The sequence below is a fragment of the Thalia democratica genome, chromosome 7 (assembly GCF_965202585.1).
Source record: "Thalia democratica chromosome 7, ktThaDemo2.hap1.1, whole genome shotgun sequence".
Taxonomy (NCBI): domain Eukaryota; kingdom Metazoa; phylum Chordata; class Thaliacea; order Salpida; family Salpidae; genus Thalia; species Thalia democratica.
Window position 1 is genome coordinate 65819200 of NC_139171.1, and position 144179 is coordinate 65963378.

Here is a 144179-nt window from a genome sequence, read left to right on the forward strand (position 1 = left end):
ATGTTTTTAGTCTATATGCTCAAAACATTGACTTTTTTATGTTTAAATAAAATAACATAACTAAAACTAAATTAAGAATTTAAAATACTTAAAAAACTGTATAAAACTTTTAATATCAATAAATTTATATCTGTACCTGTTAATGTTTTTATTTGCTGATGATAAAAATTGTGAATAAGTATTTTGAAAGTTTATTGCTAACTCAAACAAACTAAATAAATGAAACATAACATTTCATATTTTTGCAAGTTTTAAACTACTAGAAAACTACTTTTAAGTTGTATGATATTATAAAATAACTTTTATTTGAACTTTTTTGACATCTGATAATTAAAACTACAACAATAATACGATCACAGAAAAGCCTAAACAGCTTTTTTAAAGCTTTTGTTTTATAAATTTCATAGTAATTATACCTGCCACAATAAAACCTGCAATCAATACTTATTTCAAAACTTCTGCATTTAAATAAATTTAAATTTACAGATTATTCTGACAGTAATTTTTACGCTTGTGAAAAGGTTAACATCTTTTAACCTTTAAATGCGTCATTAAATTTTTTTATAATTTTTATAGTAAAAATTTAAAACTACATGTTTTTGTTTTAAATATCGTCAATAACAAAATATGTGTTGTGAATTAAGTTATTGCCTAAAACTACATATTTCTTAAAAAGTATTGTCAGAAACAAGAAAAAAAGTTTTGTTATTAGTGGTGAATAATTTTAAAAATATAACTTCGTTCTATTATACTTATTGTTAGAATAAATTAAAAAGTTAAAATTTTTCATATTTGTACTATTTTTATTAAAATTATATCTTTGAATATAATATTCTAATCACTTGGTATATAATACTTTAAACATAAAAAGTTAAATATTAGTAATATTTTTATTTAATTTTTCGATCTATTTTACTCTTTTTATGATCTTGTTACATCTTGAAATTGTTTAAAAAATTGTAACGATTTAAATTGAAATTTATTTACTAACAGTAATAAATAGTTTTTTTTTTCTACAACAGCTCTTAAAGATTACACCTTAAAAAATTATACTCTTTATATTTTGTTAATAAAACTTTATTGATTTTTGTATTATAAAATTTCTCTGACTAAAGAATTAAATAGTTTTCTTTAACTTAAAAAATAATCGTAGTAATTTTAATAACCAGGTGTACCAAACCTAGTCTTGAAACAATCATGAAGTCATTGATCAACTAACTAGGTAATTGGATTATTTCTGTAGTTGGCTTATAGTTTACTAATAAGAGTATTAAAAGTAAATTAGTAGGTTAACAAGGTACAACCAATCAGTTTGTAAGTTTTTTTTAAATTTGTATTTATTTAGCTTTTGTAACTTTATGCTATCTGATTAGTAGTTGTTTTGTAAATTTTATAAGTTATAACAAAAAAAATCAATAATTTTGTCTTCTTTAGGAGCTTTTTGTAGCAAGTATTTAAAACTAAGTACTTTAAAACATGTCTAAGAGATGTTAATGTATAATAATCATATTTTGCAACTTAGTTATGTTAACCCAATTTCTTAAGAAAAATAATGTAAGCCTAGTTTATTCTTTTGTTGAAACAAAAGCAGCATAAAAAACGCAATTTTCCTTCTTTTTTTTAAAATTTTCAAATTTTGTCTTTTAAAATTGTTTTATGTCCAAACTTTTCGATAACTAACCGTTTAATAAAACGATTTTTATTAAGAAATAAAAATGATTTTTAGACCTGCCGAAACCCTGGTTTAGCTAAGCAAACACATGGTAATAAAACATAATAAGTGACTAAATACTTCAAAAATCTGAGTAAACATTTAAAAATGTTTTAGTTTTGATGTTACATAACATATCAGATAAAATAGTTGACACAACAAACTTAAGTTTGAGAAAATTTAAAACATATTAATACCAAAAACACCTTAAAAAACTTTGCGACCTATTAGTAGTATTATATTTATAAAGTTTGATTTTTGTTTGGTAGTATTTGGTTTATTAAGTGTTTAACTTATACTGTGTTTTGAATAACAGTTTTTAGTCATCGGAAGTTATAGTAGTACCCGAAAAAATAATTGAATAATTAAAAACCCTCTCACATGCTTTTTGAAGTTTTAAGCTGATTAGATTTAAATTAGTGGTAAAAGAAAAATTCTTTTAACTTACTACTTTGTGTATAACTGCAATTCAACCAACTAAATTACTCACAATTTTCCTTATCTATCATTTGGTTTCCTTTTGACAGTTCTCTACAGTTTCAATTGTTTTATTATTATCTTAGTTTTCAATCTACACGCACAAATTATATAGTTTTTACTGAAATTGTGGTCATAGAGGAAACAATCATTGTAATTTTATTCTTGTTTTCAACTACTTTAAAAAAATATGTATCTCACATCCTTTTATCTTAAACTAAAATTAATTAATATCTTTTATAATTTAAAATTCTACATATACGTCATTCTAGCTGAAACTTATACATTAAAAAAAAAGTTATGTTGTAAAATATCATATAAGTGAATTCTAGTTATAAAATTACGTAGATTCTGTATATGATGCAGTTAAAACTTAAGTTTTAAAGTTGTGTTTAAATTAACAAAAAAAAAAGTAAGTAAAAAAAAGTTAAAATACCATTTTAAAGAGATCCAAATTACAAATTTAAAGTTTATTAGACGCCGTTTTGACTTTTCATCAGTCTTCAAAAAAAACTGTGATAAATAACTAAAAGTTAGTGTTAAATAACATATGTGGTCATAGAGGATATAATCATTGTAACTTTTTTTTTCAATTTTTTATTTCAAAAAATACAACTCACATTCCTTTATCTTAAACTAAGATTATTTAAAATATTTTTGCTTTTAAATTCTACATATGTCTCAATATAGCTGTATACTTATACATCAAAAAAAAAAAAAGGATAGCTCAAGTTATGTTGTAAAATATTATATACGTGAGTTCTAGTTACAAAATACGTTGGTCTTTTGTATGATGTATTTAAAACTTAATATGTTTAAGTTTAAAAGAATTTACCAGAATGTAAAATAATAATAAGAAACCTGATTAATAGTATTTTTAGAAAACATAGAATTTTAAAATATATAAAATATTAAAAATAAAACAATTTAAACTGCTTCTCAAATTTACTAAACATTATAGGTATGTTTCTGTATTTTAGTTTATAGTAAAAGACTTAAAAAAAAGTTAAACATACAAAAAAAAAATTTTAACTGTTTTTAACTCTACTTCATAGACATCGTTTTCTTAACTTAAAAAAAATTATATTAAACATTTAATAAAAAAAGGAAAAAAGTTTCAATTTATGAGATTAAACTACAAAACATATTTACATTTTTTTAATCAAGTTCTAATCTTATAATTGAGTATTTTTATCATTTTGTTATTAAAAATGTCAATAATTGAAAGTTTTTAGTAACAGTTTTTCGTAGAAGATATATAATACAAACTTTGTGTCGGAGAAAGTAAAGTATTGTGGTTAAAAACTTTTACGTTTTATTATAAGATTGATAACCAAATTTTTATTAAGAAACACAAAAATCTACAAACAGTAGATTAAAAGTATTTTTTAAAGATTTTAAAGTAACTTTAGTTTATCATGAAAATAAAAAAAGTGTTCCTGACAGACTAACAAGTTTTGGTTTAATAAAATTTTTTATATTTTATAACTTATAAACACCTGTATCTCAGACATACCATACAGAATTATTTCGTATTCAATTTATTTTAATTTTTTTTTCTTATTAAGAAAACAGTTCAATATTGAGCCTAACCTACAAGTCACTGACAAAACTTGTTTAATTCTAGAAAATAAAGGTAAAATTATTACTACTGATAATATTATGGTAGATGTTTCATGCTTTATAAAAATAACATTAGTTTTATTTTAATGGTGTACTATCTTTACAATTACTTAAAAATGTTTTTACTAAAAACAAAATTGTGAATAAATCATTTAAGTCTTATCAGTCTAAATGAAGTTGTTTATACTTTATACAAATTTTGACAGTTCGAAAACCAAACATAGATCACTAATTCATTGCAGTCTTTAATGACTAAATTACTAGTTAACATAGTTCAAATCAATAACTAAATTTTGAGAATATTTTAACAAGTCGTTAGCATTGTTACAAGGCTGTTAATTTTTAGAATAACAATTTTTACGATTTCAATTTATTTTCGAAACTAGACTAATTTAATAAAACAAAAAAGTTAGTGAAGTCTGTAAATTAAAATTAGGTATTAATTTAACAAATATTTACTTTGTTATCAGCTAATTAAATTTATTTTTTAAGTAATCCTTTTTCGTTTAAACAAAAGAGACCTAAAGTAAGTAAAAAGGTAAGTGGGTGATTTAAAAGCTTCTAATGAGTTTGCACAATTAAAGCTGTTTAAACAGACAAACCCTTTTACATTTTTTATTAACCATAAAATTTGTGTAACTAAGTTTATTTAATGATAAAAGTACAATCTATAGCCACACAACAAGGTATTTTAACTTCTATTGGTAATAACAAAAAGTATAAACTTAAAGTAATATTATGTTTTATTTTTAATTAGTAGTTTGTTACAATTATTAAAATCTAGAAATTAGTTTAAATTTTAAACTTAGATTTTTTTAAAGTAAAGTAGTTACGATCACGTGGGCTGATTGTGAAATTATACTTAAAAATAATCTATTATTTTTTATTATTTTTCAGCTTTACCACTATCGAAAAAAAATTAATTCTCCAACAAAAAAATCGGTAAACATTCTGTGTTTAATAGCTACATTTAAATTTTCTACAATTAGTTCTTCACGTTCTATTCTTGTATTTAACGATTTATAAACATTGATTAACAGTCTAGCTGTTTATATTTAACATATTAAACACCAATTATTGACAGTTTTTACAACTAATTTACATAATTAAAAAATGAGCTAAAGTAGATTTTGTAATATAAGATATTGAACTCAAGCAGGCTTGTTTCTAAAATTAATCAAAAACGTATGACAATAAAAAACTATTTATAAATGGTTTAATCGAAAGTTGTGGTGCAATATTTATATAAAAACCACACTGTTTTCCTAACTCCATCTAAAAGTAATCAATCTTATTTTGTGTTGAGTATTTTTGTATTGATAACTTTCACAATTGATAACTTTGTTAGAAAAACATCCGTATTCTTTTGGTAAAACTTTACTAATAAAAACCTCAGGGTAAAACTATTGTTTTGACTAAAAACCTTTTTATACAACAGATAGTAATTTAACACTATTTGTAAACTCTTTCTATTGCTAAAGTTTTATAAAGTTATTCTTTTAAATTATAACACGTATAATTAATTCATGATAATGAAATTTATTAAAAATACGAATTCATTAATAAGTTAAAAATTACTAAACATAAGTTATATAATATTTAAAAAAATTATTAATTTGTTAAACTTTATAATAATGTATAAAATAACAAGAAAAACCTAGTGGTTATGCAAAATTTCAAAATAAGCACTGTTTTGTTTGTTTAAACTTTTTTTTGTATGATTTAACCTTTAAAACAATTCAATTACTACTGTGTAAAATAATTGATAATATTTTAAAACACTTTGTTTTAATAACTTATACGAAGTTTTTTTATTAAACTACGCATAGGTAAATAAAATAAGTATTAGCTATAAATAACGTGTATAAAATATGATTTGGACATTTCTAAATATTGTACAAGTTATGTTAATAAACAGTAAGAGTTCCTTAGATGCACAAAACAACAAGAAACTTTGTATGTACAAAAAGCTTATATAGTATCTAAATTGATCATCGCTAATGTGTAAAAAATAATCAACACAATAATGTAATAGAAAAATTCTTAAAGGTTAAAATTCTTAAGATATTATTACACTGGTTATTACTTGAAGCACTAATCTTAAGAAAAATATTTTTAAGACTGAACTGAATGTTCAACTAAAAAATAGGTTTATAAATAGATAATCTAGTTAAATAAATAGCTAAAAACTTTGTATATTGTATTTCTATAACTGAGCTTATTTAATAAACGTTTGGTAAAGTTTTTAAACACAAAAAAAAAAGGAATAAAATATCTTTTCCTGCTGAATGTTTTAGACATACTCTAAAAATCTTGTTAAATTTTAAAAATTATATGAAAAATTATTATGCCGTTATCTAAATCTGTACAAACATTTAGAGGCAAATACATTTTTATTTAACACCAGGCCAAAATTTATTAATATAATTTAATGGTTTAGTAAATGTTAAAAAGTAGGACCTACATAAAAGGATATCCATAAAGACATTTTTGACAAGTTAAGCGTTTTACAATTGTAAAAGCAAAATTCATAAGTTAAATTTGTGAATTTATTAAAACTATTTAACAAAAATTAAAATGTGTGATTTTATTTTCTAACATACCTAGAAATATTCATACATATATTATTTATTTGAAAGTTATTAAAAATTGTTTCTTACAACACACAATTATTTTTACACTTCGAAGAATAAATTAATAACAAATATACATTTATTAATTAAAAATACTTTTAATATTAAAGTAACAACTACACAGTTTAAGTCTTTTAAGTTAATAAATTTATAACAGTTGGTATTAAACTTTAACAAATATGTTTGTATAAACAGAGAACTAGTATAAAACGTCTGACTAAAAGGTGGATATACAAAGTTATAATATATTTTGCTTAATAAAAAAAGAACTGCTGCATTTTATTGTGCTTGCAGCAATTAATTGCAGGAGTAATAATGTGAAACGAACACGTTTTAAATTTTTTCTCACAATATTAGTAAGATGTAAGAACCAATGGATTAAAACAGTTAAGTTTAAGTGTTTAAAGTAAAAGTCTTCAAACACTTTTGTAGACAAAACATAAAACAACTAGTTGTACAAAAGTAAAACAACTTTTTTTGCAATATTTAAAACTAAGCAGTTAACTAATACCTAGAGTCAAAAGTTTCTCTTTTTGAAGACGAAAAAATAAGCAAAAAACAATTAATTACAAAAATATAACACGAACTTTTTTAAAATCTTTTAAAACAAGCATTTAGCTAATCATACCTGAAGTCAAAAGTTCCTGTTTTTAGTTTACAACAAACATTTTAAAACAACTGAATAAAAATATTTAGCAAACATTAATCAATAACTATTTTAAAAATAAACTAAGTTGTTAATGAAATTTAAAATTTTATTGAACTTCCAAAGAAAAAATACTCAAAAAATTTGGTCATAGACCTGGTGTATGAAAAACCCTTTCGGTTATCGAGTTGTTCTTCACTTTGATACCTTTTAAAGTCTTCTCCATGAAGAAAAACTTTAAAATTTTTGATTAAAAATTAATACTTCAACTTACTAATAAGATGACGTTCAAAACCGTTTTTTTTAACTTTCTAAAAATAAACGTTTCTGATGTATTTAACTTTTTCATAATTAATAAATAATTAAAGGGAGTGCTATAAAATAAAAATAAAAGTTGTTTTGTTTAGCAAACAAAAACTAAATTGTAACCCTATTTTTTAAAACAAGTTTTTGAATTTTTTATACTTTATTAGCTGTATAGCTTCAATGTCCGTGAAGGCTATGAGCCACCTATAGTATAATGGTTGAGTAATAATAAATACATAAATCTTATAAACATCAATACTAAGTCTCTTTCGTAATGATCACCTTAACTATTCAATCACGTTCAATATAACACTACCATAACATATTAAATTTCTTTTAAAAAAAGCGTTTTTGTATTATTTGTTACTTCTATTTTACTTAATTTTACAGTTAAAATTGAGATATTTTTTTTCTTAATTAAAAAAGGTTTCAACCTTCATTAATACTTTGCTTACATATTTTGTTGTTTATAACAGCAACTGTTTATCAATTATCAGAACAAACGACTAAATATCTATTATATTATCAAGTTTAAAAAGTTTTAAACGGTATAACTTTAAAAATTTAACTACTAAGTTTTTACTTTAAACATAAATAATCTAAGCTAGAAAAACATAAAAATAAGCTTATGTTTCTTTAAAACGATTTTATGTTTAGCTTTATAACTACTTAAAGGTAATTGGGTCTGAGAATAAATTTTTTGGAACAAAAAACTAGTGTAAGTTTATGTATTTGGTTCAGGTGTTCACTTGTTCAACGATATCAATTTGTAATAAAAATTTTTGTTTAAACACACAAGCAATTTTGTTTTATTACTTTAGAGATAGTTCTAAACATTTTAACATGAACAATTTCAAACTTGGCAAAAAAATTAATTCTTTAAAATGAATGTTATAAAGTAATTTTAATAGTATAAAGAAAAGTAAACATAAGTTGCATAGTTGTCCTGGACAAGACGTTAAAAAGTATCCAAGCGGTGTGCGACTCGATAACTGAAAAGTTCTTTGTGCACTTAGGACCAAACATTTTGATCGTCTTTTTTTCATTATTCGATATACAATAAACTATAAATAACTTTTAAATAACTAAATACGTATAAAATTTAATTAGCTAACCAAAGTAATCAAACAAGTGCCTTAATAACTAGGTGTAAACTGTTTAAATATTGACACTGTATATAACCACTGTTGTTTGTTAGAATTTGGAAAAATATCAAAGAAACTTTTGAAGTTCAATTATATTTAGGCAATAAAAGAATTGTGAGTATTTTCAATTAAAGCTGATCAAATAGTCAAACCCTTGAACTACTAGATTATTAACTATTTATTTTGTTCTTATTCTATTTGTTTCGATTATAATTTTCTTAATTTAAAATTCATAAACTATAGTTTAGCAGAATTTTGAAATTTAAAACACTAGTTAATTTAAATTCAAATACAAATTAAGATTCATAGGTTTACCTATCTATAAGGTTATAAGTAAATAGTGTTAAGTTGATATCAACTAAATATTTATTTGAAATCGTTTTATTTTGTAATTTAATCTTATGGCATGTATTGTTTTAAAATTAATACAAAGAACATACAACTAAATATTTAAAATGTTTTATAAAAAAAGTAATAAATCAAAACTGTTAATTAATAATTTATTTAGTCGATTTACTGTATTTTGTTAGTTACCTGTTTAAAACTTATTTAAGAGATTAGAAAACTTTTTTTGGAAACTTCAAATATATATAATACTATATGTAAGTATGTTGATGTATAAATAAAAACTGTTTTAGTTCAAGTTATTTTAAGCTGAGAATAACAATTTTTAAGTCAAAAAACTTTACAAAAATAACTTTCAAAACTTAAATTGAAATCATCATTTTGGTAATCTAAAATTTTAGGTGTCGAGAGAGTTTAAAAATCAGGAAAAAATTAACTTTTTATTTTATTTTATGTACTTTTTTAATATGAAGTATTAATACTGTAATACTATACAAAATTGCTAGAGTACTACTCAAATTAATAATTTTTATATGTACGTATTTATTGCTTGAAAAGTTTCGCTGTCATTATAAAAAGGACCAATAAATAATTTATAAACAATTTCTATAAAACGTATTAATAAGTTATGAACATGTACTTTTAAAGTCTTTAAACTTACTCATAGTTTTTTCTTATATACTTTTGCTTAGTTAAACACACAATCAGTTAAAAGAAATCTTTTAAAGTAGTAAAATGTTTTATTTATATACATGCTGTTTTTGCTTTATATGAAAATTTTTAAAGTTTATTGTGCTGTACAAAGCTACTCCAAAATTAATCTGAACTTCTAAAGATTTAGTAAACATTGAACTTCATTAGTGTTCATAGTACTGGTTTTAATAACAAACAACTATTAATTTCTTTCAATAAATCATGCTTTAGTCTGTAAAAACAGCCTATAGATTACTCAATCAAAAATTGTGGTAAAATTATTTATATACAGAAACCACATATTATTCCAACTTCACATATGATCAATCTTGTTTTGTGTGGAAGTTATTTTTGTATTGCTATAATCACAACTTATTAGCTTGTTAGAACAACATCCGTATTTACGTGATATGGATTTACTATTTATAGATACCAGGCAAAAATTGTGTATTAGACTACAATTTTTGTTTTTCTTAGAAAAATAAGTTATGTTTCCTTTTTCGATCATCATATTTTATTTTATAGCATAGAATTTTCTTAAAAATATATAGCGCAGATGTTTATACACAAAATATCATCAGTTTAAATTAAATATCTAAAATGTATATTCAAGTTACTTATAGTAGAATTACTTTTTAAAACCTACTTAATATATCATCATAACCTTTCGCATGATTTATGAATTAATAAACAATTAAATGTCAATTGTATATATGATCTATGTAATGAATTTTCTTAATTGTTTTTTATTGTTTTGTAACTTCAACTAGGTGGTACAAGTATAAACTTGCATTAGCCAAAGTTTTATTTATTTCTTGGATTTTTTTTATTTAATTTTTTCTATATTCTATAAGTCTTATACAAACGTGTAATATATATATATATATATATATATATATATATATATAGTTGTTTAATTTATATTAGTTTAAATCATAATGTAAATTGTTATTTAAATGTTTTAGTTTTTATTGTTTGTTTTCTTCTTAAATTTCTTATACCTAATCTTAAATATCTTTAAAGCTCTATACTTTCCTGTAAACACAATTAAATAAAGCTTCAAAATCTGTATAATTTTATTCAAATATTTGACTTTTTATATGATATCAAGTATATTTTGACTTTTAACTTTAAATATATGGGTTTTTGTAACCTTTAAAAAAAATTGAGCGAAGTTTTTTCTGTTATATAAAATGCTTGCTTACAAAAAAATAAATTATAAGTTATTTTTGTTTTATCACCATAAATAAAAAGTTTAGCTTGTGCTAAAACAATTAGTAAATTGTTTTTTTAATTCATATAGTAGTTTTGAAAACATTTTGTTTCCTATCTAAAACCAATTATTTAAAATTATGTTTTTCTTAAGTAAAAAATCTTCAAGTATAAACAAACAGTTTGCGATATTGATAAACAAGAGGTTCTTGACCCAACAACTTTTAATAAGAATAAATAAAATAAAAATTAAGATCTTAAAAGTTTGGTCATCGCAAACTTGTAGACAACAATCAACATAATGATGTCATAAAAGAAAAGTTTTAAGTGGGGTTAAAATTCTTAAGATCTCCTTACAAGAGTGCCCTTAAACAACTAATCTATTCAGAGAAATTGGCTTTAAGTCAACTAGTTAGACAGTTGAACACAAAAACAAACGTTTTTCTGATGACTATTTAGAACTTTGCTTTCAAAGTAATTTAATATGTTAAAATTTTAAATGTAGTATTTCATTTTTTTACATATAAAGATAATTGTGTATTAAAACCTCTAATTTTAATAAGTTACTTAGATTTTATATAAAATACATGTTATTTAAGTTTTTTCAGTAAAGAATACTAACAATTATTATTAAATTATGGTAATATCGTTAAAAAAAATTAAGAGTATTTAGTATTAATTAAATCCAATTTCAAAACATGTCTACATTAAAACTATAAAACAGTTTTAAGAAAGTAAACACTAAACTGCAGCAATTCATTTTACGTTGCTGCAATTAAATGCAGACATAACCAAAACAAAAGCGCATATTGTGTTTTCTATAAACATATTGTCCTGCTAGTACTACTGTTAGAGTTGTACTGAAATACAAAACAAAATATATGTATATTAAAACATTAATGGTAAATCACAAACATATTGATGTAAAAATGCTAAGCTTTCTTAAAACATTTATCATTTAACTAAAAACCTGATTTTATTATTAAATAAGAAAATATTATAGTTTACTAAACTGTTTGATGTTATCCAAAAGCTTTACCGGGTTACATTGAATAAAAATTTACTTTACTACATAATAAAACAAACGCTATATAAATTAGGTGTAAAATGTCTAAATATTGATACTTTATACAGCCTCTTTTTTTTTGTGAATGTACATAAGCATCAGAAACATATCAAAGAAACTTTTGAAGTTCAAATATATTTTGGTTATAAAACATTTGTGGTGTTTCACAACTAAAACTGATCAAATAGACAAACCCTTTATCTGTTCGTTTAATTATTTTACTATGTAATTTATACATTGTCTATAAAAACTTAATTTTTTATAGTTTATTGAACCACAAAAAAGATTTTCAAAACATTTGGTCCTAAGACCTGGTGCACGAAGCAACCTTTCGGTTATCGAGTCGCACATCACGGATACCTTTATACGTCTTGTCCAAGACATTATTTACTTATACTTATTTTGCTAAACAAGTAAATTTTTATTGTAAGTTTAACTTTCATTATAAGTTTTAAGTTATATGTTCATTAAACTGGTAAAAGTATAACCATAAAGCAGATACAGTTTTAGAAAAAAAATCAGTATATTTAAATGTTCAACAACTTTAGATTTAAATGGTATTATTGGTATGTTTTACAATTTTACGTTTATTTTGAAAAGCTGTTGTACCTGTCTATCCTTTCATATGATTAAGAAATTATTTTGAATTGTTTGTATGACCTGTATATTAACGTATGAAAAATTTTTTTTTTTCTAACATATACTAGATGGTACAAAAATAAAGTTCTTTCTTTTATATTATTAATCTTGTATAGTTAAAAGACTAGTTGCTATTAAAATATTTGATAAAAAATAAAAGACCTTAGACTGTTGTTGTTTTACGGATACTTAAAAAATATTTTTTTCACTACAAAAAAAAATTAAAACATTTTTCAATTACATATTGGAAATAAAAAGCAGTATTTTATAATAAAACATTTAGAATATACAAGTTTATAATGAAAAATATTAAACCATGTTGATGACAAACGATCATATATGACGTCATAAAGGATTACTAGAAGTGGGGTTAAAGTTTTCAAGACATTTTTAAAGTGTGTCCTCAGAACAATTAATCCCTAAACATCAAATACTTGGTTTTTTAAGTATAAGTAAGCGCTACTTATTATTTCAATCAATTAATCAAAAAACTAATAAAGTTAGTTAAGTGAAATAATTTTTATATTCTTAGTATTAAGTACTTTGAACTAGAAAAATACTTTTATTTAGCATCATAACTAATGTAGTTATACGCTTAAACATGAATTTAAAGTTTAATTTGCAGTTAATCCACTAGTTTATAGTAAACTCAAAACGGTTTAAAAACATATTATCTAGTTAATAAGTTCTAATACTTTTAACAGAAAAAATCCTAGAGTACATAAACAGTTTAAAGTCCATTTTACCAATAGTTCTGATATACTTATTTATATATAAACCACATATTATTTTAATGTTACCTCAAAGTAAACAAACTTATTTGTATTAAGTATTTTTGCTGTACAAAAATCACAAATGACTAGTGTTTTACAAAAACATCCGTTAACGTAATAAGGTTTTACTATTTATATATACTAAGGAACTACTATCAAATGGTTAACGAATACTTTTTAAAAATAATATAATTCGTTTATATATTAATTTCTCAACAAATATTTAGCTGTATTTTTACTATTAAATGTCATTTTAACCATATCATAATTATATTGAAATTTAAATTAAGTAAAAATGATTAAATTTCAAACAAAAAGATTTTGACCGGCCTAAAACACTTTTTTTCTTATTTTCATTAAACATACTTAACAAAATGTTCCTTTTTTTTTGGTTGAAACTTTCCAAATTTTTAAAAATAGTACTAATTTTTTTAATATTTACCAATTTTGTTATTTTGTTTTAATTTATTTGTGTGTTTTCTTTAAACGAACAGTATATCAGCACGAACTTTCCCACTTTATATAAACTAATAAACAAGTCAATTGGATGATTGAACTTTACGATAAACATTAATCGGTTTTATATTATTTTCTGACAAGTATTATTTGGCAAAGACTTATAGTTCATAATAGTTAATTTAAACTTTTTAATGTTTACTAAGTCTAACTACGTTCAAAACTGATTTTTTCATCTTACATATTGTTAAACTAAAGTTTTGAGACTGTTAGATAAGTATTTTGTTAAACTTTGAGCTGGTTAAAAAATTTATTAATTCAACTAAAAATTAAGTAGAATTTAAAATATAATTTTTATTTTTATTTTTTAAATAATATCTAATAAAATTTGCTTTTAAAGTTGAATTATTAAATACAAACTACATTTTACTTTAACTGCAAATCAAAATTGTTTTTTTTTCAACCAAATTAAATTAAGTTTTAAGTTAAAAGTAGAACACATATTTATTAATCGACCTATTTGTATACGTATAATTCTTTTTTTCTATAATTACAACTAAAGAAGATCTTTTAAATTAAAAACGATCAATTATATACAAAACGTATACTATAAGGTATTCTAGAATATTAAGCGATAAAACATTGTCGTGCAGTCTTAAAAAACGCAAATACTTCTATGACATCATGAAGGAACACTTTTAGTGGGGTTCACTTCTTAAAATCTTTTACGAGTACCATTTTGAAAATTTAGTCTTTAAAAAAAACCCCTTAAAACTTCTTTTTTAAGCACTAATCTTAGTAAAATCATTAATCAACAAGTACAACTAGTCATTTTAATCAACAGTTTGTAAAATGCTTTTTTTTTCAAAATAAATTGAGATTTAAACACTATTTAATTTTTTTTAAACAAAAATTATTTTGACAGCATTATCTATGGTTTACGCATTAAAATTCAGGATGGTTTTTAATTATAACAATTAAATTTGAAACAGATAGTTCCGTTTTAAAAGAACATAGTATTTTTTTATTTGTATATACAGGTTGTAGATTAACAGAGTCTATAAAATCAGTTTAATATTAACATAGATTTTTTTGTATATTTTTAAGCTTTTTAAAACAATAAATGTTCAAATAAATATGTATATATGTAAATAAATACTGTTTTCTCTTTGTATGTTTTAATTGTATCAAGGATTTAAGCATTTAGTTTCAAATATAATTAATACTTAACTTTAAAGTTTATGTCTTAATATATTTGTAATGTTCTAGAAAATATAGTTTAAATTTAAAAATATAATTAAGTTATAAAAAAAAATTAGGTAAATTTATACTATAAAGTAAACTTTGTAGTTTTTTAAACTTGTGACGTAACAACATTTTTCATTTTACAAATTTTAAAACTACTAAAATTTTTTGGTTGAAATAATTTTTGGTTGTAAATCAAAATGAAATGATTTACTTACAAGAAGAAAAAGTTTAAAACAAGAGTTTTTAGTGATTAAAATAAGTTGAACCTGTTTTCACATTATGTTAATTAGAATACTTTAAACTTTCCTGATAGATTATAAAGCTAATACTAGTTTAACACTATGTGACATGATAAAAGACAACAGGCAGTTTTAAATGTCATTTTCAGTTTATTTCGTAAAAATTTTGGTTGAAATAATTTAATTTTTTTTATTTTATTGTTTAACTGCTAAATAGTCAAATGAATTATTTATGATGACCTTTTTATACATAAAATACCAAATAAGTTATTAATTATGTAGTTCGTCAGTTGTATAACTCCAATCTGCGTAAAGAAGTGTGTATGTCACTTATATGTGATGCTTGAATTTAAATGAATATATTAATCGCTTGCACATAAATACTAAGCTTCTTTTATGATGAAAACCTAAGTTTTACAATTACATTCAGTATAATACTACCATGACAGAAATATTTGCTTTTCAAATAAATTTTTCAGTTATCAATACATCTAGAGTATTTAGTTGTAACTTAATAGAATTTAAAAAATTGTAATAGTTAAATTGTTTTAGTTCTATTTCAAGTTTATAATGATAATTTGCAAATATTAAATTTGATTTTAAGCTTTAATTGTTTGCTGTTATAAAGATTTTTATAGAGAGACTTAAATATATCTCATTTTAGTTTTTTTTTAAATATATAAACCAAAATGCTTTTTGTGTAGCTTTAACTTGAAACGTTTTATAGACATTTAACACAATACAAGTTTTTTTTTTTTTAATTTCATAATGTTGTTTATTGGTATAATTTTTTTATTTTATTTTATACTGCCTGATGTTGCAAACACGTATGTAGCTTAATTTCATTTTTACAAACAATAAATCGAATAAACCAGATAGTACAACATTTAAAATTTATCGGTGCTATAAAAAAATTAAATATACTTTGAAACCAAAACATGGTTTAAACTATTTGATAAAATAGCAACAAAAAGCTTTCCAAAAACGATCAAAACTATAAACTTAGAAATTATAAAAACATCTAGCGGTAAGACTATATAGAAATTAAAATATTAAAAAGATGCAAGGTAAACGTTCAAAAAGTTTGTTTGTTCTGCTTTGCAAATATAAGTAAATGAAAAAGATTAACATTAATGTTTTGAGTTTTATGTAATTTAATATATTTAAACAACTTTAATAATAAAATTCAATATGGTTTACCAAATAAGATTTACTTATGTTCGGACAATATTATGCCAGATACTTTTTAAAGAAAACATTTGCAAAAGTCTAAAAGCAAAAGTCCTTACCATGTATGCCGTTAGACAACCTCAAGTTTACAAGGTTTGATCAGACCAATTCGATCATTAGACCTCAAGTCTTCGGTAGACTGACACAAGTTTCGTTCTTATTATAACCAGAGTATCAGTCTACCGAATGCTTATGATCTGGTGATCGAGTTGGTGTAATCAAGATACTTATTAGTAGATCATTATGCTTCTATAAAATGTAAGATATGTTTTGTACGAGTTACAAAGGTCATAGCAGATATTAAAAGTGGTAAATTTTTATACATTCTAATATGAAAAACTCAAAGATATTATAGTTAGTGGGTATTTTCTATTTTAGAAGAATTTGACAGATGTTCGTAGTATGAAAAAAATGAATTCAAGTTTTCTTTATTTCATTCAAACAATACTAATCACACTTTTTATGGTAAAAGTTATGCGTATCAGAGGTTATTAAAAATACGACTATCATGTTTTATTGGTGTTTGAACTGTTTAAATTGTTTAAAGCAAAATCTACATGCAAAGACAAATCCACATTGCATGTGATTTTCGTTTTTTAACAAGATCGTAAATATTATCTTGTAATATCTTTTAAAAATATTCAAATTTTTGAGCTGAGGCTACTTGCTATACAAAATGAATGCTAAACTTATACATAAAACTTCTGTGTTAACATACCATGTATGTTTTAACCCTGGAGTTTTTGTTATAACAAATAGCAATTATAACAAAAAGACTATTTTCTGTTTAAGGGTTGAAAACGTTTTGCAATTGATGTTGCAAGTAAACTGAATTTTGTTAATACATTAGTAAATTAAAAACATTTACTTATCAGCATTTTTTCTAATATAAATTACTTAAATGACTCGAAAATCACTTATAAAATACAAACAATCTATTTCATTTCCAATACTTTTAATGTTTTAATAATACTAGATCGAATTAATATATTAATTTTTGTGTATACACATAAATCATATAAGTTCATATGTTATGAAACTTACAATAACTGAGAATAAAACTTAATATGTAGTTTACCCATTAATTTAAAGTTGTTTAATAACAACTTAATTGTGAGTTAAAATACAGTAAAGAATTTTTTTTTTATGTCAATGCGTTTTACAGTTGGTTTTTTAATCGAGCTATATTTTTGACATAAACGTTTTATAAAAATTTTTTAGATTTATTTTTATTTATTGTGTAAACACATCGCTGCTATAATTAGAATTAAGTGCTGAGTAATAGCTTTAAAATACTCGAAATTAATGTTATTGAATAAATAAAAAGTTCTGCGTTATTTAAAAATAAACTTTGTTTTTAAAATGTTTTTCTTAAATATTTAATAGTTCTTAACTACTATTTAACTACTACATTGTTTATGTTTAAACTAAATTGTTTAAATAATAGTAAGTATTATAATTTGTTTAATTTTTTTTTTAAACTGATTTAAAAATATAGTAAAGGAATATTTCAAGTACACAGAAATATTATTTTATTTTTTTTATTGTTTCAGACGAAAGAACTTTCACTAGTAACAAATTTACAAAAATAAATACGGCAAGGAAAAATAAGGCACAAAATTCGAGAAAAAAAAAACTTATTTTAAGTTGTGGTCGTCATTATTTTTATAATCGCATCTAAAAAAATTTAAAATCAGTAAAGTAGATCAATATAGTCATAAAATCGACAGTCAAGTTAGAAGTTTAAAATCAAAATAACATTGGTCATTTTAAAAAATTATGTATTTTCTTGCACTTTTTGCTTAACACAACAAAAGAAAAACTACAAAAAGAATAAAAAAAATGCGATTAGTCTACAAAATGTAAAAAAAACGTTGGCTTATCATATTTAACCACGTTAAAAAACGATTTATAACATAAATGTCAAACAAAGTTTTTTTTTTTAAGCTAATACCTTTAAATCAACCAATATAACGAATTTTTCAGTAGAGTTTAATTTTATTAAATGTTAAACATTTATCATTTAACAAAATTAAAAAATAGTTTGCTGTTAGAATCAATTCTTATTTCAGCAACATCATTCAGAAGAAAACAATTTATATAAAAACTTAAAATAATCGAGAAAATTTTTGAAATACTTACTACAAGAAAAAAACTATCAGGGTTGTAATAATTGTTTAACATTAAAACTACGCTTAGCTTATTTTTTTCTGAAAGGCTCTTGTGTCTCAAATCATAAGCTAAAGGTTTTACTATAAATTTAAGTGGTGGAGATATTGATTTTTTTTTAACTTTGAAACTTTTTTATAAACTATATTATCTAAACAAGTCAGAATTACCCAATATTCGTTAAAACGTCAAATTACTCAGAAAAAAGTTCTAAAAGTTCTTTTTCAACTTATCAAAAGTCTGTGAGATATTTCAAACATTCATTATTACGTCACATTACAAACAATGACGTCACAACTCAAATATCGTAGGGGTTGAACGCCTTGTGGAGTCTCTCAGGGGTCCTGGGCTTGTTGCTAGGGGGATTGTTGTTAGTGGGTACAGTCGGGGTTCCCACAAATTTCAGAGGATTCCTCCTGATGGATCCGAAGTTCGCGTTTGAAGTCGGTTTCCTTCTGATTGTTGCTGTGCCGTCGCCTGTTTGAAATATAAATAAAATTTCTATTATGATATTTGTTAAAAGTATAGCAGACAGATCTTCGGTTGAAGCATATTCAGTTTGAATAACAATTTATAGTAATATAATTTTAAAAAGTACACAGCAAAGAAATACATTTCATACTTTAGGTAGTAAAAGCTAGTAATTAGTGAATTTTGAGTGGTAAAATAAACTAAATTATCATCAAAGAACAGTTAAAAAGTGTATAAAATTTGTTTCTTATTAAAATTAATTCTTTATAATTTTTTCATTCAAGAACATATTTAATTGTATAAGAAAACGTCCTAATATATGTAAAAGTAAAAACAAAGAAATAAATAAGTACAAAACAAAAATAAACTAAAGTGTTTATATCATAGTGTTCATATATTTAAAAATATTGTTGACTAAAGAAATATAAAATTCAATCATCTCTTGTTAAATAGCGTATATATTTGTTTAAGAGTATAGTTGATGAATTTAGGCTACAAGAAAGAAATATTTGATAACGAATTAACAAATGATCGTAAAAAAAAGGTAAATAAGATAAAACATGAAAAATGAGTTAAAAAATAACAGTTTAAACAAACCATATGAAAAGCTTGGGATAACTGTTTGAAAAGAATAGTAGAGTTATTTGCTAAATACATTTCTATGGAAAAAACATAACTTGAAATACACAAAAAAAAAAATTAAGTGAACAGTTTTTAGATCGCTAAATTGTACAAGTTAATCGTATTTTATTTAGTTTTTTTTGTTGTTGAAAACAAATAGTTATACAAAAGCTAATAACAAAAACAAATAATCTTTGTTTTGTTATGCATAAATACTTTAATCTTATGACGTAAGATTTCTCCTTTACACTTATACTTTAATACTATTTAAATAAATCCTAAATAATACTTTACATAACTTCAGTAAGTCTTTAGGCTTTTTAGTGCTGCATACCTTTATGAATACATTTAGCTAAAGTTCCTAACTAAAGCAAGAATATTTTATTTTCAATATGATATAATTGTGAAAGAATATATCCAAGTTAAACTCTCAATGATGAAAACGTGTGATAAACTCTTGAAGCAGTTGTTTTTGTTTGAATTGTAGAAAAAAGACTTTGTATTCGATTATCTATTTATTTATTTAATTAACAGCAAATATTTTTTGTTATGTTTAGTTTTAGTAAGTGTTTAATATGTTATTTATACACAACAAAAATTTAGTTATTCATAAAACTATTTAATATGAAGTTATGCAGCTTACTAAAAACAAAATAATAATATATTATTAGATAAATGGTATAAAAGCTAAAATTGATTATAAATTTAAGTACTTTAAACAGTAATATACTTTAATAAATATCAAAAACAAAGCAACAGCGTTGTTAACAGAATGTGAAGCTTTAAAGAATGCATAAACATGTATAAAATAGTCAGATTAGAACAAAACACTTGTAGACAGGTTAGAGTAGTAAGTTTACAAACATATTTATAACTACTTTATCTACTTAATATATATTACAAGTCTAATACATACAAACCCTTATTAGTAGGAAGCAAAATGTATGAGTAATTTAACTTACCAGTAGAGCTGTTATTTATATTATACTTTCTACTTAACATTTACAACAAGTCTAAAATACACAAAAACTTATTAGTAGAAAAATAATTATGATTATACAAACATACTAAAAATTTACAACAAACTAACCAGTAGAGTTGTTAGAGTAATGAGAAGATGTAGAAAGAGTTCTTTTTGTGTTGGGATTCGTCGGATACCCCCTGAGTCTTGGCATTGTTGAAAATCTTTCCATGTCAGTCAATTGCTGTTCATCAAAACCACCATCATACGAATCTGTTTCTGTTAACAAAATTAAAATATAATTATATTTTTCAAATTTAGTTATACAACTGTTAACATTTTTGACTAATATAAGTTCTATTTATTATAACTAATAAGTAGACTATTGTGATTTCAACTAAAGCGAGATATTTGAAAAAGTAAACTAATGTTGTATTGCATATCTTATTAAAGTTTAACTAAAATTCCTAATGGGCTAAATACGATAATTCAGTAAACTTTTAACAAAATAACAGTAAATTGGTATAGACTTCTTAATACAATTATGTACATTTGAAAAAAATAACTAGGTCTAAGAGTTATTATAATATATTAGTATTTAAGTTGTATGTATACGACTATAAAGTTATAAGGCAACAACTAACCTACTAAAAAATGTAAAATAAAACAAACAAATCAAAATCAAAACTTTATAAAGCAGAATAAAATAAACTTTGTGAAAACACAGGAGTTGAAACAAACTTTTTGATGGCAGTGGAAACATTTTAAAGGAAGCTATTTAAATAATTAGTGTTTTATTATTAAACAACTAGATATAAACTTTTTATAAGTAATGAGCAAGTAAAAGAAGCCTTAAAGTTCATAGGTACATATGAAAAAATAGTAATTGACAATGTATGATCTCTAACTATTTTTTGTACTACTTTATGTCATAAATCTACTTTTTGTCTTCTATAATTAAATATACTTGTCTCTATAACATTAAACTTATGAATTGTAATTTTAAGAGATCACTTGAGTTCTTCATATGGTCGATTAAACAAAAGAAGCAATATTATATTAAGTACTAGATGTTTTCCATAACTATTTTTCTATCTAAACTAAATTTCTATTCACAAAAAAAAAAACAAGACATGAAAACTAATTGTCAAAAAGTAAGTTTTAGTAATTTGATATAAACCGTATAACATAGATCATGAAAAAGTGGTAGCAAATTTAAGTAAGTAAACACGTATTTTACACTTGCATTATTCTAAAATTCAAATATATGGATACAAACCATGAGAAGCGATAGTGTCTTGGGAGCAAGCGGGTGTTGTCTGATGTGAAGAGTACCCACTTGAAGATGAATAATCCGACTTCTTAGCGTCTCCCAAGTAGCTCTTCCTACCTTCTGTGTACTTGTGATAGGTTGCGTATGGTGATACGTCATCCTCTGTTTTTTGCTGAGAGGATTTCTGAGGCGTCTCCACGCTTGCAGTCAGAACTGTTGGTGGAAGTTAGAAATTAGTTTTGAAGTTAGCTAGTAAGTCTTAAGTCAAATTTGTTAGTTATGATTCAGAGTTAAGAACTACTACAAGGGTTTAAACCGTAAACCTGAACAATTTAGGATAACAGCTACGTGTAAAAATTCTAACAGTTTTTATTTTACACGGAAATTTAAACGTTTTTTTATTAAATAAAAACTAACACTCTGGTGGAGGTGGGGGCAGCACAAAAGTGTCATCAGTCGCAGATGACTCCACGGAACTCACCGACATGCTGCTACCCACCCCTGTTGCCATGGAAGCGCTGGTTGCCATGCTACTTGCACCCATGCCACCCGTCATGTTGCTTGCACCCATGCCACCCGTCATGTTACTTGCACCAATGCTACCCGTCACTGTGCTGTCATTGGTTGCTAGGGAGTTGGTTGTCATGTTGGCGGGAAACTTGAACACTGAGGGTTTCCTGCCACTAGGGGGTAGTGTTGTCGACTTTTTCATGGCTGATTGCGGGGTGAGCATGTTGTTGCTAGGGGCGTTGCTATGTAAGTTGCTAGGAGCTTGTAGAGCGTTGCTATGCATATTGTGGCTAGGTGATTCGTTGTCAAGGATGTTTTCGCGACTTGATCTTTGCTGCTGCTGTGCCATCAATTCATATGGACCTTGAAAATTTGTTAACGTAATAAAAGGAAATTGATTTCACCAATTAGAACTTTTAATAATTACAAGTTTAAATGAGCTTGAAAAACAAGTAAAATAAGTATTCTGAAAAAAGAAACGTCAACTGTGTTTTTTAGTCTAAGTAAAAGTTTAAAATGTAAGTTTAGATGCTTCGTTAATGAACAGGTCATTATAAGATAATGTAAAAAATCAAAATATAAAACTTAATATACCTCGTTTAAATTAAAAATTCAAATATAAAATCTACCTGGTTTGGACCAGTCTTTCCATGAAACGGGTCTCGGGCTGTTTGAAATTGATTCGGCGCCACGGATGACTGATTTCTCGTTTATTTCATCAGGAAACACTTCTAATGGTGGGGGTACCTGAAGCAATGAAAAAAACAAATAATTTTCCAAACTGTAAGAGCGGAGTAGTATATAAAAATGATATTATAAGGTGTCAAAAAGTATCAGAACCAATATAGAAAACAGAAACAATAAAACTTTAAAACAAAGTTGTATAAAAAATAAGTAGATTAGGTAGGTTTAAAGAACTTTAATTAAAAGAAATAACTTTTTCAAGAATAAGGAGTTACATAACAAAGGACTTTAATTATTTGCTTTATGATTTGTTGTTATTTGTTTTGTCTAGTTTAAATCGTGACACAATAAAAAGTTAAAAAATGATATAAATGAATTTTATTTTAAAGTACGCATATGTTTAAATTGTTAGTTTTTTAAAGAATAAAAAACTACAAATATCAAAAACGTATAAAAAAATCTAATATTTGTTTAAAACTTTTGTTTGGAGTCTAGACTTAAATATTTACTTTAGAACTCTGTTTATTATTGGTATTTTACTTATTGTTCAGTATTTAAACTTTCTATTGAATGTTCTAACTTTTGGGAAATATTTCATTTTGTTAAGAAATAAAATAAAACAAAATTTCAGAATAAATCAATAATAAAGTTTACACAAGCTGTATTTAGTTAGTACACAAAATTTCTTTTGTTAAAATTGTGCTTTATCTAACAAGAAAGTTTTGCGAAATAACTAAAGTCAAATATTAATATTTACTCAAAGTAAGAAATAGTTTTTCCAGTTCAATCTATAAGGATTGGTTAAAAATAACTGAATTTAAGTAGTGTATCAAAATTTTGTATCTTTTTAAATATATGCAAATGTGATTTATAATTGTAAATCATGATACAATCTTTGTAAATATAAAGAAGTACCATTACATAATCAAAAACAGACACTAATAAAAAAATTAATAAAAAGAGAATCAATAGAAATAAACAAAATAAAAATAACTATAATGTTTTGGCATCTAAAACTAAATTTACTAAGTAAAGCTTGTTGTTAGTAACGTAAAAAAAACTTACATCAGTGAGTATAAATTATTAAGAGGGTTGGATGAATAAAACTACGAAGAGACTAACAATCTTTATCAAAATAATGTTTCTTAAAAACTTTTGCAACTTTTACTCTAACAAAAAAAAATAAAAGTTTCTTTACTAAAATAAGTGCCAGTGAACCCGGATCTTATAAAAAATCAATTCGAACACTTGGTGGAGTAGTTAAGAAGAATCGTTAGGTTGTCTAGATTTTTTCTTATGTGCTTTTTTATGGACTTTAATGTTTTTAAGCTAAAATTTGTTAGTTTTTTGTATGTATTGTAAATTTAATGACTTTGTGAAAAAAAATGTTTGACACTACACGTACTGTTAAACTATTGGTTGTATTGTTTTAAAAAAATTTTACTGAAAAATATTAAAATCTAGTGAGCTATTTTAAATACAGGTTATTCTAAAAATATACTTAAAATTGTAAAAGTAATATTACTATGCTAAATAATTAATAAGCTTTATAATACTATTGTAATCTGTTTATAACTACAAGACGAATATTTTGTGACGTTTTTAAACTTTAAGTGGATCTTCACATTATGTAAACAACTAAATTCATTGTAAATAAAAAGTAACTAGTTTTTGATAGCTATAATGAATATTTAAACTCAATACCATGTAACTAATTGCGCTTAATTAGTTTAAAAGCTTATCGGAGACAGATAATAAATTAAAAAATAGTTTTTCCGACTCTCAAGAGCTATCAATCATATTCAAAGTAATGATAATTAGTTTAAGTAGCTCTTTATTGCTTGATTAATTATTATTATTATTATTATATTGTTTATTGTGCAATGTTGGACTCAGGCATCAAAACCTGAGCCACTTAAACAGGACACACAAAAAGAGAAAAAGAAAATAAACTTATATTCAAAACTTTAAGATAAATTATACATATATATATATATACAAACATAATTTAAATGGAAACACAAAGTTAAACACAATATGATAAACAAATGAACTAAATTGAAAATTCAGTTCAAAAAAATTCAAATTTTTATATTACTTAGTACACACAGTAAAGAAGTTTGTCTAAAATCATGGCTTATAAAACAATATTCATAACTACAAAATATATAAGTAAACTAATAGTTTGTAGGGGGGAGGCGTAGGGAAACGAATATTTTTCCTTTTGTTACAGTGGAAAATTAGTTAATTTTACTGGTATTTATCGTATTTAAGTCAAATCTTTTTAGCTTTAAACGAAATTGTTCTACCCTCTCACAAGATACTATATCCTGAGGTAGTCTGTTCCACATAGCTTTTGCTCTGTGAAAAAATGCGCCTTGCCACTGACTGTTTTGAAAATCATGTTTACATTTTATTTTCAAAATATTTCCTCTTAGTTGATATTTATTTTGGGAAAAATTAAAAAACTGGTTAAAAAAACTTTTATATTTGCCATTGATAATTTTGTAAAGAATTAATAAATCAAATTCCCATCTTCTATATTCCAGTGATTTCAATCCAAATTTAATCATTCTATCATTATATGACGTGTAAGATATGTTGCAACGATTACAAATATGACGGGTAAAACTCCTTTGCACAGATTCAATTTCGTTAATATCCTTTTTTAAATGGGGTGACCAAATTTGGGTACTAAACTCAAGTTTAGGGCGAACGTATGTTTTAAATAGTTTTGTCAGAATTGAAGCAGAATTAGTTTTAAAACTTTTCAATATTTGATAACATGTTGTTTTTGCAATCTTATATAAATAGTTGATATGTTCATTCCATTTCAAATCTTTGGAAATATAAATTCCTAAATCTTTAAAAACTTTAATTTCTGGTAACTTGATGTTATTGATTAAGAGGTCAGTTGGAGAAGATTCCTTTTTTTTAATGGTTAGAATTTTACATTTGCTAGGATTTAAGTTTAGTTTTCTTGTTTTTAACCATATGTAAATATTATCTAAAGATAGTTGTAACGAAGTATTTGACTGACTAAAGATTTTGGCATCATCTGCAAATAAGCTTAACTCACTTTTAATATCAATGTTTGAACAAATATCATTAATATAAATTAAAAAGAGAAGGGGACCAACTACGCCACCTTGTGGTACTCCACTGTAGATTGTTAAAGAGTCAGAAAGCGTATTATTGATGAGTACTCTTTGTGATCTATTATTTAAAAAGTTATCAAACCAATCAATTAAGCTTTCATGTAGCCCATACTGATTTAAAATTTTTAATAATCTTTTGTGTGATACTGAATCAAAGGCTTTTTGAATATCCGTATAAACTACTTTAGTAAATTCATTTTTTAGATAAGGAACTAACCAAGAATGTAAGCATGTTAACAGTTGAATGGTTGATGAGCGGTTTGGAACAAAACCAAACTGTTTGTTAGTTAATAATTTGTTGTCAAAGAGGTGATTGAGAATTTTTACAGATACAATATGTTCATAAATTCTTGAAAAGCCACTTGTTAGAGATATTGGTCTGTAATTTAATGCATCGTGTATATTACCTTTCTTGTGCACAGGAATAATAAAAGATGTTTTCCATTGTTTAGGAACATCAGATAGTTCTAGAGAGCAATTAAATATTAATGAAAGTGGAAATACTATTGATTGGATAACATGCTTGATATAATAGGGTGGAATGTTTTCTGGCGTTCTTATGATTTTATCTTTTAAGTGGTTAATTGAACTTATAATGTCTTCATAGGTTATGAAAAAATTTTGCATCTTACTACAATTCTTTTGGGGTAGCTTAAAAGACTGGTAACTCTCGTCTTTTTTAAAAACTTTTTGAAAATTTATGTTAAAAAGTGTTGCTATTTCAAAATCTGAGGTTACTGTTTTGTTTTTATCATTATCATATAAGAGATGTATGGAATTATTTAACTTAAGTTTAGATTTCACGTAGCTATAAAACTTTTTTAAATTTGGGTTTTTGCAGAATTTGTTTTCATATTCAAAGTTGTATTTTTTAACAGCTAATTGATATTCTTTAGACTTGTTTTTGTATTTTATCAAAAGTGATTTATTTGTCTTACTTTTTTTGTATAGATTCGCTTTTTCTTTTAATAACTTTTTAATATGAGATGGATATTTTTTACTTTTGTTATTTTTAGAAAAAATTGGAACAAAACGTTTGATTGAGATTTGGATTGAGCTGATGAATTGATCGTAGAAATGCTGGAGATTTTCTGAATTTTTAAATAAAGAGGTCCAATTAATTTTTGACAGGAAATCATTGATGCTTTCAAAATCTGCTTTTTTATAGTCATATGAGACTTCTTTAGCAATAGGTACTATTTTATTTTCAATTTTAATTTTTAGTGAAAGCAAGTTATGGTCACAAGTGTTTGTTAATGGAAAATTAGTTGAGTGTGATATGATTCTATCTAGACCAAAATGATTGCAAATTATGAGATCAAGAATGTTACCATTCTTATGGGTTGGATTTTCAATTACTTGGGTTAAAAAATTGTCTGTACAAAAATTAAGAAAACACTCATGGGGTTTATTGAAATCTGTGCTAGGAATCCTCCAATCTATATTTGGCATATTAAAATCACCAAGAACATAAAAAGAACACTCTTTTGGAAAAACCATTTTAATCATTTTGATTACATTTTGAACAGTCAGTGCGCATCTAGCAGACAGTGGAGGAAGGTAGACACAACAAAATCTTAATTTCATCTTTTTAAAAATTACATCTACACATAGGTATTCAAAATTGATGTTGCTAGTAGAGATAGAATCGTTTTTAACTTTAATTACTTTAAGCGAATTTTTGAAAAGGATAGCAACACCTCCACCCCTACTAGACCTATCACTTCGGTAAATGTTATAGTTAAAAGGACACACTGTGGCATCGTTGACCTTATTAGTCTTAATAGATGTATGTCTGAAAACTATTTGCATTAGTAAATACTTAAACTATTTTAAATGAACGCAAAAAAGAGAAGCAATAATGTTTAACAGAAAAAATTCAATACTTATTTGTAAGAACTATGGTGTATAAAAATTAACAAAGCAACAAATTAAGCAAATAAGTGTTTCTAATAAAATTCAGTTGAAATAAAGTCAAAAGTGTGTGAAATATAAGCATACAGAAAGACATTGTGTACATTAAAGATAAAAGAAAACAAAGCATTGTGCAATAAAAAATATAGAAGTAAATAAAAAATACTACCACCAACTGAACTACTAACTAAAAATAAACAAATGTTAAAAAAATACACTAGAGGTAAAATAATTTATATAACTTAAGCGAAAAATAAATGACCATAAAATTTTAAAATATTCCAAAACGAAACTTAAACTGTTTTTTATGAAATTCATGACATTTATCTACTCAGACCACCCAGCTAGATCTACATAGTTTCAATGACGTCATAGTAGCAATTACATGACGTCACAAAGCCTCACTGCAAACCAAGCGTGACGTCATAAACGTATTATGACGTACAAACCTTGACAGGGGTGGAAGTTTTCGGGGTCTGATGAAAACCCGACGGGGGTCTTGAGTCCAAAGATCCACTTCTGCTCACCCTGAATATGTTTCTGGGGATTTTAATTGCAGACTTGGGGCGTTTGGGGATCAACTTAGGGGCCAACTTGGGAGTTGATTTCGGGGTGGTTTTTGGGGTTGTTTGAATGAAGCCACAAGCTGAAGAGCTTCTTTGCTTTACAGGATTTTGCTTTTGTAATAAAATATAAAAACAACTAATAGTTTATCACTGAACTGAGCAAAAAAATACATACTTGAAAAAGAATCTTAAAAGCGACATTATGAGTAGTTTAAGTCAAGTTTAAGTGAAAAAGTAAGTAAAAATAGAAACTATAAGAAACTGTAAAACAGTATTTAAAAGCTTGAGAGACATAATAAACTTAACACAAAAATTGATTTTTTTAATTTTCAGATTTTTTCTTTAAGTAGTTTTCAGAAAATTTCTTATATAAAAACTTAAAACTTATGTTATATTATCATGTTTTATTGACAGAAAAGTATTGAAAACATCTTTCAAAGTTAATAAAACTTCTTTTTCGTGTCATGAAAAGACTTTTTTTTATGTTGATTAAATATTTGATTTCCGTTGAACACAAAAAACTTTAACCACAATGCACATAAGACGCAATTTAGATGTAAAAAACTAGTTTTTAGTTCAAAATTTATGTTCCAATCAAAAAGTATGTTAACAAGATCCTAGGGTTACATAAAAAAATAAAAAACTTGTTAAAAGCTTTAAAAAGTTTGTAAGAAATATACTTACATAAGAATTGAATACTTTGATTACAAGTTTTATTAGGAATGATGTACAAGTTTACACTGTTTAGTTTAACGATCTTGTAAATTAAGTTCTTATATTTAAGACTAATTATCTTAAGCAGAAAGTTAAAATCATTACTACAAAAATAAACTACATTAACAATTTAAATAATTAATGTTATAATAAACAAACTAACATTTTGTTGACTGACAAATGATGATGTTCTGCAAATCGAAGTTCCAATGCTGTTTAAACTGAAAAAAAATTAAATAACTAAAACTACATAAATCCTTACAATTTTCTAAAAATTAAAGCTGGTATGTAGTATATATGGTTTAATATATAAAATACTTAAAGTTTTCTTTTTTTTCAATATACAAATGCTAAGATACTTGTAGCTTAAAATTAGTGGTTAAAAAATCAGCTTAAAGTAAGACAAAACGTAATTGCATAATATTAGCTATCGCATTACTAATAAAGTTACAAAATTAACTCAATAAAATTCAATTTTAATATTTCTTAAATAACAGTACTACAGTTAGAGAACCTAATGTTGCATAATTTCAAATTTATTTTGTAGTAATCTATTTATGTTTAACAACATTCCAATAAATGTTGTCATTCAAAAACGTTTAATAGTTTAAATTAAATTTTTATTGACATTCGTGGTGTTATTTATATAACATTTGTTAATAATTAACTCAAGCTAGAACGCATATTACATTTTCATGGAAATTAACTTAAAAACTTTTTATGTTTTTTTTATATTGTCACGTACTGGGAAGTTTTAAATTTCGATAAATTAAACTTTTGCCTTTCAAAGTTTTATCTGTTTTTTTTTTTTTTTGATTGGAAAAGTAACTTCTAAAGCGCCTTCATATTTTTTTTCTATATTTCAAATAAGCCTTAGTTTGTCATTTAGCAAAGTATTTAAATAAATAAAAAACATTAATTCTTCATTTCGTAAAATATTTTTGCAATTTGTTTTTCTTCAGTTTTTTGACTAAAACATTTTTAAACATACGTCATAATGTACAAGCAATGCACCGGTAAACCTTAGAATTAATTTTATAACAAAAGAGTTAAAGTAAAGAGGAAAATAAAGTATACGCATTTAAAAAACTTGAAAAATAATCCACAGTGTTAAATAAAGTTTGAGAAATTAATATCCAAAGTTTATCCAAAACAAATGATACTACAAATTTTTTAATGTTACGAAACAAAATCTATATTCAGGTATTGTGATGACTTTAAAAAAATTTACGTCAGAAACTACCGGTAAACCTTGGAATAAGTTTTTGCTAACAAAAGAGGTAAAATAATGAGAAAAATATGACAAACATCTTTAAAATTTTGCAAAGTATTTTATGTTGTATAAAAAACATATATTTTTTATTTTAATTTAGTAGTAGTTTTAGTTTTAATCATAAGTCGGTACTATTGGTTCTGAAGTTAAAAAATTCAAAATAATTAAATATTTCCTTAGTCTAAACTTTTACAGCTTGAAGTATTAGTGGTTTATTTATAGATTTCTTTTAAAACTTTCATTTAAAGAAACTTACTCAATGTGATTAAATCTTTTTATATTACTAAACTACACTACAATACAACTACACTACAATACAAATTCTCATTAAAATAGCACATTAGCTAATTAAAAATAACACACCAGCTTACTGTGTATTGTATTATTTTTACAACCCTTTTTTTCTCACAAACTTCAAAGTTTTTCGTCACTAATGACATACCACCCCACATTATTTACGTAACAAAGTTTTTTTTTGTGTAATTACAGATTAGGACGCAAACGTTGCGTATATTTATTCAAAATTAAATTTTGTACACAATACTATTTTTAGCACATTTTATATTGTTAGTGGCAATTTCTTACAAGTTTTATTTTATATTTTACTTTGAAGTATTTTGTGTGGCAACTTTAAATCAAACTAAAATCTCTTGAATTGTCGTAGAACAAATAAATTGATTCTTTGTAGTTTTTTTTTGCAAGTAAAGTAAAAATAAGCTTTTTTTTAAACAGCTGAAATTTTTTTACTGTGAGAAAGTTTCATTATTGAAATAGATTTTAAAACGTTTAAAAACATGAAACATAAAGTCTTAAAATAATTGTTTCGTCCAAGTTTAATGATATTTTCTGAGAAAATATCTCAACCATACTAAGAAACATTTATTTCAACAACTTATTAGTTGAAATCAGCTTAAAAATTTACACAAATAGAAAATAAACTTTGTTTTATGGTTTATTATTATTGTTGAAAACTTAGAAATAAATATTCTTTAGTAAAATTGGTTTGAAATAACTAAACAAACTTTTGATTTAATACAAATGAACAAAACTTCATATGATTACAATCTAAATGATTTTAGTTCTTGTTTGCAAAAATGTTATGGGTACTAATAACATATTACTTGGAATATATACGGTTTTAAATCAACCATATACACATTAAAACTAATCCGTTTGGATAACATAAGAAGTCTAGGAAAGTTGAAACAACATAAATTTATTTTCCATGAATTAATCAAAGTAGTAAACATTCATAAAACAACATAAAGTAGTTTTCCATGAAATTGTCAAGTCACGAACTTTCATAAAACATTTTTTTTAAAGATTTCTTTAAACAATTTATTCAATATACAAGATTTCTACGAATTTCAACGGTCTTTAAGTTTACAGTTAAAAAATACACTAAAGAAAACTAGTCAGAGGAAACGATACTTTATAATAATTTTAATTAATGCAAAACAAAATATTAAATTAATTAAAAAAATTTAAACATTAAAAACATCATAAACCTCTTACATATTTTAGTTTATGTTTTATTAACCATATAGACAAACTTATTTATCGTACTTGTTTATTTATTTTCGATTATTATTAAAATTATCACCTGTTTTGTGACGTGTTAGTTCTTCTCCTGTTGTTCAGCGTGTTGCTAGGAAACCCTCCCTGGTAGCCAGCTTGCTTGTTGCCATGGAATCCCGGTGATTGGTTACCATGGAACCCTGGAGACTGGTTGCTATGGAATCCTGGTGAGTTCTGGTTTCCAGGGAAACTTCTGTTGCCGGGTGACGCGGGTGGTGACCGGAAACTAAGACGTCTGATCGTTGACGTCATTTCCTCCTGTTGTGACGTCATAAAATTAAGTTAACTTTTGTCATTCTTAAAGTAAATTTGCAGAAATTATGAAAATTTCTTAGTACCTTATATTAAATTGCAAAACTATATGCTAAGAAGTTTTAAAAAACTTTGTATCTATAAGTATTAGCATGCAGAAAAAATAAAGACAAGTAGTAACAAAAATAACATAACATTTTAAATACAACTATTTGAAATTGACGAGATATACAAAAAAAAAAATGATATACACACTTTAGTTTCTTAGTTTTCAAATAATTTTTATTTTTAATTTTGTTTTTATAAATCTTAACAATTACTTTAAGTAGAAAAAAATTAAATAAAGTTAATTAAAAAAAATAAAATTTGCTAGCGAATATTTAAAATATAAAAATTACAAAATGTACAGCTTTTGTTATAATTAACAAAGTTTTAAACAAGGTATTAAACATACAATATCTATTTTTGAACAAAAGGATTACAAAGAGTAAACAAAAGAAACAAAAGACAGTTTCCGAAAGCACTTAAAAGTTTGGTAGATAAAAAGCTTTACTGCACTTGTAAAATTTTAAATTAGTCATGTGTGTATTTAAACCACAAACTTTATAGACTTTCCATGACTCCGCGGTTATAAACACTTTGAAAATTATTTAAATAACCTAATTTGAATATTTTGTCGCTGTTTTTTCAGTTCTATGCACTGAAGAGTTTTTGCATTAAATAAAAATCCGTACACATTAGAACTTAGCATTACAGTAAATATCAGGTAAAGTTATTTATACTCTATAAAATGCAAAGCCATAAAGGTTAATGCTCAAGTTCTGCTTTTATGCTCTTAAAACTGCAGTTTCTTTTACATGTTTAAATCTTAAAAAAGATGCTTTTCAAATGCTTTAAAATATGATTTAAACACATTAGTTATGTTAGTAGGGTCAAAAAAGTTCATAGGAAATTAAATTGTTTTTGCTAAATGCATACTAATTTGTTTTACTTAATAGTTTGTTTAAAGATAATAACAATATATCAAACAAATACACATTGTTTAGTACAATATGTTAAGTTTTGGTTTACCAATCATTAACAAAAAACCTATATAGAACTATTTTAAGTATGATAAGTTTAAAATAATATACTTATATTATTTTTAAAATGTAAATATTTGTATAGTTGTACAAACTGATTGTATTAACTAGTTCTAACTCATACATAGACCTAAGCTAAGTTAACTATTGTTAAGCTTAGACTTATAGCAAAGTTTAATGGAAGTTTATTTAGTTTTGTATATATTGCAGTTATACAAAACTTGTCTAGTTTAACTAGTACAACTTAAAATGTGAGATAAATAAAACTCTACAACAATTGCATTAATAAATTCATAGTTAGTATAAAATTGTTTTTGGTTTTCTCCAGCCAACAGCTGCTTATTTTTTAGTGACATCAGTCGTAAGTGTTATTGTTTTTATTATTTGATACTTAAAAGTTAAATGAACATAATTCCTGATAAATACAAACTATAACTAACAGAACTGTCGTGTGGTTTACTTCCATGTTTAGTGTGTTGAACCTTCATATACTCCTGAATGTAATCTTCGATCTTACTAGGGAGCTGCTTGGGATTCCTGCAAAGATCGTGAATATTCGTGCAAAGATTCTCGATTGTCGTTGACTCGTGTCCATATTTTACTTGTAGGTTCTGTTTAAATATTAAAAACTCTGAATATTAAATTAATAATTGTTGTTAGTTCATGTCTATACTTTACTTGCAAGTTTTGTAATGCAGGTTAAAATATTTACTGAAATAATATTTGTTTTTGATTCATGCCAATATTTTACTTGTAAGTCGTGTTTAACTAAACTAAAATTTATTTTATTTCAGTTCAGTGTGATGATTCATTATAAACAATAAAATAAGAAAATATTTATTGACTTTTATTTATAAAAATCTTATACTAGTTAGTATAAAAGTAGCTAAAAGATTTAAAATAAGTTATGGAATTTAAAGAAATAATGTCATAATTAAATTAACTTAAACTCTGCATAGCATTTGAATATAAGTTTTTTTTTATCTTATTAGAACATACCAACACTAAATTTTATTACGTACTTTAAAAATCACTTGCATACTTTATAAAATAGAAATTTTGTAGACATTGTACGTATTTTTTGAACTTTTAATTTTGTAGTAAAATAAGTTTAATAGTTCATTTAACGCAATATCACGAAATAGAAAAGTTTTAGTTCCGAAACATATTCAAATTACACTTGCTTTTTATTGAATTTTAAATTCATGTGAAATTTTATAGACTAAGTGCGTATTTTGCGAAATTTCATTGTAAAGTATGAATTTCAATCAGCGTAATACCATGAAACATTAGGTTGACCAAGTTCAAATTTGTATAGAACTTTTTGTTGAAATGCGTCAATTAAATTTTACATGTGTATCATATGATTTTTCGGAACAGTTTATAGACATTTTCTTTATTGTAATGTCTGTTTTCGTAGTTTAGATTAAAAAAGATAAAAATTTTCAAGTTAAAACAGAATTTAAAAAAAATAGTTAATGTGAATTTTATAAAATATAAGTTTAAAATAAAGAATTTCAGAAACTTAACAACTTCCCAATAAATTACTAATAAATAAAAGCTTGTAGTTCTATCAAATAAATTAAATTTTTCAAAATAATGCAAATAACATGTAAAAAATCTTTTCTAATTTGATTTATTTGCAAGAATGCAAGATAGAGTATATTTTTAATCTATCAAAATTTACTTGATGTAATCAATTTAGAGGTCAAAAAAGTTTAAAAAATTCTAAATTGCTGAACAGATGCTTGTACAGATAACATTTGCACGTTTTTTATCTTTAATCTCAGTATTTTTTACATAATAAAATTATAAAAATTTTTCATGTAGTTTTGGGTGTCCTAAATATCGAATAAATGCTTTAATTAATTTTTATTCGCTTTTATCATTGACAATAATAAAAACTTGATTTCTTCAAAAAACATAAGTCTATTTAAGGTTTAGTTCTTTTTAAGTTATCTTTCAGTGTGGTAGCGTTATTGTATTTAAATAAATTTAATGTATTAACTAATATTGGTTTTGTTTATCTTTTACTTAATTCTAACTTATAAGAAATCTAGTAGATTTTAATAAATTACACTAATAAAACTAATCTACTAAATTCTATTTAATTTTTTTTATACTAATACTTAAAGAAATAAACAGTAAAGTAGCAAGCTTTTATTTAATTAATATATTTCTATGTTTTAATTAACCAACCAAAAATCTAGCAAACGAAGAATAAAGTAGCAAGCTTTTGTCTACTTAATTTACTTCTATGTTTTAATTAACTAACCAAAAATCTAGCAAACGAAGTGGCAAAGTAGCAAGCCCTGGTTCTCTCCTCAACAAGCAAGTTCCTCAGGTGACTCCTTTCGATCTTCTCCAGCTGACAGATCCTCTCCTGCACATCTGAGTTCATGTGGATCAGTAGCTGCTGGTTCTCACTCGCTCTTATTGTTCCTGTCAAAATATTTCGTATTCAGTTTTTAGTATTCAAGAATGTAATAAGTTGATTAAAGTAAGTGCGTTAAAATAAAATGTAATAAAACTTTAATTTCTTCTTATCCATATTGTTCTTATTATAAACTAATTTTTACAGTTAAGATTAAGTAAATAACTATTTTATGATATAACCAATATAATCAATCTACTTGATTTGTTTTAATTGTCTAAATAAACAACATAAACTAAAAAACATAAAATCTTAAGTTGATGTAATTAACCAACTAAGAGTTTCACTTTTTGTAAACAGACTTGGTACAGTTAAGTTAAATTAAAGTACTATACTGAATATAATATTTAACACTATTAGTATAAAAATAAAACGACGGTTTTGAACAAAAAATAACTGATCAAAAACATAAAAAACATAAGTAGATAAATCTAACCTGCTTTACGTAATCCTGTCAAAATTTTTGTTATTAAATTGTTAAACTCTGTATGTTGGGTTATTTTTTAAAAAACCAATTTTTTACAAAACATTATTTATACTCTATAGTGTGTTGAACTTAGTTTAATTTTAGAAAAAAAAATAATAGGAAAAAACTTCCATAAACTACTATCGTTAACTTATCAACTTTTAACCAATAAAAATATTTCTTACAAAACAGCATAACGGTTATGAATTACAATAACAAGGTTATTAATCATACAAAGAAGTATGTTTACTAAACTATCGGATTAAAATATCGCCACACCTTTGTGCAAACAAACTTGTATTAGAAATACATTTATCACAGGTGTCATCTTTAAATGTTAAAACTTTGTAATGAAAATTTTATTAAGGGATTAGGAAAAATTATCAAAGTTCAAAACAGTCTAAAGTCATTTGTTGAAATATAAGTTGTCTTATTGTAATGAATACATAATATGTTATTATAAAACTTAATCTTTAAATTTAAAGAAGTAATCGAATCTGAAAATAATCTTGTTTTTTATTTGATATTTTGTTTTTATATTTATAAATATAGGAAGTTATAGAATTTATTTATAGTACTTTTCAAAGTATTGAAGCTTTAAGTAGAACTTTAGTGCATGCTATATCTTTGACAAAAACTTTTTTAATAAGAAAAATATTTTTAGAAATTTTTATTTGTAAAAAACTCAACTAAATAAATGTCAGCTTTTATAAAAACATAAAACTCATGATTAAGTTATTACTTTTATGTAAAATGTAGAGTAAAATTGATTATAATTCTACTCAGCTTTTTTCAAAATAACACCTATTTGTAAATAAAAAGTTATTCATTTTTTAAAACCAAGTTAACAAAACATTAAGCTTTTCAAATTCAGCAAATGAAATTCAAAGTCACCACACACATACTAGTTGATTGAGAAACTTAACTGAACACAAACAAAAGTTTCCATAACAACTAACTGATGCGGCTTAAGTACCACTCAATAATCCAATTCAAATACGACCAGCGTATATAGACAGATATTTACCACAAATATTTATATTTATTTATTTATTTACCACATATATATATATTATAGTAGAGAAGTATGTATGTTTACCATAAGTATATTCTAGTATGTTCCACATAGAAAAATTATTTGTCGTTATAAAATTAGTTCACAAAGTTTCTTTAAAAAACAATTATACTAAAAATTTTGACACAACTAAATTTCTTTAAATAAGCAATGAAATTATTTTAGTAAATTTATAATTAACATATATTAACATAAATTTGTTCATACCATTAAAAGTTCTAATATAATAAATACAGGTTATTATTATGTATTTTTAAAAGTACTCTGCTAAACAGTTTGCAAAAATATATAACAAAGCTTAAAAATGTGTTTACTACTTATGCATGTTCTGAGTAGCACTTAGTAGCATACTATGCAAAATAGAGTTTTAAATACAAGCATAGAAAAACAGCTAATTTGTTTACTACTTTTTCTATAAACTTTTGTCAAGTGCACTTTAGTACATCAACTTTTATTGTGTTTTTAGCTTTTAAGTTTCTATTTTTTACAACCAATGCATCAAAATGTCACTTTTAACATTTTATACTATTTATAAAATGTATATTAAGGAACATATTTATAATTTTTAAAATAAAATTACTTTTATTAACGACTAAAACACAATAGTATTTCAAAAAACTGTTTTTTTTTATTAATTTAAAACAGTTTGTACTTTCAAAGGTTTTTGATATAATCTTTTAATTTAATATGAAGTATAACATATCTTTTCAGTTTTAGTAATAAATCAGTAATTATAAATAGAAAACAATCATTTAATAAACGTCACTGTTAATTAAAGATTGCTTCTAAACAACGTAATTGAGCTTTAGAAGGATTACAACCGAACAAAGAAGCAAAAATATAATTAACTATTTTGTCTTATATATTTTTTATTTTATTAAAATTTACCTTTTTTAAGCTTTCTTTTCATTTTGTTCACCTCGGCACTTCGCTTTTTGATTTCGTTCACATGTTTTTTTGTTTCTGTAAAAAATATAAGCTTAAGTTTTTTTTTTCAATCAAGTGTGTTTTAAAAATTCAGTACACATAAAAATTATAAATATCTTTTATATTACAAGTATATAATTATTTTTTTAAACGTTTTTATTTTCTACACAATTGTAATAGATAATAAAACAAAACATCGTTTATATATAACGGTTATATATAAAAAAGCTACTTCTTTTGAAAATTTCGGTTTCTATAACAACTACCACCAAAACATTAAATTAAATTCAAAGTTTAAGTTAGAATATGAATTAACAGCGACTTAAACGCATATGTTAGGCGAAAAACTTAAAACTGCTAATTTATTATTTATAACCTGTAACCGAAAAAAAAACTTGGTAAAATTTTTGTTTTACTTCGAGTTGGTAACGCAAACTTTATTAGCAATACAACAGTATAGGAAAGATCGACAAAATATTTTTTAAAGATAAAAAGGATTATCCAGAAACAAACACTGCTGTAATTAATTAAATTTTATCAGGTAAATATTTGCATTGTAAAAATTTCAATTGTTTGCTTGGACTTTTGTGTGTTAAATCAAAGAGTTTTGAAGAAAATAGATGAAATAGATGTTATAGGTTTTAGTCGTGAACTTGGTAGATAAAGAACGACCTTTTATGTTATAGAGTTGATCAAGTAAGTATCAGTTCAATTATCTTAATTAACATTAATTTAGTTTAAAGGTCAAAAAATATATAGTTCAAGAATTAAAAAACTATAAATTTTTCTAATAACAATCGATAAAAAAATAAATGTTTTCCGTAAAAAAAAATGTTAAGGTTTTGTTACTAAACGGTTTTTAAAAATAGAATTAATGAGGTATTCTAAAAAATAAATGATAAAAGACTTCTTAACTTCTCACTGCTAGCATAAAGTTATAAGCAATTTTCAGAACCCTTAGGACTACTACAAAACACCCTAACATAATTTAATTTCTAAAATTCATTTTATAATAGATAATTTATCAATATGTAACTCATATCATGTGTAAATTCTACATTTATAATTAAATTACTATGTTCTACTACAAAATAAGGTAATTTTAAACACTCAAATGAGACTTATAAATAAATAATCAGTGTCATGTGTAACGACATACGATCATTGAGAAATGTCACCTATAAATTATTCACTAGTTTATTTTCCTTGAAGAAATACTATTTGAATGATTATACAAAAAATATTTAATCTTTCAAGAGTTGCACTTAACTTTTAAGTAAAATTTTAAAAGTATTATAGCATTTGAACTTAAAAGTAAACTTTGAATAATTTAGTAGCTTACTTTTTGTGTTTTTGAACGAGTATTTGATAATGAATATGTTTATGTGTTTAAAAAACTACTTTTTTGATTTCTATTAAAGTTTAACTTAACTACCAAAAGACGAACATAACAAGTTGGGTTCTAAGTATTGTTTCAAAGTAATAAAATATATATATGTTTATTAAACTTTAAAACAAAATTAAAAGAAAGTTTTATTAGTTTTACTAGGCTGACTTAAAGGTGTTAAACAACTATAAACATCAGGCCAATTATAAAAAAATTGGTATAAATAGTTTAGCTTTAATGACGGCTATACAGTACAATGACTGTAAGGTTTAACTAGCCTATTAAACTAATTACTCATAGTAAAAACACTAACTAACTTTATTACTAACTATTTTAGAACTTTAATAAGTTAATTGTCAATATTGATCAATTATGTAAGATTTGTTGTGGTTATGTTTATTTTTAAACAAAATTAAAATAATTTACTTTATTATAGAACCCAAATGATTTATGTGACAGAAAAATAAACATTTTTTTAATTTATAAAACTTAAAAGCTTGCATTTGAAAGGTTAGAAAACTTGCTTTATTGATTTATTAACGTTCAAGTACTAAAAACACGTAAAAAGGTTACAAAAATTACATGAATTAAAACCTTATGATAAAACTTTAAATTATTAGCATATAGTTTTGTAAAAATATCTTTTTAATCTTACCTTTGGTGTGTTCTTTTTCAAGGAAGTTTGAATTTCTCTTCCAATCGTCAAGTTTGTCACTAATTGGTACAATAAAATGGTCGCTTAGTCCACTGTGGAAAAATAATATTTAATAAAATTTTCACTAAGTCAGCTGTTGATAGAATAATAAAAGTTTGAAAATAATCACTTATGAAATTGCTGAATAAATTAATACGTTAGACAAAACATTCATTACTTCAAGTAGATATTAGTTTAATTTATAGTTGAGCTAAATATTTGTTTTAATTCTTTTCATTGAAAAAATGTTAAAAAATTGTATAAAATATTAGAGTTAGAAAAAATAAATATTTGTTTTAGATTATATAAAACTTATGGTATCTCTAAAAGTTTTTTTTGAATATTGCAGTTAACGCTATTTTTGTTATATATAATCCATCAAAATACAATAAACTTTTTAATAGTTTTTTATTATTTTACAGTTGATTAATTATTAAAACATAAATTAGTATACGTTTAAGTATCATGTTTTACAAAGTTTTTTAATTTAATTAAAAAGCAATTTAACAATTTAATAACTTTTTCAATACTATATGTAATTAGTATTATATTTTTATTTTAAGTTAACACCTACTTGTAAAACTAGTCATGTAGGGTTTAAAAGTTGGAAACTATATTTTTTTAATTATGACACAATAACTTGTTATTCTTAGGTTTCTTAAACAAATGGTTATTTTAAATGAATATATTTCTTGTAAACAAAAAGCAAGCATAATACTATAAACAAATTTTTTTATAATACTTTTAAAATCGTTTTTACCTACTTATTTTATGAGATATACAAACTAGTTTAATTTAATAATAAATTATTAAGTAGTCTTGATATGATAAAATAAATTCTATGAAAGTTTAGAATAGTTAAAATAAAAACATTTTAGTTTATATATTAAACGTGCTAACTTGTAAAGATAGTGTTGTTATTTCTCTACAAAAACTTTAAACATAAGTTAAACTTTTCAAATGTACAGAATAATTTAAATTACCTCTATAATTTTAATAACTAAAACTGTGTTTAATAAATTGACTTGTAATCAAGATATTTTTTCGAAAATTTCGAAAATGAGGTTAAAGTTTTCTAAATATAATAAATAAGTAATGAAGGTATCACAGGAGCTACATAATAAAAATAATTAATGTTGTAAATATTTATAATTAACTAGTTTCAATTTTCTTAACAGCCCTAGTAAAACTTTTTAATTGGCCTTAGACTAGATTTTGAACTATTTAAATTATTTAATACTATGTTATAAATAGACTTTTTACAGACCTAAAAGTTTCTTAAATATGTTGTGTACTAGTTTATGTTTTATTTAAAGTAATATTTAATAAGTTTATTTATTCAAACAGACCTAGTAAAATTTTTAAATTGTCCGTGGACTAGTTTCTGCCGAACACAAATTCTTGTCAGTGCACTCCCAATCTCTTTTGTAGAACCTGAAAATAAACAGTTATAAAAATATACAATTAATGTCTTTAAACAGATATTGATGTTTAATTTTTTATTTTTTGCAGTTCTAAAAATAGCATTTTTAACTTGGTCTTTAACTCAAGTATGCTTCTTCAATAAATTAAGAAAATTAAAAAACACAAAAATTTAGTAGTCATTTTACATCAAAGATTATGATAGAAACCGAAACACGATGATTAAATTAAACATTCAGTTTTTGTCAAATACAATGGAAATATTGCTTCCGATTTACAATTTGGGCGACTAAAATATACTTTCACATATTTCCATTTAAAATTTAGCTTGTTACACACAAATTAGTGGTTTCAAGTTTGAGTTTATGGTGATTGAAACACATAACTGCAATTGAGCCCGCAATTTTCCTTATCTTATGTGCTTTGGTTTCCTTGAACTTATTTTCTCTATAGCTTGGATTGTTTTACGATTGGTTTGTGAAAATTGCCTGGTTATCACTGGTGTATATTGTCTACGTCACTATCTCTGTATTGCTGAGAATCAACAACGTGAATTTGCACGTTTTCAAGTAAGATTGATTTTTCAACTAATGTTACATTTAAAAGCTTTTACGTCTATTGACTTGTAAAAATATCATTTTTTCTAACGTTTCTAAGAAAAAATAAATGTAATTTTTTTTTGAAAAGAAACTAGAATTTTTTACTTTGAATTTTTTTCAAAAAAAAATTTTTCAATAGCTTAACTTGTTTTGTATAAACATACTTTCTCAATAAATTAGCAGACAACCAATTATTTTTAATTTTTTGTTCATATTTTAACAGCTGTGCGAACTAAGCCTTTTCAGCAAATTTACCATTTAAAACTTTCAGTTTTATTGTGATATTTAAACTGATTTTGGCATTGAACGTCCAAAACTGTTTACATTTGAATTAAGGTAATTTGTAGTAATCTTGTTATTTGAAAGTAACGCATCAATAGGTAATAATAAATAAAATACCTCAGAATAAATGAACTTGAAAGTACGGATTTGCAATAATCTGTTGACGAAAAAAAATGTAGTCAAGTGTGCTGTTGAATGATATATTTATATTTGCTGAAGTTGAAAAGTATGAACTTAAAACAAATTATTTTTACTTTTGAGATTTAAATAATTTAACTTTAATTCTTAACTTAAAGCTGGTGGTCAAAATGAGATGTTATAAAAGTAATTTTAATGTGAAATGGGATTAAGAGATTTTGAGTAAACTGCTTTTATCGTTTAGTTAGAAGCCTCAAAACTAGTCTTATATCTGTGAAAATATTTGTTTAAACTTTTAGAAAGTACTGTGCGATGTTTTGAATACAAATATACTTATATTGTCAAAAATTTCAAGGCTTATATTGAAATTTGTCATATTATTTTCAGTTCTATATGATTAACACAGAAAAAATTCAAATGTTTTAAATAATTAAGTTTCACATCCAGTAATTACGTGAATTATAACTGAAATATGTAGGAGAAGTTAGATTGAAATTACTTAAATTCAATACATTCTAAAGTATTTAAACCATACTTTCTATTTTTACCCAATCTAAATTGTTACTTGCACTGTGTGAAAAATACAACATTTTAAAGACTTTGCTTCCCATTTTTATATTAATTTAAACCATAAATTACCATGGACACATAACCTTTACAGTTGAACTGACATTCGCTATTTTATCGAGAATGTTTTTAAAATTTTACAATTAAATTAATGAGACGTCAAGCATTTCAGTCAGTTTAACTTCATAAGTTAACAACATTCGCTCAATCAAAATATTTTTGAGATTTTTTGTAGAAAGTTGTGTTTTTTGTACAAGTTATTGAATGCAAACCGCAAGGTATTTATTTTTTTTATATATATTTTCCACTATGCAGTGATCAATCATGTTTTAGTGAACTTGTACAAAACTCACAACATGACAAATTGTATAACAAAAATTCTTTTGTTTGGACATTTTGTGCCAGGTACGGTTTGAATAAATTCGAATTTTTCTTACTTGTTATTTCATGTTTTTTGTACCTCAAAACACATATACATCTTAAGTTTAGTTCGTGAAACAAGTTGTTAAAAAACATAAAAGCTATATTTTTTTTTCATATTTAATTTTCAAATAAACATTTTATCAGCTCACTAACTAAAATAATTGTTCATCAAGGCTTTAAAATCTGTTTTTCTTAACGGAAGATTTGTTGTTATAAGAATTTAGAGATCATGCATTTTTGAACCAATCCTTTTTGTATAAACACAAGTATTAAAAACTTGCAATAAATTATTATTTTTATAAATATTTAACTTTGATGTATGACCTTTCACACATTAAATAGATTGATAAGCATTGAAATGTCGTTTCACGGTAATTAATTGTTGATAATTGCTAATTAATATACGCAGTAATTGGTAATGGGTTAACTATTAATTTGTTGTTTGTTTATATTATGTTTGGTCGACACTTATTGATACATTGTTAAATAAAAAAATTAATGTTTCAAAATGTTTTAAAGTTTAAGCTTCAACTAACGTATGTAAGCTGTACACTTTATACGTGTCTACTTGTAAAAAATGTCTTAAACTTACGTAACAAAAACTTTATAAAAGCTCAAGGCTTTAATAATATTAAGAACTTAAACTTTTGAGTTGGAAGAAATTAAGAAATACAAAAAAAAAAGGCACGTTTTAAAACTAAAAAGATCAAAAACGATACAGTATTTAGTAAAAATGAAACTTTAGTTTAAAAGATAGCAACAAATATATATAGTATAAAGAAATATATAATAACATAGATAAGGCATGATAAACAAAAGAAATGGCTGCCAATAACAACAAACAAACTTCAAACAAAAATTATTGAACCGTGATTTAATTTCAACAAAAAATTTCTCATAACAACTTGCTAGCCTTGTTACAAGTATTAGTGTGAACATGGTATAAATTAAAAAATTCTTTAAAATTCTTACTTTTGGTAAAAAATTATTAAACTATTCAGATAAAAAATATATATTCAAGATAAATCAAAAACTTTAGATTTTATTAAGATATTAATAAATAATGTGATAAGTAAATACAACCGTTACTCAATCAAATTAAATTTATCTCTCAGAACACAATCAACATAGTGACGTCATAAAAGAAATACTTGAAGTGGGGTTAAAATTCTTAAGATCTTATTACAAGGGTGCCCTTGAACCACTAATCTTAAGAAAATTTCCCTTCAAACTCAACTAATTGGTTGACTTTTGTAAAAATTTTCACCACTTTACAAAAATAAAATTTTAATTTGGATTTTTTTTTTAAAGAAAATTCCAGCTCGAAAAACAAAAAGTTTTAATTTGTTGTAATGTTTACTAGTTCAGGACAAATTACTTTCTATTTTTTTTATATGTTTTCCAGATTACTTTAAAATATAAATATTTTTTGATAAACGTAAATTAAAAGAACTTTCATTTGGTATGTGTTCAATATTATATTAGTAGCAGCGGTACTGTTAATTTAAAACGCGTTTTTCTAATGGTAGCATCTAGGTCTCAAGGGTATACATAGTGCTATGACATTTGAAATAATGTATTATTTTTTTAATTAGTATAGAAAAACAATAAATGAAAACAAATAGTTGTAAAGTTATTAAAGTAAAGTCCTTTTCAATATTTAGTCAAAAATTATTTTCACATTTAACTAAGTTTCTTTATATCAACTGCTCATTAAAGTAATGAAAGAAATAATGAATACTTACATATTTTAAATAAGATCATATATCACAAAAATTATTCTATTTTTCTAAATTAAAATTAACAGATTTAAATTCATTTCTTATCTTAATAATGTTTTTTTTTGAAGCTATTTAAAAATAAGTAATTTTTGGCAAATGGTAAGTAAAAAATAAAGATTCGTTTAAAGCTGCAAAAAATTACTAGTTTTATATATTTTTTGAATTTACGCATAAGAAAACAATGGGAATTTTAATATGCCTTTGGAAAAGCTATTAAGTTTTCTAAATAATATCTTATCAGTGAAAATTTGCAGCTGTTTATGATAAATTTAGATGACCTTTATATTATCATTTATTTTTTTTATTAAAACGTTTTATCTTTAATAAGAACTAAGTAAAAAATACTGTGGCTCATAATAGTTAAACTTTGTTGAAAATTATTAAAAAGTTTTAAAGTTTTTATCAATAGTGAATTATCTACAAATACAAAAATTTAAACTTCATAACTTTGTTGAATACACTGACTTTTTAAACTTCCTTTATTTGTTTTAAAATCTTACTACTTAAATGTAGTTGACGAAATTTACAAATGTGCAAGTTTGAAGCTGGTAAAAAATAAAAAAATTAACTGAAAGTAAAACGAAACTTTTGAAAAACTTCGAGGCTTACATAACGATTTGAATGAGTCAAACTGGCAATATGAATCTTTGTTTGAATAAAATTTATTAAACAAACAATGCTGACCTTTCTTATATGTTGCTGGTTTTCCACTTACATTTCAGTTAAATATTAAAAACGTTTTTGAAAACAAAACATTGTCCGCAACAATTCCTTTTATGAGTTTTAAAGTAAACATTATATATAGCTACTAGGTTAAAAACTGCTAGAATAATTAACGTATAAATAATAAGTACAATTAATATTAAAAAGTATAAAATATTTTATGCTTTTTTAAGAAAAATAAACTAAAAATAAACAATTCATCAAATTTTGAAAGAGTCAATTAATAAAAAAAACAAAAGTATTCTTGTAAAAATATTATTCAATAAATTTAAAATAAATTAAAAGAAAAAATTAACATTTCAAAAAACGAAAATTAGATTTAGTTTTTAGTTTTTAATAGATATTCATTCATTTAGAATTCTATAAAATATTTTTCAAAAATCTAATTTAAATCCAAACTAGTTTGGCTGAAAATATTAATAATTAATTTAATAACGAAAACAGGAAACCTCATTTGTATTAAACAAAACAATCAATTATTTATGTGTGTTTACTCCTTAGTATTCCGCTTTAAATCCGTTTTTTAAATAAACTTAAATGAGATCTAGATTTACATAGTACAAGTAAACACAGACATTATTCTCTAGGTGTTTAAAAACTTATACTTAAGTATTGTATAATTGTAAACAATTAAGATATGAATTAAAGTATTACGTTTAATAAACATATTAAACAGTCTTAAACTAATATAAATATTTAAAATAAAAATAGCACTGTATATATATATATATATATATATATATATCAATAGTAACATTTTTAAATTTAACAAACTATGCAATATTTCTTAGGATGTTTTTTACAAAAATAGTTAAATAAACTAAAATGATATTAGTTTAAACTAAACAAAAGTATTGGTTTAGATTGAATCAAGCTTTTAAACTATTTCTTTAAATAAAAAAGTGATGTACAAAAAATTAAAAACATGAATTGAAATATTTTATAAACAATTTAAGTGTACAGACTTAAAAATATCCAAGCACTTAAGAATTATATTCTCAAATAAACACACCAGTTGGAATTTATTTAAAACTATGAAGTAACGAATAAACCACAGAAATACTGACTAATTTATGCTGACATGCAAAAATAGCTTGCCTAAATACGCAATTATTATATGGAATAATATGTTGATTAGTAGGGTGTATATAGTTTTAAAATACAGCTTTAGAAATTGTTTAAAAAAATATGTAAATTTCATTAAACAACATAAAATTTAAACAAACCAGCACTTCTAAAATGTTAATTTACAAGCATCAATTACAATTTAACCATTTAAAAAATGATATAAGAAAGCATTTTTACAACAAAATTTAAAAACAAACATTATACAAAATTCAATTAAAGCTTTAAATTATTGCTTTTTCACATCAACTAAGTATGAAAAGTATCTAAAAATTTAAATACTGTAAACAGACCAAATTGAGGCAATTTCTTGAAATTTAATAACATTATCTTACAGGCAACAATGAATAATTCAGGCTCCGCTTAGTAACAATGCTAATACCAGAGTATTATAAAGTATACTAAATATTCAGGCTAACAGCGGCGTGACTTAAATATTTACTTTTCTGTTTATTTATCCGACACATTTCAGTTATTGTAGCCGTGTAAGCTACTGTTGTGAGATTTATATTTTGTGAGGTTTTTGTGTTTGTATTTTGTCAGATGGAAATTAGTCAAATATTAAGACCATGAAGCCTTAGTAAATGTGAGGTTTTGAGTTTACAAATACTTTCTTTTTCTATGTTTATTTTTACGGTAGTTTTCTTAATGATTTTTTTAAATAATTATTTAGTATTTAAAAGCTATTCATATACATTTAAAACTTATAAAAGCAATTAAATGGCAATTTGTTAGATTATATAATGTTTAATTTTTTTTTTATTTAAATGTGACCGCCAGACACCTGTGAACTTAAAGTGTTCATTTTTTTATGTTTTTTTTAGTAGAAGTAGTACCCCATTAGGTTTTATTTCATTTGTAAATCATAAATTATCCGTAAAACCGTAACGACCAAAAACTCATTATGTTTAATTAACTAGAGCTTAGCTATATATATACTTTTTTGTTTTGTATTCAATTAATGTCTCCAACGTCTTTTCTTACGTAAAAGATAAAACAAGTAATTTTATTAAGTGGTGACATTAGTAAATAATATAATCAAATTACCTTATTATATTTTTGCGCACAATAAAAAAGTACGGTAAATTTTATTTTATATAACTTTAACATATCTGATACGGATTTTTTCCAGGACATCAGATAAAAAATAAGTGGAATTTTTAAAGTTAGAATACAATAGTATTTACGATAAATTTGTTTGTTTTCTATATCAACTTTTGCTTAAATTCTTTTAATTTCACCGACAATTAAACAAAATAAATCAAGTAGTTTAAAACTAACTATGGTTAATATTTGTGGTTTTATAACTTAAAGTTGGCAAAATTGAAACTCAAACTCTATTCTCTTTCTTATCTGAGAGAACGTGACTTGAAGTAGTTATCTCCAAAGTGGATGTAAATCAAAACACTACACACATCACGCCAATATTGCTTGTTTTTGGAATTTTAATTGTGTAACTTTTATGACTTGTTGCTTGTTAATATTGGCAATAAGCATGTAAACACTTCAATTACGAAATTTACTTGTTTTAATATAAAAACATATGATCGAAAGTTAGGAAACATTAGTTCAAAAATCAATAACATAAAACTGCTGTTTGTCCAGAATAACACAAGGGTTCTAGTTGTTAGAAATTTTGCCAAAATGTTGCATTAACATGTTAATAATACATACTGTGATTCAGCCAATCATACTTATTATCACTTAACAATATATTTACAGTTTCTTTTAGTAGCTAGTACAGTTACAAATAGATTTGGTTCATTAAAACTAACTACTATCTATTTTTTTAAGTAGTGTACAACTTAGATATTTAACCTAAAACCTTAAAACTTATATAGCCTATGATAAATGAAGTATAGTAAATCTTTGTGCAATTTTTTTTTATAACTTACTATATATATATTTATACAAATTAAAACCAACCTTTAGATTTGGTGTAGCTGTCTGCCACTTTTTGCATTGATTCATGAAAACTGTTGAGGGAAATGCAAGTCGCCCTGTTGAAGGAAATTGTGGTTAGAAGTAAGAAGTCAAATAAGTGCAAAGTTGGAATGAAGTGTGGAAAAAAGCTGAGGTTTACTAAGTTGTTAGTATTAAGGTTCCTTTTTGTATACTTAGCTTGGATATAGTAAAATTCTTATATATAAGTAAAATTAGTTGTATTTGGTTTAAAATTAATTTGTTGATAAAACCTAAAACTGTACAAAAAGTAGTTTTTGTATATAGTTTAGACATTTTGATCAAAGTTTTGATAAATTAAGTTTAGTTTTAGGTTTTGTAGTATACTCAATTATTAAAATAACTACAATTAACTACAAAATATAGTAAAAAAGTTACGAACACATTTTCAATTAAGGTCAATAATAATTAAACCACATTAATTATAAACAAGGTTTATTAGCTTGAACACAAAGACAGATATATCTTATCTAACACAAAAAACAAAAAGCTAGGTCAACCTAACTCATACAAGTACTTTTACGAATTTCATAAAGATGCTTTGTTGTTTGAGCATAATGAACTCATTAACATTTTAATCTTTAACTTTTAACTTGTACTGCTGTGTTGATTGTTTGCTTTTATTTAAAGTATTTTGTTTGTTTGTTTTAGCTTGTAATAAACCCAAGTATTACCATTTAAATGTGCAACACGCAACATAAACTTTTATTTACTTTACAACTTGTATAAGTTTATGTTTTATAACAATGTTAATAAACGAAACTCGTATTTAATATCTTATAAAACATAATTTATCTTATTTTTTAATGACATTTCCATTTAATTCGGTGTACGTAAATGTCAATAAAACTTTACTGCGCCATGAAATTCCATACGAAAAGCATTGACCATATTAAATCAATCAACTCATACACAAAGTGAAATTAATATAAAAATTTGCGCATAAAACTTTATTTCCACTCACATAAACTGTTGACCGTTGCAAACTTTCCGTAAACAAAGTTGCAATATAGTATACAGCTAACAATGGAAGCGATTTATTGGCGTAAAGCCGCAAAAAATACTCAAAATATTCTTATTGTGAGGACATATGAACCATTGTGAGGGCATTGAAAATTTCCCATGACTTTTGTAAATATCAACTATTATTTTTGTTATGAGCAGGTTATAGCAGAAATGTTTGCAGATTTCGCCTGAGGGTGCGAGAAGTTGTAGTTTTGTTTTTGCAGCTTTAAGCTGGTACCTGTGCGCCATTGTGTAAACAAAATGCTGTTTGTCAAAGTGAAGATGTTATGTCAGTCTTAATTCGCTCTCAATACTTTCTAGCTGAAATATATTTTATCCAGCACGTATATTAATCATGTTAAGGTTTATAACTAAATCAAAGTTAAGTAAACAAAAAGTTGTTGACAAAATTATTCTTGCTAGATGACTGCTTTTTTAGCATTTTATTGTTGATCTATCAGCTACATAATTTTTTGATTAAATGGTTTATAATTTATCTTTTTCAGTTTATAACTACACTACTGTTCAATTAATAAGTTCGTTACTAAAAGCTCTTGAATTCATTGAAGACGTGTTACTTATGGTATGATTTAGAATGACATAATAGAAATTCATCATTGATAAACGTTTACAGATAAAACCTACATCACTGATATATCTACTAAATAAAGTTTTTTTCTTCTTCTACTATGTACTTTGTGAGCTAATTAACAATTCAAAATTAATCTTACTGTAAATAGAAGCCTTAAGATATCCTAGTTCTTAATAGTTCAGTATTAGACCTACCTAATTTAAAACTCACTAATTGGAAACAAATAAGTTACTAACCATATGAAAAATAACCATAATAAACACTGATATAGAATACTTGTGTGTAATTTTATTAACAACATACAATTTGATAATTAGTAGTAACTTTTATAAGTCAACATCAATTTATAAACCACCCAATAGTGATATAACATACAACTGTGTGGTTTGGAAAGTACATTAAAGCTCTACTAATTGCCGGTATGTGTTAGTAAAGTCAACAGCAAGCAAGTTAATTAGATCACATCAAAGGTAGTTGTACACACATTAGTAAACTCATGTTGGTTTTGCTAACTAAATCAAACACTCATTACGTGATACATTACCACTGGTAGTGTGTGATTTTGTCAGGTTAAACACACAATACTTTTTTTATTCTATCCATCAAAAATCATCTCATTTACCTTACCACTTTATTTTAATGTTATTTGATTATTTTTACCTTTAACTTCTTTTGATAACTTTATTGCAAGTGTGTGACTTTACAGAGTTAATTACACATTAGTTTATTTATTTTAACTTATAGAAAAATATTTTTTGCTTAGTTGTTTTCTTGAGCCACAACTATGGTGCCACTATTTCTGTATTAGACAAAACTGTCACACAAACTTTTACTTAAATTTGTTATTTATCACCTGATAACATAAAAATGATATATTATTTTAAGTTTTGTGAACTATATCCTTTTAAGTTGAACATTTTTTCCAACATTAATTGATTATAACAAGTTTAAATATCTTTTTGCAAATTACATAAGCTTCAAAAAGAGAAATAAACGAAAAAAACATAACTAGCAATTTAAAATATTAAATTCAGATTTTTATCAATATTTATGAAAACTGATATGAGATCAAAATTTCATGGTAATTTTCAGATAGTGTTACAAAAAGCTACTGTTATTTTTGATTTATTGTCAAAATAGGGAGTATTTTATGATTTATTTGTTTTTTCAAACGAAACTAAACCACAAATTAATGACTGTTTAGGCTTAATGATACAGTAAAACAATTTTAAAACAATTAGTGGTAAACAATTTTGTTTTTTAGGATATGTTTTGTCACGTGCTTACTTAAAATAAATTATATTTTTTTGTTTTTAACTTTTTAGTTATTATGTGGTGTGAAAAAACAATAATATAAAAAATAAGTAAATAAATCTTTTAGTCGAATTATTTTCTATGGTTAAAATTTTATTCTAATGAAAACAATAATTATATTTTGTTACCTAAAACTACTATCTAAAAAAGAAAACATATTTCAGGTTTTGTTTACATATTTAAAAAAAAATTATACTTTAGTATAATCTTGAATTCAGTTTATTTAGTTTCTTTGTACTAATTTTTACCATGTACATCTAAACAAAGAGAAGTTTCCAGAAAGTTTTTGCACTTAAACTTCAGATTTTACACTTAACAACTTACAAACAAATTAAATTGAAACGTTATTGTAGTAAGATAATGTTTTATCTCACAACTAATCACGAAATGCTGTGTGAAAGTTTCCAGTAATAACCCGCAGACTTAACTTATCACCAAACAAGATGTGTTATGTGTCATTTATATCAAAGTTATTTGCAAAACAAATATATTAGCTTGAATTTGCTGTAATTAACACAGTAAACTGATACGCAGTTTACTAAATTTACAAAACATATATTATACATGTTTAATTTGTTGGTAAAATATAAAAAGTTTGAGTTAAACAACTAGTTTTAATGTTTACACAATTTATTTAGTCCCTTGATACCTTAAGTAAGCTTAAATTTTTTACCTTTTAAATGTAGCAAGTTTCATTTTAAAATGAAAAAAAAGTTTTAAGGAATATGCATAGAAATTTAACTTACTTCAAACACTGATGAAGTTTAATACTTTTGTTTATTGCATCTTCTAATACTGATGAGCTTCCCTGTAATAGTAAATAAAAATAAATTTTGTAAAAGTTTTTAATTTTGTTATGCATAAAAAGATACTTCACTTAGGACAAACATTAATTTGATATTTAGCTTCAATAGTTACTGTATTTGACAAAGCTTCATAATAACATTAAGAAGATTATGTTTAACCACATTTTGTTAGAAAAATAAGTTAATAATTTTTAAAGTTCAATTTCTATTAAAATTTTATGTCATAGTTTAACTAAATGTTGAAATATTCAAAATATAAAGTACAAATTTTAAACAAATAACTTTTAATTTTTAAAACAAAAACAAAACATACCTTCATATCAGTGACAATTGTCTGAAATAAATTTCCTAGAAAAGTTGATTCACCCTCTAAGTCCATTATGTTTGCTTTATATTTGAACTAAATTGTTGTTTGTATAAAACATAAATTAATAAACTCTGAAATAAAATATATAACTCATTTAAAATTGTAATATATAATAATTCAATTCACATATGGTAATTTCTAACTGATAGTTTATAAAGTTTTCAAAAATACAAATTTTAATTTAAAATATTTGTCATAAACTCTAATATAGAATACAGTTTCTAAAAACACAGATCACTTAAAATTCTAATATACATACAATTTAAATAACAGTTTATTCATAAACTCTAGCTTTTATTAAATGTTCTAAAACAAAAACAGAAAACAGCGCATTTTAGAAGAAAACGGCTTAAAAACTGAAAGCATATAAACAAAAGAGCTAAAAATAAAAACGCGCAGTTAAAAACAGCAATGAAGAAAATAACAGCAGAAACAATTAGCAAGCAATAGCCACTAGATATGAGAGAAGAGAAAAAAAACGAGAGAGCCGAAATATCAACTGCTGTCAATTTTTTAATTTTTAGTTTTCCAGTTGAACAGCACCACCAAACGGCCTTATTTTCTGTGAAAAATAAGACTTAAAGATTTTAAAATCTTTTAAATTCAAATAAACGTGTTTTTTAAACTTGAATGTCACTAATCTTAATTTAATCTCACCATGAAATTTTTTTTTAATAACTTTTACTTATGCACTTTAATTGTTTCAAAATGAATACAGTTATACAAGGGTTATCTATTAAGTAGCCTAACTATTAACCTTGTACAAAAGGTTTATTATTGAAAGTATGTGTAAACTTGTAGCAAGCAGTTTTTTTATTTTTTTATTTTTAGTATAACTTATGAAAAAAAAACTAAATTTTTGAATTTAATTAAAGACATTCAATGTTATACGTTAAGACTAAGTACAGAACTTAAGAAACTTAAAAATAAACTTTTTTTTTGTCAAAAAAAATGAAATACATATACAACTTTATGAAGTTATTAAACTTTATTTAAACTTTAACTCTACGCAAATAATCTTATAAATTATGAAAAAAAAAAGTATTTATTTTTTATTTATAAACTTACAAGTATAACACAAAGATAACAACAAACTGTAAAATAAAACTTGTATTTTAAAATAAAATAAAAACTAAGATTAAAAAAGCTGCTTTTAAAGCTTTTTTTTCTTCTCAATAGTCTAGGTACAAAATACTTACTAATTTAAAACAGTTTCAATACTTAAACTAAACAATAGATTAGAAAATATAATGCATACAACAACATTAGATTTTATTAGTAAAACAACATAATTGATACTGTTTTAGAAAAGTTTATAAAGTATACTTTACAAACAAAAATGATAAAACAGCTTACAATGTATTTAAGTTAAAAATGTATGTCTAGTATTACAATTTTTTATTCTATGCTAATCTTGCTAAGTCTTTATAAGCTTTAAACACAACATTTTAACAAAACTAATTAGCTCTACGCTAATAAAGAAAGAAAAATAATTAAAGTTAAAGTCAGTTGTTAAACGTTTAACTCCATTACTTATTGGTAATAAATAAAAACAAAAATTAGCTTTAAAGTATTAAAACTGGCATTAACTTGTTTTAAGAATTTTACAAAAAAAAATTGATAAAAAATTAATCGATTATTATAAATTGTTATTATATTAATTTGTATACATATAAATTAACCATAACCTTAGTTTTGTGTATATTAAAATAAAAACACAACAACTTCAGACTTAATAGTTTTTAAATAAATTTCAATAAAAAGATCATCTTAAGTACTTTATGTGACATTAAGCTGGTGATATTTGTCAAATTATTTATTGTCGAGTAAACTTTAAAGTCATGGTTTATATAAGTTGAATAAACTGGTTGGCAGTAGTCAAAATAACAATAAAAAGTTATTCAAGCATAAAGTCTTTCGAGCCAAAAAAGTTTCTCCTAGCTAAACAAAAGTGAGTATTTGTTTGTAAATGAATCTACATCGTATTTGTTTAAAAGCTAGTTTTGCAAACAAATACTTTGCTATAATCTCTTTTGCCAACAAAGCAGTCATTAGTGTAATGTTACAAAACTTTGGTATTTAGTTTCAAAACGAGTAATTACTAAAACAACTCGTAATTAGCGTAGTTTGACTAATGTACTAAAACAAATTTTGTTGTCATCATATTTGTTTAGCTAAGTTACAAAGTAAGTGACAAATTAGTGTTTTCAGTTTTTTAAAGTATACCTTCTAAACAAAACAACAAAATTGTCTTTTTTTTTAATTTCTATTTTAAAAGACTATGGTTGTTTGTTTAACTTATACTTAAATATATGCAAATTTCAAAAGCAAATTATATATTGATTATGTTCATTAATCTGAACCATTTTTAGGGTCTTTAAAACTAGTCGAGTAACTCATATAAAATTAAAGTATGATTAATTTTTTCTTCTTATTTGTATTTAATGACACTTTAAATTTTTACATACACAGAAATTGTACAAATGCTTAATTATTTTTAGAATTGGTCAAAAACTGCTTTACTTAAGACTTAAAAAATTAATATAAAAAAAATTACTAAACTGTTATTATATATTGAATTGAAAGTTCATATATTATTTTATGAATTTTATGAATTCTTATAATCAATTATTATTTTATTATACAACATGTAAGTCAATTAATTCAGCTTGAATTTATTTCTAAAACAAATCTAAACTGAATGATAAGATTTAAAGATGTTTTTTGAAACGGTTTACGTCATTTAGACATGAACTTTATAGAATAAATTTGTAAATACTCATAAAACAACTTGTAAGAATTTTAACTGCAATAATATAAATAAACTTTGTTTTCCATAAACTACACATACACTCGTGAAAAATGTACTATTATTGTAATGATGTATATACAATATTAGAAATAAGTTATATTTTACAAAATAACTTAGAACTTTTTTGGAAATGAAATTTTTACTACTCAGTATTTACCAAGATTTTCTACTGAAAATATCGAGTAGTAAAAAATTTCATTTCCAAAAAAGTTCTTAGTTATTTTGTAAAATATAACTTATTTCTAATATTGTATATACATCATTACAATAATAGTACATTTTTCACGAGTGTATGTGTAGTTTATGGAAAACAAAGTTTTATGTTTAGAATTTTATCAATATACAAGTCCTTATCAATTTTGTTGAAAGGTTTTTTGAAGGTTAACATTTTGATAACAATGTACATAAATAACATCTAAATATTTGACGCTGTTCAAAGTATTTATTGTTATAACCTACTAAATCAGATAGAATGTGTAAAACTATAAACAATTAACATATTTTTTATACTTTGATATCTTAGAAAAATTCTAACTAAACAACAATGTTTGAAAATTTGGTATTTTTGTTATCAGTCAAGTTATAAATTATAATCTTTTAAATCTATCTATCAAAATGTCATGATAAAGTTCAAGTAAAGGTTATAAAGTAAGATTAATGTATTTTAAATACAGTATTAAACTTGAAACAACCGCTTATTTTGTGGTTAGTGTTAGTAGTTTTCTTCATTTTTCTTGCGAGAATTCACATGATACTGATCTAACAATGTTAATTACAGCAGATAAAAAAATAAAAAGAAGTACTGTATAATAATTGTATTTTATATATTTTTAATAAGTTAGATTTTTAATTAACTATTTTGAAATTTATAATTAAAAGTTGCTCTTACAGTTTTTTGAAATGTTAGAACATTTATTTGTTTATTCAACTACTTATTTTTAAGTTTAGTTGATTTAATTATCCAAACAATCAATGATAATATTTACTATAAAGTAATTACAATTTGCAAAATGACACAAAAGTATATTGTTGTCACGTTTAAATTGTTTTTTCATTCTTGGTGTATATTTAAACGAATTAAAAAATTACACCATATTAAAATTTTACGTTTTGGTCACAAAGTTTTTACAGAAAATTAACAAGTAAAGTTTAAACTAGACTAACTTTTTTTTAATATGCTTTTTTTAAATAACTTACAATTCAGGTTCTTGCAAGGTAATTGTCATAAATCTTAAAAGTTTTTTTTAGATACTTACCGGAAAACCTTGAACTTTCAAAACTTTAGAAACCGATTATAGTATTTTCCGAATGACCAGCTAAAAGGAATTTAATCTTTTCTATATTTATTCATGCATAAAGTTTAAACAAAGAGATTAGCGCAAGTTATCTAAATTCAAATGTAAATATTGACTAATGTTTATATTCAAAAGTAGCACAGCTGCATTTTTAATGTTGTACCTTTTAACTAATAAATTACTGTTGTTTTTAACTGTCCTGGACAAGACGTTAAAAGGTGTCCAAGTGGTGTGCGACTCGATAATCGAAAGATTCCTTTGTACACCAGGTCTTTGGACCAAATATTTTGAGCGCTTTTACTTGTCGTTCAATAAACAAAATATTAAACTAAGTAATAATTTTAAGTGTTTATTTAAAGTAGTTTATAAAAATACAGCTAATCCATGCAAAATTGTAAACTTAAGTTTTAGGGTTTACTTTGTTATTGTAAAAATTTTAATTTTTCTCAATAAGTCAAAATTTATCTGTTTATTCAAAACTAGAAACTAATATTTTTTAATATTTCTTTCTGAGTTAAAATGGATTGTTTAGTAAAACCTACACGCAAAAGTGTGGCTTAAAATAAAATTGTTTGTGTTTTTATTGTTCTTCTTACAAATTACAAAATGTTATGTTTTCTCACGTATTTTTTAGTTAAAGTACTTTAAAGGTAACATGAAAGTAAAAAATTAAAACAAATTTTATTTCATAAATACTAGCCACTATAAACATACTTTAAAAATATTAACTAAAAACCAATGTTTAAATGAATAAAAAAGCTTTAACTTTACTTTTTAAACACTAGTTTCATACAAAAGACACAAAACTTATCTCAAAACTTTATTGATGGTAAACTATTTTAAAGTGAAAAAGCACCATTATCAGATTATTATATCTTCTCATTTAAGTCAAACAACTGTAAAATATTTACATGAGCTTTAAACATTCAGTATTATTAGTTTAGAAAAATAAAAAATTGACAAAACGAAAAAAAAAAATATAAAGGGAAAATTTATTTATGCATCGTTAAAAGATTTTTTGTCGTCAATAAAATTTCTCATTTCTTTTCTGCCTCTTTTGTTAAAAGTTTAATCTTTAAATTAGCCGGCAGATTATAACGTCATAGAAGTAAAATTTTGTTGAGAAAATCTTTAAGGTATTTATACTATAAGTGTACAGAAAAATTTGTTGATTTTTAAAAATTGAATATAATAAACTTTAAACACATTTTCAACATTAAAATATAATTTTTTTTAATACCGTAATTTTCATTAAAGTTTCACAGTGTACATTAATACATTAATCTGAATATATAGTAAGAACTTACATTTGGTAAATTTAGCATTTTTACCGTATTAATTTAATGAAATAGTTTGAAAGTCTCATCTATAATTGAATCATAGTTGATTTAGCATATGTTTAATCTGTAAATGTCTTATGCTTAAAAACAGTTTTAACGAAGCTAATTATCGTTAATTTTAATTTTATTTCAAAGCTTAATTGAATAAATATTTCAAAACTGTAAATTCTAATTTATACACAGTTTTTACAAAATGTAGAAATAAAGGAAACAATGTGTCAAGCAAATAAATTTAGTTGAATTTTTCAACGGTTGGTTATTTTATTCTGGCTACAACTATTCAACAATTAACTTCAACTATTTACTACTTACTACCAATGTATTTTACTACTGAATATTAGCATTCAGACTATAAAGTTGGGAAACATAAAAGTAAATTCTCGAAACTTTATTTATTACTAGTTGGCTATAAAATGACAAGTTGTCAGGAAATTGTTAGGAATAAAAAAATTAATTTTATAAAGAACGAGTTTTAACTTTTAATAACAAATTTAAAGTTTGTTGTTTACTAACTTACTGACCGGAAACTTATGACAGCTTATTGGTTTTATTTAAAATCTAAAGAATTTCAAAATACAATAGTTTACTATTCTTTTACTCAATATTATACAGTTTGATCTTATAATGTGAACCGTATTTTTAAGCATTTTAGTTTACAACAGTTTATGGAGAAAAAAAAATTAAGTTGTTTTAGCTACAAAATTAAAATTTCATTTTCAATTAGAATTTTTAATTCAAAAACAAAACTTTAAAGTTTATCCGAATAACTTTTAATATTTAATTTACAAGCAAAATATTTTAGTTTACTTGTACCTCAATAAATATTCTTAAGCTTAATAAAAAGATGATTAAAAATTAAACAGTAATATATATTTTCGTTTTAAGTAATAAAACTTTATCTAGAAAATAAATTAAAAAAATATATATGATCAATGTATTAGAAGTTTAAGAGTTTGTCTATTTTAATAGCTTTAATAGAAAAACTTACATTTCTTTAAAGACCCAATTACAATTAAACTTCAAAAACTTCTTTGATATGTTTCCAATACTTACGAACAAACAAAATTGTTTGTAAAAAGTGCCAATATTTAAACATTTTACACCTAATTATTATACCATTTGTTTGATTTGATAAAATTAAGTTTTGTATGAGGTTTATTGTGCTAAGTTTATAATGAATTTTCAATTACTCTGTAGATGACTGTTTTTAATTAAACTATTTGTATTTAAGGGCGAAAGTAAAAACTATTATCAAGGATTTTAGAGTATTATCTTAAATTGTATAACTATATATAGCCTTAATGTATAAAAAACGTATAGTAATTTGTAAAAATACATCATTCTCTAAAAATGAGTAGCTATTTTAACAACTTAGTTTATTTAGCTCTGTCTACCGAGTCTTTTTTAACAATGGTTGAATTTTTCCTTTGTAAACAGAATTTTGTTATAAATAATTATAGTAGAAAACATTTCAAAATTAATAGATTTACAGTAGTAAAAGAGTCAGCTAATATTTTTTTATTAACTAAAAGTTATTCCTACTACTAGGAAATTCTAGGTAATATTATTAATATTAGATTATTTTTAGGTGTTTTACTAAAAGTAACAAAATTTTTGAAAAAAAAAATTAAGACAATATAAAATTAGTTGCATTCAAAGCTTTACCTAATATATTTGTTTGCATAAATAAGTATTGTGTGCTTTTAAAGATATTATTACAGCTGTAGACTGTTGGTTTTTGGTAGAAAACAAACAATAGGTTTAAAAAAAGTTTAAACTACATTTATCATCAAGTTTAAAAACTAGTTGTAGCATATACCTTGGAAATACTCTTTGAAAAGCAAATTCTTATGTCATGGTTATTACATTGAACTATATTGTAAAGTTTAAGTGATCATTACAAAAAAGACTTAGTGTTGATGTTAATAAGATTTATGTATTTATTTCTACTCAACCGTTATGCTACAGAGTGAATTTCAAACTTCACGCACGCTTAAATTATAATATCTTATAATATAATGTCATCTAACAAATACTTTAAACTATTTGGTTTTTATATCAAAGAATTGTCTTATTTTCAGTTTTGTAAGACCTTTTATAAACTGTTTTCATATCAAATAAAAATTAAGTCTAACAATAGTTTACAACTAAAGTTATACAGCATACCATACATAACAACATTATTTGGAAGTTTGAAGTTTTAGATAAAAGTATGTATTATCGACCTAGTTTCTTTACAAGTCACTTATCAGTTAAAATGGCTAGAAAACCATAAAGTTTTTTGTTTTGTAACAATACTTATTTTTAACTTTAAGGAAGTTTTTTTCTTGTAACTTCAAACATAAAATATCATAATTTCCAGTTTTTTTTAATTTAAATGCCCAAATAAGTTATCATACATATTACAAATAGTATCATTAAAATACTTATCTAAATTATCGACCTATAAAGTGAAAATCTAAATTCAGAGGTTACTAAAGTTTAAAATACAATCAATTAGACTAAATATTTCCAGTTGAAACAGTAGTTTTACCTTATGTTTATAAATAATAATATTTTACCACATATTTCGGATGTTTTTTCAACAAAGTAATTAATTATTATCTTTGAAATACAGAAATATTCTACATAAAACAAGATTAAATACTATTTAAGTATATAAGAAAATTGTTGTGGTTATTATTTGTAGTTATTTGTACCACAGTTTTCGATTAAGTCTCATATAAATAGTTTTTAAGAAATTAGGAAAATTTTGACTGAAATTTTTGTTTAATTACTTCTAGAAACTGTACTTTTGAAATTACTTTATTTATTTTTTTTGGAAACCAAACTATTTTTATTTATGAAAAATAAAGGAACAAGTCAATGAATCTTATAGTGTGAGAAGAACACTGTATACAAGTCTTAAGTTACTACAACTACTTTAACAACGTTGCTTGAGAAAACCAAATAATTTGTTTTAAATATAAAAGTTGGATAATAATAAAACTACTGTAACTATAGAGAATTGTCAAGAAGGATATTTGATAAAAAAAAATAAATAACTTAAAACTTAAAAGTAACTTATTGTGTTGTTTGCAGTTATAAGCACAATATTTTATTAAACAATACAAAAAATATTTCAAATACTAGTGTAAATTTGGTCAGATTAAAACTTAAAACAAATAAATTTCAAAATTTAATACTATTACTATCAAAAAACTATAAATTCAACTTTTAGTCGTAATTTTTAAAAGAACAAAATAGCCTTTTTTAAATTAAATTAAATAACAACTAAATTTACAACACAACTAATTAATAAAAGTTTATTTTTTAAATATAAGTAGGTATAAAAACTTAAAACTATTAATAAAATGAAAAACTATTTTGTTTTTTGCTGAAACAAGCATTCATTCACTTAATTTAACTCTTTTTGATTATTTTTAATAACAAAACTGAAATTTCAAAAAAATAACACTTAATTAAACACGCGAATAGTTTTGTTAGAAATATGAATTATTTCACAACCATTTGTTTATTTAGTTAGAGCTAGTTTTATTTTCAAAATAAACTTAGTATTTTCCTTTATAAATCGAATCTGCTTTTTTTATCTACTGTAGATTTACATGACTTTAAGTTTTGTTTTATTCAAATATTAACCAAAATCAAGTAGTTTTTAATCTATATAAAAAAACTATTTATATCTACTACTTTTTGTATTTATTGATTTCAAACTTTAAGTCTTTACTACATTGATTTTCAACTAATGAAAAATATAGAAAACAAACCAACAAAAAAAAATAAAAAGTAATTTAGTGCTTCCTCTTTTAAATTTTTTTTAGTTTAAATGTTTGTTATTCTAAAATAGTTTACGTTAATCGTTTGTTATTATAAAATTTTTAACCTTAAAATTTGTAACGGTACCAAGTAAATATGAAAGACCAAAGTTGATACATGATTTAAGGATGCCTTATTCTGAAATAATTATTCAAAAGCTCAACAAAACTTTTTTTAAATTCATGTTTTACAAGTCGATAATTTTTTATTATATTGCCTAACACATGTTGAGGTTATTTAAAAGGATTTATGAAAACACAAAAACAAGCTTGTAAAAATATACTTTATTTTTAAACAATGCACAAAGAAGTTGTTTAGAGCAGGGTTTCCCAAACTTTTTTGCTAATGGCCCCTTTAAAGAGTTTAAAAAAATAATGGCCCCCTTCACCATATAGATTACTCATAAACTACGATAATATACACATAGGACCTTTTTTTTTTTGCTCTTCATCTGAAACTTAAGAATATCTAGTGTAAGTTTCTGTTTATACACATAAGACCTTTTTTTTTTTTTTTTGCTCTTCATCTGCAACTCAAAACTATCTAGTGTAAGTTTCAAGTTATGGCCTCATGGCCCCCCTGTGGCTCCTTTACTGCTCATGGCCCCCCCTCTTCCCCCTTTGCTCCTCATGGCCTCCTGAGTATCTGTCATGGCCCACTTTGGGAAACCCTGGTTTAGAGGCTTGAAAAGAAAATAACTTTATTTTTGAAATAAAAAACCACTTGATCGTTGCTAAAATAATTTTATTAAAGGAAATTAGATAATTGAGTAATCAGTATTGCTTTAGTTATTAAGCCTTAATAATATGTTTTCAATCAAACACCGGTTGTTTACGAAAACTTACCAGCTTCAAGTTGATTGTTTGTACTTGATTAACCTAATACTATATGATGTTATATAATTAAAAGTACATCAAGAGCTAATTATCTAGGTATACTCGATTAATTACTAATTTTTTTTTAACTAAAACATCTGGTTATAAATTTAATTTACCTAGTTTACGTTTAGGTCGACTAATTACACAGCTTATCATAAAAATTATAGGTAAAGAAAATTTTTACTAAATGTATAAACTTTTATAAAATCTGCCGTAAAAATAACGCAACATACATACTAGATTAAATATTTATACTTACTAGTAGTGTTATACTTAAACAAATTTATGTAGTTAAAAAATTACCTAAGACATATAAAACTTTAAGAGAACAAGTTAAACTTTTAGTATGTTGAAACCTTTTATAAACTATATTTTTACTATTAAGAATAAAAAAATGTTTAGTTGTAAATGATGTTTCAAGGCTATTTCGTGCTAATGTTTCTCTATTAATAAATTTTGTGTAAAAAATAAATACTGACCCAAACAATAACTTCTCAGTAGCTTAGCTTTTGCTAAACTTTAGTAGTACAGGTAGAGATTTCTTCTTCAGTACTAAATTTAACACAGCCCAAAAGTACGTGCCTAAGAAGTTTAAGTCTTAAATAAGTTTAATTCTATCAGAGTATACATTATAGAAACTAAAAACAATCATAACTTTTAATCAAAGTTTTTTAAAAAAACTATATTAGAAGATAAAATAAAACTTAAATAGTTATAACAAAAAAACAATTTGTATTAAAATGAGATAAAAACGTAGTAGATCTTTTTTTTTTATTAATAAATTTCAAAATTGCTGCAAAAAAGTGTATTTGAATTGTTGTATTCTTTTTTGATAAAGTACTTTAATAAAAACAGCAAAACTTTGAAAAGATTTTTCTAAATAAAAAAAAGTCAAACTTAGATAAATTTTATTTTTTATTGAACATTAATGATATTTTAAAAATATTCTCTAATGTTATCATACTTTTAAAATTATACAAAAAAATTCACAGTATAAACTTATTAAGCTTTTTATAAAAACTAAGATATTATAAAAAACCAAAAGTGTACAACGGAGTTGCAAAATAAAAAACATGAATACTGAATAAACGCTTCTTAATTTTAACTTTAAATGCTATACATAAAACAAGTCTTTTTCAACAACACAAATATATTTCAACAATTTTCTTCAGTGTGATTACAATTGTAACAAGGTAAAACAAATTTTAAACTTATATAGCCTTTTTAATTATATGAGAAATTATCAATCAATTAGTAAAAAAAACCCTAAACTATAACAAAAAATTAAAAACAACAAGGAAAACATAATTAACTGTAACATTTAAAACAAAACAAAATTAGTCTAATTTAAACAAGGATAATGAGTAATCAAACTCTCTTTGTTTGCATAATTCTGGCTTGTCTAAGTGAATATAAATAGCTTCTATTTTGATTAAATCAAAAATGTTCGTGCAACTTCTTAAAACTTTGAACTTTGTCTCACTGTAATTATTACCACATTTAGGATTTTTTACTAAGTGTTCTGAAATTGTTGCGCGGTACACAATCTACAAACACAAAAGTTGCGTGGTATACACGTATAAATGCTGTTGCGCAAACAGCTATATAGGACAAACATCTAGGCATTTAGAAACAAGAATAAAAGAGCACGTACCTAAGTGCGTGAAAGACCATATCAAAAATCAACCGAAGAAAATGAGTATTGCAACCTTAAACGCAACAAAAAGATCATCAATTTCAGAACACTTAGTAAAAAATCCTAAATGTGGTAATAATTACAGTGAGACAAAGTTCAAAGTTTTAAGAAGTTGCACGAACATTTTTGATTTAATCAAAATAGAAGCTATTTATATTCACTTAGACAAGCCAGAATTATGCAAACAAAGAGAGTTTGATTACTCATTATCCTTGTTTAAATTAGACTAATTTTATTTTGTTTTAAATGTTACAGTTAATTATGTTTTCCTTGTTGTTTTTAATTTTTTGTTATAGTTTAGGGTTTTTTTACTAGTTGATTGATAATTTCTCATATAATTAAAAAGGCTATATAAGTTTAAAATTTGTTTTACCTTGTTACAATTGTAATCACACTGAAGAAAATTGTTGAAATATATTTGTGTTGTTGAAAAAGACTTGTTTTATGTATAAAAATTAAAATTAGCAGACATATGTTTAAAATTTTAAATGCTATGCTTGAGTAATTTTGTGGCAATTTCCTCTTCGAAATGTGTCAATTATGGTGAACAGCCAAAAAAAATTTATTTAAGTAAAAAAATAAATAAATGGATTCTACAACTTTTTTTGTTCAATGTTTTTAGCCTTTTTTTGCTTTTAGGTGTTTAAAAATATTTTTAAAAACAAAACACATTAAATCTTTGGTATATTTCTTCTATTAATTCCTGTCACAATAGTTAATTTTTAGAGCCAAAATAGTCGCATGGAAACTCAACAGTTATTTTAAACTTTTTTTTTTTTTGTAATTAAATTATTTAATACTTGAATAAAGTTTTAGTTTTCTAGTAATTTTATTTTTGTTTGAAATTACTAAAGCACAAGTAATTTATTTTTAGTTTTATTAGGATAGAATTAGTATTTTTGTTCAATTAAAAACTTTTCTTAAATTATGTGAAGGTTTAATGCAACAAATATATATAAAGTCAGATCCCGCACATTAATTTAAACTTATAATGCCATAAGTTTATTATGCACTTTAAAGTTTAATTTTCCAATTTAGTGTATAATGAAAAAAAATTAAGAAATTTAACTAACTTTTAAGCATGAAATTAAATTAAGTCCCTAAAATTATTTTTATTTGACTAATTCAAAATATTAAATGATTAAAAAATTTAAAACTACATTGTTTAGTTTTTAAAATTTATATGATTATATACTAGTGTAGTTTTTTTTTTCTGTGTAAATTTTTCTTTGCAAAATTGAATATTGTAATAACTCTAGTTTTGATTCTATTTTTTTAATAACAATACTTTATTAAGGTAACAATATTATTTGATGTTCATTTATTAAAGCATTAAAAATATTTTTGTGTATTTAAGTTTTTTGGGTAAGTAATTGTAATCTGAAAAAATATTCTTGAAAAGTTTTATTTTCCAAAAATTTTTAAACTTTTAAATTTCAATGCAGATTTGTATAAAATTAAAAAAAAATATTTTTATGTTTATTTTGTTTATATTTGTAGCGCTAAAACTATACTTTTAACTTGTTTTCTGTTCATTAAAATTCATTTCTTTATTTAATTCTAATTTTTTTCCACATTTAGTCTTATTATTATGTCTTTTTTATTTTACTCCCATTTTCTCTATATTTCACTGTATATATTTATTAAGTATTTTATAAACACTAACAGGTTGAAAAAACCAAAAGTGTAGAACAGAGTTACAAAGTTATAAGTTCTGAATACTGAATAAACGCTCCTTTATTTTAACTTTAAATGCAACAGTCTATTAATTTGTGTCAATTTCCTCATAAAGATTTGTCATTTATGGTGTACAGCATAAATATTATTATTTATATAAAAAAATTAATGCGTGGTTTCTACAAGTTTTTTTTATTCAAAGCTTTTAGCCTATTTTTTGCTTCAAAGTGTTTAAAAATATTTTTAATACAAAGCATAATGCAGCTTTAGTAAATTTATACATTCATTCCTGTCACAATATGATAGAAGATTTCCGTAAATTTATTAAAACTTATAATGCAATAAGGCTATTATGCACTTTAAAGTTTAATTTTCCAATTCAGTGTATAATTAAGAAAAACTTAGAAATTTATAACTTTTAAGTATTAAGTTAATATTAAGTCCCTTAAACTATTTTGATTAGACTAATTTAAAGGGTCAAACAAACAAAAATGTTGAAATTACAGTGTTTAGTTCTAAAAAACTATTTAATTATTTGCTTTTGTAGATTTTATTCTGAAAATTTTTCATTGCAAAATAAAATACTATAATAACTCTGATTTTGACTAAATTTTACTAATACTATTTTATAAAATAACAATACTTTATTTATGTAACAATATTATTTGATGTTCATTTATTAAAGCATTGAAAATATTTTTGGGTATTCAAATTTTATTAAAGACTGTTTGGTTGAAAATGTTTTTATTATCACTTTTCAAAAGGTAATTGTAATTTGAGTTAATGTTCTTATAAAGTATTATTTTACAAAAATTTTCAATCATTTTAATTAAATTTTAATGCAGATTTGTATCCAATTGAAAAACAAATATTTTAAGTTTGACCTTATGTGTAGAACTAAAAGCTATATATTTACTAATTTCATGTTTACTTTTTTTTTTTTGCTTATTTCTTTATTAACTTCTAGTTTTTGCAATATTAATTATTATTATTATGTCTTTATAACTTTAAATATTACTCCTATAGTAGAATAATTAACTTAAGAACGTATAAAATAGCTATGCAGCCACACAGTATGGTCAAACTTTAGGTTTAATCAAATTTACTCACACAAGTTCAGTCTATTCATGTTTACTCAGACTAGTTTGAAATTTTAAAATGATCAGGCGGACTCAGGCTAATTTACACTAGTTTAAAGTTTTGTAATTCCTCTAAAACAAAATTCTTCTGAATAAGTTATACCTAATACTTTATCAAATTATTTAACCTGAACCTCAGCATATGCTAGCTAACTTTTGGTAAACTAGTAAGCTTCTTTATATAAAAAAAATACCTATGTGTTTTAAATGCCTGCTTGCAATTTATGAAAGAAATTATAGTTATCTTAGAAAAAAATTTAGTTACATAGTTTTGTAATAGAATAGGTTTAATTGCCTAACTTTAATGGCCTCAAAATATAATTTATAATTTTAGCAGACTAATTTAACAAAGAGTAATGGATCCTCAATACATTGTTGCACTCAAAATGGCTGGTGAAGAATTCGCCAATAAGTACTACCATGACTGGTATCATGATCCCGCTTCTTTGAAGGAGTATGTTCAATATTTTTTATATTTTTATTATTAAGCTAGGTTACCTGATAATTTAAAATAACTAAGTCCTATTATTATCTTATACTTATTATTTTTTTGATGTTAAGTTATTTTAGTTATGTGAAAAAAAAATTGAACCTCTAAAACTATTTTTAAAAGATAAAAAATAATTTACAAATAAATAACAGTTTCTACGGTGCCGATTCAACATACAAGCATGGACCGCGTACAGTCAGAGGAGTCGATGTTAGTTGTTTACCAAATATTTTGAAATTATCCTACAAGTTGCTGTATATGTAGTTTTAAAGTTCATTATAGTAACTGCTTTAAATCTGCTAGTAATACATTATTTTAATATCAATAAAAAGAAATCAAAATGTATATATATATTATTTTTAATTATACATATTATGACTGTAATCAATTAAATATTTAGTACTATACAATATTCCTTGTTAGTCTGTATTCATTAAAAAATAATTAGACAACAAACTATTATACTTTAGAAAATAAATAAATAAATAATTTTCACATTGTTTGTAAACAACTTACATCATTTAATGAGTTGAGACTTTTCAAAATCAATTAAATTAAAATCTTTAGGCTATCGAGAAAGAAATTGAAAAGGAGAATTACCGCAACGTGCAGGGTAACATCGTGAACATCAGCTCGAGGGCGACATCTAGCGGACACATCACCGTCAAGGTGGACGGGGAAATGTCAAACGACAACGGTCCAATGAGGAAGTTCACCCAGTTCTTCATCATAAACCCGGATGCTGCCACGGGAGAGTGTTACGCGTTCAAGGACGAGTTGAAGTTCGTTGAGGAAGAAATTCACGAGATCTTCATCGGCAGGATCGGGTCGTCCGTGAAGAAGGGGCAGCTGAGGGATCACTTCGGGAGGTACGGGGAAGTCCGTCACGTGAAACTGGTTCGCGGTTACAATAGACCAAGCCACGGCTACGTGGGATTCACGGATGCGGAGTCGGTGAAAAGAGTGCTTGAAAACTTGGTAAGAGTATTTCTATTTTGTTTTATAAATAGCTTTGATTTATCATATAATATTAAATATAGTTTTAAAAGTTCTAACATTTGTTTAATAAAAAACGCTACTTTAAACATATGCACTAACCGTAATTTTAAAATATGTATATACTTGAAAATTTTCAATGATTATCAACAGAGTGAATCTCAAAAGATTGGGGACGTTGTGATCAAGATTGAAGCGAAAAAGCAAAGAGACCCGAAAGACCAAAGTCCTAAGATAAAAAACAAACGTAGAGTTGTAAGAGAAAACGTTTCAGCCCCAGCTCAAGCTCCAGCTGCACAACAAGATGAAGCTCCCATCGAGGCTCAACCGGTAAAGATGACTTATGCTAGTGCTGTTAAGAAGGAGACGCCTGTAGAAGAAGCCGTAGAAAAGCCTAAGAGTGATCCTAAGGTAAGTTTTATTGTTACTGGCAAGGCTGATTTAATTTTAAACCAAAGATCTAGTTAATTTGAACATTTTTATAAAATCATTTATATTTTACCACAGCCTTCGAAGCCAGCAGAAACCAAATCACCAGCCGACAACAAAAGTGAAGGGAGTCAGAAAAAAGATGAAAGAAACGAGAAAGTTGAATACCCAGTTGAGCAACAACTGTTTGTTGGCAACCTGAAGGATTTTGTGACAGAGGCTGAGCTGAAGGGTCACTTCGGACATTACGGAACTGTCGCCAGAGTCAACATAGTGGTCGCACGTCCCGACAGCCACAAGCCAAATTACGGTTTTGTGGTTTACGAGGATGCTGAATCCGTTGATCGTGTTTTTAATAACCTGGTATGTTTTTCTTTTACTTTTTTTATCCTTTTTATGAAGTAAAGTAAAGATAATTAGTTCGTTTTAATGAACGATTTTAATACTAAAGTTGTTAAATGCATTATACGTGAATGAACTACAAGTTACACTTTTTTAAACATTAAAAATTATTTTTTATTGTTACATTAGAGCGAAGCGAGACAGATGGAAGGTTGTAAAGTAAACATCTTGGAAAAGAGACAGGAAATCAGAAAGCTTAAAAGAATGTACCAGAAGAAGAATCCCGTCAGGAACTCTGACAGATTCAGGAAGTAGATCGGAATATGTTTCAACATAATCTAAAAAAAATTATAGGACATTTGTAACTTGTTTTTATCGTAGATTCGTAGAATAAAATAAATATTTATAATGACAGATACTATGTAATTTTTTGTATCGATATGTTCTATAATCAAATCTAATTACAAATATTGAACTTCACCACACTACCAACAACAACATTATCCGAGACAACCTACGACCTTATTAGGACTCATCAGTCCGGCACAGTCGCGAGAAACCGCTGTTTATTTCTTGACAAACGGGCTTAAGTTCAAAGTACTTAAGCGACCGTTTATGAGTAAAGTTGAAAAATTCTATGATTAGCTTTTAAGATTAAATATAGAAAGTCTAATTAATACGTGTAAACATCCAGTTAGGCCTTTAGTTATGATTTCAATCCTTGTGTTTTTAATGTTTGATCAAAAATTTACTTGATATGTCCTCGCACTTGATCAAAAAATATTTAATTAACTAAAATATTTATAAATAACATTACTATTAAAAAGGATCGTCATGTGGGGTGGCACACTGGAGCTAGACACCTAATTCACCTAATTAAATATAAAATAAAGAAGAAATAAATTTTCTTTTAATTTCGGGTTTTTGCATTTTTTCATTAAAAATAATAAGTTAGATTTTTTTCTAATTTTAACATTCGACCTTCAAATAATCGTATAATTTGAGCTGCAAACTTATTCAGAGTCAGCTGCATTTTAAACATATAAAAATTTTACACATAAAAAATAGTTGAAAAGCTTAATTTTGAACTGCAAAAAACTGCAGCACAATGTGAATTAAAAAATTAGTTTTAAATAACATGCAATGGAATATGTGCTGATGAAAAGTTTATTCTTTAAGTTGAATATTGCCAAACCAAAACCCCGTGGTCAATACTATACAAGAAAATAAAACTAACAAAGCCAAAAGTTATAAAAAGTTCTAAAAAGGCATTATTGTAAAAATTACAAAATTTTATACTTTTGTGTGTGTTTTATTGACAAATGTTTTAGTAAATTAGACAATTGTTCATATAAGAATTAAACATCTTTTACACACCATTATTTTAGCATTTTAGAATACCTTAAAGTATTTATAGAAAATAAAGGCTACCTCTCTTATGTACATATAACACTTGGATTTTTTGAGAGATTAATTAATTTTGTTAATTTTTTCAGGGGGTGCGCAAACTATTTTTTTTTTTAAATTCCCTAAATTAAAGCTTTTGGGCCACAAATTTTTTGGGGTCAATTTTCTCGGAAATTTAAAAAATTACTAAAAATCTATCTCCTACTTCATTTTTCAAGCAATCTTCTTCAAATTTTAGAAAATCTTCCTTACATTACAAGAAAAAAACGTTACTTATGAATTTAGATAAATAAAATAAATCAAAATTTTATAAAAAAAAATTAAAATAAAAAGTCTTTTTTTTTTTTTTTAAAAAAAATTACCACAAATTTATAAATTCACAAGTAATATATTTTTGTTAGTGTATATAGATTAAACTCTTAAAGTTTGAAGAAGATTGCTTAAAAAATGTAGGAGATGATAAATTTTAAACAAACTAGCTTTTTTTCGCTGATTTAGTTTTCCCTTCCCATAGGTAACCTACTATGCGGCCCGACTTTGACTGGTCATATCTTAAGAAACAATTCGAATCTTTAAAACAATAAAAAGCATCTTAAAGCTAAAAAAAAATCTCTAAAATATGATCAATTTCTAAAAAACATGGCTTACCCCCCTATGGCCCTAAACTACAAATAAATAGTCAACTAAGTATAACAATTAATACCTCAAAATATTTTTCTCTGTGCAATTTCTAAATAATGTTCAATATTTATTTTATATCAACAAAAAATAATTGTATTATACTCAAAATAACTCTTTTTTTTTTTGTTGCAGCTTTTAATATACTATATTTATCTTTTATATAAAATTGTTAAATCTTCAGTATTAACATTGAAAGTTTTAAATTTTTTAATTTTTGTAGAAGAAATCTAAAGAGCTAGTTTTTTTTTAACTTCTACATTTTTACCTATATTACAATATAAAACTGTAAAAATAAATCTTAACAAATGAAGAAAATATGAAATATAAACAAAATTAAAAATAAAAATTTCATACCACTTGAACTGCAGTCTTGATTAATAGCAATATCTGGTGTTTGTCTACTGTTTTTCAATTCAAGCTTTTGAACTTCAAATAATTTTCCTATCTGACATATTTTTAGACTCGCAACAATCCATACAACATTACTTTGCATATTTTTTTAAATAATAATCTAAAAATTAAAGAAAACAAACGTTTACTTTTACTTTAGTATTATAAAACATGTTTTACAAAAAAAAAAAAACAAAAAACAATTCACTTTAAAGATATCAGGATTGCCTTGCCACTCTTTCAGTCAAAATAACTGTCCTGAGTTAGTTTAAAAATGTCATGTGTCATCAAAGCATTTTAAATTATTTTAGAGAATTTTTTTATTGTTTTTAAACTAATAGAAACTAAGACTTATAACAAAGCTTTTAAAACCACTAAATCTACCCTCGGTAGATAAAATAACAGTTCTATCTTTAGTCAGCCTGAGCTTAAAAATACTTAAAACATTCTGAGTTATCCTGATTTTTACTGAGTCATACTAAAGTTTTCCAACACTTCATAAAATTCTGAGTTATCCTGAGTGTGTGGAAAGATTTTACTAAATGTTTCTGATACAAAACAAAATGTTTAAAATATAAATTTTTTAAGGTCAACTTTTTCAATGCCTTAAAAATTCATAAAAAATATATCTTTTCACTTATCTTAAAATCATTTTTTCTAATATCTTAAGGGAATAGCATTTTTTAAATACTACAAACAGTTGGTAAAAAGAAAATTTTTTTAAATAATTATTTGAATTTCTATTATTTGAATAATTAATGATTTAAAACTAAATAAATTTAAATTTAAAATTAATCAATTATGTCCTTTAGACTATAAATTGATTGTAAAAATTCTGTTTCACAAGTTGCTATAAATTTATTCATGATGTGACTAAAGAAATTTTAAAATAACTTGCTACAAAAATTGATTATTTTTTAAACTTTATGACTGATAGAACAACAAAGTTTGATTTGTTTGTTATCTTAATAAAAAAAACTACTTTTAATAACAATTTTAAGTTTAGGTTATTTAAACAATACTTTTAGTATAGTGAGATTAAAACTGTAATCACAGTATGAACTGTTTATTTATTATTTATTTTTATTTATTTTTTAATTTTTTTTCAGTTGTTTGTTTTTTTTTAAATTATATTGTTAATATTTTTATTCTTATTATTAATTTATTTTTATGTATTAGCAGTTGTTTATTGTTATTTTTAAAACAATTTGTTTATTCTTGAATCATTATCACTATAAAACAGGTTTAGCTTTATGGTTTGTTAACAAAATGTTAGCATTTTTCCTTATAAAAAAATCTGTCATAAGGTTATACTACTGCGGTGCACTAACTAGTTGCGTACTGTTTGAGTCTAAATTCTTATGAAGTTAATGAAGTTATAAAATTTTTCCTTATGGAGTTTTTCATCAACATCGGTGCGCATTTGAAATTACGCACCGAATCAGTATACTGGGTAATTTCCCTAACTTGTCACTAATTGGTATTAGAAATTTCGTTTAACTTTTCGAATACTAGAAAAACATAGTTGAAAAAAGGCAAATTAAGCAAAAAAAATTAACAATAATGGATAAAGATATTACATTTTTATTTACTTCTTTTTTTTTGGGTGGCACGCATGCGCCAGCGTCCCTCCCCACGCTACGCCCCTGAGCGATATATAGCTAACAAATACATGTAAATTTTAAATGTTATTTGCCATTTGTGTAAAAAATTATTTCAAAAACAAAAAATAACAATTATAGATATGTTTGGATTTTACTTAGTAAGACAAAATTTATGTAAAAAACATTTTATTGATTAAGTTCATGAGAGAGTGAAAAAAAAAGAGTGAAAAACTTATTTTTAAGATATTTTATAAATTATTAGCTAGCCTACAAGTTAATTTTACTGATTTTTGAAAATAAACTAATCTCTTAGATAAGGCCAGTCAAAGTAAAATTTTCTTATTAGATGGAAAACAAAACAATAAATTTAAAAAATTATAAAACCTATCTCTCCTTTTTATTATTTAAGCTAGTAAAAATTCTAGCATGTGTTCCTAGCTAGTTTTGAAACATATTTTTTGACATAATTTTAAAATATTGAGAAAAAAGTTATGGTAAAAGTTATCAATTTTTTTTAGTTAAAAAATATCCTAAAATCAAAAATATTTTTCTACAATAATTTAAAAACTTTTGTTTTTTTGTTGTCATAAAGTACTGTATAAAAATACTGAAGCAGATTAAACCTTTAAAACTGAGGACTAAACGAAAAAAACATAAATGAATTTAGGTTCATAAAAAAATGTGTTTAATATGAGGTAATGAGTGTGTTTATAATCATACTTTCCATCAGAACTGTAAGAACAGAATCATACTTGCTAAAACGAATTGTTTTAATTACTCAAATTTCAATTTAAAAAAAAGTAAAATTTAAGCTGAAGTGCCCATTTACTGTAACAAAATAGCATTTTGACAACTCTGACCAGGTTTACATTTTTTAAAATTTTCTGAATAATGAATAAACGTTGGTCTGTTGTAAGTAAAATTATGCACGAGTAATTTTGTCGCAATTTTCTTTTATATATGTAAAAATTATAACATACAACATATACATAAACATTATTCTTATCAACTAATAAGTAATTTATTTAGTTTATATATATTTATATTTTATATTTGTATGTTTTTTTTTTTAAATAATTGTTTATGTTTCAAATCGTTGCTTTCAAACAAATAGTTAGAAACATAATGTAATAAAAAATGGGTATATTTTGATTGTAAACCTTCCTTCAAACAATTTTTAAATGTTGAAAGTCAAAATAGGCGTATATATACTTAAGAATAATCAGTTGTCTTCTAAACTTACTATATTAAAAGAGACAGAGATACGAATGGGCTTATTTTATAGTTTCCAATTTAGTTTCAGTTTTTTTTATTTTGCTTAAACTTAAAAATATATTGTGTTAGTTATATGTAAAAGTAAGATTGATATAGTTACTACTTTTTATTTATTTAACTATTTTAATTATAAAAGGCGTAAATACAATAAGCAGTTACATTAAAGAAAAATTCAAACACTGATTACTATTTAAAAGGATTTAGTTTTTCTTGAATAGTTTTAAAATTACCATTGTAATACTTTTAATAAACAAATGAAATTTAAAAATGGTAGCTTTAAGCTATTTAAAACTGAACTAACAAATAAAGATTTTACGGCTAGTTTTAATTTATAACTCTTTAAAACTTGTTGTATAATGAAACACCATTCTTCCTTCAATTTTAGTACTAATTATTATATTTTTTAAGGCCTACTTAAGCTAATTTAAGATTACTTTAATTAATTTAATGTTTGTCTAGAATGTATTTCGTTAGAGCTTATTAAAAAATAAAATGTTTGTATGGTGAGTTTTAAAATATTTATAAAGGAGATTGTGTTAAGATAAGAATAATTACTTAACAAAAATACTAAAAATAATTTAAAAACAAACCAATCAAAAATATTAAATATATATAGGTTTTAATAGTTTCATTTATTATTTACAAAAAAAAATTGTTTATCTATTCAGCCTAACAACTCAACTGTATTATAGTTTTGTATTTGTTCTAGTTGTTCTGTTGTAATCATATTATATGTAGTACAAATTTAAAAGTCAAAATAGCTGAAATTCTTGTTAACAAAATAGAATTTTAGAAAGTACTGCAACAGATAACAACTTTTATCAAATTGTTTAGTAAAAATACAGTTTAGAAATATTCAACATGTCACTATATCTTGCAGGTTTGTTACAAATTTAGGCTAGGTTTTTTTTGATACTTTTTGAAAGTTTTAGAGTGACTTATGCTTTTTTTGATAAACTTTGGTTTGTTTTATTGTTAAAAAAATAACTCAGGCTTGCTTTTTGTTTGAATTTAAACGATTCTAAAAAAATTTCAATTTATTATTTTAGGTATTTCTTATCTAACTATAATCTACTGATTTTTTTTAGTCATCTAAGATTAATTATTTTTAATTATAGTGTTAGTATGTTTCTAACTATTAACAAACTAGGTTATTTATGACAATTTAGCAAAATTTTTAAATTCTCTGAAAACTCTAAAGCAGATTTCCCAAAAACTAGGCCAAGTGGCCCCCTTAGGGACCACTACAAAAATTTAGGGAGTCATGAGCAGTAAAGGGGCCACTGAGGGGCACAAGGCCATAATTTGAAAACGATAGTTATTACTAGATATTATAAAAAAATAGGAAAGTTAGGAGGCCACAAGTCGTAAAAGGGGGAGCCAAAAAGCTATAATTTGAAACTTACACTAGATATTCTGGATTTGATGATGAAGAGCAAAAAAAAGGTTTTAGGCTGTTTTGTTTGTAGTTTTTTGAGAAATATTGTTGGATGGGGCCATAGTAATTTTAATTTCTTTAAAAGGACCTTTTGAACATAAAATTGGAAAACCCTGGTCCTTATAGACATATATTTGGTTTTATTATTTAATGATCTTATATTGTTTTCTAAATGTTTTTACCTACAAATTTAAATAGTTATTTGTCTTAACTAAAAAATATTTCTCAGTTTACTGGAATAAAAAGAGCTTATTTTAATAAAGATTTGCAAATTAAATATTTTATTTACAACCAAAGTATTCCGAAATATTCAAGTATATTAGATTTAAATACTGTGTTATTATACTTGAAAACGTCGCAATATTTTACCACCGAAACCTAGTTGTATATAAAATACTTAATTTGTACATCTATATATCTATAAACTGTTATAAACATGCCATTTATGTTGCTTGGAAAAATACGATATTGAAAAAATTTAAAAAGATTTATCATTAAATAAAAGAAAAGAAAGGCAGCAACCTTGCCTACATAATCAAAACATGTATTTCAAAAGAACAAAAACCACTAAATAATAACAAAAAAATAACAACAAAATAAATCCAAAAACAAGAACAAACAAAGCAAAAATAAGTTAACTTGTACATAAGATGTTTTTAAAATAGGCTAACTAAAATTATTCAATTTTAGTTGAAACGTCACAATGTGTTTTTTTGTGTAATTCTTTAAAAATCTTACTTTGTTCTTTATTTCCTTCTGAGGAGATGCATAAAGCATCGAAACTAAGTAAACGATTTGAAAGTTAATTGTTTTTTATATTATAAATATAAACTTTTGCACATATACAGAATTAAGTTATTTACCTCGATAAATTAAATTGTTTAATCTTATTAGTTTATTCATTCTTACTTAAAAACTTTCTTTGAGTTAAATATTATGTTGGTATATATTCCTTCATTGGCTAAAAATACTTATTATTATCTTTAATCACTACTGATGTATAATGATAAAATCACTTTTATATATGAAAATGTGTTTTTTTTCTTCGCAGACAAGTAGCTAATTTATTGTTTAATTTATTGTTGTTTCAAATAACTCTAGTTATTTTTGAATGACTTAAAATTCTAAGTTTTAATACATATTTCTTTTACTACTAAAGTATTACTCTTAATTTACGCACTTATATAATTACATTTACAATGGAACTATATGATAAATTCATTACACTTAGTTTAATAACATTTTCCGTGCTATAAATTTTATTAGATCTTGCAATCCAAAGGAAGTATTACTAAAACTAAAATTAAAATTTTAATAAACCATAAAATGTAATTTACCAATAAATTACTTTTTAACTGTAGTTTACAATCTAATTATGAAATGAGGTTCATAAATAACGGAAGAACTTAGTTACAAAGTATTTCTTATGATAACGATTTGGTTACAACTAAATCTATATATTTAAACTATAATCGTATATAATTATAGAACAAATTTATCTTTCATAATTAAAAAAATTGTCTAAATAACTTCAAGTCATGACGCTAGAAAACAATGTTATTAAAACCGATATGGAGAATATAAAGTTTCAACGAGTTTCTAATACCTATAAAAAAGACAAAGATTATCTACAACTTTGTAAGCAAAAAGCTGAAAGAAAATATCGAAATAGAATTAAGCAAAGTGAGGATCTTACTAATGAACATTGTAAGTAAAATGTAAATATTTTTAGTTTTGTTTAAATGTATAAAAAAAAACCTTAAATTCATTATGTATTTGACAGTTTTTTAGTTTATTGAACGTCATATATTAGATGACAAACTCAAAAATCTATTTTTGATACTAGATATTTTAATCAGAGTATAATAATCAACTATTCAATGTATAACTTTACAATTATAATAAATAAATAGATTATAAAAAAAGAAAATGATGTGGTTTCCCTCGCATTAAAAAATATATATTTAGGTAATGCTACAAAAGATGACATTGAATTAACATCAGTAATAAAACTGAACAAACTTATATTGAATGAAGATTTCTCTGCTAAAAAACATGAAAGAATATTAGAAAAAATCACAACTGAAAATGCAGCATTCTATTATCAGATAGCTAAAATTATAAGTTCACCAAGTCTTTACAAGTCAATATTTAAATACATAGAACGTTGCTTTCAAATGGTAGCTGTAAGTAAAAGCTTTAAAGTAGTAGATTATGGTACAGTCTTAAGAATACTTGCAAGTTCAAATTTACAAATTGATTCAGAAATTAGAGTTTACAATGCAGCAAATAAATGGTTGAGTTACAACATAGAAGAACGTAGCAAGTATGCAAAACAATTGTTATTGAAAGTTCGTCTTAATCTATTATCAGATCACTGTTTAAAACATCTCTTAAATGAGACTTCATGTATTTCTATTAATGAAGAATGTGTAGAAGTAATTAATAATAGAGGTAGTTTCCATCAGAATAACTTTATCATTTCTGATAAAGCTAGACACTGTGATCAATCCATGTTTAATATAATGCTTTGTGGAGGATATGATAATACAAGTAAGGTTACTCAGCAAGTGAAGGAACTTAATACAAAGATTTTTGAAGACAGTAATCTTCCTCCAATGACAATAAAAACATATTATTCAACATCGGTTTTTATAAAAGGAGAAATTTATGTTGTAGGTGGTTTTAGTAGTATTGGTACTTCCGTAAAATCTGTAGAAAAATATTCACTTGTTACAAAAACTTGGAATGTAATAACTGATATACCTGATTATCGTAACTCCTTCTGTGTTTGTGCATTCATGGATAAAATATACCTTTGCGGAGGATACTATTTAAGGTCATGTATTTACTTAGACACTGAAAACTTGAAGTGGAAAGAAGCTGTTAAAATGATTGAACCTAGAAAGTTTGCAGCTTGTTCAATATTTGAAGGGAATATTGTAGTTTCTGGTGGATATAACAATTCAAAAGACTCGAACACAGTAGAATCATATGACGCTTTTGGTGATACTTGGACACCAATGCCCAGTATGATGAAAAAAAGAAGTTTCCATAGCATGATTTGTGTAAAAAGCAAAATGTTTGTAATTGGTAGTTCACTTTCAAGCAAAATCGCAAGTTGTGAAGTTTACGATAAAACTTGCAACAAATTTACGATACTTAGGTCACCTGAATTTCATTCAATTAGAGTAAAGACTGTTTTTGTTGGAAGTAAACTATTTGTTCTTCAAAATAAAACAAAAGTTGTATTATGTTATGATGTGGATAAACATAAATGGTCAGAAGAACTTTGTGAAGCAACTGAAAATATTTCTGCTTATTCATTGATCAAAGTACCTTTGTTATAAACAAAACCAATACTTTTTTTTTTAATTATGACTGAAATTTTACAAACTTTCGAAAATTTGATACTTAAAATGATTAATTTTTAATATGTTGGTACTTTAGTGTTGTATAAAAATCTAAAGTCTAATACCTGAAATTTGAAAAGTTTTTTTAAGCGAAAGTTTTGTTTTCTTATCTTTTTTTATACCAAATTTATTTTAAACAATTTGATTTTCTTCCAGTCATTTTCTATAACTTTGAAAATCTGTTTAGAACTCTCTATTTTAATTGGTATTTTTTGTTTTTTATAAGTTTTATTTATTAAAATAAGTTTTCAGACTTTGTTTAAATGACGAGTTACTATGTGCAAAAACGGTAAAAACAGTTCAGAAGGAGATAATTTAATAAGAGTTAATTTTATTAATTTTTTCTTCCCCGTTTTAATCGTATTAAAATTTAAGCTTAACAAATATTTAAATAAAGTTTACAAATGATATTAAGAACACAGAAAAGTTCATATTCTAAAATTTAAAACATCTTAACTAATATTTTAAACTATTTCAGAAAACATGTTTATTTTTACAAAATCTACCAACTTAACTAGGTATTTTTAAACATTACATTTTAAAAGGTAGTGAAATCCTTTTATATATAATTTTTAATTAACTAATGCTGATTCGTCGTTGTGTTTCATATATTAAATAAAAATATATACAACTTATTTTAAAATCTTAAATAGTATAAATATCTGTGTAAACATGAGAAAACTTCGTTTATTTTTGCCTAATTTTTGGTATTTTTATTTAGTTAATAGTATTTAAATCTTAATAAATTTGTTTTATCACATAAAATTTCAAGCTCCAGTAATTTATGTTGTTGTAGGACATTATCATTGGTAACACTGGTTTTAATTATTTTTTATGTTTGTTCACAGCTCATATAAAATGATCTCTCTTAACTAAAATTACATTAAATTAATAATTTAGATTGATTCTACTAAAAGGGTTGATTATGGTCAAAAGTTTTAACTCATCGTTAAAATCTTACGTTCTTGTACCAAACAATTTACAATGATAGTTTAAGTACTAATGTACATTAAAATACGATTTTCTAAACTAAAACAAAGTTAATTATTTTAGTTGTTTGTTATTAGTAAGTTAAACAGGAGTAAATAGTATAAAATCAAAGTTTAACTAATTATCATATTTGCACTAGGTATTTTGCAATAACTTCCTAAGCGCTTATGTAAGTTATTTGCCAGCAAACTACGATGTTCTGTTTGTGACTCTTCAATCAAGAATTTCCTGAATAATACTTTTCCCGTAAGTAACATGTAGAAGAGTAAACTAAATACTTTATGAATATAAAGTACGATATAAGCGAAAAAAAATAATAAAAACTTGATAACTTTTGTGATATTGCCCATTCTAGATATTTACATTTTGGTTTCCAATTAGGTAGTTATTGGTATGACTGTTTTTTTATAAAAAACGACTTAGAAATTAAAAAAATTTGAACTGTTTAGATTTTACATCGGTGCTTTAGTTTTAGTTACAAAATCTTCTGATTTATACTTTTAATGACCTATTATTTTATAAATTAAACATATTTAAAAAGTAAAGTTTACTTGAATGTTTTAAAAGATTTATACAAGGTTTTTATACTTAACAAATACAAAAAAGAAATTTAGATTTACATTATTCTATTTGTTTTAAACTTGTGCCACACTTTATCAATATTTTTAAAAACACGTAAAAAATATGTTTCTAGAGCAATTTATGCCAAACAAAACAAAGTTTTAAATTATATACTTTCTTTTAGTTAGCACTTGTTGTTTATCTAACCTACGTAATTGCTAAGTATTTAAATAACAATTTTGTTTTTTATTAATCCTTTTAATAAAACATTAAAACAAAATTAGGTATTAGAGTTACAAATGTATTTGTTAATTGTTTTTTTAGATATCACGAATTTTTTTGAACAAGTATTAGCGAATACGTATTTTAATTTATGATTTTTAAAGTTTTGCTAGTTATGCGTTTACAAATGAAATTTGTTCATTAAACTTCAACTTAATTTTTATTTGCTTTGTTTTAGTTTTTAAATAAGTTGTAATATTAAATAGTTTTATTAAATCACGAAGTATTTTAAGATTGTAATAACTTAAGTTAATTTTATTTTAATTACTTGAGTTCGTAACGTAATAGGGATTTACCCTTCGAAGAACTTTCGAACACAAAGCAATATTTTAACGTTTTTTATCTTCGTTCATTAAAAAATCAGTTTTTATTTATTAGAATACTATTTATAAACAGTTTCCATATAAAAAACATCCATGTGTACAGCATCAAAAATATCTAACTTTTTAAATCAAATTTTTAACAAAATCTTAAACATAAGCTTTAATACGATTCGAAACTTTAAGTCGAAAATAAATTATTTATACTATTTAAGTCTTTATATAGTTAATGAAGTAAAAAAAACAATCAAAATACTTTGTTATATATTTCTTGTTGTTTTTGTTTTTAAAGAAATGACCTTTTAAAAGAAAACTTAAATAAACAATTACAACATTTAAACAGGTTTTTAAAATAAACATTGAACACTTTTGTTATTTCTTTCCTAAAAACCAATTTTAAAGAAAAATTGTTTTGGTAAATTAAAATAACAAACATTTGAAATATTTCATAATTTGACAACTTTTACAAATCGGTATGATCAAGCCTTGTAAACTTAAGCTTGTCTCACGGCATATGAAAGTCCAGGCTTCGGTTCTTTAGACTTACGTCAATTTTTAGTTGGTCGTATTCAAAACGGGCGTACCAGGTTTCTTGCCTAGTTGACAATGTATTGAACGTTGCACGGCAAAAGATAATTCTGACATCACTGGTCAATGCCAGAATTGGTTGCTTCATGCGAAAGCATGATAAACCGTTTGTAGATTGAAGACTGCAAGTTTTTCGATTGTGACTGACTGATGAGTCCTGATCAGTTCTTAGTCTACCGAAAACTTGTGGTCTGATAATCGAATTGGTATGATCAATCGTTGTAAACTTATTTGTGAAGTGACTAGTTAAAAAAAGAATATGCTTAAAATTTGTTCGTGTTATAACAACTGAGTTTTTTTAATTTAGCGATTTTACAAATAAATAGCTTCTAGGATACTTAATGTTTTTTATTATCTAAGTATATCTTTCGAAAACTTTTAATTAGTGTTTGACGGTAAATTTTTTGCGAGCATATAACTATACTTAGTTATAATTTATTCTATTAAATTTAATCTAATCTAATAAATTATCTTAAATAAGTTTTATTTTATTCAAGTTTTTTTAGGTTTTAATTAATTCAATCTGTTGACAACTCTATAAATTAAAATTTTATTCGACTAAAATTTAAGTGAGAAAAGTTTTATAATCGAAAAACTATCATTTGTTTTTGTATTACTTTAAAAAATGTATACAGCTCCATACAACTTATAAAACTAAATACTTAAAAAACTAAATAGTTTTAAAACTTTTCTACAAAACTTAGAAACAGCTAGCATATACATTGTAATATAATTTTAACAAACTAGTTAAATATATTTTTTTAATTTTATTAAGGTAAGTATTGTGTTTTTTTTTCTTTGAACTAATGCAAAGTCGAATTCAGAAAATTAATGCCGTAAATTATAATTTAAAACAACACTAAGTAAACTTTTTACAAAACAAAATTACAAAGTTTAAAACAAAATTAACAAATGCTATGTATAAAATAATTAAGTTACTTACGACGAGTCTGATTTTATATTATAAATGAAGTCATAACTACAATGCTTAAGTTTTCTTAATCTTTTATAGAAACTAATATTGTAAACTAAAAATCAAGTAATGTACCGTTAAATGTTAATAGTATTTGATAGTTAATTTAGAAAACAACTAAACTTAGCATGCAATTACTTCTGTTAAAATGACTAAACTAAACAAACAAAAACAAATTGTTGAAAATACATGTTAAACGGTCTTTAATTCTAAAAAAGTGTTTTTTGAGGCTATTATAAAGTAAGTTGATGCTAAACTTTAAATTTAAGTCATAAGATAATATAAGCTATTGTTGATACATTTCTTTTCATTTAAAATTTACAGAATTTATGACGTTTTAAATATTGCAACAAAGACTTAACCAAATTGTTAACGTTACCGATTACTTATCAGTTTAAAAACGAATAAAAAACAGCAATTGAAAAATAGTAAATAAGTAAATTTAGATAAAAATAACATAAACTTTTGTAAACAAACAGTTGACAAAAGTTAAAAAGTAATGTAGATGAGTGATGAATATAAGAAATGAATAAGCAAAACATGTTTTGTAAATATTAACTGTATTAATTAAAGTTGATTATGTACAACAAATAATGATTCTTTGATTATTATTTGAATATCTTTATGAATATTATTTGTTTTATACTTGATAATATATATTGTACACTATTCAATTAAAAAAGAATAATATTTTATTACATAACTGCATTTATTTCGAACAAAGTGCTTGACCTTAATAAGAAAACTAAAAGTATTATATAAAAGTTTTTGCCGAATAGTATTTCTGTACACATTTGGTAGTATATTTCATAGAGCATTTATTAAATATATAAAAACTTTAGCAGTTTTATCTGCATTAATGATAAAGTTTTCTATATTATGGTGTTTTTAAGAAAAAAACGTAAAAAATATTTGTTCAAATACCTGGTGTACTCAAAAACAATTCGGTTATCGAGTCTCCACGGACACAGTTTCTTGTCTTGTCCAGGACATAAACAAGTATATTAACAATGTATATTTACAAGTATATTTTTACATTATATTAATGCGCAATGTTTCAATGCTAATCGTTTAAGTATTCTTAATTATAGAAAGGTTGTTGTAAGTAATAAGGTAAATGTCTATGGAGGCTGAAATTAAAGCTTTGATTGAATGTTCCAAAATAGGATAACTGTTGAAAGAAAAGTTGATTGCGTTTGGATGTAGAAAAGACAATGAATTCAACTCACTCCAGGCTGATATTTGTAGAATAAAAACTGAGTATAATGAAAAAATTAAAAGCATTGAAAGAGTATTGTTGAAATTCAGAATGATGACAAATATGTGATGTTTAGTAATAGAGTTAGTCACAGAGTTACAAAGAAGTTTTTTGGAATTCAAAACAGAGTTTTCTTCCAAATTTGAAAAGTTTGAATCAAAGTTTTCTACATACGTTGATGCAATGGAAACGATGAAACCAAAAGACTTTTATTCCAAAATCAATACTAAAATTAACAGTTTTGAAGCAACTTATGCTGATATTGTCAAAAACAAGCCAGTTGAAGTTCTTACCGACATAAACATTAAACTCGATGTTGATAAGGTAAAATAGAAGCTGATAACGAACAAAAGCAGATTGAGAAAAAAAGATTAAATATAATCGTATTTAATATTCCTGAAAATAAAAGTGTTCCTCAACTTGATGGCTGCAAGAAAGATTTCAAAGTCCTACAAGAAGTTTTAGGTGAAAATAAAATCGAGAAACACGAACTAAAATCCATATACCGTATAGGTAAATTTGAAGATGGAAAAATCAGACCTATAATTGTAAAACTCAATGACAAAAAAGCTAAAGAAAGACTTATTAAACTGAGAAATCTCAAGTATGTGACAAATGAATTTGAAGTTAAAATCTACACAAATCAAGATCGAACCATTGAACAAATGAAAAAATTTAAGAAGCTAAGAGAAGAATTAAAAAGAAAATAAGTTCTAGCAGAACAAAATAATCTCAACATAAAATATTTGATAAAGAACAATGAGATAGTGGAAGCTACGAATCATCTTTTTCGATTCGACGTCCAGAGGCTCTGGGATTAATAGGACAGACTGTAAGTCAGACGTTTTAAACTTTTATAAAAAATTGAATCTGTCTGCTAGTTCTGATAAGATTAATCAGTCTTCTATAAATAGTTATATTAACAGTAATTTAAAGATTTTCTATACTAATATACGATCTGTTTTAAATAAAGCTGATATTTTAGAAAATTATTTATATATGACAGATATTGACTTATATTTTTTAACTGAAACATGGTTGACTTCTAAAGTCAACGATGCCGTTATTTGTCCTCGTAATTATAACATTGTCCGAAACGATAGGATAAGTAGGGGTGGAGGTGTTGCAGTTCTCTACAAAGATTCCTTTAAAGATTTTAGTGTTAAAAATGATATAAACTTGATTAATACCCTTGGTTTTGAATATTTATGTATAGATGTGATTTTTAAAAAGACAAAACTAAGATTTTTGTGTATCTACCTTCCTCCACTGGCTGCGAAATGTGCCCCAACTGTTAAAAATGTAATTAAACTGATTAAGTTGTTTTTGCCGGATAGCTATTCTTATTTTGTTCTTGGGGATTTCAATCTGCCAAACATTAACTGGAGAATTCCTTATACAAGCTTTAATGAATCCCATGATTTTTTTCTTGATTTCTGCACAGATAATAGCTTACAATGTATTTAAGTTAAAAATTATTGTCTAATATTACAATTTTTTCATTGCTAATCTTGATAAGTCTTTATAAGCTTTAAACACAATATTTTAACAAAACTAATTAGTTCTACGCTAATAAAGAAAGAAAAACAATTAATGCTAAAGCCAGGATTGTTAAACATTTAACTACATTACTTATTGGTATTAAACAAAACAAAATTAGCTTAAGGTATTAAAATTGGCATTAACTTGTTTTTAGAATTTTACAAAAATATCTGATAAAAAAAAATATTCAAACATTACAAATAAAAAAATAACTGCTTAGTTAATACACTGTTTACATGTACAAATTAACCACAACCTTAGTTTAGTGTATACTAAAATAAAAACACAACAACTTCTGCCTAAACAGTTTTTAAATAAATGTCAACAAAAAGATCATCTTAAGTACTTTATGTGACACTAAGCTGGTGATATTTGTCAAACTATTTATCGTCAAGTAACCTTAAAGTCATGGTTTATATAAGTTGAATAAACTGGTTGGCAGTAGTAAAAATAACAATAAAAAGTTATTCAAGCATTAAGTTTTTCGAGCCAAAAAGTTTTCTCCAAGCTAAACAAAAGTAAGTATTTGTTTGTAAACGAATCTAGATCGTATTTGTTTAAAAGTTAGTTTTGCAAACAAATACTTTGCTATAATCTCTTTTGCCAACAAAGCAGTCATTAGTGTAATGTTACAAAACTTTGGTATTTAGTTTCAAAACGAGTAATTACTAAAACAACTCGTAATTAGCGTAGTTTGAGTAATGTACTAAAACAAAGTTTTTGTCATCATATTTGTTTAGTTTAGTTACAAAGTTCTTAATTAAAGTAAGTGACAAATTAGTATTTTCAGTTTTTAAAGTATATCTTCTAAAAAACAACAAATTTGTCTTCTTTTTTACAATTTTTATGTTTAAAACTTTGATTATTTGTTTATTTTATACTTAAAAATATTCAAATTTTAAAAACAAAACATATAATTTTATGTTTTTTAATCTGAACTTTTTTAAGGTTTTTAATCTAGTCGACCAACTCATATAAAAATATAATTATGATTTATTTATTCTTTTTATTTGTATTTAATGACACTTTAAAGTTTAAAATACACAGAAACTGTTTATTTGTTTAATTAGTTTTTAGATTTAGTAAAAAACTGCTCTGCTTAAGACTTAAAAAACAAATGTAAAATATATTACTTAATTATTATTTTATACTATATTAAGAAGTTCATATACTCAATTGTTATTTTCAATTATACAACATGTAAGTCAATTAAATCAGCTTGAATTTATTTCTAAAATGAATCTAAACTGAATAATAAGATTTTAAAGATGTTTTTTAAAACGGTTTACGTCATTTAGACATGAACTTTATACAAAAATTTGTAAATACTCATAAAACAACTTGTAAGAATTTTAACTGCAATAATATAAATGATTTTTTCAGTAGAATAAGATTTTTAAATATTGAAAGGTAAGAATTAAAACAAAAACTTCTTAGTACTTTTGTAAATATAACTTATTTTTAATACTATTTATAAATCATTACAATAATAGTACATTTTTAATGAGTGTGTGTGTAGTTTATAAAAAAAAAGTTTTATGTTTAGAATTTTATCAATATACAAATCCTTATCAATTTCGTTGAAAGGTTTTTTGGAGATTAACGTTTTGATAACAATGTACATAAAGTACATTTAGATATTTTGCACTCTTCAAAGTATTTATTATTATATTCTACTAAATCAGGTTTAATGTGTAAAGCTATAAGCAGTTAACATATTTTATGTACTTTGATATCTTTAAAAAAATTCTAACTAAACAACAATGTTTGAAAATTTGTTATTTTTGTTATCAGTCTACTTAAAAGTTATAATCTTATAAACCTATTCATCAAAATGTCATGATAAAGTTCAAATAAAGGTTATAAAGTAAGATTAATGTATTTGAAAACCAGTATTAAACTTGAAACAATTGATTATTTTGTGGCAAGTGTTAGTATTTTTGTTCATTTTTCTTGCAAAAATTTACATGATACTGATTTAACAATGTTAATTACAGCAGATAAAAAAATAAAAAGAAGTACTGTATAATAATTGTATTTATATATTTTTAATAAGATAGACTTTTAATTAACTATTTTGAAAACTATGATTTAAAATTGCTCTTACAGTTTTTTTTAAATGTTAGAACATTTACTTGTTTATTCAATTACTTTTTTTAAGTTTAGTTGATTTTAATTATCCAAAAAATCAATGATAATATTTACTATAAAGTTTAAACAATCTGCAAAATGACACAAAAGTTTATTGTTGTCACGTTTAATTTGTTTTTTCATTCTTAGTGTATATTTTAACGAATTAAAAAATAACACCATACTAAAATTTTACATTTCGGTAACAAATTTTTTACAGAAAATTAACAAGTAAAATTTTAACTAGACTAACTTTTTTTAATATGCTTTTTTAAAACCACTTACAATTCAGGTTTTTGCAAGGTAATTGTCATAAACCTTAAAAGTTTTTTTGTGATGCTTACCGGAAAACGTTGAACTTTCAAAACTTTAGAAACCGATTATAGTATTTTCCGAATGACCAGCTAAAAGGAATTTAATCTTTTCTGTATTCATTCATGCATAAAGTTTAAACAAAGAGATTAGCGCAAGTTATCTAAATTCAAATATAAATATTGACTAATTTATATTCGAAAGTGGCACAGCTGTATTTTTAATGTTGTATATTTTAACTAATAAATTACTATTGTTTTACTGTCCTGGACAAAACGTTAAAAGGTGTCCAAGTGGTGTGGGACTCGATAACCGAAAGGATCCTTCGTACACCAGGTCTTTGGAACAAATATTTTGAGCGCTTTTACTTGTCGTTCAATAAACAAAATATTAAACTAAGTATTATTTTTAAGTTTTTATTTAAAGTTGTTTATAAAAATACAGCTGATCCGTGCAAGTTTGTAAATGTTTTGAGGTTACTTTGTTATAGTAAAGATTTTAATTTTTCTAAATAAATCAAAATTATTCTGTTTAATTCAAAACAAGCAATTAAAATATTTTTAATATTTCCTTCTGAGTTAAAATAGAATATTTATTAAAACCTTCACGGAAAAGTAAAAGTGTAGCTTAAAATAAATTTGTTTGTGTTTTTATTGTTCTTCTTACAAATTACAGAATACTATGTTTTCTCACGTATTTTCTAGTTAAAGTATTTTAAAGGTAATATAAGAGTAAAAAAAAAGCTTATTTCATAAGTACTAGTAACATTAAACATACTTTAAAAATCTTAACTAAAAACCAATGTTTAAATTTAAAAAAAAGCTTTAATTTTACTTATTAAACACTTGTTTCATACAAAAGACACAGCACTTATTTCAAAACTTTATTGATGGTAAATTATTTTAAAGTGAAAAAGCACCATTATCAGATTTTTGTATCTTATCAAACAACTTTAAGGTATTTACATGAGCTTCAAACATTTAGTATTATTAATTTAAAAGATAAAAAGTTGACAAAACCAAAATAAAAATATAAAGGGAAAATTTATTTATGCATCGTTAAAAGATTTTTTGTCGTCAATAAAATTTCTCATTTCTTTTCTGCCTCTTTTGTTAAAAGTTTAATCTTTAAATTAGCCGGCAGATTGTTACGTCATAGAAGTAAAACTTTGTTGAGAAAATCTTTAAGGTAATTATACTATAAGTGTACAGAAAAATTTGTGAATTTTTAAAAATTAAATACAATAAACTTTAAACACATTTTCAACATTAAAACGTAATTTTTTTTTAATACTGTAATTTTCTTTTAAGTTTCACACTGTAGATTAATACATTAATCTGAATATATAGTAAGAACTTACTTTTGGTAAATTTAGCATTTTTCCGTATTTATTTAATGAAATAGTTTGAAAGTCTCAGCTATAATTGAATCATAGTTGATTTTGCAAATGTTTAATCTGTAAATACCTTATGCTTAAAAACAGTTTTAACGAAGCTAATTATCATTAGTTTTATTTTTATTTCAAAACTTAATTGAATAAATATTTCAAAACTTTAAATTCGAATTTATACACAGTTTTTACAAAATGTAGAAATAAAGGAAACAATGTGTCATGCAAATAAATTTAATTGACTTTTTCAACGGTTGATTATTTTATATGGGCTACAACTATTCAACAATTAACTTACGTCAACTATTCACTACTTACTACCAATTCATTTTACTACTGACTATTAGAATAAGTTTTTAAATGATCATAGAAATGGATACAATTTTTAATTATTTATATTCTTTAATTTTGATTAGGTTATTTTAAGAGTTGAACAGAATACATGTTTAACTCAGGTAAAATTTTTATAAAAGTTAAAATAACTATAAAAATAAAAACAATAAGTTTTTGGCAATTTGGATATCGAATTTTTATATTCATAAAGTCGTTTTTATTCCTGTATAAAGCATTTAAAATACTTTTCTTAATATTATTATATTATGTAAATATTATATTTTATCAGAAAAATATATCTTTCTGTAAAAAAACAAGCATTAAGACTATAAAATTGGGAAACATAAAAGTAAGTTCTCGAAACTTTATTTAATACCAGTTTGCTATATAATGACAAACTGTCAGGAAATTGATAGGAATAAAATAATTAGTTTTAAAAAGAACGAGTTTTAACTTTTAATAACTATTTTTAGTTTGTTGTTTACTAACTTACTGACAGGAAACTTATGACAGCTTATTAGTTTTATTCAAAATCCGAAGAATTTTGAAATTTAACAGTTTACTTTTTTTTTACTTTATAAAATACAGTTTGATCTTTCAATGTGAAACGTGGTTTTGAGCACTTTAGTTTACAACAGTTTATAGAGAAAACAAATTTAAAGTTGTTTTACCTACAAAATTAAAATTTCATTTTCAATTAAATTTTTTAGTTTAAAAACAAAACTTTAAAGTTTATCCAAAAAACTTTTAATATTTAATTTAGAAGCAAATTATTTTAGTTTACTTGTACCTTAATAAATATTTTTAAACTTAATAGAAAGATGAATAAAAATTAAACAATAATGTATTTTTTGGTTTTAAGTAATTAAGCTTTATTTAGAAAATAAATTTAAAAAGTATATATAAACAATGTAATAGAAGTTTAAGAGTTTGTCTATTTTAACAGCTTTAATAAAAAAACTTACAATTCTTTAAAGACCCAATTACAATCGAACTTCAAAAACTTTTTTGATATGTTTCCAATACTTACGAACAAACAAAATTGTTTGTAAAAAGTGCCAATATTTAAACATTTTACACCTAATTATTATACCATTTGTTTGATTTGATAAAATTAAGTTTTGTATGAGGTTTATTGTGCTAAGATTATAATGAATTTTCAATTACTCTGTAGATGACTGTTTTTAATTAAACTATTTGTATTTAAGGGCGAAAGTAAAAACTATTATCAAGGATTTTAGAGTATTATCTTAAATTGTATAACTATATACAGCCTTAATGTATAAAAAACGTATAGTAATTTGTAAAAACACATCATTCTCTAAAAATGAGTAGCTATTTTAACAACTTAGTTTATTTAGCTCTGTCTACCGAGTCTTTTTTAACAATGGTTGAATTTTTCCTTTGTAAACAGAATTTTGTTATAAATAATTATAGTAGAAAACATTTCAAATTTAATAGATTTACGGTAGTAAAAGAGTCAGCTAATATTTTTTTATTAACTAAAAGTTATTCCTACTACTAGGAAATTCTAGGTAATATTATTAATATTAGATTATTTTTAGGTGTTTTACTAAAAGTTTCAAAATTTTTGAAAAAAAAATTGAGACAATATAAAACTAGTTGCATTCAAAACTTTACCTAATATATTTGTTTGCATAAATAAGTATTGTGTGCTTTTAGAGATATTACACAGCTGTAGTCTGTTGGTATTTGGTAGAAAACAAAAAATAGGTTTAAAAAAAGTTTAAACTACTTTTATCATCAAGTTTAAAAACTAGTTGTAGCATATACCTTGGAAATACTCTTTGAAAAGCAAATTCTTATGTCATGGTTATTACATTGAACTACATTGTAAAGTTTAAGTGATCATTACAAAAGAGATGTTGATGTTAATAAGATTTATGTATTTGTTTTTACTAATGATGTACCGGACCCGGATCCGGACTTTTTTTTCAAATTAGAATCCGGCCGGATCCGGATATCAGACAAAAATAGCAATATCCGGCCGGACCCGGATAGTTAGTCCGGTACATCACTAGAATAAACTAGCCTGAGTCAAAATGAGGTTTTTAAAAACTGAAAAAAAAGAACTTTAATCTAATAATAAGTAGAACAGCTAGCCACAAGGTTTACAAATTTAGGTGTTATTTACAATTGAAAATCTGAAATCAAGTTCTTGAACAAAATACACTAGAAAATTACAAAATATTGAAAACTGGATCAGCTCAAACTCATTCAAAATCTAAAAGAAAACTAGCCTGAGTTTTTATAAAAAACTAAACTAGCCTAAGGCAGTTTAAGATTTTCTAAAATTCCCAAAATTTTTGGAATTGCAGGGTTGCCACTGTTTAAGTCAATAAAACTAGCTAGAGTGAGTATAAACAAGCCTGAGTCAGAATGAGGTTTTTAAAAACTAAAAACATTACTTTAATCTAATAATCAGTAGAACAGCTAGCAAAGGCTGACAATTTGGTTGTGGACTGATTGTGGTACACTTAACTTATTAGTACTACCCATCATAATTAAATCCTACCTTATTTAATTAATATCTAACAAATACTAAATTCTAACTGAGACTACTTTCTATAATCAGACACGACAGTTTTGAGTGATGAATCTTTTATATAAAACACAACGAGAAATACTAGCATATACAAAATTATTAATTACTTTAGTAACACTTTAAAAACTGAAAGCTATTTAAATCTATATCAAAAGACTTATAACAAAAAACTAAAAATTAAATAAAACTTTTAGTAAACAAGAAACTGTAAAATTTTTAATAAACTATTAGACTACAAACCTGGCTTAAATATTTAAACAATTTAAAAACACCTGTTGAAGTATTCACTTTTAAAACAAAACACTAGTTATTGCAAAAACAAATAAATAAAACACTCTCTCAAGTTTTTCTGTGATAGTTTATACGTATTACACTACTTTTCGTCAGAACTTAACAGTAAAACACTACTTACAATAAGCATTCACAAAAAAGTTCAAGATATTTTGTTGCTTCAAGCTACACACCAAACTAACTAACTGATTACATATAAACTCTCTGTCATCTTCTGATGTTTTGTTGCATCAGTATTTAGTTTAAAACATTTCGTCAGATGATTCTTATTGGCTCATACATTCAACCGTATAAATTCTAAACATTCTCTGAGCTCAACTTTAAACAATAAATAATGCAAGTACTCATTCCTAAAGTTTTCAATTTTACAACATATGTAAAGAGTTGCATTTCATGAAATGTTTATTTCATAGTTTAAATGTAAACAAATGTAAATTAGTCACGTGTAAAAAATGAGCCAATCACGGTAGATGTTTAATTTTAACTGACGAAAATGACTCTTATTAATTTACACAGGGTTTGTTTTTGAAAAAATACTTTTCAGTGTGCTCTTTTTTACTAACTAGATCCGGGTCCGGCCGGCTCTCTGTTAGGATCCGGCCGGACCCGGATCCGGACTATTTTTTCAAATTAGAGTCCGGCCGGAACCGGACCCGGACTTTTTTTTTCAAATTAGAATCCGGCCGGAACCGGATCCGGACTTTTTTTTCAAATTAGAATCCAGCCGGATCCGGATATCAGACAAAAATGGCAATATCCGGCCGGACCTGGATAGTGAGTCCGGTACATCACTAGTTTCTACTCAACCGTTATGCTACAGAGTGAATTTCAAACTTCACGTACGTTTAAATTATAATATCTTATAATATAATGTCATCTAACAAATACTTTAAATAATCTGGTTTTTATGTCAAAGGAATGTCTTATTTTCAGTTTTCTAAGCACTTTTCTAAGACTGTTTTATAAACTAAGACCTTTTATAAACTCAATTTCATATCAAAAAAAAATTAAGACTGACAAAAATTTACAACTAAAGTTATACAGCATATCATACATAGCAAGATTATTGGGAAATTGAAGTTTTAGATAAAAGTATGTATTATCGACCTAGTTTCTTTACAAGTAACTTGTCAGATAAATTGGCTAGAAAACCATAAAGTTTTTTGTTTTGTAACAATACTTATTTTTAAGCAAGCTTTTTTCTTGTAACTTCAAACTTAGAAAATCAAACTTTCCAATTTTTTGTAGTTTTAATGCCTAAATAAGTTATCATACATATTAAAAATAGCATCATTAAAATACTTATATAAATTATCGACCTATAAAATAAAAATCTAAATTCAGAGGTTACAAAAGTTTAAAATACAATCAATTAGACTAAATATTTTCAGTTGAAACAGTAGTTTTACCTTATGTTTATAAATAATAATATTTTACCACATATTTAGGATGTTTTTTCAACAAAGTAATTAATTATTATCTTTGAAATACAGAAATATTCTACATAAAACAAAATTAAATACTATTTAATTATATAAGAAAATTGTTGTGGTTATTATTTGTAGTTATTTGTACCACAGTTTTCGATTAAGTCTCATATATATGGTTTTTAAGAAATTAGGAAAATTTTGACTGAAATTTTTGTTCAATTACTTCTAGAAACTGTACTTTTAAAATTACTTCATTTTTTTTTTGGAAACCAAACTATTTTCAATTATGAAAAATAAAGGAACAAGTCAATGAATCTTATAGTGTGGGAAGAACACTGTATACAAGTCTTAAGTTACTACAACTACTTTAACAACGTTGCTTGACAAAACCAAATAATTTGTTTTAAATATAAAAGTTGGATAATAATAAAACTACTGTAACTATAGAGAATTGTCAAAATGGATATTTAAAAAAAATAAATAAAACTTAAAAGTAACTTATTGTGTTGTTTGCAGTTATAAGCATAATATTTTATTAAACAATACAAAAAATATTTCAAATACTAGTGTAAATTTGGTCAAATTAAAACTTTAAACAAATAACTTTCAAAATTTAATACTATTACTATCAAAAAACTATAAATTCAACTTTTAGTCGTAATTTTTAAAAGAACAAAATAGCCTTTTTTTAAATTAAACAACTAAATTTACAACACAACTGATTAATAAAAGTTTATTTTTTAAATATAAGTAGGTATAAAAACTTAAAACTATTAATAAAATGAAAAACTATTTTGTTTATTGCTGAAACAAGCATTCATTCACTTAATTTAACTCTTTTTGATTATTTTTAATAACAAAACTGAAATTTCAAAAAAATAACATTTAATTAAACACGCGAATTGTTTTGTTGAAAATATAAATTATTTCACAACCATTTGTTTGTTTAGTTAGAGCTAGTTTTATTTTGAAAATAAACTTAGTATCTTCCTTTATAAATCGAACTTCAATTTTATCTACTGTAGATTTACAAGACTTTAAGTTTTGTTTTATTCAAATATTAACCAAAATCAAGTAGTTTTTAATTTATATAAAAAAACTATTTATATCTACCACTTTTTGTATTTATTGATTTCAAATTTTAAGTCTTTACTACATTGATTTTCAACTAATGAAAAATATAGAAAACAAACCAACAATAAAAAAATTAAAAGTAATTTAGTGCTTGCTCTTTTGAATTTTTTTTAGTCTAAATGTTTGTTATTCTAAATATTTTACGTTAATCGTTTGTTGTTATAAAATTTTTAACCTTAAAATGTTGTAACGGTACCAAGTAAATATGAAAGGCCAAAGTTGATACATAATTTAAGGATGCCTTATTCTGAAATAATTATTCAAAACCTCAACAAAACTGTTTTTAAATTCATGTTTTACAAGTCGATAATTTTTTATTATATTGCCTAACACATGTTGAGGTTATTTGAAAGGATTTATGAAAACACAAAAACAAACTTGTAAAAATATACTTTATTTTTAAACAATGCACAAAAAAGTTGTTTAGAGGCTTGAAAAGAAAATAACTTTATTTTTTAAATAAAAAACCACTTGATTGTTGCTAAAATAATTTTATTAGAGGAAATTAGATAATTGAGTAATCAGTATTGCTTTAGTTATTAAGCCTTAATAATATGTTTCAATCAAACACCGATTGTTTACGAAAACTTACCAGCTTCAAGTTGATTGTTTGTACTTGATTAACCTAATACTATATGATATTCTATAATTAAAAGTACATCATGAGCTAATTATCTAGGTATACTCGATTAATTACTAATTTTTTTTTTAACTAAAACATCTGGTTATAAATTTAATTTACCTAGTTTACATTTTAGTCGACTAATTACACAGCTTATCATAAAAATTATAGGTAAAGAACATTTTTACTAAATGTATAAACTTTTATAAAATCTGTCGTAAAAATAACAAAACATACATACTAGATTAAATATTTATACTTACTTAGTGTTATACTTAAACAAATTTATGTAGTTAAAAAATTACCTAAGACATATAAAATGTTAAGAGAACAAGTTAAACTTTTAGTATGTTGAAACCTTTTATAAACTATATTTTTACTATTGAGAATAAAAAAATGTTTAGTTGTAAATGATGTTTCAAGGCTATTTTGTGCTAATGTTTCTCTATTTATTAATTTTGTGTAAAAAATAAATACCGACCCAAACAATAGCTTCTCAGTAGCTTAGCTTTTGCTAAACTTTAGTAGTACAGGTAGAGATTTCTTCTTCAGTACTAAATTTAACACAGCCCAAAAGTACGTGCCTAAGAAGTTTAAGTCTTAAATAAGTTTAATTCTATCAGAGTATACATTATAGAAACTAAAAACAGTGATAAATTTTAATCAAAGTTGTTTAAAAATACTATATTAGAAGATAAAATAAAACTTAAATAGTTATAACAAAAAAACAATTTGTATTAAAATGAGATAAAATCGTAGTAGATCTTTTTTTTATCAATAAATTTCAAAAATGTTTTAAAAAAGTGTATTTGAATTGTTGTATTCTTTTTTGATAAAGTACTTTAATAAAAACAGCAAAACTTTGAAAAGACTTTTTTATTTTTCTAAATAAAAAAAAGTCAAACTTAGATAAATTTTATTTTTTATTGAACATTAATGATATTTTAAAAATAATCTCGAATGTTATCATACTTTAAAAATTATACGAAAAACTTCACAGTATAAATTTATTAAGCATTTTATAAAAACTAACGTATTATAAAAAACCAAAAGTGTACAACGGAGTTGCAAAATTATAAAATATGAATACTGAATAAACGCTTCTTAATTTTAACTTTAAATGCTATGCTTGAGTAATTTTGTGGCAATTTCCTCTTCGAAATGTGTCATTTATGGTGAACAGCCAAAAAAAAATTATTTAAGTAAAAAAATTAATAAATGGATTCTACAACTTTTTTTGTTCAATGTTTTTAGCCTTTTTTTGCTTTTAGGTGTTTAAAAATATTTTTAAAAACAAAACACATTAAATCTTTGGTATATTTCTACTATTAATTCCTGTGACAATAGTTAATTTTTAAAGCCAAAATAGTCGCATGGAAACTCAACAGTTATTTTAAACTAATTTTTTTTTGTAGTTAAATTATTTAATGCTTAAATGAAGTTTTAGTTTTCTAGTAAGTTTATTTTTGTTTGAAGTTACTAAAGCACAAGTAATTTATTTTTAGTTTTATTAGGATAGAATTAGTATTTTTGTTCAATTAAAAACTTTTCTTAAATTATGTACAGGTTTAATGCAACAAATATATATAAAGTCAGATCCCGCACATTAATTTAAACTTATAATGCCATAAGTTTGTTATACACTTTAAAGTTTAATTTTACAATTTAAGTGTGTAATGAAAAATAAAAAAGAAATAAAACTAACTTTTAAGCATGAAATTTAATTAAGTCCCTAAAATTATTTTTATTTGACTAATTCAAAATATTAAATGATTAAAAAATTTAAAACTACATTGTTTAGTTTTTAAAATTTATATAGTTATATACTAGTGTAATTTTTTTTTTCTGTGTAAATTTTTCTTTGCAAAATTGAACACTGTTATAACTCTAGTTTTGATTCTATTTTTTTAATAACAATACTTTATTAAGGTAACAATATTATTTGTTCATTTATTAAAGCATTAAAATATTTTTGGGTATTTAAGTTTTTTGGGTAAGTAATAGTAATCTGAAAAAATATTCTTGAAAAGTTTTTTTTTACAAAAATTTTTAAACTTTTAAATTTCAATGCAGATTTGTATAAAATTAAAAAAAAATATTTTTATGTTTATTTTGTTTATGTATGTAGCGCTAAAACTATACTTTTAATTTGTTTTCTGTTTGATTAATTTTTTTTTTATTAAATTCTAGTTTTTTTCCACATACAGTCTTATTATTATGTCTTATTTATTTCACTCCCATTTTCTCTATATTTCACTGTATATATTTATTAAGTATTTTATAAACACTAACATGTTGAAAAAACCAAAAGTGTAGAACAGAGTTACAAAGTTATAAGTTCTGAATACTGAATAAACGCTTCTTTATTTTAACTTTAAATGCAACAGTCTATTAATTTGTGTCATTTATGGTGTAAAGCATAAATATTAAATTTATATAAAAAATTAATGCGTGGTTTCTACAAGTTTTTTTGTTCAAAGCTTTAAGCCTTTTTTTTGCTTCAAAGTGTTTAAAAATATTTTTAATACAAAACATAATACAGCTTTAGTAAATTTATACATTCATTCCTATCACAATAGTAAATTTTTAAAGCCAAAATAGTCGCACGAATACTCAAAAGTTATTTAGACTTTTAATATTTTTTTGTATTTAAGTCGTTTAATAGTTGAGTTATGTTGTAGGTTTGTAGTAAGTTTTTTTTTTCCTTGAAATTACTAAGTCATTAATTTATTAATTTATTTTTAGTTTTATTAGGATAAAATCACTATTTTTGTTCAATTAAAACCTTTTTTTAAATTATGTAAAGTCTATATACAACAAACAGTTATATAAAATCAGATTCCCAAACATTTATTAAAATTTATAAAACCATAAGTTTAATTTTACCAATTAAGTGTGTAATAAAAAAAAAAACTTTAGAAATTTAACCAATTTTTAAGTATTAAATTAATATTAAGTCCCTTAAACTGTTTTGATTAGACTAATTTAAAGGGTTAAACAAACAAAAATGTTAAAATTACAGTGTTTAGTTCTAAAAAACTATTTAATTATATGCTTTTGTAGATTTTATTCTGAAAATTTTTCATTGCAAAATAAAATACTATGATAACTCTGATTTTGACTAAGTTTTACTAATACTATTTTATAAAATAACAATACTTTATTTATGTAACAATATTATTTGATGTTCATTTATTAAAGCATTGAAAATATTTTTGGGTATTTAAATTTTTATTAAAGACTGTTTGGTTGAAAATGTTTTTATTATCACTTTTCAAAAGGTAATTGTAATTTAAGTTAATGTTCTTATAAAGTTTTATTTTACAAAAATTTTCAATCTTTTTAATTAAATTTTAATGCAGATTTGTATCCAATTGAAAAAAAAATATTTTAAGTTTGACCTTATGTGTAGAACTAAAAGTTATATATTTACTATATTCATGTTTATACATTTTTTTTTGCTTATTTCTTAATTAACTTCTAGTTTTTGCAATATTAATTCTTATTATTATGTCTTTATATATTACTCCTATAGTAGAATAATTAACTTTAGAACGTACAAAAGAGCTATAGAGCCACAGAATATGGTCAAAGTTTAGGTTTAATCAAATTACACAAATTCAGTCTATTCATGTTTATTCAGACTAGTTTGAAATTTTAAATAGATCAGGCGGACTCAGGCTAACTTACACTAGTTTAAAGTTTTGTAATTCCTCTAAAACAAAATTCTTCTGAGTAAGTTATACCTAATACTTTAACCTAAACCTCAACATATGTTAGCTAACTTTTGATAAACTAATAAGATTCATTATATAAAATTAATACCTATGTGTTTTAAATGCCTGCTTGCAATTTTTTAAAGAAAATATAGTTATCTTAGAACAAAATTTAGTTACATAGTTTTGTAATAGAATAGGTTTAATTGCTTAACTTTAATGTCCTTAAAATATTAATTATAATTTTAACAGACTAATTTAACAAAGAGTAATGGATCCTCAATACATTGTTGCACTCAAAATGGCAGGTGAAGAATTTGCCAATAAGTACTACCATGACTGGTATCATGATCCCGCTTCTTTGAAGGAGTATGTTCAATGTTTTTTTTTAATATTTTTGTTGTTGAACTAGGCTACCTGATAAATTGAAATAACTAACTCTTATTATTATCTTATATTTATTTTTTTGTAGTTAGTTTAGTTCTGTGTAAAGAAAATAACTAGAACTTCTAACAATATTTTTTGAAAGTAAAAAGATAATAAATTTTTTTAACAGTTTCTACGGTGCTGACTCAACATACAAGCATGGACCGCGAACAGTCAGAGGAGTAGATGTAAGTTGATTACCAAATGTTTTAAGGAATACACAAGTTATTGTAACATATTTTTCAAAATTCAATACAGTAACTGATTTAAAACTACTAATAAGACATTATTTTAATATTAATAAAACGATATCAAAAATATATATATATAACTTAAACTAATCCTCTTGAAATTATGATCAACTTAACATTTGTTTTAATGCATTAATCCTTGTTATTTTTTATTCATTAAAAAGTTATCAGAAAACAAACTAGTATGCTTTAGAGAAATCAAATTAATAATCAAGTATATTTTAAATAAACTATTTTTACATTGATTGAAAACAACTTAAATAATTTAATAAGTTGAGACTTTTCAAAAACAATTGAACTAAAAACTTTAGGCTATCGCGAAGGAAATTGAAAAGGAGAATTACCGCAACGTGCAAGGTAACATTGTGACCATCAGCTCGAGGGCGACACCCAGCGGACACATCACCGTCAAGGTGGACGGGGAGATGTCCAACAACAACGGACCAATGAGGAAGTTCACCCAGTTCTTCATAATAAACCCGGATCCGACCACGGGGGAGTGTTACGCGTTCAAGGACGAGTTCAGGTTCGTGGAAGAAGAAGCTCACGAGCTCTTCATCGGCAGGATCGGGTCGTCCGTGAAGAAGGGGCAGCTAAGGGAGCACTTCGGGAGGTACGGGGAAGTCCGTCACGTGAAACTGGTTCGCGGTTACAATAGACCAAGCCACGGTTACGTGGGATTCACGGATGCGGAATCAGTGAAAAGAGTGCTTGAAAACTTGGTAAGAGTATTTTTATTTTGTTTTATAAATAGTTTTGCTACATCATGTAATACAAATATAAATTGAAAAATTTAACTTTTGTAAAATAAAAACGCTATCTTAAACATAAACACAAACCGTAATTTTAAAATATGTATATACTTGAAAATTTTCAATAATTATCAACAGAGTGAAGCTCAAAAGATTGGGGACATTGTGATCAAGATTGAAGCGAAAAAGCAAAGAGACCCGAAAGACCAAAGTCCCAAGATTAAAAACAAACGTAGAGTTGGAAGAGAAAACGTTCCAGCTCGAGCTGCACAACAGGATGAAGCTCCCATCGAGGCTCAACCGGCTAAGATGTCTTATGCTAGTGCCGTTAAGAAGGAGACGCCTGTAGTAGAGTGCGTAGAAAAACCTAGGAGTAATCCTAAGGTAAGTTTTATTGTTGCTAGCAAGATTAATTTGATTTCAAAGCCAAGGATCTAGTTAGCTTAAAGAGTTTTGTAATATTATTTCTATTTTGCCACAGCCTTCAAAGCCAGCAAAAACCGTATCACCAGCAGACAACCAAATTGCGGGGAAAAAAGAAGAAAGAAACGAGAAAGTTGAGTACCCTGTTGAGCAACAACTGTTTGTGGGCAACCTGAAGGATTTCGTGACAGAGGCTGAGCTGAAGGGTCACTTCGGACATTACGGAGCTGTCGCCAGAGTCAACATAGTGGTCACACGTCCTGACAGCCACAAGCCGAACTACGGTTTTGTGGTTTACGAGGATACCGAATCCGTTGATCGTGTTTTTGATAACCTGGTTAGTTTTTTTTTTATCTTTTTTTATCTTTTCCATGAACTAATTACTAAAGTAAAGATAACTAGTTCTTTTTAATAAACAATTTTTAATACTAGTTGTTAAATACATAATACATGAATGAACTACAAATTACTATTTTTAAAATACTAAAAATTATTTTTTATTATTACGTTAGAGCGAAGCTAGACAAATGGAAGGTTGTAGAGTAAACATCATGGAAAAGAGACAGGAAAGCAGACAGCCCAGGAGAATGAACCAGAAGAAGGATCCCGTCATGAAACCTGGCAGGTTCAGGAAGTAGATCGGAATATGTTTTAACATAATCTAAAAAAAAATTTTATAGGATATTTGTAAATTGTTTTTTTCGTAGATTCGTAGAATAAAATAGTTATATTAGCAGATACTATGTCTTTTTATGTATCGGTATGTTTTATAATTACATCTAGCAAGTTTAATGAATACATGTAAACATACAGTTAGGCATTTTATTATTATTTAAAAAGTTACTTGATATGTCCTTGCTCTTAATCAAAAATAAAACCTAATGTAAAACCTTAACTAAAATATTTATAAATAACATTAATATTATAAAGGGGCATTCCGTGGGGTGGCACACTGGAGCTGTTCTTTCACCTAATCAAATATAAAACAAAGAAGAAATAAACTTACCATTAAATTCGGGTTTTTTGCACTTTTTCATTAAAAACAATGATAAATTTGACTATTTTTCAAACTTTAACATTTGACCTTCAGATAATCGTATAATTTGAGCTGCAAACTCATTATACCTCATAGCAGCATTTTAAACATATAAAAACTTTCCACATAAAAAATTGTTGAAAAACTTAATTTTGGAGCTGCAATGGACTGCAGCACTATGTGAATTGAAAATTAGTTTTAAACAATAAGCAATGGAAAATGAACTGAATGTAAACAAACTGAATCTACTGAATGAAAAGTTTAATTTTAAGTTGAATGTTGCAAAATCAAAACCCAGTGGTCAATACATATTCAACAAAATAAAAATAACAAACACAAAAGTTTTAACAAGGCACTGTTTTAAAAATTACAAAACTTTATAGTTTTGTGTGTGTTTTTTTTACAATTGTTTTAGTAATTGTTCATATAAGAATAAAACATCTTTTTAACACCAATGTTTTAGCATTTTAGAATACCTTGAAGCATTTATAGAAAATAAAGGCTACCTATCTTATGTACATTTAACACTTGGATTTTTTTAAAGATTATTTAATTTTGTTTTTTGATAGTTTTACTATTTATACAAGCAATATGTAGCTAACAATTGCATGTAAATTTTAAATGTATTTGCCATTTGTGTAAAAAATTATTTCGAAAATAAAAAATAACAATTATGTTTGGATTTTACAAAGTAAGACAAATTTACGTAAAAACCTTTTATTGATTAAGTTCATGAGATAGTGAAAAACTTATTTTTAAGATATTTTATAAATTATTAGCTGGCCTACAAGTTAATTTTACTGATTTTTGAAAATAAACTAATCTTTTAGATAAGGCCAGTCAAAGTAAAAGTCTCTTATTGGATGGAAAACAAAACAATGAATTTAAAAAATTATAAAATCCATCTCTCCTTTTTATTATTTAGGCTAGTAAAAATTCTAGCATGTGTTCCTAGCTAGTTTTAAACATATTTTTTGACATAATTTTAAAATATTTAGAAAAAAGTTATGGTAAAAGTTATGATTTTTTTTATTTAAAAACTATTCTAAAATAAAAAATATTTTTCTACAAAAGTTTAAAAACATTTGTTTTTTTGTAGTCATAAAGAGCTGTATAAAAATACTGAAGTAGATTAAACCTTTAAAACTGAAGACTAAACAAAAAAACATAAATGAATTTAGGTTCATAAAAAAATGTGTTTAATATGAGGTAATGAGTGTGTTTATAATTACAGTTTCCATCAGAACTGTCAGAACAGAAACATAATTGTTAAAACGAATTGCTTTAAATACTCAAATTTTAATTAAAAAAAAGTAAAATTTTGTTAAGCTGCTCATTTACCGTAACAAAATATCATTTTGACAACTCTGACCAGGTTAACATTTTTAAAATTTCTGAATAATGAATAAACGTTTGTCTGTTTTAAGTAAAATTACCATGCACAAGTAATTTTTTGGCAATTTTCTTTTATATATGTAAAAATTATAACATACTACATATACACCAACATTATTTTTATAAACTAATAAGTAGTTTGTTTAGTTTATATATATTTATATTTCATATTTGTATGTTTTTTTTTTTTAATAATCGTTTATGTTTCAAATCGTTGCTTTTAAACAAATAGTTAGAAACATAACGTAATAAAAAATGGGTATATTTTGATTGTAAACAATTTTTAAATGTTTAAAGTCAAAATAGTCGTATAAATACTAAAGAATAATTAGTTGTCTTCTAAACTTCCTTTATTAAAAGAGTCAGAGATACGTATGGGCTTATCTTATAGTTTCCAAATTATTTTCAGTTTTTTTTTTTACTTAAACTTAAAAATATATTGTGTTAGTTATATGTAAAAGTAAGATTGATATAGTTACTACTTTTTATTCATATAACTATTTTAATTATAAAAGGCGTAAATACAATAAGCAGTTATATTAAAGAAAAATTCAAACACTGATTACTATTTGAAAAGATTTAGTTTTTCTTGAATAGTTTTAAAATTACCATTGTAATACTTTTAATGAACACATGAAACTTAAAAATGGTAGCTTTAAGCTATTTAAAACTAAACTAACAAATAAAGGTTTTACGGCTAGTTTTAATTTATAATTCTTAAAAACTTGTTGTATAATGAAACACCATTTTCTTCCTTCAATTTTAGTACTAATTATTATATTTTTAAGGCCTACTTTAGCTAATTTAAGATTACTTTAAGTAATTTAATGTTTGTCTTGAATGTATTTCGTTAGAGCTTATTAAAAAATAAAATGGTTGTATGGTGAGTTTTAAAATATTTATAAAGGAGATATGTTAAGATAAGTAGAATAAATACTTAACAAAGTTACTAAAAATAATTTAAAAACCAACCAATCAAAAATATTAAAGATATATAGGTTTTAATAGCTTCATTTATTATTTACAACAAAAAGAAATTTGTTTATCTATTCAGCCTAACAACTTAACTGTATTGTAGTTTTGTATTTGTTCTAGTTGTTCTGTTGTAATCATATTATATGTAGTACAAATTTTAAAGTCAAAATAGCTGAAATTATTGTTAACAAAGTAGAATTTTAGAAAGTACTGTAACAGATAACAACTTTTATCAAATTGTTTAGTAAAAATACAGTTAAGAAATATTTAACATGTCACTATATCTTGCAGGTTTGTTACAAATTTAGGCTAGGTTTTTTTTTGTACTTTTTGAAAATTTTAGGGTGACTTATGTTTTTTTTTTGATAAACTTTGGTTTGTTTTATTGTTAAAAAAATAACTCAGGCTTGCTTTTTGTTTGAATTTAAACGAGTCTAAATTAATTTCAATTGATAATTTTAGGTAATTCTTATCTAACTATAATCTACTGGTTTTTTTTTAGTCATCTAAGATTAATTATTTTTAATTATATTTTTAGGCTGTTTCTAACTATTAACAAACTAGGTTATTTATGACAATTTAGCAAAACTTTTAAATTCTCTAAAACCTCTAGAGCAGATTTCCCAAAAACTAGACCAAGTAGCCCCCTTAGGGACCACTACAAAAATTTAGGGAGTCATGAGCAGTAAAGGGGCCACTGGGGGGCACAAGGCCATAATTTGAAAACGATAGTTAGTACTAGTTATTATAAAAAAATAGGAAAGTTAGGAGGACACAAGCCGTAAAAGGGGGAGCCAAAAGGCTATAATTTGAAACTTACACTAGATATTCTGGATTTGATGATGAAGAGCAAAAGAAAGGTTTCTAGGCAGTTTTGTTTGTAGTTTTTTGAGAAATATTGTTGGATGGGGCCATAGTAATTTTAATTTCTTTAAAAGGACCTTTTGAACATAAAATTGGAAAACCCTGGACTAGAGTCTAAACTAGACATATATTTGGTTTTATTAGTTGATGATCTTATATTGTTTTCTAAATGTTTTTACCTACAAATTTAAACAGTTATTTGTCTTAACTAAAAAATATTTCTCAGTTTACTGGAATAAATATAGCTTATTTTAATAAAGTTTTGCAAATTTAATATTTTATTTACAACCAAAGTATTCCGACCTATTGAAGTATACTAAATTTAAATACTATGTTATTATACTTGAAAACGTCGCAATTTTTTGCCACCGAAACCTAGTTGCAAATAAAATATTTAATTTGCACATCTATATATCTATAAACTGTTATTTATATAGAATTAAGTTATTTAACTTAATAAATAAAATTTGTTTAATTTTATTAGTATATTCATTACTACTTAAAAACTTTCTTTGAGTTAAATATTATGTTGGTATATATTCCTTCATTGGCTAAAAATATTTATTATTATCTTTAATCACTACTGATGTATAATGATAAAATCACTTTTATATATGAAAATGTGTTGTTTTTTCCTCGCAGACAAGTAGCTAATTTATTGTTTTTTTAAAATAAGTCTAGTTTTTTTTGAATGTTTCCTAAAGTTCTAAGTTTTAATACATATTTCTTTAACTACTAAAGTATTACTCTTAATTTACGCACTTATATAATTACATTTACAATGGAACTATATGATAAATTCATTACCCTTAGTTTAATAACATTTTCCGTGCTATATATTTTATTAGATCTTGCAATCCAAAGGAAGTATTATTAAAACTAAAACTAAAATTATTAATATTACCATAAAATTTAATTTACCAATAAATTACTTTTTAACTGTAGTTTACAATCTAATCACGAAATGAGGTTCATAAATAACGGAAGAACTTAGTTACAAAGTATTTCTTATGATAACGCTTTGGTTACAACTAAATCTACATATTTCAACTATAATCGTATATAATTATAGAACAAATTTATCTTTCATAATTAAAAAAATTTGTCTAAATAACTTCCAAGTCATGACGCTAGAAAACAATGTTATTAAAACCGATATGGAGAATATAAAGTTTCAACAAATTTCTAATACCTATGAAAAAGGCAAACATTATCTACACTTTTGTAAGCAAAAAGCTGAAAGAAAATATCGAAATAGAATTATGCAAAGTGGGGATCCTACTAATGAACATTGTAAGTAAAATGTAAATATTTTTTGTTTTGTTTAAATGTATAAAAAAAAACCTTAAATTTATTATGTATTCGACAGTTTTTTAGTTTATTGAACGTCATTTATTAGAAGACAAACTCAAAAAACTATTTTTAATACTAGATATTTTAATCAGAGTATAATAATCAACTATTCAATGTATAACTTTACAATTATAATAAATAATTAGATTATAAAAAAAGAAAATTATGTGGTTTCCCTCGCATTTAGAAAAATATTTTTAGGTAATGCTACAAAAGATGACATTGAATTAACATCAGTAATAAAACTGAACAAACTTATATTGAATGAAGATTTCTCTGCTAAAAAACATGAAAGAATATTAGAAAAAATCACAACTGAAAATGCAGCATTCTATTATCAGATAGCTAAAATTATAAGTTCACCAAGTCTTTACAAGTCTATATTAAAATACATAGAACGTTGCTTTCAAATGGTAGCTGGAAGTAAAAGCTTTAAAATATTAGATTATGGTGCAGTCTTAAGAATACTTGCAAGTTCAAATTTACAAATTGATTCAGAAGTTGAAGTTTACAACTCAGTGAATAAATGGTTGAGTTACAACATAGAAGAACGTAGCAAGTATGCAAAACAATTGTTATTGAAAGTTCGTCTAAATTTTTTATCAGATCACTGTTTAGAATATCTCTTAAATGAGTCTACATGTATTTCTACAAATGATGATTGTGTTGAAGTGATTACTAATAGAGGTAGCTTGTATCAGAATAATCTTATCATTTCTGATAAAGCTAGACACTGTGATCAATCCATGTTTAATATAATGCTTTGTGGAGGATATGATGGTATAACACGTAAGGCTAATCAGCAAGTGAAGGAACTTGATACAAAGATTTTTGAAGACAATAATCTTCCTCCAATGACAAAAAATAGATGTTATTCAACATCGGTTTTTATAAAAGGAGAAATTTATGTTGTAGGTGGTTTTAATGTTATTGGTGCTACCGTAAAGTCTGTAGAAAAATATTCACCTGTTACAAAAACTTGGAATGTAATAACTGATATACCTGATTATCGTAAATCCTTCTGTGTTTGTGCATTGATGGATAAAATATATCTTTGCGGAGGATATTATTTAAGGTCATGTATTTACTTAGACACTGAAAACTTGCAGTGGAAAAAAGTTGCAAAAATGATTGAACCTAGAAAGTGTGCAGCATGTTCAATATTTGAAGGGAGTGTTGTAGTTTCTGGTGGATATAACAATGAAACAGACTCAAACACAGTAGAATCATATGACGCTTTTGGTGATACTTGGACACCAATGCCCAGTATGATAAAAAAAAGAAGTTTCCATAGCATAATTTGTGTAAAAAGCAAAATGTTTGTAATTGGTAGTTCACTTTCATGCAAAATCGCAAGTTGTGAAGTTTACGATAAAACTTGCAACAAATTTACGATACTTAAGTCACCTGAATTTCAATCAATTAGAGTAAAGACTGTTTTTGTTGGAAGTAAACTCTTTGTTCTTCAAAATGAAACAAAAGTTGTATTGTGTTATGATGTTGATAAACATAAATGGTCAAAAGAAGTTTGTGAAGCAACTGAAAATATTTCTGCTTTTTCATTGGTCAAAGTACCTTTGTTATAAGCAAAACCAATACTTTTTTTTTTAATTATGACATAAGTTCTACAAACTTTCGAAAATTTGATACTCAAAATGATTAATTTTCAAAATGTTGGTACTTTAGTGTTGTATTAAAATCTAAAGTCCAATACCTAAAATTTGAAAAGTATCTTTCAGCAAAAGTTTTGTTTTCTTATCTTTTTTTATACCAAATTTGTTTTAAACAATTTGATTTTCTTAATGTCCAGTCATTTTCTATAACTTTAAAAAGTCTGTTTAGAACTCTCTATTTTAATTGGTACCTCTTGTTCTTTATAAGTTTTATTTATAAAATAAGTTTTAAGACTTTGTATAAATGTCAAGTTACTATGTGCAAAAACGGTAAAAACAGTTCAGCTGTAGATAATTTGATATGAGTGAATTTTATTAGTTTTTTCTTTTCCGTTTTAAAGGTATTAAAGTTTAAGCTTAACAAATATCTAACTAAAGTTTACAAATGATATTAAGAACACAGATAAAGTTCATATTTTAAAATTTAAAATATCTTGAATAATATTTTAAACTACTTCAGAAAATATATTTATTTTTAGAAAATCTACCAATTTAACTAGGTATTTTTAAATATTACAATTTTTAAAGCTAGTGAAATGTTTTTATATTTAACTTGAAATAAACTAATGCTGACTACATCGTTGTGTTTCATATATTAAAAGAAAATATATATTATTGTTTATTTAAAAACTGTAAAAAGTATAAACATCTGTGTAAACATGAGAAAACTTCGTTTATTTTTATCTAATTTTTGGTAATTTTGTTTAGTTAATAGCATTTTAATCTTAACAAATTTGTTTTTTCACATAAAATTTAAATCTCCTGTAATTTATGTTGTTGTCGGAAATTATCAATAATTTAGATATTGTTTCATGATTAATGATTTGAGGTTGAATGTGGTCAAAAGTTTAAACTCATCGTTAAAATCTTACGTTCTTGTACTTAACAATTTACGATGATAGTTTAAATACTAATGTAAATTAAAATACGATTTTCTAAACTAAAACAAAGTTAATCATTTTAGTATTTTCTTATTAGTAAGTTGAACAGGAGTAAATAGTATAAAATCAAAGTTTCACATTACTAATTACCATATTTGCATTAAGTATTCTACAATAACTTCTTAAGCGCTTATGTAAGTTATTTGCCGGTAAACTACGATGTTCTGTATGTGACTCTTCAATCAAGAATTTCCTGAATAATACTTTTCCGTAAGTAACATGTAGAAGAGTAAACTAAATACTTAATGAACATAAAGTACGATATAAGCGAAAAAAAATAATAAAAACTTAATAACTTTTGTGATATTGCCCATTCTAGATATTTACATTTTGGTTTTTAATTAGGTAGTTATTGGTATGACTGTTTTTTTTTATAAAAAACGACTTAAAAATTAAAAAAATTTGAACTGTTTAGATTTTACATCGGTGCTTTAATTTTAGGTACAAATTCTTATGATTTATACTTTTAATGACCTATTATTTTATAAATTAAACATATTTATAAAGTAAAGTTTACTTAAATGTTTTAAAAGATTTCTACAAGGTTTTTAACTTAACAAATACAAAAAAGAAATTTAGATTTACATTGTTCTATTTGTTTTAATTGAACTTTAAACTTGTGCCACAGTTTATCAATATTTTTACAAACACGTAAAAAATATGTTTTAAGAGCAGTTTATGTCAAACAAAACAAAGTTTTAAATCATATACTTTCTTTTAGTTAGCACTTGTTGTTTATCTAACCTACGTAATTGCGAAATATTTAAATAACAATTTTGTTTTTTATTAATCCTTGTAATAAACATTAAAACAAAATTAGGTATTAAAGTTACAAATGTATTTGTTAATTGTTTTTTTAGATATCACGAATTGTTTTGAATAAGTATTAGCAAATACGTATTTTAATTTATAAATTTTAAAGTTTTGCTAGTTATGCGTTTACAAATGAAATTTTTTCATTAAATTTCAATTTAATTTTTATTTGCTTTATTGTAGTTTTTAAATAAGTTGTAATATTAAAAAGTTTTATTAAATCACGAAATATTTTAAGATTGTAATAACTTAAGTTAATTTTATTTTAATTACTTAAGTTCGTAACGTAATAGGGATTTACCCTTCGAAGAACTTTCGAACACAAAGCAATATTTTAACGTTTTTTATCTTCGTTCATTAAAAAATCAGTTTTTATTTTTTAAAATACTATTTATAAACAGTTTCAATATAAAAAAACATCCATGTGTACAGCATCAAAAATATCTAACTTTTTAAATCAAATTTTTAACAAAATCTTAAACATAAGCTTTAATACGATTCAAAACTTTAAATCGAAAATAAATTATTTATACCATTTAAGTCTATATATAGTTAATAAAGTAAAAAAACAATCAAAATACTTTGTTATATATTTCTTGTTGTTTTTGTTTTTAATGAAATGACCTTTTAAAAGAAAACTTAAATAAACAATTACATACAACATTTAAACAAATTTTCAAAATAAATATTGAACACTTTTGTTATTTCTTTCCTAAAAACCAATTTTATAGAAAAATTGTTTTGGCAAATTAAAATAACAAACATTTGAAAAACTTCATAATTTGACAACTTTTACAAATCGATATGATCAAACCTTGTAAACTTAAGCTTGTCTCACGGCATATGAAAGTCCAGGCTTCGGTTGTTTAGACTTTCGTCAATTTTTAGTTGATCATTTTCAAAACGAGCGTACCAGGTTTCTTGCCTAGTTGACAATGTATTGAACGTTGCACGGCAAAAGATAATTCTGATGTCACTGATCAATGCCAGAATTGGTTGCTTCATGCTTGCAAGTATAAACCGTTTGTAGATTGAAGACTGCAAGTTTTTCGGTTGTGACTGACTGATGAGTCCTGATCAGTTCTTAGTCTACCGAAAACTTGTGGTCTGATGATCGAATTGGTATGATCAACCGTTGTAAACTTATTTGTTAAGTGACTAGTTAAAAAAAGAATATGCTTAAAATTTGTTCGTGGTATAACAACTGAGCTTTTTTAGTTTAGCGATTTTACAAATAAATAGCTTTTAGGATACTTAATATTTTCTATTATCTAAGTATATCTTTCGAAAACTTTTAATTAGTGTTTGACGGTAAATTTTTTGCTAGCATATAACTATACTTAGTTATAATTTATTCTATTAAATTTAATCTAATCTAATAAATTATCTTAAATAAGTTTTATTTTATTCAAGTTTTTTTAGGTTTTAATTAATTCAATCTGTTGACAACTCTATAAATTAAAATTTTATTCGACTAAAAGAAAAGTTTTATAATCGAAAAACTATCATTTGTTTTTGTATTACTTTAAAAAATGTATACAGCTCCATACGACTTGTAAAACTAAATACTTAAAAAACTAAATAGTTTTAAAACTTTTCTACAAAACTTAAAAACAGCTAGCATATACAATGTAATATAATTTTAACAAACTAGTTTAATATATTTTTTAATTTTCTTAAGGTAAGTATTGTGTTTTTTTTCTTTGAACTAATGCAAAGTCGAATTCAGAAAGTTAATGCCATAAATTATAATTTAAAACAACACTAAGTACACTTTTTACAAAACAAAATTACAAAGTTTAAAACAAAATTATCAAATGCTATGTATAGTAAAATTAAGTTACTTACGACGGGTCTGATTTTATATTATAAATGAAGTCATAACTACAATGTTTAAGTTTTCTTAATCTTTTATAAAAACTAATATTGTAAACTAAAAATCAAGTAATGTACCGTTAAATGTTAATAGTATTTGATAGTTAATTTAGAAAACAATTAAACTTAGCATGCAATTACTTCTGTTAAAATGACAAACTAAACAAAGAAAACAAATTGTTGAAAATACATGTTAAACGGTTTTTAATTCTAAAAAAGTGTTTTTTGAGGCTATTATAAAGTAAGTTAATGTTAAACGCTAAATTTAAGTCATAAGATGATATAAGCCAGTGCTTCTGAAATTAAGTTCCGCGGAACCCTAGGGTTCCGCGAAGCCTTTCGAAATTTAAAAGTTTATGTAAACATTATTTACATTTTATGTAAAATTACAATTAGGGCTTCCGCGGAAAAGTTTAACTTTGGCAAAGGGTTCCGCCACTAGAAAAAGGTTCAGAAGCACTGATATAAGCTATTGTTGATACATTTCTTTTCATTTAAAATTTACAGAATTTATGACGTTTTAAATATTGCAACAAAAACTTAACCAAATTGTTAACGTTACCGATTACTTATAAGTTTAAAAACGAATAAAAAACAGCAATGGAAAAATAGTAAATAAGTAAATTTAGATAAAAGTAACATAAACTTTTGTAAACAAACAGTTGACAAATATAACTGTTAAAAAGTAATGTAGATGAGTCATGAATAGAAGAAATGAATAAGCAAAACATGTTTTGTAAACATTAACTGTATTAATTAAAGTTGATTATGTACAACAAATAATGTTTCTTTGATTATTATTTGAATATCTTTATGAATATTATTTGTTTTATACTTTATAATATATATTGTACACTATTCAATTAAAAAAGAATAATATTTTATTATATAACTGCATTTATTTCGAAAAAAGTGCTTGACCTTAATAAGAAAATTAAAAGTATTATATAAAAATTATTGCCAAATAGTATTTCTGTACACATTTGGTAACACCTTTCATAGAGCATTTATTAAATATATAAAAATTTTAGCAGTTTTATCTACATTAATGATAAAACCATTTTATATTATGCTGTTTAATAAAAAAACGTAAAAAATATTTGTTCAAATACCTGGTGTACTCAAAAACAATTCGGTTATCGAGTCTCCACGGACGCAGTTTCTCGTCTTGTCCAGGACATAAACAAGTATATTTTTGCATTATATTAATGCGCAATGTTTCAATGCTAATCGTTTAAGTATATATATTTACAGATTAAATCTTTTTAGTTCAAAAACAATATTTAAAAAAATTTTATACATTAAATTACAATGATAACCACTTTCAAATTTATATAACAACTTTCAAAACATTTGATAGCTAACTGTTGTTTATAAAAAATCATCTTAGTTGAAATTTTCTAGTTTCTAAAAATATTTTAAACAATTTCTTTTAGTATCCAAAATAAAATTCTAACTTGGCTGCAAAGTAATTTAAAGTTAGTTATATTAGACAAAAAATAAATAATTCGATTAGAAATGTATTAAATTATTATCATAATACTTTTTTAATGAATAAATTTTTCTTAGAAACACTTTTGCGTAAATACAGTATATAAATAGCTGATAATAGAATTTATTAAACTTTACTCCTTTGGCTAGATAGCACAAAAACATAACATTTGTTTTATAAATGTTGAAAAAATTTCTTATCAAAGCAGATTAACTAATTGTGTACATTATAAAAAAAAACATGTTTAGGTTAATACAGCATTTAAATGCTAAAACTAAGGAAACCTTAGAACCTATAAAACTTATTTTTATTTTAGAGCATAAAGTTTTTTACATAAAATAAAACAAGAAGTGTGTTTTTGTCTTAACGACCGAGTTGTTTAACACATACTCGCCTTTTAATTGTCAGATATTTTTATTTAGATTATAAAAATCTGTTTTTGACGATAGTGTTATTTCTTTAAACAAAATATAATAAGATAAGTAATAAATCTTTTATCTTCTTTACTTCCTCAAAGTTTGACTGTTGAATTATTTTTACAGCAGACTTTTTTTAACTTGCTTAAATTAAGTAACTTTAGACAGCCTTTTTTTATCGAAGATAACTATGATTTTGACAAACTATAAGCGATTTATTATTTTGATTGTTTACATGACTTTTTTTTTCATATTGTATGGTGTTTTCCTTTTTTTTTGTTTTGGCGCTTTAAAAGTATCACATTTGTATCCACTAGAATATCTAAATATTTTTATTTTCATATGGAAGATTTAAAGTTTGAGTAAATAAATACATTTTAAAGCTTATGAAACTAGTTTTATTTTATTAGTTCTTATAGATAATTTTCACCAATTAAAGAATGGCAACTTTCCGGATAATCATGTTGGTCATCATATTATCAGTGGAGGTTAGCTAAAATGTATATTTTTACTTTTAGAAATAATAAAAATTTTGTATTATTCCCCTTTCGGATGATAAACTTTTATGTATATTAAAAAAAACTGAAGGATATGCTGTTTCATACCGTGTAATCATTAAAATCTTTTAAATTGTTTTTTTTCATAACCTTTAATTACACACAAAATATCTGAAAAAACGCGTTTATTATAATTTTTTCAAACTGTTGTTTAACCTTTGTAAACAAAGTTTGTATTTATGAAAATTAACGCTTATTTAAATTATAAAAAATGTTTTATATTATTTTTTTGACCGACTTTTGCTATTTCAAAAACTTATAATGACAGTTTTAATTTTCAGGGATTCCCCAAAAGCGAGTACAAAGAAGATATTAAAAAAATGTGTCCCCCAGAAGAAGATGACCCACTGTCAACTACATACCAGTGGGTTAGGCAATATCCGATGGGTCAGTTTTAACTTTTGGTTTTTTAAAAATTATGTCTTTAATCTGAAAAGATATTTTTGCACCAAAGCACTTGTACTTGAATTAAAAAAATATTTTTTTTGTAAATAAAGTTATAACAAAATATTTTAATTAATATTATATAAAAAAAAATATTTGAATCTTATTTAATCTTAATATTTTCGTACAATACTCAAACAGCTAAAAATAAAATGTCACACTAGTACACAAACAGATCATTTTCATAATGACGCATTAATAAGGGGCCGGTAAACTTTAAAAACAAATACAAACTTGAGAAACTTAATGGTCATTCAGGACCTACTTCAGGATCTACTAATACCTTAAAAAAATTTTATAAAATATTTTATGCTGTGAAACTAAAGTAACTATACAAAGATAGTATTACAAATATTTCTTTTGTAAGGAAAATGTATACACTTATATCACTATATTTTTCTCTAATACAAGTCTATTTACAAGTTTTAATTATAATTTAGTTTTTAATAGTTAATAATATTACAAGTACATTTTAATAGTATAGAACTTAAAATAATTAACAATAAACACATTTTTTAAGTGAAATTTTTTTTGAGCATTTCCTATGAATAATGCTCTTGTTTATCTAAATATCTGATACTGGTTAGCTTTCATTTAAATAAAACTTTTCATATTCTTATAATTAAATTTTTTTAAGATTAAAAAACGCTTCATTAACTTTACCGGTAGAATTCTGCATTTTATTCTAGAATACAATCTAATAAAACATTATATAACTTCATATCAAGATAAAAAAAGCTATCTAAACACATTCACATTTTACCCAGTTTTTAAATGAACTTAATATCTATAAATTCAGTTTAAGTATATTTTTGTTACATTAGCTTACGTTTGACGTTTACAGTTTTTAATCAGGCAAATAGTTCTAAGGTTTTTTTAGAAAATTCTAGAAAACCGATTTGAAACTTTTAATTTTAAACAACTAATTTCAAAATTTAACTTGTTTCAAACCAAAAGCACAAAAGTTTAAAAAAATATAATTAAAATACTCCTTTAAAATATACTTTCACTAAGCTTGACTTTATAATCGAACTATTTCAATTCTTAATTATATTAAAGTACATATTAAGCTCACAATAGTATTTTAAGTTGTATATCAAATGTCATATATTTTTAACAATAATGAAAACAGTTTAAAATACTCATTTATTTATCTTATTAGTTGCCACAACTTGTTAAAACTTATAACATAAAATACTGGTTTACTAGTTTAAAGTTATTTTAAAGAAATGTATTGCAGTTTTCTATGTTTATTTTATAGTATACGTTTTTTTTTGACTCTTTTTTATTTCTAAAACTACTAAAACTTAGCCTACACGAGATAGACATTAGAATTAAATTTAAAGATTATTACGATCAAAAAAACTGAACGTCTAAGTCTGAAGAAAATTTTATGTTTCACTATGTTTTACTCATCTTAACTTGACTTTAAAGTACTGTAGTTTTTTGATATTAACTACAAGTTTAGCTTACAACCATGTTAAAATCCTTACTTAAAATGTCAACGTTGATTAAAAAAACTTTGTTGTTTTATTTTCAACTAACTACGTTGTGCTAATAATAGTTTAATTTTTTTACTCTTATATATTTTTGAAATATTAATAAAAACATATGAAAATACTTTAATATACTGAATGCTGGTATTTTGTGATAAATAATTTATTTTCTAGTGCTTTGATTTGTTATAACATTTAACAACACAGATTTCATACTGATTCATTGTTGTATATGTTTTTATTTTGTTTTGACCAATACTTATGAAAAACAATACATACCTCGGTAAAATATGATTAAATAAATTTTTTATATTGAGCAAAAAACTTCAAAAAACGAAATATCAACATAGTTGAAAGTTTCAAATTTTTATTTAACTAAGAGCTAAAGCTAGAATAACATACTGTTTAATGTTAAAAAATATTAAACTCTAATATTATTAATAAACATTTTTTTTACGATTGACCAACACTTAATTTACAATTAAGTGTGCCAGTAATTACAAAGAAAAAAAGACTTTTCAGTTTTATGAAAGCTAAGAACTATTTTCAGTATTATGGAAAGCTAATGTAAAGCCTAGTTTACGTAAACAGATAAAGTTTGTTTATAAGACTAGTATTTTCAATTATTTAGATTAACCCAAAATTTGTGTTCTTATTTTTTTGTACTAAAATCTTTTATATTATACAATTTCTTATACGTTTAAATATTCAATTTTCTTATTATGTTTTTTATTATTAATAGTTCGCATTAATTTAATTTTTAATTTGACTTGGCAGTCTTATGCAAGCTCTATTTGTTAGATTAACTAAATTTTCAAGTTTTACAATCAATTATTACGTCAATATTAACTTTCTATATATTTTTTTTATTTTGATTATCCCATAGTATTGTACTGATAAGTCTTGGTCGAAAGATATTTAATAAGAAATAATGATAAACTTTTTGTTGTTAATTTTTTTAATAAAGAAAAGCAAAAGAAAAATAAACTTCGATATTAAACAGCAACAGTATACTTATTAATGTTTTTTTTAGTATTTTTGTTGATATTTCAAAAAAATTCTAGACTAATAGAACTAAAACGCGTATTATACCATTAAAGTTCAGTAAATACTTAGGTATTAATGAAAAGACTAAAGTAGTGCAACTTATTGTGACTACTACAAGCTTTTTGTGCAAAAATTTTAAAACATATTTAAAAAGTTAATTTTTAATGTATTGAAATTAAAACTTCAAAATTATATTGATTAAGTTTCATGGTATTAATCAAAGTTTTTTTTTCTCCCTAAAAATTACAAAAAAAATATATAACTTTACTCAAAACTTTAGGTAAATGGAATTTTAAAAAGTATCAAGCAATTTTTTAAACGAAAAATAACAAAACTTGGGTGCATTTAAACTTACACAACTTCTAAGTAAAAATATTTTAAACACATTTGTTAAAAGAAGAAACAAAGCTCTGAAAAACTAATTATATAACTTGGTTTTAGTTTTTAGTCACCAAATAAGTCAATTGCCATCTCACTACTAATTAGTGATTATAACATATTTAAAGCGGCCTTTACATTTGAAATTTTAGATTAGGTCTTTTCAAGTAAGCACTTTGGAGCTATATCCATAGTGCGCATTATATTGTACTTTGCAGTATAAATTCGCTTATTTATTAAACTTTTATTATATAAATAACAGTTTTTCAACTAACTTCACAGGATATTGCAACAGCAGTTCAACAAATAATGCAAGTAATGAGTTTTGCATCATTATCATAAGCCGCGAGGAAGGAGGAAAAAAACTTAGACACATCAGGCTCGTTAAAATTGAAGACGTAAAACTTCAAAACAGTAAGTAAATACTAAAAGCTACTAGTTGCAACTTTAGTATTGTTTTTTAACCGATAACAGACATTTATTTTTTTTTTTGTAATTACAGATGAAGCCTGTGAAACATGTGGTGAATCATGTTTGACTTTTACTTTTTCCACCATCATTCGCAAAACTAACCTGACTATTTACGACGGTTGGTTTTGCGTGAAAAACAAAAGGGCCATTACGATAATCCAGCTGGAGGATAAGGAGAAGACCACTACAAGAGTAGTAAGTCAGAATGTCCAGACTCAAGCAAATATGCCAGGTATGTCCAGTTATTTATTTGTGAATAATTGAAGAAAATTAGTACTTTTAATTCGATAAGTATTTTTTATACTCTAATCATAAGCTTTTTAGATTAAAACTGCACTTTTGTTAACTTTTTAATGATTCTACTTTTTACTTGTTAGTACTAGTTTTACTTGTTTGTTTTATCTCGTTAAATGTGTAATAAATTTTATAAAAAGTGATTCGTTTAATTTTTTCTTATTAAAAGAGTTTTTCTAAGTTAAATATTTTTAAATACAAGTTGAATGTTAAACACATCTTTTAAGTAACAAGTGCGTATTGAATGTGAAAATTACTTTGTAAAGTTGAAAAAACAGCAAATTATATTTCAAATCTAAAACCATTTAGATGCTTCATACAACAAAACTTACTACGTGGCGGCAGCTGTTATCGTGCTCCTAATTCTGCTAGTACTAATTGCTGCACTCTTGTGGAGAAAGTTCTGCAGGAACCGCTGCGCCACAACCACGAACAACGACACCATCAAATTGAACAGCAAGTACCAGTGCAGCAAGGCTTAACTTTTTCTGTACACCCAGCATTGAATTCCAGCACCCAGAATTATACGTGAACACAATTATAAACGTTTTTAAATAAGTTGATTTTTAAGCAACAACATTCGTGGAAGCTTGATATTTTATCTTATCTTTATCACAAGTCTCAGCCACGTGGATTACACATGCTCCAAATATTACCGCATTTCAATTTGTTTTAATATAAGTTTTTTAAATAGCTTTTTAGGTTTTTCTTTCGATAATTATGATAATTATATTAACAAGTTCTTCCGATATTTTTCAATTAGTATCTTTCTTTTTATAAAACCATTATACTATTAGCTAATCGACATTTATTGCTTTTTGAAATTGAAAAACTTTGTAAATATTAGCTCATTAATGTTTTGATGTGAGATGGGTGAATGACCGAAAGGTCCTTGGACCAAAATTTTTTGAGCATCATTTCGTTTTTTTTTTTTCACAAACTAACTTCACAACTTTGCTTGTACGAAACACCGTTCATTACGAAAACATTTTAAAGTTATATAAAAATTATTTCTTATTTTTTTCTTAAGTACTTAAGTATTTGTTTATTTGTTATAGCTTTTGATAGAAGCTTGTTTATAAATTGAAATAAAATCAATACAAGTATTTTTTTAACTGAAAAACTGAATTTACTTTATTTGAAAACTTTTTTATATTTAAAGATGTAGTTAAAAATAAAAAATATAGTGAAAAACAATGCAAGCTATTGTCGTAAAATAATGAAACTAAAGCATATCATACAAAAAGTTTATAAACATAAAAAGTAATGCACTTTTGTTACAAGAACTTAAAATAGCTTAAAATGTTTGGCTCCGCTGCAAATTAAAAAAAAGAGTTTATTACATAGAAAAGTTACTTAAGTAATTAAGTTTTTATCATTTGAATACTTTTGCTTATCATGAAGTTTAAGAATAAATAGAACAGCTTTATATATGTTTTAAGTTTCTAACATCTAAGCTATATGTGTAAATAGATACTTCAGTTTTATAAATTTTGTTTACAGTTTAGTTCTTCTTAATCAGAAACAATTTATCTATCAAAAACTTATTTTTAATTCTATTATAACTAAGTCTTATTTATTATTAGCTCACTATAGATATTTTTTTCAACTTGCAAACTTCAGTGTTAAACAGACACGTTACAAAGTATAAACTTTTTTTAAATTTAATTTTAATACTTAATTAATAAAGCTTTTTTTAAATCTCAGTTTGTAATAGTTTCAACTGAAAATTTTCATTTTATTTCAAAATTTTTAGATACATATAGTTTTTCATTAAAGTTAAATAAATATCTATATATATTATTTTTATAAATATGACTATATTCAGAATATTGAAATAACGTATAGATACATAAAATTATTTTTAATTTGTTGGTCTTAGAAAATATATATAAAATTATAAGCCATTGAAGTATTTTTTTTAAGGAACAATAAAATAGTCTTTACGAAGTAAAGACTAGTTTTTTTGTGTAAAAAAATCAACTGTTTTTGATTTTCGTTGACGTCTCGTTCAATGAAAAAATATTTTCCATTTTGTTAAAAAGTAAATTTGTATTGAGCACAACTTTAGAAACTACTTAAACATAGAGCGAATAAGTTTATGTAGGTATAGTATTATGGAAAATTAGTAGTTTCATCAATTAATATTAAAAACTTATACTTTTTTAAGTTAATTTTAATTGTATTATTTACTTTTATTTATTAACTAAGCACAAGATACGTATTTAAGTACAGTTTATAAATTTAAACTTTAAACATTGTGTCTTATAGTTTTTTTTTTAATCATTCTAAATTAATTTCAAAACCTTTACAAATATGAAAGTACAATTTATTTTGATAATACCAAATATTGTGCTTTAAAATAGTCTTTCTAATAAGTAGTTTTATATTCGTTTAAAAATCTTAACAAAAATCTTTAAAAATTTATTCAATTTAAAAATAAATACTTTTATGCTTGGGTTCATACATTTCTTTTAATCTATAAAGGAAATCTAGTTTATATAAAATATAGTTTTTTGACAAATTAACACTTTTTTAATATTTTTTTATTGAAAATAAAATAATCAAACTTAAAATTGCTTAAAAAAATGTTAATAAAAGTATAAAGTGAAGAAAAAAGTTTAGAAGATTTTCAACAACTATCAAAAGTAACTATTAGTCTGTATACTATTCTGTATCCTACATCATCTGATCAGGGCATTTTTTAACTTGGTGGCATACACTTGAACTGTTATTAAACTACTTAGGAAGTTTAAGTAAAAGTTTTATAAAATTAAAACAGATCTTACTGGTTTGTTAAAAGAATTGACTAATTACAATATAAACATAAAAAATTACTAAGAAAATTAAATTTAAGTTATTAATCATGTTTGTTATGTTGTAAGTATTTTTTTTTTATTAAAAACACAACTTGTGAACAACTTTATTTTTTCTTACACAAAAATTTTGACACATCAATTTAACTTCTTAACATTTATAGACTTAACTGTGTTTTCATTTAAAATTTTAGTTTTATCCTTAAATTCAAACTTTGTTTATGTGTATGTCTAGTTATTTATTTAAGTTTAAAAATTAGCTTGATTAAAAATGGATTAAGTGTTATTATAATAAAACTTAGTGATTTTAGTATGTTTTTGTTAAAATATCTTAATATATGAACCTTATTTGGTTTTAGTTAGATGCTAGTTTTTTCGAACTAAGTTGAAATATGATTTAGTAATATAGTGTTAAAAATACATATTCAGTTTCTAACGAACTATAAAAATAAAAATTATAATACTAATCAGTTTTTGATTTTTTGTAATAAAAAAAAGCTTGATGAACATATATTTATCTTCTATATGAAAACGTGTGTAATTTGACATAAATAACATACCATCGAACAACTTTGAGTAAAAGTGTTATTTTTATTTATAACAGTGTATTTTGTTTATTTACATATAAGTACGAGGATTTTTAGTTGTCAATCTTACGCAAATTAGTACTGGGTTTTACGTTTTAAAATATTAGGACCATTTTAAATATGAACTTTCAGTGAGTGTTTTGTTTCAGAAATATAATATTTTTAATTTTTTTTGGTTTTTTTCTTATACCCAGTTGAAATAACCTGTTTGTCCTGGGTGTGTGACAACATTCACTTCATTTCAGAGGACAATTCTATTTGAAGACCAGAAGTTTCTGCACAATGTGCACATTAATATAGTAATTTTGCATTTACAAGTTTTTGTTCTTCTAAATTCTAAACTTCTGATCAGCATCCGATTTTCAAACAAAATGTCATATAACAAAGAAAATAAAGAAAATTACTTTGGTTAGTTAACAGTTAAATACCAATAGCAAAGGTAAAACTTTACATAGTGTAACACACTTATTATTGCCCAGAAAACTTTTATCGTTACAAGAGGTAGAGTTTATGACTGATTTTTTTACTATAAAAAGCATTTTAAAAAGTTTTTCTTATTTAAGTTTTAATTTTAAGTAATCAGGTACACATAGTCAAGAGAAACACACCCTATATCCAGCCTTCAGAAATAAAGTTTACTAGAATCCTGAAAACTTTTACGCTAAATTGTGATTTTCTTTTGATATTCCAAAATGTTTACTATAACTATTTAAAAACAATTTTATGCTTAGTTTACTTGCCGCTACTTTTAATCTTAACTATATCCACAAGTTTTGTATAATACTTTTCATAAACAATGTGTTGTTCTTATTTCTAGTATGACTTAAACTGAATTAACGGGAAAATATTTTTTGATTTATTAACACTTAACAAAATCTAATTCAATAAAACTATTGCCGAAAATCTTAGTTTGTTAAATCATTGTTTTTGACGAACACCAGCAACTATATTACACTAATGAAGTAATTAAATTACACTTTATAACCATTTATAATGCTTAGTTGTGGTTAAACCAATTGAGGTTTTATCATGTTTGATTAAAAAAAAACAGTTTTTTATATATTATTTAATTTTTGTTAGTACTTGTAAGTTAAGCAAAAATAATGTCTGCAAAATTAAAGGATTATGTTAAAATGTTTGTACAAACAATCGTTTAACTTTTTCATATTGTATAATCTTTTTTTTTTTTAGTTTAAAACTGTTCAAAAGAAATTAATTATCGTTGCCTTAAAATTATTGCAATACTTAATTATAGTAATCTCAAACAAAATATATTTCACTTAATCTTAAGTGCAACTTATCATAAAGTAATTGTTTCTTAAAAATTTTCTATTTTGCTAACAAAGCTGTCGTTTGGCTTATATGGTTTTAAAAAGAATTAGTGAAAGCTATTAAAAGTACTCTTTTTAAAGTAAAAGCTTACGGTTAAAATTAAAAAAAAGTTAGTTGCAAAGTAGTTAATTTACTTTTTTGTTCAGAATAAAGGTACTATTCTATAACATGTCTAGAAATATTTTTTAAATGTGTATATAAAAAAACTATTTATGGTTAAAGTAATAAAAAAACTACAGTATAAAATTTTATTAAATTTTGTAGTCAGTTTATTTGATGCATGGTTTGTAATAGTTTCATTTTTTCTGTTTAAAAGATTATAAATATAAAACACCTAACTGTATTTTGTAGGCATTTAAAATCATACATGAAAAACTAGTTTAAACTTATGAGACCCACAAACTGCATTCAAATTCATTTTATTTGATAGGCCTTTAGTTTCTTTTTTTGTAACTAAGTTTCTTACTTTTTGCTTATAGTATAAGCATATTGTCAAAGTATTTAAATAAACGTAGCTTAAAATAAATCATTATGCTTCAGTGTGTTTTCTAAAAATGTTTGTTATTGATGAGTTTAAGTCTAAAAATGTCTAAGACACTTTTGTTTATTTTAGTGTGGTTCAGTCTATTGATTATTAAACTTTTACAATAGACTTTTACAATAGACTTCTGTTTGGTTAACCTTTATTATTGTATTAGCATAAGCACAAAGGAGGCACAAAAAACTATATAAACTAATTAAAAACAACAAATTGTGCCAACATTATCTTATGACTCTTTATATGGATTTTGTGGCCTATAAATGTCTGTAGTATTTTTCTTTAATTTGAATGTTCTTAAATAATACAGTTTAAAAAGTTTGAATAATACATTATAGCAAGTTGTAGGCACCTATAAAAATTTTATTACTTAAAACTAATATAAAAATATAACGATAAAATTAAGTTGTATATGTTTTTTTATTGTATTGTATTTAAATATTATGTAAGTTTAAAAAATGTTTACTTTTATATTTTAAATATTTGAAATTATCAGTTATTAACAAATTGTTTACAACTTCAGATAACTTATTTAAATTACTCTCTTATTATCAAAAGCAACATTACAGTCTTTTTCACTACTTTTGTAAAATATGTAAACTTTTCCCTTCTTAAATACCATTGTCTGCTAATTTCAGATTATTACAAGTTTGTATTCGTAAATAAACTAACAATATGTTCAATTAAAAAAAATCAATAAAATAAAACAAATTGGTTTTTTGGAAGTAAACAAAGTATAAAATTAAAAATAACAAATTAGTTACACAAATTCAAGTCGAAAAAATTTACAAAAACAACAAAAATTAAAATCTTTAACACGAAAACAATACTAACTAGTTTCAATACATTTAAGAGATACAGTTCACAAAACTTTGGTAAAAGTCCTGGTAATTAGAAGACCTCTCGGTCACTAAGCTACAAAGTATAACCAATTATTCCGTTTAAAATACATTAATAACATGCTTGTCTATTAATGGTTGTTTAATATAAATTTAATTTCTAAACTAAATAAGTTTTCAGAAGTAACATAACAATTAATAATACTTGCTCATAAAATTTACTATAACTCAAACAGGTAGGAGTCTAATATGCACTGAGGTACCTTTTCACACAAATATAAAATATATAAACCAAAAAATATAAACCAAAGCGCTTTTGCATGAAGACATTTTTTCAAAAAATCACTTTTGCACAGGTTTAAAAAATTTAAAAAAATTATTTTCTTTAACTTTTTATTATTTTTAATATCACTATTACCCCTAATCGTTACCCTCGGTCGGTTTTCTTTTAATTTTTTTGCTTTTTTTATAATTTATTTTTAATTATTTTATCTTCTCTTGTTTTGTTTTTGATTAGTAATCTTCAAATAATTTTTTTATCACTATTACCCTTAACCCTTACCTTCTGTTGTCAAGTTTTTTTTTATTCGTTTTTTTAAGTCTTTTTTTTAATACTTGTTTTGTTATTTTTGTTATCTATTTTTACTATTAGTGTTACTTTTAACCCTTAGCCTCGGTCGGTAACTATTTGAATTAATTTATCTTTTTTTTCTGGTCTTTATTTACATGTTTTTCTTTTTTTACTCTAGTTCAAAAAATTCCCATTCGTGCAAAAAAGTCTCTTCATGCATATTTGACCCTTCGTGCATACTTGAACCGTTTCCAACTCAAACATAGGATTAATTTACTTAGACATCAGCAAAAAATGTACTAAAACAAATCTTAAAATTTGTCATTAAAGTAAATTTTTGTGCATGTGTGTTAGTTAGTCTGTACTTGATTGTAACCATTAAATTTTGCCTAATAAAACATTGTCTATAAGAACTTAAAGTTTAACTCTGGATATTCATTTTTAATTCTTATATTTTTAAAATTTTGCAAGAATTTCTTATATATCATTAATGAGTAAAAAGGAAATTTTTTTTTATGGTATACATATGCAGCCGTTAAAGAAAATTTATGTCACTGATCTGTATTACACATAGTTCAAAACTTACTTTAACAACTCTTTAATTTCAAAGTAAACTTTTAAATCAATCTAAGATAAAAATAGAAACTTTAAACTTAATTTTCGATAAACAAAGATTTGTTTTTTACATAGTTTTCTATTGCTTAGAAATTTTTTACTCAAAAAGTAGAAACTATACTTTTAACTAACATTTTTGTCACTTTCACTAAAGTACAGTTGTCAATGAAAGAAGGTTCGAAATCATGTGGTTTTAATTTCTACTAGTATACCTAAAACTTACATTTACATAAAACAATTTTATCGTAAACTTTCTTCATTATGGTTCAAATGTTAAATTAGCTTCAGAAATTACAAAATGACATTTATATGTAACCACTTTAGAAAACTTTGAACTTTAAAAAGCTTTAAAGATTAATTGCGAAATCTGCTATTTTTCAGTGTTTAAAGTAAATTAGTTTAGTAACAGCTAGTTCATTTTTACTTTGTTTTATTTTTCCGCTAAAAAAACTTCTGAAATATTGTAGTTCAACAAGACTATGTCAAAAAATTTATTTGTTTGATACATAACTTAAAAAAAAACTTTATTTAAATTTATAAAACTTTAAAGAAAAGTTTAATTTTTTGCAGATGTTAACAGTGTAGAAATTACTTTTATTGTGAAAAAACTCTAATACAAATAGTAAACAATTAGGAGTGCATCTAGTTTCAACAACACAATTAGTTTCAAGTTCAAAACATTTTAACCTTAACAAATGTAATAAAATCAATACTTTTAGAGAACAGTTTTAAAACAGCTATTTATAGACATTACTAATTAACCTGTAAAAATAACGATGTCTTAATTTTTTTAATAAAATCATACTTTTATATATATATACTAAAGATTTTATAAAAAGTTCTGGTCGATAGTGCTTGAAAAACTGAATCGGAGCTAAATTTTTATTCAATTATATAAAAGCAACAATTTAGACCAGTGGTCGTCAAGCCAATCAAAACCTATGTACATCAAAATGCAAAAAATAAAATTGGTGCACCCCAAAATCTAATTTTAATAAGTGCCGCTAGTGGTGTCCCTTCGTAAATACTTTTTACTAATGCATTTGTCCTTTTAAGTAATAACTCAGTTTATATTTACATGCTAACTTAAAACAACTTAAACTGAAATTTATCATTTGATCCTGTTTTTAATGAACCTCTTATTTGGTTTACCTTGTTTGCACAATGATGTTTTATTTATATTGCTTTGTCCCTTATTAATTGAACACATCTCCGCATTCAATACAAAATTCCCAGTACAGTACTCTTAATATGTTTTATTGAAAATTAATATGTCGCTTAAAGTAGATAAATATTTTAATAAAAACTGGATTTTTCTTTTTGCAGTTTAAAAATTTCGTGCACCCCTAAATGAGTTTCGTGTACCCTAAAAGTTTCTGGCACCCCAAAATATACTTGGTGCACACTAGTGTGCACCAGTGTACACCTTGACAACCACTGGTTTAGACGACCGTTTCGTATATGAGATATAAAACCTCATACACTCATCAGTAGGCTAAAGTAGAAATAAACTTTAGCTTACTGATAAGTATAGTTTATTATAGGAAATATTGTTTAACAATATGTTTTTGTGAATTTGAGTTGTTTGTTTAGTTAGAAGGGAGATAATTTTTGCACCGAATTTTTGTAATGTACAATATTCAATTCTTACGTCATATTGTTTTTTTGTTTTTTTGTATAACTTTTGCATCTCTGTTCACCAAAGTAAGATATTATTTTAAATTAAACTGCTGAAAATTAAAGATAATTTTATTTTGTCTCTATGAAACATATGTTCTGGAATTTTTTAAATCTTATTTCCTAAAAACTATACATATATATGATGTGCTTTTGTAATTTAAACTAATATTTAATAACACATATGTGACTGATATCTTTAATTTAATTATAAAAAAGTACAAACTAACAAATATGTAGTTAGTTTTTATGTCAATTACTTACTGATTTTGATGTTGAAATATACTCATACCTTGGTATATAATATCAAACCATTTTATTTTAAGTTACTATAAATAAAAACCTTTATAAACTTAAAAATAATAATTTTTCAAAGTTTTAAATAAAACATCTTTTTGTACTTTCTCAATTAATAAGTTAATGGAGCTTAAAAAAATTGTATTCTATCATATTAGATCTGGATTGGATTTATGGAGCCTGAGGGTATCCTTTGCAAATAATTTAAGAACTACCTTTCTTTAAAATGTTAAAGTTTTTTGATCATCTTATAGTAACTTTTTTTATTCCCTTATATTTAACAATTCCATCAAGCAGAAATATAACCTATATGTTTTTTTTTTTTGTATCAACCTAGATAAAAATCAAAATTAAGACAACAAGTATTTTAAATATATTATTACTTTAATTTGCAATTAGTTATTGAGTTTATACATTTTAGATCTTTTTTATAATTTTCTTATAGTATGGTTTACTATAATTACAAGGCCCAGTAAAACAAAATTTGATAAACCCTTTCTTAAACCTTAGAAACGTTGCCCCCATCTTTAGTCTAACACTAAGAATAGATAGTTTTTATAATACACTAGTTTACTCTAAGACATATAACTTTCTGGTTAATTCATGCTTATAAATTACAACTACAAAATGTAAACTAGATGTTTTCTTAGTTATTAATCAAAATTAAACATCTCAAAACAAAACAAGTCTATTACACTTTATTAGAAAAGTCAATGTTTTTAAAACTAAAGTTTTTAAAAATATCAAAGTGACTACAAAAACTTTAAAGTCGTTACAGAAGCCTTAGAACAAATCATATTATACATCTTTTTTTTTTAAATATATTTTTATAGTTATGACATAAACTTTATTCATAAACTTTAGTATTTTTTGGTATTTATTGATTCTTAAAAAATTTTTAGTGATTGAATGTACGTTAAATCTTTTATTTTTTTCTCACCAACTCAATAAAATTATGTTTAGTTGTAAAGTTACGTTTGATATTTTATATATTAAAGTCAAAATCTATTTAGTTTGACTTTGAAAGCTTTTTTAGAGTTTTAGATTTACGAACTTCGGTATAGACTAGCCCTATTTTTTTGTATTTTTTTTTTAACTGGTAGTTGTCATTAAGGAGGTTCTATAAATGTATAGACAATACCAAATTCAAATGTCATATTAATGTATAAGCTATTGTTCTTACGATAGTTTTAAAAAAAATTCATATATAAAATGACTTTGTTAATTATTGTTATAAACTAATTACATAGTTTAAATTTTTTGAAATTTAAATACTTTCTTATATATTTTTTTCAATAAAGTAAATGCATTCTTCATGAATAGATTCAGATTAAGAAATGTAATAATTTTTATTTCACCATACATTTGTCTTTGATTTCACGTACTAACCTTTTATAACAAACTAACTTACAATTAATAATAAGCTTTAATTTATTAAACACAGACAAACGTTGCATACTAGGTAATATTATGAATATTACAACGGTGAAAACATTTCTGGTAATCCTTATCAGTTTTATTCTTATCAGTGTATGTGTATGTGAAGGTTAATATTTTTGTTTTTTAATTTAAATAAAAACTTTAAGTCATATATTTATTTAGATAAGATTCAGTGCAAAGATGATGTGTCTAAGAATAAATTATGTAATCCAGAAAACTGTTTAAAATACGACATGTTAGGAAAAGTAGTTGAAATGTGCATGCATTTGAAGGAGGAACCACCAAGTTTTTTTTAGTGTTTTAAATAACTTAATTTTAAAAATCTAATTTAAAAAAATATTTTTAATAAACATAACTATAAGTAAAACAAAGAATAAACGTATCCATTTTACTTGTTTCAAGTTATGTTTTTACTTGCATTTTAATACACAAGCTAGTTTTTTTTTCAAAGTTTGATTTTAATCGACCGGTAATATTTCTAAACTAATCATTAAATTCTTTATATAGTAGAATGCAATGGGAAAAAAGCTCAGCATGTATGTCTGGCGAGATATCTTGAAGACAGTCCCAGTATGGAGGATGCATATCTTGAATACTTAAATAACGTGGAGATATCCGACGGTAATATTGTTGCTACTCTATATTGTTATTAAATGCAAACTTAAATGTCTGTATAAAAGTGACTACCGGAATACGTTTTAGCCTTGTATCATACTAATAAATCATAATAATTAAAGTAGATTTATATTAACTGTAAATGGTAAAAAAAAATTAGGTAGAAAATCGGTTAAGCAAACAAAAAATTATCTAGTATCTAGCTAGATTTAAAACTATTAATCATTGCAATAGTGTTTTTGACCTTTATAGGTAAAAGTTATTTAAATATTTGAAAAAACAGAACTGTGCAAACAAAAATATTTTAATTATAAATTTTCCTTATTTATAAAATAAATAACTATAATTTAGTTATATAAGTCATAATCGATCAATTTTCAATTAATCTACTCAGTTTACCAAAATTTTTTTAGCCTTTATAAACAATAAAACAACAATCAAGTTTTTTATGTTTTTTTTTTTGATGTTAGGTTATATTCTAACTTACTGTATAATTGAAGCCTTAATTGGACTTAATCATCAACTGTACTAAAAAATAAGAAAGTTATATTTTACAGATGAACATTGCAAACAATATGGAATAGCAAAAGATGGTTGTGGCGATGAAGAAGAATGTGTCAGATCGGAACACAAAATAAGCCTCTTAGAGAAGAAGACTCAACACATATATTCTTGTCAACCAAAACTAAAAAGAACAAAAGCGGCTGGTTCTGAAAGTAGCAACGAATTTTCAGGTAGAATTCAAGTGTTTTTTAGATTAATCTTAACTCTCATTCTTGATGAGATTCAGATTTTTAGCCTAATGTATATTCATTTACAGGCCATCTTGTTCATAAATGAATCTTTTAAAGTTAAGCTGACCTAAAGCTTATAGTTTTTGTTTTTAAACTAGACGCATTTCCTTTTAAAATCAAAAAAACATATAATTTACAACAGCTAAATTTACAAATCCTTAAATAATGATATTGATATTTTAGTGTTGTAAAAATTGAACGATTTGAATACATCTAAACTGTACACTTTTAGGTTATTAAAGATTTCATTTGTCAAAAGGCTTTGCATTGCAAAATTTACTTTGTTTTAATTTTTAGATTTTCTTAAATATCAAAGTCATACAATTATATGTTACAAAAATTTGTACAATTTAAAGTTGTTTCTATTGAGTACAATAAATGTTCGATTTTTAAAATTTCCACAAAAACTCCAAAAGTTGTACAGTTAACAATATACCTGTTTTAATTAAAATGTGATTTTCTTATACTTATTTTCAATTATAGTTTTATGGGTTTACACAAGTGGCAGTAGTTACAACCATAGGGGGTGTGAATAAAAATAAATTGCCTTGTATACAGACTCATACTTCAATATTCCATTCATTTTTGAAGTACTAACATAAGTGCATACTCTCATATTAAATTCTATAACATTAGAGGTAATTTAAATTGCTCTGTTGCCACTAGAACATTATCACGCGTCATTTGAGATGTTTTAACTTTTGCAGATTCTTAACTTTTTTGAGCAAGCTACGTCCCTGGTTTATTGTATACAAAATACCTAGTTTAAAAGTTATATAAATATTTTTTATTAAAGTTTTTTTCTCTCCAATTCAAAATTGGTTTAAAATTTTCTATAGTTATGTATACAACTTTTAAGTGAAGCATCTTTTCATAATAGAAAAAAACATAATCCGTATATTTATTTTCGTTAGCTAACATAAAATAACATTATAAGGTATTTTTTTTAAATCTTTAACATTTTATTAGTTTTAAAAATTTAATTCTACATTAACTACCTAATTTAGACTATGTTCAAACTAGTTTTATTTATACTGGTTAAAACTACACCATTTAGCATTACTCTTACCATGTAAATGAAATACTTTTTTAGACTTTTAAAACTACTCATTTACCATTTTAAAACTTTTTCAACCTGTCAATTAAAATTCATTGTATAATATGTTTAACCCATGTAAAACTGATTGATTTTTGAGTGTCTTAGTCTGAACATGTGTAGATTTATTTAAACAATCGCTATTTTTTTATATTTAGAAATATTTATTATTCTTCTTTTAAACGATTAAGTTGCTAGCTACGACATTTTTTTTTACTTATACTTTTTCTTTTGCATTTCAAAAATTGTATAGTTAGTTTTGAACATACAACCAGATTTAAACTAATTAATTTCTATAAATTACATATTTCGGTATATATTAGTAAAAACTATAAGTACACTACTTAAATTTTTTAATAAAAATTACTCTTACTGTTGATTAAACAACTATCTACATTATTTTTACGAAAATAATTAATTTATAATAGGTAATGAATGTAAAAAAAATTTTTAGTTAAAATAAATTAAAATGCAATTTATTTAGACTTTCAATACTGTTATAATTTTCGTGTAATTTTTATTTTATATAAAATTATCATTATAGCACATAAGCACATCTAAATACTCCAATTTGTGCTTTGAAAAAAGTTAAAAGATATCTCTTCAGAGTTTGAAGTTGTTAATATAGACAAGTTTGTACTAGTAGTTTTGTTTTTAAACGCTTTTAGTTTATTGCTTCAGTTTTTGTTAAATTTTATTGTTATTGACTTTACTTATTTGTCATTAAGTTTTGTAAAATTAAGCGTGTATAATAGTTTAACAAACATTTAAAATATGTTTTATTATTAAATTATTTTATTTAAAAAAACATTTTTATTGACTATTAAAGATAAAGCAGTATTAGAAGCACCAGAAAACAGCAACAAAAACAACAACAACAAAAACAATAACGACAACAACAACAAAAACAATAACGACAACAACAAAAGTAAATTGCTTATAAATATTACTGCTTCTACTTGTTAATTAAATTTTTAACAAATTTTCGATTTTTTTTTAGTTTTTGATTTTTGTTAAACATTATTAACAATTTTTAAACAATTAGAGACGGAAAAGTTTTCTTAATAGTAATTGTAAACAAACTATATTATAAATCATAGCAATTTAAAACAACATATACTTTATTAGGTCACCAAAATGGAAAAGACAAACTAAAGCAATATGTTCTGAAAATTCCTATTTTTGTTGCACTTTGTGTTTTAATATTTATTTCTTTTTTCACGTTTGGAATAACTTTAAAGCTTTTGTATGAAAACTACAAATTTACAAAGCGATGTAAAAGACCTTTTGTTAAGTCATTTTCTTTATTTATCAAAAGTTTTTGGAAGTAAAGAAAAGGCTTTTTACTAACCAGGTGTTGATGAATGTTTTCTATTAACTTTTACGTATAAAAAAATAATTCTTCAAACTAAATTATTTTCTTTTCATTTTGCTTAAAAAAAACCATCAGAGTAATATAGTTGCCATTACTTTTACGAATATTACTATGAACTAAATTTTTATTTGTTGTATAAAGTTTTATTTATAAATAAACACTCAAGAACTTGTTAAAAAGAACTTATATAGTTTTATTTTATAAAATTAACTACAATTTACCTTATTCGTTATATTTAGCTATTATGAACTCAAACTTTCTTACAAATTATGTTTTCAAATAAAACTCTTATGTTTTTGAAAATATTTCAATTGTTCATTTGTTTTCTTTTAATTCAAAGTATGTTTTAGAGTCGAACAAGTAAAATCTATTTCTAAAATATTTTAATTGACCTTTTATAGTTACTTTCTATTCACAGTTTTTCTAACTGAGCTTAAACAGAATAATATTGTAGTGTAAAATAAACTTAATTCGCAACTAAGAACTGTTTATTATTTACGAATTATATTCGTGTTTTAGTAAATGAATAAATGTATCTTAAATCTTTGTTTGTAAACTTAAATTTGTTCTTACTTATTATAGTGCTTGAAGCAACGTGTTTATCAATAAATTTGTATCTTCTTAGACTAACTTAAACAAATTTATACTAAAGTTTTGCAAATAAATCAACCACCAATGTTATTTGTAAGATTTTATTTATGTAAAAAGGTTTTAGACTGTTTTCAACAATGTTTCCAGATTTAAATTAAGAAGGCATACGAAATCAACGTTTTTCTATAAACATAAATTTAAACTACCTGGCAATTTTGATTTTTAAAAACTTTAAATATTATTTTAAGTAGTCTAAATTCCGCCAATCAATTAGAGTCACCTCTGATAATGATTATTATTTTAAATATTTTTTAAATAAATAATAAAATCAAACTTCTGATCAAATCAGTTTTAATTAACCTTTTTTTGTTTTAGTGTATACTTTAAAAGATAGCTTTCTAAATGTTTTTTGATTGATAATTTATAAATATTTAGTTTTAAAATATGGTGGCTTTATTTTACACAAAACATTTAAGGGAATTAAAGTAGGTTACAATTAAAAGAAATAGTTTCTAATAAGTTATACATAAGTTTGCATTTTTTCTCAAAAGTTTCTGCTGTAGCTGTTGACAATTTTTTTTCATTATACTAAATAAAAGTCTTAAAAGAGTCGAATTAATGAAATTTCACACTTTGTTGCCTCAATAAAATATAAACATAATAATATAAAAGATAATTGAATTGATAATGTCTACATAATTTTTAGAAATTGAATAAAGTGTAATTCATTTAAGTAGTGTTAATAAAATATTTTTTACCTAACCTTGTTATTGTTCGTGTCACAACTATGTATTTATTTTTTTGAGTAACTTTTGTATATTTTAGTTTAAAACTTATTATAGTCAGCGTTTCCATGAAGATGTTATAAAAAAACTTATGTACTATTTGTAAAACTCTTTTAAAACAAGTATTTTTTCATTTTCTTATATGATATTTTTTTCCTGTTTACTTTGTAAGCTTTTCTTGATCTTAATTTTTAATTTAACTTAACCGATTTAAGAAGTTAATTTCAATAAACTAAAAGTTTATAAGAACAGCACTATACTATAGTTTTTTATTTGTAGGATAAATCATTCACTAAAACTCAAAGACAGTCAAACTTAGCTCTTGGGCGATTCTTAACGGTTGAAAAACTACATACGTCAACTCTCCTATAAAAGCGATAACAGGGCAAAAATAGCTGAATAATTTTGGCAACTATGGTAAAGAATCTAATCTGCAGTCGATTTAAATTTACTTTGTTTTATACTTTTGTCATTTAGTTTTTGAAGTTAGTTCCATTTTAGCGTGAATATCAACAAAAAATGTTATCATTTTTATTTTATATTTGTTTTTTATATAATTTACAGAAACTGTTCTTTTTGTTGATGTAAAACATTACTTAAATATTTATTAGCAACCCACAAAGCATTTACAGTACTTGCATATTAAAAAAGGTCGCGATCGCTAAAGCAGACAGAAGGGATAATCTAAACAAACGGTACGAGCTCTTTTATTCCTGCCCGAACCTACGAAAACTCAACTTCAAAACTTAAGTTACCCGTAATAAAGGTTTTATGCATGCTTTTTAATTTTTGTAGCTATTATTTTCTTAAAGTTAAAAGTTTTTTTTTTAACTATTCAAGCAAAATTTCAAATTTTCGTAACTATTACAAGCATAAGGTTGTTTAAATTTCCAATAGTTACGTCACAATTAAAATAAGCTACATTAAATTCAACTCAATTTTAAGCTCAATTTATTAATTACATTTTTGCTTAAGCAATGTTTACTCTGTAAGTTAACTAGAAGAAAAAATATAGCTATAAACAGATTTTTTTACTATTATTATTATTATTGTTGTTATATTGATTTTAAGACTTAGCTAAAAATTTAAACATCTACTAATACTCAGTCTTAATATTAAAATTTGATTTGTTTAGTTTCTTAAGTAAAAATATTCAGTAATAACTTGGTTTTATTTTAATTTAATTGTTTAAATGCTATTTTCCATGACTGTCACATATCTTTTTTTAGATTTATTTAAGCACTGACGAGGTCTTTGATCGAAACTTAGTTTGTAAAATAATTTTTTGAACGAACAAATTCATCATTTCTCCTCCAGTAGTTGAGATCTCTCTATTTTTTTCTTAAAAGCAAAACATATAATATTTATTAGAACTTAAAATCTAAGTAATTTCCTAAATTTCTTCAAAGTCTTTTTTATAACAAAACATCATAACTGTTTTTCAGGTTTGTAATCATTATCATGAATATGTTAGCTAAGTAAAAGCAATTTAAGATTATGCTAACTACTATCAGTACTCTGTGAAAGATATATTCACCATCATTCAACGAGTACTTGACCGCAATACACGACCAGCGCCCAGCAGTTTCTTGCAACCATGTCTGTTTGATGAGTTCTAATATTTTTTCATACTCAGTTCTTTTAATATGTATAAGAAGCTCCTCTCGACTATATCACGTGCTTTAAATTCACAATCACATCTTTTGGTTAGCTCATTACTGCCTATATTAAATAAACTTTTAATTGCAGCTTTAAAAACAATTGTTATATATTTCTTTTATCGCACTGTATGGTTTTAATTTTTTTTTAAATAACTACTCAATATTCTTTTTTTATTCTCGAATATGTTGTACTTTTATTTTGAAGTTGAGTTACCACCAACGCTACACAATGTAGTATTGAAATTATCATAAAAATTACATAACTGTCTTTGTTTCGATTTGTAAGTAACTAGTGTTTATTTTAATATAATGACGAATTTAGTTTACTGCAAGAAGTTAAAACGGTCTCTCTTTAAATTATTGTCATGATTAGTTTTATATTTTTAGTTTTTTATTTTATTTTATTTTATATTTTTGATTTGACTAAAGCACTTATGACTTAAATAGCGATTTAATGATTATGTTTGCCAGATGAATCCCATTCAAAACGAAACTAGGTAGCAATGTAGCATAACTTGGATTTTTGTTAATAATCTTAAAATTTAAATCTATTATAAAAAAAAAAACTATTTTAGTAATATAAATAATTTTCTGTTAGTATAACACCACCTCTCACTTGTAATTTAACTTTTTTTTTGTTTAATCTGTTTTTTTCTATGTCATTAAATTGATAAAGCCAACGTGTAGGAGGACTTGATATTAAAAATCAAAATCATGTTGTTAGAAACAGACATGTTAAAAAGCTCTGCTTTGTTTACTCAAGCGTGAAAATATTAACTTAAAACAAACCAAAAATAAAACACTTCATTGCTGAATTACCATAGTAACTGTTAGCATTTTAACATCTCTGGTTAGAAACACTTGCTTAAATACTCACCTGTGATTGGATAGTTTGAATTTTTAAACTGATGAACAAAACTACTTTTTAAAATTTGAGTTGCTAAGTAATTCTACTTGTGTTCAATGTCAAAACAATCCAAGCAACTTGTTGAATGCATGGTCTACAAATAGGTGAGTTACACTAGTAGTTATGTATATTGTTTGAACTAATAATTGATTTTATTTACAAAATATAATGATATAGATAAATTTCTCAATGTAGCTTATAATCTTATCATATAGTATTGGTATTTCAACTTAGAATGTGATTAAGAATAAACTTATTCCTAAAAATATTCTGTTTTAAAATATAAAAGCTTCAATACTTGTATTATAAAAGGATCACAAACTTTGAAGGTATCTAGAGCAAAAGTAATCTAAGCCATTTAATTAAAAAACAATTTTCTTTGCTTTATTAATATTTGTGATTTTATAAAACTTTTTACAAATATTCAGTTTTTATAAAGATTTTAGCCATTTTAGCCTGCATTACCAACTTCTGGTGGTGTTTAAAAGTTAAGATATCACCTTGTAATGCAAAAAAAAAAGCTGTTATGTACATTAATTAAGTTTTTAACTAACAAAGTTGTAAGCTTAGAAATCTCCATAGTCAAATTGTTTTTATCAAAATCAATAAGACAACTTAGTACAGTTTAATAATTTTTTTAATTCTAGTGCAATAGAAAAAATTGATAATCTCAAAAATAAAATAACTTTATAGCCATCTTTGTTATAGTAAAAAATATTCTAAGAAGTTTGTTAATTAATACATAAAATTTTATTAAGCTTTGAATGGTTTCAAAAGTTTTGAATATGTGTCAGCTATTGCATTTACATACCATTTTAATTTTTTACTATAAATGAAATAATTACTTGTTTTGCAGTTTAAATCTTAAAGGTATAGGGAAGTCCACCTAATTCTATACAAATTGATCTCAATTTACATAATTTTTACATTGACTTGCTATCTGAAGATTGTTTTAGTTGAAAACCAATATAGTTTGTTTAGCAAAGCTACTGCTTGTATGGCAATGAAAATTTGTAAACTAATTAATAATGACCTAAAAAAGCCATCTTTTGTTTAAAGTTAATTTGTTCAGTTAGCCACTGTAAAGTCACAGAGCTTAACGCATTCCTTAAGAAGGTGCAAAGCAATAAAAAGCTATTTCACTAAAAATCTATCTACTCCTTCAGTTTCAACCAATATTCTTCAAATTTTACAATAAGTCAATTACAAGTAATTTCAACCTTTCAATTGTTTTTTTTTATTCTCAGCAATAATAACTATTTTACAAAAATATAACATTTTACATTATTTATAAAAAATTTAAATTTTTTAGTGTTTTTAAAGTTCTAACTTCCAAAGTATTTTGAACTACAGTAGTTTTTTTGTGAAGTTTAGAGGTCTCTAACTTAAATAATAAAGGAGAATATAGATTTTTAGTGATTTTTTTTATTTATTAGAAAACTAAAATAAAAAGTTTGTTATCCACCCATTTGTATCAAAACCTTTTTAAGAAAGTTATTTTATCTCATAATTTAGTAAAAGTTTTTATATTTGTTAGAAATAAGCAATTGTAGTTTATACTTTGTAGCTTTCATAGAACAGCCAATGTTAGTTAAAAAAATCCTTTATCTCTTTGTTTTTGATTTTATCTAAATTCTATGTAACTCTCATAAAGCTCATCAGCTTAGTTTAGATTATTTAGAAATATGTCAGTTATTTCCTACATATAAAAGTTGTTGATTTCTTCTGTGATTTCTAACATTTTTGAAAATCTTTAGATTAAAAACTAGCAATTTCACAGTTCCTTCAGTTTTTGAGGTCATTTTTTAATGATGTTGTATGTAACAATAACAATAAAATAAATTAAAGACTAAAAGTAGCTTAAGGGCATAGGGGGGTCCGACATTTATTTTTTTTTACTAAAAACAACATTTGATCTTATATGAAAGCTTAAAGTACAAACTACATGCCAGTTTTTATAGAATTAAAAAATCTTATTCAACTTTTGAGATACTGTAATTTTTATAAAAAGTCTCTGATACAAACGTATGAACTGCAAATTTTTTGAGGTCAATTTTCTTGGAAATTTAAAAAATCACTAAAAGTCTATCTTCTCCTTATTTTGTGAGCTAGAGATCTCAAATTTTCAGGAAACGTTCCTTTTATAGTTTAAAAGACTTTGAATGTTGGAATTTTAAAAAAAAATTACAAAATAAAATTTTTAGACAAAAAAAAATAGGTGAATTTTTTTAATAAAATTTTATTTTTAGAAATTTCTAAAATTCTTGCATTCAATCTTTAAAAAAAAATAATTTTTCTGTGAAAATTTGAAGAAGATTGCTTAAAAAATGAAGGAGGAGATAGATTTTTAGTAAATGGTTGTTTTTTGCGTTTTTAATTTGTGCCTTCCATTAAGAACCTATTGCGGTCACCAACTTTGATTGCTCATGTCTCAAAAAGTACTTTGAATTTTTTCAAGCGGTTAAAAATGTCTGATATGTCAGTTAAAACTCTATAAAATAAGAACAACTTGTAAAAATCTAGGTGGACCCCCCCTTGTCCTTAATTTCCAATTGCATTGTGCCTTTTAACACATTTGTGTTCATATTGCTTGTTATAGAATATGACTCATTTCAGTTTTTTTGCTTGAAATTTTTAAAACTTCAGATTATATCACAAATGCTTGAAAACTTCTGAATTCAAAAAAAAATTGAAATTATTATTTTTTTTGAGTAAATTTTATTATTATAATATAAAGTTTCCCAAGTATTGCTCTTAAAAGGATTCAAGTTTCTGTTTAAAAAAGTCATTGAAAGAATTGAATCCAATGGATGGACCACACGTTAAGGGCATAATGGGGGTAAACACTTTTTTCACAATTTGATCTATTTAATATAATTTTTACTAACCTACATGATGCTTTTTACAGATTTAAAAAAATCAAATTAATTTTTGAGATATAGCTGGTCAAAGTTGGAGGCAACAATAGGTTCCTTATGAAAGGTACAAACTATACGGCAAAAATAGATTATATCATTAAAAATCTTTTTCTTCTACGTTTTTTGAGATAACTACCTCAAGCTTTCAGGAAATGTTCTTTGCAATATTTAAAGAATTCTGTTGAAACTAAACTTTTTAAAATAAAGATTTAATATAAAAGATTATCAAGAAAACTTTTTTTTTTGTTTTATTGTTATAAAATTTTTATTTTTTAACTTTTTAAAATTTTGTTCTGTTCTAAATATTACAAAGAACATTTCCTGAAAATTTGAGGTAGTTTTCTTAAAAAAAGTAGGAGAAGAAGATTTTTAGTAAAATAGTCTATTTTTTTCGTTTTAGTTTACGCCTCCATAAGGAACCTGTTGTTGTCTCCGACTTTGACCAGCTATATCCTAAAAATTGTTCAAAATATAGATTTAAGTGTATGCTAACAAAATATCCTAGTGAAACAACTTCACTGGAATATAAATAAAAACAAGTTATACAATAATTTTCCTTTATTATACCAACATATGTTTCTGTATTCACACACTTCTTTGTTCACACAAATCAACACACTTCAACTGGGTTTTTAATGGAAAGAATAACTCTATGTAAGTAATAATAATTTTTTTATTCTTTCCATTAAAAACCCAGTTGAAGTGAGTTGATTTGTAAACACACAGAAACATATGTTGGTACAATAAAGGAAGATTACTGTATAGTTTGTTTTTATTTATATCTCAAAAATAGTTTTTAATTTTACAAATCTGTAAAAAGCATTTTGTAGCTTAGTAAAAACTATATAAAATAAGATCAAATTGTGAAAAAAGTGTTTTACCCCCCTCCCGTCTATGCCCTTAATTAGTCACTTTATGAAACTATTTCTTTCAGTAGAGAAGAAAGATATTTGCCTGCTCTCATAAATATTGGCACTTGTAGCCTCCATATTTTTTTAAATTTCCTAATTAAGACCCCAGTACCCTAATGACCTGTAAAAAATATTTTCTTTACTTTAAAAAAATAGCAGGCTAAATTGGTCAAAATTTATCTAAATAAACCTAAATTAATATAATTTTGCAGGCTAACCCTGTGAAATAGTTTATAGAACAGTGCATTGGTTATGAAAAGTTTTAATGTTGTATTAAATACTCTTTCAAAACACTATCAAGTAAAATGTAAATTATTTAGTTTTATATTCAAGTTTTTTAATTCATCAATTAAGTTGAGGGCATAGGAGGCAATCATCTTTTTCACAATTTAGTCTTATTTTATTTATATTTAAGGGCATAGGGGGGTAAACACCCTTTTTTGGTTTTTGATCTTATTTTATATAGTTTTTACTAAGCTACAAGTTGCTTTTTACAGATTAAAAAAATTCAAAATAATTTTTGAGATATAGTCAGTTAAAGTTGGAAACTAGAATAAAATTTTATGGGATGCGCAAACTAAAACGGCAAATAACTCTAAATATATCTCCTCCTATGTTTTTTGAGATAACTACCTCAAACTTTTACATTAAATACTGCCCATTTAAAAGTTTTCCAATACAAGCTTAAAAAAAACAATTTATACTTTATCTAGCTTAATTCTACCTTAAAGGTTTCAGAAAATATTCCTTGTATGAATTAAACAAAATTGGATGAATTATAAGAACAAAACTATAAAAGTTTTTAGAAATACTATTTTATTGCTTTCTTAGTAAAATGATTTATACAAAAATAAAAAACTACTTCACTTAGAACTAAAACATAAGGTGGTATAAGAACAATTACTTTTTACCAAGTAACTTCATTTGTAATCAAACTTGTAAATCATTTGTAAGATAATAGTATATGGCAGGCAATGTTTTTTTTTATAAACTTATAGGATTTTTTTTGCAATTTACTTAAACTTTGACTTTGAAATTAGATTTTTTGTGTCATGCAAAAAACATGTTCAGAAATTTTTATTTTCTTTAGCTTTTAAATCCTCAGAGCAAGTAGATTTAATGATTTTTT

The 144179-nt window shown here is 24.1% G+C and overlaps 4 protein-coding genes across 6 annotated transcripts; 3 read left to right on the top strand and 1 right to left on the bottom strand.

Annotated features, from left to right (window-relative positions):
- Positions 1–17996: 17996 nt before the first annotated feature.
- Positions 17997–53828, bottom strand: LOC145840242 (uncharacterized). 3 transcript variants are annotated; one of them, XM_082947433.1, is made up of 16 exons: positions 53704–53828; positions 53331–53392; positions 49638–49711; positions 42001–42085; positions 40613–40704; positions 38532–38606; positions 35944–36110; positions 34109–34279; positions 32360–32592; positions 29647–29704; positions 28653–28865; positions 23077–23194; positions 22355–22810; positions 21944–22150; positions 20794–20943; positions 17997–19088 (listed from the first exon to the last, which is right to left on the bottom strand). In XM_082947433.1, exons 1-16 carry the CDS (start codon positions 53767–53769, stop codon positions 18910–18912), a joined length of 2406 nt encoding a protein of 801 aa, XP_082803559.1. In that variant the 5' UTR covers positions 53770–53828; the 3' UTR covers positions 17997–18909. The 3 variants fall into 3 exon arrangements, with proteins under 3 accessions (XP_082803559.1, XP_082803558.1, XP_082803560.1); XM_082947432.1 differs by having other exon boundaries at positions 28653–28880; XM_082947434.1 differs by lacking the exon at positions 28653–28865.
- A 14938-nt stretch (positions 53829–68766) lies between these two features.
- On the top strand, positions 68767–71534 carry LOC145841720 (ras GTPase-activating protein-binding protein 1-like). Its single transcript, XM_082949070.1, has 7 exons — positions 68767–68864; positions 69053–69110; positions 69468–69878; positions 70050–70307; positions 70404–70688; positions 70857–70978; positions 71495–71534. Exons 1-7 carry the CDS (start codon positions 68767–68769, stop codon positions 71532–71534), a joined length of 1272 nt encoding a protein of 423 aa, XP_082805196.1.
- A 30050-nt stretch (positions 71535–101584) lies between these two features.
- On the top strand, positions 101585–103803 carry LOC145841721 (ras GTPase-activating protein-binding protein 1-like). Its single transcript, XM_082949071.1, has 6 exons — positions 101585–101682; positions 101870–101927; positions 102302–102712; positions 102881–103126; positions 103224–103502; positions 103678–103803. Exons 1-6 carry the CDS (start codon positions 101585–101587, stop codon positions 103801–103803), a joined length of 1218 nt encoding a protein of 405 aa, XP_082805197.1.
- Positions 103804–109198: 5395 nt separating this feature from the next.
- Positions 109199–110374, top strand: LOC145841723 (kelch-like protein 24). The gene has a single exon (XM_082949072.1). It carries the CDS (start codon positions 109199–109201, stop codon positions 110372–110374), a length of 1176 nt encoding a protein of 391 aa, XP_082805198.1.
- Positions 110375–144179: the final 33805 nt, after the last annotated feature.

Bases quoted from the DNA above. Each gene is read 5' to 3' on its own strand.
- LOC145840242 (XM_082947432.1), bottom strand. From the start codon at position 53,769: ATGGACTTAGAGGGTGAATCAACTTTTCTAGGAAATTTATTTCAGACA. The intron at 40,705-42,000 runs GTCTGTTTGAAT...ATTTTTCCACAG, and splicing joins CAATTTAAAAATTTTACTAG to TGGACTAAGCGACCATTTTA. The intron at 19,089-20,793 runs GTTAGTTTGTTG...TATTTCAAACAG, and splicing joins TTACTCTAACAACTCTACTG to GCGACGGCACAGCAACAATC.
- LOC145841720 (XM_082949070.1), top strand. From the start codon at position 68,767: ATGGATCCTCAATACATTGTTGCACTCAAAATGGCTGGTGAAGAATTC. The intron at 69,879-70,049 runs GTAAGAGTATTT...GATTATCAACAG, and splicing joins AAAGAGTGCTTGAAAACTTG to AGTGAATCTCAAAAGATTGG. The intron at 70,689-70,856 runs GTATGTTTTTCT...TTGTTACATTAG, and splicing joins ATCGTGTTTTTAATAACCTG to AGCGAAGCGAGACAGATGGA.
- LOC145841721 (XM_082949071.1), top strand. From the start codon at position 101,585: ATGGATCCTCAATACATTGTTGCACTCAAAATGGCAGGTGAAGAATTT. The intron at 101,683-101,869 runs GTATGTTCAATG...TTTTTTTAACAG, and splicing joins GATCCCGCTTCTTTGAAGGA to TTTCTACGGTGCTGACTCAA. The intron at 103,503-103,677 runs GTTAGTTTTTTT...TTATTACGTTAG, and splicing joins ATCGTGTTTTTGATAACCTG to AGCGAAGCTAGACAAATGGA.
- LOC145841723 (XM_082949072.1), top strand. From the start codon at position 109,199: ATGGTAGCTGGAAGTAAAAGCTTTAAAATATTAGATTATGGTGCAGTC.